Genomic DNA, 144179 nt, shown 5'->3' on the forward strand with positions numbered 1-144179 from the left:
CTTGGTAAACTATTATTTTTCTGTGTAAAGAGCCCTTGAAGTACACATGGGGATAAGGGAAAGGTGAATCTGTCAGGAAACTGTGTTGAACAATTATGCAGTTAAGGGTAGAAGCAGAAAAAAGCCAGGACTCTGCAGAAAACTAGAATTAATGAAACCCATTCTTCCCTTTGAGCCATAACGTTATCAGCTTGCTTTACTCCTCATTTATAGAATTGGCTCATCTCCATTTTTTAAACTCAATTATATGGTATAACTGAAGGCATCATCTGGCCTTTCAGTACTTGTTGTTACTTTCATCTGTTAAATCATGTCAGTATTTTTGTAATTAATAAAGTCTTTTAACTGTTTTGTTTTGGTTTTTTTAAGCTGGGTTTTTTTCCTCTTTGGGCAAAGCTGTTGTAATTGCTCAGCTGCTAATCAGCTAACAGTAGTTGGTTTGAATATTTGTGATCTGACACTGTATTCTCAAGGGGCTAAAAATATGCTTATTTCAGATTTTACTAGAAGAAACCATGACATTTAACTGACTGAGGTCTCTATCCCACAGAGAACTCAATATAACCTTTGGTATACAATTTTTTGCAGAATAAAGAAAACCTTGACTGGGAGTCAAAAGAAAATAGAACTGAATGAAAAAGTCTTGGTAAAACATCTGGAATACAAATAGGAACAGAAATATATCTATATGTGTGTGCATTTCTACTTCGCTTCTCTTTCAGTAGCCCCATTTCTCCAGAGGAAAAGAAGTTGAGAGAAAGAGATGTTCAAATTTTATTTTTTTAAGTACTGAGGGAAATAAATTGACAAACAATAAAAGCAGAAAGAATGGAAACAGCAGTGTAGGCTACAGCCAGATTGGCTGCTGTGACTCCAGTTGGGGAAGAGGTTACTGTTGAAGCTCTGCTCACCACCTCCCCCTCAATGTTACTGCCTCTCCAAGATCTGCAGGCGTCACTGAACATGCAGATTTGAGTTGAGTTATCTGACTTTAGGGAGTCATTGAATGTGCAACCCTGCCAACTGCTCCAAAGTCAGTACTGCTGCAGGGGCAGAGGCATCCATCCAAGGATCTACCTGGTGGTAGTAACCCCAGCAACCCAGCTCAGCTGCCAGGACAGCACCTCTGACCAGCCAAATCAGTGTCAATCCAACAACACCAGATTTTTACTGCTGTAACTAAGAGCAGAATGTGACACATAAAAGCTGCAAACAGAACGGGAGCGAAAGTGCATCAGTTTGGAGGAATAGGAAATGAAGAAGAAAAAGTTAAGAGGAAAAAAATGAAATGAGGCAGAATCTGGTTCAGATGTATAAACCATCTGTAGTGTGTATCAGTGGAGCAACAAAGACCCACAGCCATACAAGCTTTGAGGCCATGTGAAGATGGAAAGACTGCATATGCAGCGGTTTGCTTATAACCAAGGACCTGTTCCAGAGGTTCCAAAGATTCCAGACTTCCGGAAGAGTCTCCGGCAGTGACCTGGGCTGCATGGGTAGCTGGTGAGTCTCCAGGTGCAGCTCAGGTCTAAAGGGCTTTTTGACTTTTAAAACTGTAAGAAACACCTCACTCCTTTTGCCAGATCAATACTTCCACTCTGAGATGCAGCGGGATGCTGCAAATCAATCCTGGCTTTTTTTCTGCCTGAGCCTGGATCTCACAGTTTTGTTGATAAACCATGAAATCCCTCATGTCACTCAGCACAGAGGAGTGTGAACGGAGGTACTGGGGTGAGACATTGAGAGATCACTTGAATAGGAAGCCTTACAGCTGTGATGTTGTCAGAGATACCTGTTTTGGTGGGGAAAACAACCGGTGACTGTTCTTTCCCCAGCCACTCGAAATGTGGGAGGGTGCTTAGCATAGAGCCAGTCCTCACCACAGTAATCCTATAAATCCAAAGAAGTTAATGGAATAAAGAGCATTTTTTTTATGACTTGGGAGCCCCCTGTGGCTGCAGATTTGGCAGTAGCATCTGGCTTCATGTTCCAGAAATCTCACAAAAAAGCTTTATGGTGGAAAAGCAAGGCACGTTAGATCCCTAAGCCTTTGATGTGTATTTGTCATTGTAAACCTAAGGAGTTTTTGTCCTTTTTTCAGGCTTGTGGATTAGTTTTGAATGACTTACATAAAGGCTCTGTGTCTGCATCTTCCATGTTATTGTGCCCTCAATGCATATTTACCTTTATCTCCTACAGGCAGCATTGGCATCCCATAGCCAGTCAGAACATCTGACTTTGTGGGACAGTTTTTACACCAAGAAAATCTTGTGCCAGCCCAGTTCTTTTCCACTGAAGCTACTCATGGTTATTTATCAAAGAATCAATACTTTTCAAATTGGCTTCCACAGTTATGAGCCTTTCCAGTACAATGTAGCTTTGAGCTGTCATTTGGACAAGGCTTGTGGCAGAGACAGGAGTGTGTCTTTGCTAATTTGCAGTTTATTCTGTATGTAAAAAAGCTCCACAGAAGGGACTGTCACTGTTCTGGGAAGGGACTTCTGAGAAAGGACTAGTCACTGTCATTCCATGACAGTCACAAACAATCTCAGTAGAAAGCTTGTTCTCACCTCTTTAAAATAAAGGTAACATGAGAAAACTACAGACTGTGCCCAGGGAACCCTGTGAAGGTAAGCAGTTACTATTCTCCTCCCCACTCGTGAAATCCCTCAGTCTGATACTGAACCCACCCTGTGCTTAATAGAGGGCTCTGCTAAGCTAATTTTAATGCTGTAGGAATTGACCAGCCCAGACTTTACTGAAAATGTGGTACAGAAGAACCTTGCTGGATTCAACTGCTCGGACCATCCAGACCAATTGCTGCGTTTCCAGCATAGGAGAGCCCATGAAAGGAGAGTACCTGAGCCTGGCCACTGTCTGCAGCACATTCCCTCTGTATTCACAACTGTTGGATTGGGGATTGTCCTGGATTTGGCTGGGATAGAGTTAATTTATTCTCAATGGTACGATGCTACAGTCTGGATTCAGTAGGAGAATAAAGTTGATAACACACAGAAGATTTGGTTTTCGCTAAGTCGTGTTTATCCCGTGTCAAGGACCTACTTTTTTGTCTCGTGCTCTGACAGTGAGAAGGTATGGAAAAGAAAAAAAACTGAAAGGGAACACAGTTGGGACAGGTGACCCAAACTGGCCAAAGGGATATTCCACACCATAGACCACCATGCCCAACATATAAACTGGGGGAGTTACCCGGTAGGCGGACCGATCTGGGTTCGGAATGGGGTCTGGCGTTGGTCAGAGAGTGATGAGCAATTGTATTGTGCATCACTTGTTCGGCGTTTCTTTCTTCTCTTTTTATTATTATTATTTGCTATTATTATTATATTTTACTCTGTTTTCAATTATTAAGCTGTTCCTATCTCAACCTACAACTTTTACTTTTGATTCTCCTCCCCATTCCACCTCTAGGGGAAGAGGGGGTGTTGAGCGAGCAGCTGTGTGGTGCTTAGCTGCCAGCTGGGCTTAAACCACGACAGGGATTCTGAGGCTATGTCCATTTAGTGTCTGCTGATGGAGCTGAAAAGAGTTTGCCTGTGCATTTTTTAAGCTTGTTGAGAGCAACAGAACCACAATGTCCTAGGGGAGCAAGTTCAAGAATTCAGACCTTCACTATCACTAGATAAGTGATAGATCCTAGTTTGTATATTGGTAGTTCATAGCATTTTCTAAACTGAAATCTGAAGAAACAAATATATTCTTTATTTAAATAAAGAAGCTGAACAAATATGTGAGTTTTAAAATCTAATTATAAAAAGTCTACTCAAAAGAAAAGTCTGCGGTTTCATCCTGATCCAAATAGAAAGCAACAATGACTACTAGGTCAAATTAAATAGTTCTGAAATCCAATATTATTATTTCATTAGATTTTAATATACTTTCATGCTATCCTAAATAGTTAACTCAATTTTGAAGTTAAACATTATTTTAAAATTACAAAGTGGTACATGTCATTATGACATATTATGTTAAAAAAAACTTTTTTAAATTGTAGGGGATTTCCTGTATTTGTTGGCTGAAACTTACTGGCCAAATTCTGGTGTGAATTTACAAATATTTCCTGCCTTATCAGCAAGTAAATTTTTTGAATGAAAAATTTCAGTGAACTTTATATAAAAATCTCCCCATTTGTAGTCACAAACAAAATTCTGTGGACTACAGTATCATGTTTTCTGTAACTTGACTGAATATCAAAGTACAATGTTGTAATTAATGCACAGAGAAGTCTGGTTTCAAAGTAATTCACACTTCTTCCTCTCTAAACTGCAAAAAGTCAGGCTTCCAAACCGCCCCTCTCACATACTTACTGACGCTCTTTTCTTACTGTGAAACTGAACTATGTTGGTCATTTGATGCTCTGGGGGCTGGGACATGTCTTCTATGAAGACAGGCTGGGAAATTTGAGGAGAAAAGGAGAAGAGGAGGATATGGGGAGTCCTTAGAGCCCCTTCCAGTACCTAAAGGAAGCTCACAAGAGAGCTGGAGAGTGACTTTTTACACAGGTAGATAGTGATAAGACAAACAGGAATGGCTTCAAACTGAAAGAAAGTAGGTTTAGATTAGATATTAGAAAGATACTCTTCACTATGAGGATGGTGCACAGGTTGCCCAAAGAAGTTGTGGATGCCCCATCCCTGGGAGTGTTAAAGGCCAAGTTGGATGGGGCTTTGAGCAATCTGGTCTACTGGAAGGTGTCACTGCCCATGACAGGCAGGTTGGAGTTAGATGATCTTTAAGGTCCCTTCCAACGCAAACTGTTCTATCATTGTATGAATTTGCAATAATTCATTTTTAGACGTTAATCCTCTTAAAAGCAGAGTTGTTTTGTGCCATATCTTTTTTTCTGTCCTTAAATCTGAAAGGGCCTAGAGTGTCTCCTCTCAATATGCTTCATATTACATGTATCTTTTGATCATTTTTACTTATGACATCTTAGGTGTCCAGGTTACAAAAGATTATTGTCAATATTCAAATCAAAAAGTCATTCAGAAAGAGGAATTCGCACAGGGTGTAAGTCTGCTATGAAATCACCATCAACTATGTGTGAATCACTCTTTCAGAAGACAATTGCAGGTACTTAGTGATCTTACCACACACCTCAGGGAAATTTATATGCCAGTGATGTACTCTCCAGAATTTAATAATGCATATGCATCATTAATGTGTTACTTAGCAAACCTAGGGAATATCATTTATCAGTCAGGCAGAATTTCTCTTAATTTTTATCCTGTTGCTTTGCACTACAATTCAAAATGAATAATCATCTAACTTCTGCTTACTAAAAATACATTTTAAAAACTCTTGTTTATCAGGCAGAATTTTGGGGGTGAGTTAAACAGTACAAGTATTAACTGGCCTAACTTTCACCAAGAGCAACAAGACCAAGGAAATCGAGGACAAGAAGTTAAGGGTGTCAAAACATGTAAGCATGGAAAAAAGACAATTTCAGCATGGCAAAGGTGAAAAACATTTAGAAGAATCCGCTACTGACTGTACTCACTGGCAGGATTTGAAAATACTACCAACTGCAAAAGGGATGCCCCCACCACAAACTTTTTTTACAATACTATGTAAACTTGGAATTTTCCTAAAATGTGATTTTATATTACAGCTTTGCTCACTTTTACAAATGATCCCAAAGGTTACAAACTATGCAATATTATTGGATTTTTTTGAGTTTTTATTTTTTTAACAAAAGCTCTGGAATAGGGGAAATAATGAGCAATCAGGCTAACCAGATTCCATAGTCTTAATGTGTTGTATAGGGGTATAAGAAAGAACAATTTATAAAAGTGCTCAAAAATTTTACTATTCTTTGATCTTTAAATGCCTTTAGAACTCCAGCTCTTGGACACATACACAAAAAAAAAAATCCTGAAAACTCTATGTGTTGGAACAATTAAACAATTAATATTGCTTTAACCTGTCACAGTTGTATTCAATGACAGTATCACAGTGGTGATGCTAAACCTTTAGCACCTGGAGTTAGGAATTCTTTTTCTAGCTGGATTATTTCAGTTTATCTTACTGCATGAAGAATATGGAGGTATCCAGTGTCCTAACTCACAGAACATCATGTTACTGAAAGACAAGATGTTAATAGAAAAATTACTGTCATGAAACTAATACAAAGCATGTTGTTATGTACTCTTGCAATTATTCCTTTTTTCTTCAGAGCTTTGGTCATTGCAGCACTCATTCATAGTTAGGTAAACACAACACTGCTGGAGAGAGTTGAAAAATGTATGTAACCTGTTAGCTGAGGCAAAGTGACCCACAACCATCTGGCAGAGAATAAACCCTTTGGGTGGGTAATGTGTACCTACTTTTCTTTTTTGATTATGTTTCTTATCAAGACAGCTCTGATTTTGTATTAATTAACTTGGTCCTTTGTAGTGGTAGAGGAGGCCTAAGCATTCAGTACACATTTCTTTCTATAGATAATTTTCTACCCAAGCAAGTGAGAGTTCACGTGGCTGACATGTTCATGGAGCAGTGAGATAAGTGCAGTGTACCTAAATATCGATTTGGGATGTGATGATGTGGCTCCCTCTACTGCATTATCCTAGATGGTGTTGCTGGTCCCTGTCAGGGTTCCCTGGCTTGGCTATGAGAAAAAAGAAGCAGTACTTTTAAATAAAAACAAACTAACCCACCCCAAAGATTACACTAATAAATTTAACTCACTAAGAAATAGCTTTATGATTCTCTGAAGTAAGTCACAAAGATATACCTCATTTCGACACTCCTTCAGGTGCAGCTGGAGCCTTGTAGCTCCTTTAAGGCAGGGAAGTGCCCTAAGGAGATGAGATGGGCTGTTCCTCCAGAAAGGCTCCAGATACATTCTCATGTCTCTTAAGGTCCTTTTCCTCCTGCTCCCATTGATAACTCCATTGTCAACTACTTTTCTTTTTCTCTCCTATTCCCTGATTCTTGTTATCTCCTTTTAAGTGGTTTTTTCCCTCCACTTATTGTTTTGGTTTTATTTTCCCTTCTTGATCTTTTTGTCCTACCACTTCTATATAAGGCAAAATGCTTGGAAAGGAGTTGTTTCTTCTGACAGTAACATTGACCATTGTCACAAAATCCTTAAAGTGGAAAAAAATTCACCGACAGCCCAAAAAGAAACTGGTTCAGTATCCTGGATGCTGCAGTTATTACGGTGTATCAACACCATCCACACAACCACAAGAGGAAGGATGTTGGGGACCAGGGGGCAGATCTGTGTTTCTACATGTGCCCCGACTCAGTGTGGTGTGACATCAGCGTGACCTGCCATCCCTGTCCTACACAAAGCTGGGCTGCTCTCAATTAATCAGGTAGAAACAAGTGACTGCAGTTAGAACTGACGTGGAAAATGGCTGAATGGCAGTTTGCACTTATTCTAAGCAGACTTGTTTGAATCAAGATGTAAATTTACATCTGCTTTGCAGGCACCTGGAATGACTGTGGTGCTTGTGCAGGAGGTCACTACTTGGTCTCTCTGCAGAAGAGTAACAGTGTCTAGAGTGTTGTTCCTTTGATCTTTGTAATACCAGCAAACATCTGTGATTTCAGCTCATCTCTGACCTTGCAGTGGAATTAATTGGCAGTGGAGTTTCCACAGGATCACCTCCGTCTGAAGCGGATGTGGAAGGTAATGACCGTCCAGCTGGTAGATGACTGTGAGCACTGAGCTCTTGTGGCATTTCCAGCCACTCCAGGTAGGCCCATGAAGAGAAGTACAGCTAACCCCCTACACTGTCCCTGCCTACTAACAGGTGCTTTCCATGTCTCAGTGGACAGTCAGTGAAAACAGACTCCCCTTCATACACTACTGGAAAGACGATCCCTTTGGGAAAGAGAACTATCTGAATTTTCCACCATGTGCCTAAGTGCATGTGCATATCCATGCCCATGGGTATGCACAGCAGATGCACTCCAGTGAGGCTGCAGAGCTGCCCTGTTGTGTGCTGTCAGCTGCACAGTTGCAAGTCTCAGGGTTGTTTTGTTTCCATGAAATTTACAACACATGATACCTTTTGTGAAATCCCAGTTTCCAAATCTCCAGGATGACATGAGAATTTATTTCAAAGGAGGGCAGGTTCTTAGCTTTCATTCTTCTAGAGAAATATTTGAAAATTAGACCACTTGGAGCCTTGGATTAAAAAATCACAAGGCAAATTTAAAAGTTCATTACATTTTAAAAGCTCGTTATTTTTTAATGCCCGAAGTTGGCAATATAGCGTAAGTCTGTGTAATCTCACAGATTTTGCTTAAATTAGATGCTAACAGAGTCCAGCAGTCCTCACCAAAAAAATATGGGGCCATCTGTTAACAAAGAGTTTCTTCTAAAATTATGAATCCCTGTTGTGGTTGCTGCCCAGCTGTAATTGGCTGAAAGGTAAGTAAGCCACCACCTGAGGGGAGAGAAAAAGTTGGTGGACAAAAAATTTACCCAGAAAATTAACAAATTATACTACAGCTGATTAATAATTTTTCCAATACAAAAGTGCTTCAAACTAATTAAGTGCATTTTCCATTCACAGAATAACACGTGTTAAAAAGTGCACCAATTCAATGCGCTCGTTTAACTATGAAGCAGAATTTTCTTTAAGAGACCCTGTGTTAAGATTTAAGGAAGAATGTAGGAGGAGATAGCAGATGCTCCAAGACAAGTGAAAATTATTTAGGTGTACTTCTATTAATACAAAAACTGCACTGTATTATTACTATGAACGCAGGATATTCAAGACATGCAGTAATACACAAATCAAGAAGTGATGTGGGAGTCTTCCGGCTGAAGTTGCCTTCCTGAAACTACGAAGAAAAGAGGATGTGTCAAACAGAAGACCACTAAATATGAAACAAAAAACCAGTAATGAAATGGTAGTGTGTCAAAGGAGACCTTGTCTCCTGGTAACCCTGTGGAAAAGTCAAATTTAATGATAGAAATTACACCTTAACTTATGCATGAATGAATGTCACCACTAGAAGCTTTAACTTCTAAATTTCAGGGGGCACTGACAGCAGACTTGCCATGCAACTAGCCCAACCTCTGAACCACTCAGGGTTAAACTTATGAAAATGCCAGTGCCTACAGAATGAGCAATATAGATATTTTCTGTCTGGCACAGGTACATGAACTCCCATTTCTGATGAAAATCACAGATCACGGGTTATAGAGTCACTTAGGCAAGATACTTATCATTCATGGCTACAGCAGTTCTGTTCAGAAGGATAATTATCCTTCTGCAATTTGGCAAAACCCTCTAAAACTGCACTTTTTCCAGAGATACTTACTTTGTATATTTTTGACACCTGTGTTATACATAAAATGAATATAAATGGTGTCCATCCATTTTTAACACCCACCAATGTTCTAACATAAGTGTTAGTGGCAGTTGGTTCCACAGAGCAAGGTAAAAAGCCCAGCGGCTACGTAGGAAGCCCTTGGATAAGGAAGAGCACCCCCAGGGTCATCCAGTATTTGAGGAGGAAGGCCATCTATGGTCAGCCTGTGTGTGCTCTGGACCACACAACGGGGCTGACTGAATGTCAGTCTCAAGGTGAGCATGCAAGGACGGGCTGCACATCCTTTCCAAAACTTCTCGTAGCAGGCTACTTACTCTGTCCTGGCAAAAAGCCTTACACATGCCCCTTCCAAATTGTCCACGGGAAAACAGAGAAGAAAATACTGCAGTGATCCTAAAAAATGAAGCTTCAAATCACCCTGCTCAGTGCAGACCACCAGGACTGCAATTGTCAGTGCAGGACTGTGGAGTTCCATGGTAATACAATTGTCAGGGGATCATGACTGAGTTGCTGGTTTTAGCAGGCAGTTCAAGGAAGATGTGGAAAAGGACATCTTTATACAGTAGCCTATTTTAGACATCAATAAATGTTAGAGCTTTTTAAATTAAAATAGAAACTTGCTTGAGAAAGGAAATAATTTTTAGAGCTGACCTGTGGAAAGGATTAGTGTATTTGGCACTCTCTCTAACTTGTGAAGATATACCTTTGTCCTTACTTGAAATGCAATCAGTTTTAAATCCCCTGCCTCTCCAAGGTGTGGATGCCAGCTGCACAAATAGATCTAACAATTCTGTACTGCAGGCAAATTGCCCCTGCATCACTCCTTGCCTTGCTGGTTCCCCAGCCTGCTTAATTGCCATATTATATCATGAAACAACCTGCCATCCAGATGCACCTCATGCATTTTTATTTTCTTTTAACAACTACAACAGGAGATTAGTAAACTGATTGCAGGTTATATTGCATAATATAACTTATCAACAAATAAACTGTGTAGCAAAACAACTGTACTAGCAACTGTTTTCAATAATAACTATTAGGTACCCACTAGAAGACCAGTACCAGTTGTATTATTTCATGACAATATTTTTTGCCCAAACATTAAAGCAGTATTGAAAAATAATGAACTGGACTTTATATCCAAATGTGGTGTTATTTGTCTGCAGGGTTTGCTCTCTTTCTGTTCAGTTATGGTGGTCAAAACTTTGTAAAAACTAGGAGGGGAATGAGGACAGATTGACAACCGCCTACAGATCAACACCTTACAGCATAACATTGTCCTTATGTATGTGAACAGCAGCTTGGTGGAGAATATAATATTAGCACCCTGCATGGCTTTCTTCTAAAGAGAAAGAAAGGAAAAACAGCACCAAGTGGAGCTTCTGGCAGGGATTAGAGATGCCCATAGAGAAAAGGAAGACTTACAGGAAAAATAAAAGAATGGGAAACCTTTTTTTGCTATCATGTGAAGAGAGATATGGTGTACACAGAAAAAAAAAATGGAGATAACCACAGAAAGGGTCCTGAACTCATGGGAGATGGCAAAAATCATATGGAGAGGTTACACATAGAGCCACTGCCATGTACAGGAAGGAGATTAGAATATTGCAGAGAGTCTTTGCCGTCACAGGGATGAGCAGGATGAAAGCCCTGATAATTCCATTGAGAGCTCTCAATCTCCATGTTTCCCCTGGTTTATATTCTACCACATATACCAGGGAGTGATCCGTGCTTTACTTTGAGCCAAGCATGACTCGTTTCAAGGAGAGGTCGTTACTGCCCTCTCAGAGATCTCAAGCGCTGACTCCCTGGAAGCTTTGTATTATGTGGCTCCCAAGTCTGGCTGTTGAAATACAAAGTGATAGTGAAAACCAAGATGCATTAAAATAGCAACATTCTAAAACTGAACCATATTACAGTGTGAACTACTAGGTTAGAACCAGCTCCCTAGTGCAGCTACAAGCACATAGGCAGTGAATTTCATGAAAATAAACTCTCATTAAGCATTTGAATTCATATTGTGAGTCCTTCTGCCCTTTGTGCTGCTTTACACGCACTAACCTGGCCATTATGGGGAAAATGAATTTCTAGACTCACTTCAGTCAATAAACTCAACTGTCACAAACTCAGTGTATGCATGTTTAAAAATAAATTAATATAAATACAAAGCTGCTAACAAAGCAGAAACTTCAGGAAAGAGATCTTTTGGAGGAGCTGCATGAAAAAGTCTGCAAAAAAGAGCTCGGAGTAGTAGTTCCAATAAACTATTAAATTCCAGTAAGATGACTGGTTATCATCTCCTTGTAAAAACAAAGTCGTTCAGCAAATGTTCATAGTTAAATTCTCTCTCTTGCTAGGAAAACCAGTTATGAGCTGAGGTCTGAGTCAGGGGATGGATCCAGTGTGGACAGGGCTCAGTGGGCACAATACTCGTCCAGTGTGAAACTCACAGCTCCGCGTGGGCAGAGCACCCAGCCCCATGTCACTTGTCCCAGTCTGCACCCTCATCAGAGAAACAACTTTTGGAAGTCATTTCCCAGATTTAGTGCCAATGTCACTTGGCAATAGATTAGCTCTGCATAAGGAACAAAGTTATAGATTTAAGATGGAAATCAAGAAGCTTCTTCTTTTTTTCTGCCGCATTTTAATTAGTAGGAACCAATTTTCCTTTGGCTCTCTGAGCACTATCTGGCAGGGATGCAGAATTGAAACATTTAATGGTACTGTACTTGTTCTTCATCACCAGGCTGCTTTCCTGTTGCCTCTCTCACCCATCATCACTGCTGACAGGGGATATCTCTGAAGCAAGAGGACATCAGTAATGCAAAATACAAATAATTTCTTTTTGCGACACCAATTTGCAACATTAATGCATGCTGGGGAAAAACCTGGAATTTGCTTAACCCTATCCATCCTTCTCAAAATTATGTTCCCTGCCCTGATGGCTGCAATTATCTCATAGTACTTAATTAACAGATCATAGTCATGATCTGTGTTTGCAAACCTTTAAATGAAAACTTTTTGTTTTCCACAACAGATTATCTGATTTAAACAGGGATTGATTCAGGGAAATTCAATGCCATGTGCTATATAGGTCAGACTGTTTGATTACAATTGTTTTTTTCTGGATGTGTGAGTTATTCTTTCTTTGCAAATTGAAATTATTAACCTGTATCATTGAAAAACCTGCAAGTGTTCATATTATTAATAGAAGCACAATAAAACAGACGGCAGGAAACAGGATAACTGTGGGTGGCTACTACACTTTCATATAGCAGTAGCATCTTGAACCCAACGAAATCAGCAGATGAATGTTCCTGCTCTGTGGGAGCAGGATGGAACCATGGAGAAGAGTTTGATCATCTTCAGCCCTGGCCCATTTTAATTTTGTTTCCTGTTATTTTTTTTTCCTTCTGTTTTTTTAGGACATTCTATTATTATGCACGGATCTATACCATATCACATGAAAAACATCTGAATTGGAGATGCAGTCTGCCTGCAGTTTTGGTTGTGAATTAATTTCACAGGTTGTGTTTAGACTCTTCATTTTTGAACTCTTGTTTCTGGTAGTTCTGCCACATGCCATTCCAGCAGCTCTCATCTCACTTCAGATCTGCATCTAAAAGAAGGCAAAATGTAAACAAAACATCCTAAAATGTTATTTATTCAGAAATCTTACATTTTAATCTCCTCTTTTTTCTGCTTTATCATGTTAGAAAAAGAGTAAAAAGGTTTTAGTCATAGACTGTGTCATTAAAGGTACCCTAAATAAACATGCATTTCTTGCTTTATTTCTTGCTGCTGTACAAGCTCTTCTAAAGCTAGTACAAGGAAGCTGCATGTCTGCAGACATACAAAAAAGCAAACAAAGAGGAAAATAATTATCTTCTGTTACTAAAATAAAGGTGGTTTCTCAACCCAATTACAGAACAATGAGTTACTGCATAAACAGTCTCTTATTTATTTCATACTCATGCCTAGCCCTTTAAATATGCTAGATGTTGAGAAGGAAACTGAGAAGTGGTAAACTTAGCACTGGGGAAAAATTGCCCTTTAAACACACTTTTAAAGCATCCTTTCATGTTTTCTGGGCCTGCACAAAATGAGTGTATTAGGACATCTGACTCTTACCAGCCCACCAGATCAATTATATTTAGGTCAGAATGACCTCAGCACTCGTAAACATTTTGTCATGGTCGCATTTTTCTTAAAACTTAACCTTTTCACCCATTACCTTATTTACAGCATTCATCTCATGCTTAACTTCTCCTTTGGGGCAATTTCTGAGAAAGGTCAATGCTGTGTTCAGTGCTGTCTATATCATATAACATGACAAAACTATTTCTGTAAAACATTCCACCTCACAATCTAAGATTGGCCCGTCGGCCTTTGTCACCAAGGTGAGGTCCATAAAGAATTTAGCACTGCTTTAGTGTTGCCTCTGTGCATCTCATGTCTATGGATAAAAAAGCAGTGGCTGCTTTCTATTAGTCAGTCTCAGAGAAAGGACGCACATTAATCAAACGAAGCAGTGGACTGCTCTTTCCACTCCCCTTAAGCCATTTGCATGCCAGAGTTACTTAACTTGATTTTGATAGCTACTGAGTATCTGCAAGAGTTAAATCTCACAAACTTCCTTCACAGTCATGTCTTGTGCCAAAAATGAAAATAAACTATATTAAAAATTTTTTAGAAATTGTGTTTATAATAAAGGAAGAAAGTGAAAATTGTTGCATTTGTTACAGTGGGACAACTGCAGAATATTGGAATGATAAAATCTTATTAGTTTTGTTCAAAATGAAAAAATCCTACCTATAATAATAGCTAGGGCTCTGGGGTTTTTCTATCAATTTAAGAACTTTCTGTTAGCTCTGGAAGACAAATTTGTAACTTTGCTCAGCAGACACATAAAGAATGGTAGTGCACATATCTTGTGCTTCAAACCCACACCAAAGTGAAGTTTCCTAGACTGCTGTTGACATTAACTATCATAGATAGAGGTTACCAAATTTTGTCTGAAGAGCTTTCAGAAGTTTGATATCAACAATTTTTTCGCCCTGGGCATCCAGCCCCTGCCTGAGCGATGCTCACTGTAGCTGTGCCTGCCTGCAGCCCTGCCTCCTGGACGGACCCTGGGTCTGACCCAGCCTCTCACATGGCCTGGAGCAGTTGTGGTTATCAGCACCCTGCTCCACCTTTAACAACTGTCCATCATCCCTTTCTGTCTCAGCTGTAGAGAGGCACTGCATAATCTAGAAAAAGCAAGGTTTCAGTTTTGCAAATTTTGAGATATCTTGAAAAAAGCCAAATCCTTGCCATTTCCAGAGCTCCTAGAATTGAAAATGTTCAGAACCACTTAGGGAGCTAAAAAGCACAGTTGAAGGCTGTGTGGGAGTATTTGCGTATGCACTGGTGGGGGAGAGGGAGGAAAAGAATTACGATAAATACAGCACTTTTCAGTGTTCAGCTGAGTTTGGTGTAAAGTCTACACTACAGGAACTTAACAATTCCCTATGGTTTTCTCTGCAAAATAAGGTCTTCAAAAAAAGAGAGGAGGACAGAGTTGTTTATAATATTGTCATTAATAACACCTTTTATATCCTTTCAAAGACTTTAGTTTCTTAATCATTCTATAACCTACCCTGTTGAGACTGGTTGAAAAACAAGTAGAATTTCTTTACTAGATAAAAATGAAGACCATGTCCTAAAAGGTCCCTCAGCATGAGTTTGTGTGAATGGCTCTACAGGCACATGTGTGGATGGAGAAATAGGCACCAGGAACAAGGAGGTTGAAGAGTGCCCCTGGGACAAAGGCAGATGAGTGTAGGGCTCCTAGGCAAGACTTTTCCTGGGGAAAAGGCACCAGGGAGTGTTTGAGAGGGAGGAAAACTTCACTCACCACAGGGAGCCAGCTGCACAACAAATAGTTTCTTGTTGAAAGGAGTGCTTTAGGAATGGTACTCCCCAATTTAGTGTTCCCACTGAAACTCCAAACCACGTGCAGCTCGCTCACTCGCTCCCTGCTACAGCAGATTGGAGAGGAGAATTGGAGGCACAAAAGGCAAAGATCATGGGCTGAGAGAAGAACAATTTACTGGAAGGAGCAATGAGATAAGAAAAGGGACAGGAACAGCAACAATACTAATGCCAGATGGTGGAAGAAAAGAAAGGATCCACAGGGAAAAAAGCCCCAATAATAGACAACACCAGAGTCCTCCCTCCACCACGTTTTCTGGACTGGAAGGAACCCCTTCTGTACGGAAGTGAGTCCTTTTCCCCTGCCTCCAGCAGGGATGGGAGGTGGTAGAGAATAACCTCCATGTCCTAGTCCCCTCACAGCTCCTGCAGACAATTAATCTTGTCCTGGCCAGAACCAGGACATCTAGTTTTTCTTGGTTCCATTGGTTTAAGTAAGGATGGGAGTGGAGAGAGAGACATGTGTCACGACCTGTGGGTAGGGCCGTGAGGTTAGTTTCAAATTCTCATCAGGCTGAGCAAAGACACCAGACCATGGAGAAGAGAGAGAGAGAAAACAGAGAATGTCACCAGTGGGTAGATCCTGCATTGGTCCTTCCATGGGGGTGGTCCAGAGCTGGGGCAAACCATGAGAGGGAAAGAGCAAGAGAGTAAAAACAGAGAGCAAGGGGGCCCCATCTGCTGCCTTTTCGAGTTAACCTGGTGCAGCCTCTCCCATCAACTAGATTTCTCATGCCCTTTAGTCCTCGCATGCACAGCCAGCCCTTGGAGCCCTCCTGCAGTAGGAGATGCCAGGGAAGAGACAACTGTAAAGCAGCTGTGCAGACACCTGGGGGATGCCAGGCTGGCCAATTTGAAGCCCACAAAGTGCCCCTGGGGCAAAGGCAGCAGCGTGCAGGCAAGGCTGCAGTTGGCCAAGCCTTGGCAGTAGCTGGAGGGAGATAATCCTTGCCCTTGTGGGTGGCCAGCTCTGGGGTCCCCAGCTCAAAGCAGATGTTGGCCACCCTGTACACAAGTCCTGCCCCCATTCCATGCCCCAGGGCCCACTCCAACATCCATTGGGCTCAGACTGTTGGTCAGTTGGAGCCAATGTCAGCAGAAGCAGCAGCAGGGAGCTGTCCTGGCACACATCAATGCCAGGACAAGGCAGGTTCTGGCCAAGAGGCACCGAGCCAGCCCTGACAGCCCACATCCCATCCATGCCCTTGGTTGGGCTTCATCCTGCCCCGAGTCCTTCTCCACGGTGCCAGGCTGTGCAGGCACACGTGTGTGCCCACAGGCTGGGGGGCAATGAGGCCTGACAATGGCTCTCCTCTCTTTCTGCAGCTCCCTGGTGCTGAAGAAACTGTGGGTGGGCACACTAGAGGGGTAAGCTGGGGGAATGCTCCAGGAGCAGCCAGACAGGGAAACAGCTCCTCGGCTGGGGAGAGGTGCCCTTTGGCTGCAGGCAGCTCTGGAGCAGAGTTGCCTGACAAGGCAGCTGAGAGGTGACTTGGGGCTCATGCAGCTCTCTCACTGTGCCTTCCCACTGCCCAGGACACAAGGACCCTGAGTGACCCATTTGCCCAGCACCAGACCCCTGGAGAAGGAGCCGAGCTTTTGCCGTGCCGTGAGTGTCTCTCTGCTCTGAGCTCTGTCCCTGAGCACTGCTCCCTGAGCCGAGCAGCAGAGGCCACTCCTCTTTTGCCCACGGGAGGACACTGAGTGCCAGGAGTCTGGAGAGGCTGGTTGAGGATCTGGCAAAGGTGAGAATGGCTGCCTTTCTCCCCGCTCTGGCTCTGCTGGGGTACCAGGGATGGGCAGCTAGTGGAGGGAACTTGTGCAGAAGAGGGGGAGAGGGTGTGTGGTGCCACTTGGCAAGCAGAAGGATTGGGGAACTCCCAGGAATGTTGCCATGTCCTTGCTGGTGGCACTGGGAAGAAGAATGTTGCACAGGGTAGAGAGCCCGGCAGGACAGAGGGTCCCAGCTGTGCCACGTTCAGGCTGCTCAGGCTGGGGGGCAGCTGCTGGTGGCCCTTTGTGCTGCAGGGCTGCTCTGCAGGCATGGCCTGTTTCTTGCAAGCTGATCCCAAGCAAGGGCCTGCCATGGCCCTGTCTGGCAATGGAGGAAGACCTGGTGGCTCACCAGGTGAGCTTTGGAAGGAAAGGCAACCCTGTGCTTGGGCCAAGCTGTGCTCACTTGTCCCCTGAGTGTCACCATGCAGGTGTGGCACCTGGAGGGAGGACGTCACCTGGATGAGCAAGGACACCCCCTGGGCAGCAGCCACTGGACACAGCTCTGCAGGGACAGAGAGCCTGTGCTGCTGCCCCCAGCTTGGAGAAGGGCAGGGCAAGGTTTGGGACAGGCTGTCCCAGTGACACGCCAGCTCTCAGGAGGCTGCGAGCTGGTGCCACAGTTGCAGCTGCCAGCTCCTTGCCTGTCCTGCTGCGTCCCTCAGCATGGTGCTGAAAGCAGGGCAGGGCAGGCTGTGGGAGCAGTGGCCGGGGATCTCCAGAGATGGGCTTTTGCTCCCTTTTCCTTTACAGCAGGAGGGACCAGCAGAAGCAGCAGCAGGGGGAAGGGGTGGCTGCCCTAGTGCCTTGCTCTGCAGAGGAGCCCCTCTGCCACTGCCCAGGCACCAGGGCAGGCGGGCTCTCAACTGCTGTTGGAAGGCAGCTCCTCAGACAAGTCCATGCCTTCCTGCCTCTCCTGTAGGAGCTGCTGGTGGCCCTGCACCAGTGAGGACCGACCACTGAGGGCATATTCAGGAGATGTTCTGGGGCAAGAGCCCTTCAGGAGCTGCAGGAGGCCCTGGACCACAGTGCAGAGGTCACCATGGGAATCCAGCCTGCACTGCTGCTGGCTGTCCTCCTGAAGGTAAGTGCTTCTGACCTGCAGCTGCAAGAGCTCCTGGCTAGGCTGGAATCTTCAAAGGCTCACCGAGAGCCCTTGGCATTGAAGGACTTCCTCCAAAGCATCCCCTCCAAGCTCCTCATCACAGAGCTCTACAGGGACTGGATGGCAGCGATGCAGATGGCCAGCAGGGAGGAAAAGATCTGTCAGCTGAAAGGGTAAGCGTGGGCAGCAGCCTGCCTCCTGAGCAGGGACTGGGAAAAGGCTGGGACTTGTCTGAAAGGGGACAGTCTCTTTAAAACACAGTTTTTTCTGGCAACTCGCTGTTGCTGGGTTGGGGTCAGGTTGAAGGGGAATGGACAGAGAGCCTTCCCTGGCGTGGCCTTGGGTGAAATCAGAAGCTGGGAGACAACCATATGCTTTCTTTCTCAAGTGCAGAGCCTCGAGCGCTGGCTAAGAGCACCTGCAAAGCTCCACAACAGAGCCACTGGCTGCCCCTGCCCCGTGCCAGCCTTGGGGGTGGCTGTGGGCAGCACGTGCTTGAGGAGCGTTTCCTTGCTGTTCCCTCAGGGTGGCCAAGAAGTTGCCGGCAGCAAATCTCCTCCTCCTCAAGCAGCTGCTGTCCCTGCTCCAGCATATCGGGCAGCACGTCTCCACCAGCAGAATGACCTCCAGCAGCCTGGCTGTCTGCCTGGGGCCAAACTTGCTGAGCCCACCCCAGGAGGAGCCGCTCCCGCCGGAGGCCGCACTGGCGCTGAGCACGCCGGTGATGTTGTCTGGAGTGGCCGCTGCAGCTCCCCAGCCCGTGCCAGCTGGGATGCCCAGAGGGCCCTGGCAGCCCCCTGTCTCCAACAAATGCTGGCAGGGCAGATGCCTGGAATAGCTGCCCCACAGCCACCACTTCCATGCAGAGGCTCAGGAGGGATGGGAAAGGCTGCTTGATGCTTGTTCAGGCCCCTGGGCTGAGAGCACGGCTGGGATGTGTGCAGGTGAAGGTGCTGGTGGAGTTCATGATGGACAACTTTGATGCCATCTTTGGGGAGGAGACGGCTGGCCTGGGGGAGTCATCAGCACCCACCAACAGATGCACAGGTATGAGCAGGAACCTCCAGGGGGTTGTCACAGCCTGGCACTTGGGATCCCAGAAATCTCAACATCAAGAGGACAACTGGTGTAGGGCTTGGCTGGGTTTTGCCTTACATCTTCTGCTTTCTAGACCTGTGTTTGGAGGAACAAAGTGGCCCTGCAGGTGGAGCAGACGAGGATCATCAGGCAAAGACCTTCCTGGATGCCTCCTCCACCCTGCCAGACATGTCCACAGAAGATGGGGCAGACCCAGTGGCAGAGGCCGAGGGGGCAGAGGTAGGTCAGCTGCACAAACACTGGGATGTGTCCCACAGAGGCAGAAAGTTTCTGATGAGGCCCAGTATCTACTGTGCCTCCTCCTGACAGCCCAGCCCTTGAGCCCTTGGGCTTCCTTCCTCCCCCTACAATGACACCTCTGCGTTGTTTCTCCAACGCCTTAGGTAAGTGCTTCATCAAAGTACAAAAGACCTACAAATTCAAGCTAGAGGGGAGCAGCTGTCAACTTGAGAGGGCTTTTGCTCACATCCTACTTCATTCCAGCTTCCTCCAGTCTATTTTGGGGCAGGTGTACTGTGTGAGATGGGGATGATGTAAAACAGCATCTTCTCTGGGGAGCTCAGGTGGCTGTTTGGCAATCAGTCACTTCCTACTCCAGGCTGTCTTTTGCCACCTCTTACCTCCCAAATTTCTGGTTTAGACACCTCCAGTTTTGCCTCCAAACATCCCCCAGAGTGCAACAGAATCCCTGGCATCCCCAGAACCACTGACAAGCCTTTCAGTGTCCAGAAGGTAAAGTGAGCTCGCGTTGGCTCAAACAAAAACTGACTCCTGGAGATTGTGGCTTTGCCTATCTAATCCAATTTTGGGGGTAAAGGTTTGCAGGCTACTCCCAGGAAAAGGAAAAGAGAAGGAAAAGACAAAGAGAGGAGGCCTGGCCCAGAGAGATGGAAGGCCAAGAAGAAAGGGAGAAGAGGAAGACAGGAAGAAGACGACGAGAGAAGTGCAGGAAGGTCCAGCAGCTCAAGAAGCCCAGGTGTGTCCCAGGTGCTGTCCATCTTTCCCAACTCTCAACACTGCCCTAAGTCAGCCCAACTCCCTGGCAAGGGCCGGCAAGGGATGGTGCTGAGCAGGGTTTGGCAAGAGCTCCATGGCAGCTCCCCAGGGGATCTCCACCCGGCCCTGCTGTGTGGCACAGGGGCACTGGGCACCTCTGCAGGCTCCCAGGGCTTGAAGGGCATCCATCCCCCATGGGGTAAAGGCCCCAGAACCAGCCCATCACCACTGCCAGCAAGAGCTCTCTCTACTGGGCCACAAACAGCTCCTTGTCAGCTGCATTCCCCAAAGACAGGGGAACCAAGCCACGCCAATTCCTGCCTTTGTGGGTTCACTTTCTGACTTTCTGATTCTGTTACTGCCGTGCTGCTTTCCTGTTGCCAGCTGAAGCCCTGGGACTCGTGGGCCTGCCTCACCCCCTACGCTTGAAGTTGTGCTTGTAGTACAGTTAGCTTTTGTTTGTCCTCACTATGTCTGACATATGATGTTATGGACTGGGGAGATGTTGCTTGGGAATGAATCCCATGGGAGGAGTTTGGGATCATCCCTTGGCCCAGAAGCCTTGCCTCCTGCAGGTCAAGCACAGGAAGAGCCAAGTCCTGCAGCCAGGCAGGAGAAACACCTTGCAACATGGAGATGCTGGGGAAGAGGCAGCTGGAAAGCAGCTGTGCAGACACCTGGGGTCCCAATGGATGCTAGGCTGGCCAATTTGGAGCTGGGGAAAGCTGCCAAGCACTAGCATGCAGAATTCTGCCAGGAGCTGATAAACTCCAGAGACTAGCAGTCTTTCTGAATCCACAAAAAAAGTGGATAAAGTAATAAACTCTGAACACAGAGACTCTGCCAGATCTGTCCAAATCCACTAGCATCTGCCATGGCTTGTTCAACCCAGGCTACATCCATGAAGGATCCTATATGGAAGAATCCTAGATTATTTATCTATCTATCTGTCTATCTATCTATCTATCTATCTATCTATCTATCTATCTATCTATCTATCTATCTATCTATCTATCTATCCATCCATCTATCTATCTATCTATCTATCCATCCATCCATCCATCCATCCATCTATCTGAATATATAAAGTACACACACACACACACATATATATATGGTGAAACAAATGATCTGGAAGGACTTCCTGAACACCCTCCTGAAAGCTCCTGACACATCAGTGGACATCTCTGCTTTTAAGTAACCAGCAGGGGTTGGTCTCCAGCTCCTGCTCCCCCCGTGTACCTGTTAGTGCAGATGTTTGTGAACTGTGTGAGGGAATGAGTGCACACAGAATGTGATGAGCACCTTGCTATTAGTAACAGCATAACAAAGGCCATCTAGTACACACTAGTACGATCTGTGTTTCCCCAGACTGACCCCACCAGAAAATTAGGGGATGTACAATAATCCAGGATTGCAAAGGTTAACTCCTATGTTTTTGTGGGTATCAAAGTGCAGAGCTACCCAGCCTTGGAGAGGGTGTCTGATATTCAATCCAGACTTTCTAAATTAGAGACTTTGGTATGTCTCTAACATGGCATTTCATAAGTGGCTGTCACCATAAGTGGAGGAATGTCCAGACCCAGATGCAGGGACACCACAGACCTGAAGAACTGGTATCATCTGATGGGACAAATTAAAAAGTTGCAAAAAAAGTATTAATCTTCTCAAAGGTGCATACTGTGCGTCCCTCACCCAAGCTACTGGACCATGTGTTCCCTAAATTCCCAGGATCACAGTCTCTTCTCAAGACCTCCACGTTGTTGCCAAATCAGTAACATGCTCCTCTTCCAGCAGAGTCACTGAGACTGATCACCTGCTCCTCCCAGCCTGAAGAAACCCCAGGGGTCCCAAACCCAACCCCAACAGTAAAATGATTTCTGTGACAGTCATACCATGTTGGTTCAGGAGGCCACCAAATTCAGATGACCCTTCATGATTTCCTGTCATCTCCATTCCTCATATGAACTGACAACGGTCATCTCCAGGCAGAAGCCACCAGAGCCTATCAGGAATCTGTTCAAAACAGGCTTCATCTTTAATGACTGGGCCTGTTCTCAGTATTGTCCCAAGTTTTTTCCCTCTCTGCCTCAGCCCATCTCCCTGCTTCTACCTGCCAGATGGATGATCAGAGTGTAATTTTCCCAACAGTTATAAATTTACATAATGGTGCCTATTTGCTGCAAACAATTGACAAAAATGTGTCACCCAAACATTTTTGCAAGTACTGGTCCTGGTGAGTGTTTTTGATAGGAACAGCCATACCTGCTGAGGGGATTATCCTGCAGGATGTTCCACTTCCAAGCACTTCACAGTCCATGTGCTTTAGAATCCCTGGATTATTCTCAGGAAACTAAATGCCATTGCTTTTCTTCTTGAGTTTGAGGCTTGTGTGGCTGAGGACACATCATATTGTTTCTGAAAGCAACAGATGACAAATCAAATAGAAATTTTGCTTCTATATGAAACGAAAATAATTCTTTTAGGAGGCACGTGCTTCTAAAATCCCCCCCAGTATCAGCTGGGTTTGTGTGACCTCTTGTGGTTAAAGCCCTGCTTTGCAGTTCCACATTTTTACTGGCGGTGAGAGCGCACCTGCGGCTTTTTCTGCTTCATTTGAGCAGAAGGGTAGGAGAGCCTTCGGCTTGCAATGTTAAACCACAATCTTAGTTAGAGAAAAAGCTTTGCTAACAGGAATCTGGTGACGGTAAATATTTTTTCTGTGTATTTATATTGGTAAAAATAAGTTGATATTTTTGCTCTATACTACTGTAGCAATTAAGACCCATGAATGGTGGGTTTTTTCCCCTTCAGACATAGGTGCAACTTTGTTAGTTAAATTCGTCAATTCACTATAAAATCACAGAAAATTCTGAGTTGGAAGGGACCCACAAGGATTATCCAGTCCCACTATTAGCCCTGCACAGGACCATCCCCAAGAGTCAAACCATGTGCCTGAGAGTATCATCCAAACGCTCCTTGAGCTCTGTCAGCCTTGGTACTGTGACCACTTCCCCGGGAGCCTTTTCCAGTGCCCAACCACCCTCTGGGGGAAGAACCTTTTTCTAACACCCAACCTAAACCTCCCCTGACACAGCTTCAGGACATTCCCTCATGTCCTGTCACTGATCACCACAGAGATCAGTGCCTGCCGCTCCTCTTCCCCTCACAAGGAAGCTGTAAATGCAATGAGGTCTCCCCTCAGTCTCCTCTTCTCCAGGCTGAACAGACCAAGTGACTTCAGGGGCTCCTCATATGGCTTCCCCTCAAGGCTCTTCACCACCCTCATTGCCCTCTTTTGGACATTCTCTAAGACTTTAATAGCTTTTTTGTATTGTGGTGCCCTGCACACAGTGCACACAATGTTCAAGGTGAGAGCAATGCAGAGCAGAGCAGGACAATCCCCTCCCTCGACCGGTTGGCGATGCTTTGCCTGACGCCCCCCAGGACACAGTTGGCCCTCCTGGCTGCCAGGGCACTGCCGACTCATATTCAACTTGCCATCGACCAGGACCCCCAGGTCCCTTTCCCAGCACTGCTCTCCAGCATCTCACTCCCCAGTCTGTATATACATCCAGGGTTGCCCCATCCCAGGTGCAGAATCTGGCACTTTCCCTCGTTGAACTTCATGTGGTTGGTGATTTCCCAGTCCTCTAATTTGCCCAGGTGTTTCTGCAGGGCCTCCCTTCCTCCGAGGGAGTCAACAGCTCCTCCCAGTTTTGTGTCTTCTGCAAACCTGCTTAGTATCCCTTCCAGTCCTGCGTCCAAGTCATTAATGAAGATGTTGGAGAGAATAGTCCTAAGACCTGTGGAACCCCACTAGTGACAGGTCACCAGTCTGATGTTCCCCCATTCACTGTTACCCTCTGTGCTCAACCTGTGAGCCAATTGCTCACCCACCACATGTGTGCTGAACATTTTGTCCAGAAGAATCCTGTGAGAGGCAGTATCAAAAGCTTTACTGAAATCCAAGAAGATTACATCAACAGCTTCCCTTGATCAACTAGGTAGGTTACCTTGTCAGAAAAGGAAATCAGGTTTGATAAGCAGGACTTTCCTCTGGTAAAGCTGTGCTGGCTTGACCAGTGACTGCATTGTCTTTCAGGTGTTTCTCAATACTTCCCAGAATAATCTTCTCCATAACCTTATCAGGTACTGAAGTGGACTGACAGGTCTATAGTTTACAGAGTGCTCCTTCTTGCCCTTCTTGAAAATCGGGACAATGTTCGCCAGCTGCTAGTCAGCTGGGATCTCTCTGTATTCTCAAGACCACTCAAAAATCATTAAGAGAAGTTTTGCAGTGACATGAGCCAGAATCTTTGTGGATTCTGGGATGAATCTCACCAGGCCCCATAGCTTTGTAAGGATCCAGCTGGAGCAGCAGATCCCGCACAATTTCAGGATTGACTGGGAGTTGATCATTCTCGCAGTCATGGTCCTCCTGCTCAGGGCACTGAGACCCCCTTGTCCTGTTGTCCATGTGGAAGACAGAGGCAAAGAAAGTGTCAAACACCTCTGCCTTGTCTCTGTCCCTGTTTGTGAGGTGACCATCCTCACCCTGTAATGGGCCGATGATATTTGTATACTGCCTATTGTCATTAATATATTTGAAAAAAACCCCCACATTTCTGGCCAGTTTCAACTCCACTTGAGCTTTGGCTGCACGAATTTTCTCCCTAGAGCAATTTTGTCCTTCTGACACCTGGGCATCACCCAGAGCTTGTTTGTTAGCTGCTATTTCGTGGATTAAGTCCCTTGCTGATTAGGTCTGAAAGCACAAAAATATCAAACACCGAAGAACATCCTTTTTTAAGAAAATCTTTACATATTCCACACTTGCCAACAGAGCTAACAGGGGCAGATCTGCTGGGCTCGGGGAACGACTCCCCGGGTCGCCCCTCACGGTTCCCGCCAACGCGGCGGGCGGGGCGGGGCGGGGGCGGGGCCCGGCCCGGGGGCGGGTTGGGTTTGGCGCGCGTTTGGCGCGCTGGGGGCGCGCGCTTCCCGCCGCGGCCATGTCTCGGCAGAGCACCCTGCTCCGCTTCTTCTCCAAGGCCAACCCGGCCCCGCCGGGGGACACCGCGCCGGCAGCTGACCCTCCGCCGGCCGGCCCGGGGCTCCGGCGGCGCCGGGGCTCGGGGGAGCAGAACGGCCGCCAGGCCGCCCGCGGCACCCGCGGCGGGGCGGGCGGAGCGGCGGCGCGGGCCGGGGAGAACGGCGAGAAGGGCGAGGGGGGCGACGCGGCCGTGAAGGCCTCCAGGTACCGGCGGGGGAAGCGGGGAGGCCGCGGGAGCGCGGCCGGAGGCGGGGGAGGTGGAGGCGGGAAGGGAAGGCGAGACGGGGCTGCTGCCGGCAGCGGTGGGAGCGGGACCCCCGGGCCGCCCGTGTCGTCCCTCCCGTCGCTGTCCGTCCCCCTGTGCCCTGGATGTGGTGCTGTCCCGCCCCCTGTGCCCTGGATGTGGTGCTGTCCCGCCCCCATTCCCTGGATGCGGTGTCCGGCTGTGCAGGCCTGCAGCGGCCCGCGCTCCCGGCGGGCCTGGGCCGGCGGGACAATGGGACACCTGCGGGGAGCGGGGCCGCGGGGTTGGTTTTTGCTCTTCGGAAATAGTGTGCCACTCGTGCCTGTATTTCCTTTCCGTGGTGTATCATAGGATGGGTCAGGTTGGAAGGGACCACTGTGTGTCATCCGGTCCAGCCTCCCTACTCGGGCAGGGTCGTCCCAGAGGACGTGGCACAGGATTGTGTCCAGGCAGTTCTTGAATACCTCCAGTGAGGGCGACGCCACACCCTCTCTGGGCAACCTCTTCCAGCCTGTGGCCACACACACAGTAAATAAGTTCTTCTCCGTGTTCAGGTGGAACTTCCTGAGCATCAGTTTCTGCCTGTTGCCTCTTGTCCTATTGCTTGGCACCACCAAGAAGTCTGGATCCAGCTTCTTGGCACCCTCCACTTTACATGTTTATACACATTGATGAGGTCCCTGCTTGGTCCTCTCTTCTTGAGGCTGAACAGGCCCAACTCCCTCAGCCTTTCCTCCTAAGAGAGGTGCTCCAGTGCCTTAATCATCTTTGTTACCCTCTGCTGGACCCACTCCAGGATCTCCATGTCTCTCCTGTACTGTACACCGTGACGGCAAGTGTCCCACATGTCAGCGAACTGAGTGTCGCTGGTTCTTGGACCGCAGCCCTCAGGAATATCCCGGCCATCATCTGTGGGAGTGTGACAGTGGCTGAAATATCAGGGGAGGAGGAGAGAGAAAATAAAAGCTGCATCAGGTGCTTTGCAGTGGGGACAGAGTTTTTTATTTATTCATTTTTTGTAGCTTGAGGATTTTTTAAAATCTTACTCTTTTCCTTTAGGTGCCTCGTTGATAATTAGTCTCTACAGGAAAACTTGTCTTAGTTATGTAGGTTGATAATTCGTAACACCTAATCTGCAGTCTTTTGGGTAAGGTCTGGTTGGACCCAGCTGCTCTCTCACTCCCTTAAATCCACAAAGAGTCTGGTTACATCAGGCTGTAGGTGGCCCAGCTTGAGGAGAGAGGTTGGACAAGATGACCTCCAGAGATCTCTTCCAACCTCAGCCAGTTTTCTGTGACTGGGAGTCCAGAGGAGGCCACAGAGATGCCTGGGGAGCTGGAGCACCTCTCCTGTGTAGACAGGCTGAGAGAGTTGGGGTTGCTCAGCTTGAAGAAGAGAAGGCTTCAGGGAGACCTTATAGCATCTTCCAGTACCTAAAGAGGCCTACAAGAAACCTGGGGAGGGACTTTTTACAAGTAGTGATAGGACAAGGGGGAATGGCTTTAAACTGAAAGAGGGTAGGTTTAGATTAGATATTAGGAGGAAATTCTTTACTGTGAGGGTGGTGAGGCACTGGAACAGGTTGCCCAGAGAAGTTGTGGATGCCCCATCCCTGGAAGTGTTCAAGGCCAGGTTGGATGGGGCTTGGAGCAACCTGGTCTAGTGGAAGGTGTCCCGGCCCATGGCAGGGGGTTTGGAACTTGATGATCTTTAGGGTCTCTTCAAACCCAAATCTTTCTGTGATAAAACTCTGTCTCTATGGGGGTCCAGTAGAACTTGGGGGAGCAAATAAAAAAAATTTGAGAGGTATTGGTGGTGGTATGGAAGGACTGTGTAATCCAGGTTGTACCACCTGGGAGCCTTCCAAGACCCAAAGGGCGTAAGCCGCTCAGAAGCAGTGTGCAGTTACAGTTGTGAGGAGAGCTTTTTTAAATGTTCCTTAAATTACACATTTGTTGTCTCTGCAGTGTCTCCTGTGAGCATTCTCCTGGGGACTTGGTCTGGGCCAAGATGGAAGGTTATCCTTGGTGGCCATGTCTCATATACAACCACCCAACTGAGAAAACAATAGTCAGAGGAAAAGGAAAATCCACTCGTATCCATGTACAGTTTTTTGATGACAGCCCTACAAGAGGCTGGATCAGTATTAAATACCTGAGGCCATATAAAGGTAAGAGATAACAAACTAAACTTTCTGAAGCAGAAATATGCCACTTGTTTTGGAAAAATGTGCTTGAAGTATAAGGGTATGGTATTCGCCATAAAGAAAGAGCAGCAAAACCAAGATTAGAATTGAGCATGTTTTGTGCTTTGTAAGTTAGAGACAACAAGTTTTTGAGGATTACAGGTACGTTTATGGTTACACAGTTCTTTGAACATAAACCACTAAGCCCTCTTGTTTATTAGATTAGAACAACTAATTAAGCAAACTTGCTTATGTTTTAAAGATTTTTCCTTTATTTCTCCCATCAACATAACAAATACCTAAAGGATACATCCACTAATTCTACTTTTAGCCCTGAAATCCTTCATTTATTAGAAGTGTTGAACCCAGTTGTTAAGCAGCTATTTAGGAACTCTAGTTTGTCCAGAATCAGAAGACTAGGCTCAGGATATTAGGTAACTAAAATTAATTCTACTGTGGTGTTTCTTTTAGGCAAGGCAGCAGTTTTGTTGATAAAATATATAACTTGAGAATTGAGTGTGTTTGTGAGGGCATTGCTTGTAGTTACCAATCAAAGTTGGTCTTTGTCATATTGAAGAAATGACTTGTCCAACTAGTGAAAATCAAATATGATCAAGAATTATCATTTTGCTTAATAAATCTTACCTTATTAATAATCATGATCTGTTTTCCCCTTGTTTAATAATCTTACTGTTGCTGAAAACTAAATCATTGTCTGTGACTGTCATGTAAATCATGTTGCTGTGAACTGTCTTGTTGGTCAGTCAGATACTTCGGGTGTAATACAGTATTTCTGATGTGCTTTAGGATTTGCTTATGTCAGTGAAACAACTAAATTTAAACAGTCTTCCTTTTTACAAGTCAGAGTTCCATCTCATGTTATCATGTAGCCACATTTTTTTGGCTCCTTTATACTTCAAAGTACTGCACTTTGGCCATAGTTAGTTTTAAATTAAAATGGTAATGTCATTGCCATGAGTGTTAACATAATGTAATGCAAATGAGTTGGTCCATGGTTTATATGTCCCTTCCCTGAAGGTATTTTAAAAGGATGAAACGGATTTTAAGAGCTTGCAGTTGCACTTAAAAGCAAATACAGGTAAGGGGAATTAATCTGTTTGCCAATAGAAAATTGTGGAAAAATAAGAAGTCGCAGATACAGGTCTTTCCATGAGAAATGTGTTGAATGCAGCACAGAGTAAAAATATTTAAAATATGTGGTTTGCTTTAAAATTCAAGCAAAAAGCATCTTGGTATGCAAAGTAAGAGTGTTGAAGTCTTTGGGTAAGAAAATGGTGAAGCTTCTTGTATTGTGTTATTGTTTTTACCTGAGTAAATATAGACTGGACAGGGCCAGAGGTGTAACAGCTGGGCATGCAAGAAGGGCAGGTGAATACCAGTTGGTAGAGTGAATATGCAGGTGTTGCACACTTGAGTGTGCAGTTAAATTATAGGAGGAGATTTTTCTCCTGCCATTGTTAAATTGCATTTAATATTAATGCAAAATATTTTTAGATTGCCTCACTGCATTTGCAAAACTAGAACAGAGAGATCTGGATTGTTAATGTGTTGCATTTGTGCTGTAGGAAGAGCTACTTGTAACTCCCTGCTTTGCTACTGCAAGCTCAAAGAAATGAGTGTGAGCCAGAATTCCATTTGGCTTCTTTCTGAGGTAGTTGGCCTCCTATGAGTCAGCTGCCTGTTGTCTGCCTCTGAGTTGGAGCTGAATCTTCAGTCAATAGCACTGTGTGATGGGATTCACAGGAGTGGGTGTAAGGACCTATCCAAACAGATCCTACTGTCGGATGTAGACAGATAGACTTATTAGAGCAGAAGCAGGAATTGCCCTTCTTTATCTATCACATGCTCATGTCCTCTTTTTCCTTTCCCAGAGGTGAATATATGATATCTTATATATAGCACTGTTTTCTTGAGCGTGGCATTAGGATGAATCTCAGTGTCTTTGTGGACCCTTTCTAGAAACCAGTCTGTAGAGTGGTTTACTTTGTTTTTGTGTTGTGTACAGGTGGTGGAAGGAGGAACTGCGGTGCCATGGGGCTGTGAAAGAGGATGAGGGAATGGTGCAGTTATTAATAGCAGGCTTTGCTCGATACCCTGCAGTGTCAGGGTGAATCACCAGTGTGATTGAGGATCAGCTAATCTGGCTAAGAGGTTGGTGTTGGGTCTGGACACCTTGCTGCTCTTCCAGGAGCAGTCTGGAGGCCAGCAGAGCTTTATTGAAGAGGTCTGTGTCATAGGTGACTCGTGCCTATAATGTGAAGATAACTTTGTGGCTGAACTTCCCTGTGATTGCTAAAATACCCATGTGGTCTCAGTCAGGCCTGTTCGCTGCACTGCGAGTGTGAACTGTTATTTTCAATAGTTACTACAGTGAGCGTGAGGGTGTTTAAGAGCTCAGCTTAGAAGTATTCACATGTGGTAATGAGTTACAGAAATAGAAGCAATTCTTCAAGTGTTCATGTACTAGGTAGGCATTTCATTTGTGAGTGTTTATACTTTCTCTAGGGGTAGTTTATCAGGCTGAGTGATGGGTTACTATATTTAAGTGTGGTGGGAATGACTGGTAACAATGCAGAATGTTAGGAACTTACACTAGTTGTCTGAATACATTTAAAAGTGAAGCACGAACACTAACTGTCTAAATGCTGGACTAACTTCAGTTTCTGACAAATTTGTGGTTTTACAGGTTCATCAGATAGGGAGACACTGAAGGGAGGAATGTTTTACACTATGAAGCCTGAAATTAAAAGAGCAATGGTATTAGCAGATGATGCAATGAGCAAAGATAAAACTAAGCGGCTTGAGCTGGCAGTATGCAATGAACCTTCAGACACAGAGGAGGAGGAAGAGGAGGATATAGAGGTAAAATGTTTCTTACTTGCTTTCATTTTCAGAAATAGTACTAGAACCTAGGAGCTGTGTCTCGGAACTAAGCATGGAATATCCTGCAATTCTCTGGTACAGTAATCACAGCTTATCTCCTCTTTAATCCTATGTGTATATGTATCCATATGTCTTTTTCTTTTTTACTGCTTCTGTGTTGTCAGGTCACATGCTGGTCTCTCACCTTTTCTAGTTTGAAAGACAAGTCTCTCTGGTGTTTTGCGTGGTAAGGACTGACCTCAGAAGCTACTTAAGTTCCCTGACTCTCTTCACTCATCATTCTCTCGGTGACCCACTTTCTCACTCATAAGTGCTTTTTTCTAGTGCATCTTTTTAATCTTCTCTATCTGCTATTCATAGTCCAAGTTGCCCTAAGTTTGATCTGAAGTTTTAGTGTGTCATAATGTAGAAATTTGTAACATTTGTTCATGGCAATGGTGCAGTGGGCACTGGCACTTTGTACTTATTCCAGTCCCTCCACTGATGTTTTTTTTGCTGGAATTATTAAAGTGTAAGGCTGAAAAGGCAAATAATGGAGTTTCTTTTTCATGCACAATCTTCTTGAAGGTTACTATAAGGTAGTATGTTTCTAGGTGGAAATAAGTAGTTAACTCAAAAGTAAAAATCAAGGGCAAGTCTCACATGGGCTTGTACTGAAAGGTGGCAAGACCTCATCGTGTTTCTGACAAAAGTTAACATTGAGTTGGTTTATGGAGGTGTTTCTCCTTTTTGCTGAATTTCATGTCCTATATCCTTTTTGTGCAGTTTAAATGTTTTGTTCATCAGCATCAGTTAAGCACAGTACTGAATGAAACTGTAAAGGATACAAATAGGACTAATTATACCACTGGCCAGTAGCAGATAGTTATCCAGAAAAAACCTGAATTCTGTTAAGGTAAATGGAATTGGCTGTGGCTCTGCTGTCTCATGCTTGAAGTATCATAGCTACTGCATTATTGCACACTTTTACACTTCTTTTTGCATCAGTGACTTTGTAGCCAGAATTATCTATGGGTAAAATAATTTATTTTTCCAGGAGATGAGTGAAAATGCATCAGGCAACAGTGATGATGGCAGTAGTGAGGAGGACATGAAGAGCAATAAGCGAGTAAAGAGCAGGGAAAGAGCCGTAAAAACCAAGAGAAGAAGAGTGTTGGATTCTGACAGTGACCAGGAAGGCTCTGACACAGAGTTCAAGCCTGATGTGAAAGAAGCAGCAAGCAGTGAGGAAGCGAGTAGTGGGGTGGATGAAAATGAGTCTTCTGACACAGAGACAGATGCAGAGAGTGTTGCAGAAAGTCCCGTTAAAGTCCCTTCTAAACGAAAGAGAACAGAGGTGAAAAAGCCTGCTAAAAGGAGTAGCTTAGGAAATGAATCTTCTGAAACACCCAAAAGAGCAGCAACGGTCTCTTCAGAAGCCAAGTCCAAGCTGACATCATTCACAGCACCTGAAAGTTTTGAATCTCAAGCAAATGCTTGCAATGGAGGCATTGGTGGCTTCACAGTGTGGGAACACGAAAAGCTTGATTGGCTTCAGGAAGGGAAAAGGAAAGATGCGCACAGGAAGCGTCAGGGTGACCCTGATTATGACCCTTCCACTCTCTATGTGCCCGAGGATTATCTCAACAAGTGTACACCGGGAATGCGGAGGTGGTGGCAGCTGAAAAGTCAGAACTTTGATGCTGTGATTTGCTACAAAGTTGGAAAGTTCTACGAGTTGTATCATATGGATGCAGTCATTGGTGTAAATGAGCTGGGCTTGATCTTTATGAAAGGTACTTGGGCCCATTCAGGTTTTCCAGAAATTGCATTTGGCAGATTCTCTGCTGTTCTAGTGCAGAAGGGCTACAAGGTAGCCCGTGTCGAGCAAACAGAAACTCCTGAAATGATGGAAGCGCGCTGCAAGTCAGCGGCCCACACCACAAAGTTCGACAGGGTGGTGCGCCGAGAAATCTGCAGGATCATCACCAAAGGAACTCAGACTTACAGCATTATGGACTGTGATCCCTCTGAGAACCACAGCAGATACCTTCTGTGTGTTAAGGAGAAAGAAGACTCGTCTGGACAACGTGTTTACGGGGTCTGCTTTGTTGACACGTCAGTGGGGAAGTTTTTTGTAGGCCAGTTCTCAGATGACCGTCACTGCTCGAGGTTTAGGACTTTAGTAGCACATTACACTCCTGTACAGGTTCTGTATGAGAAGGGGAACCTGTCTGTGGACACACAGAAGATACTGAAGGGCTCACTCGTTTCTTGCATTCAGGAAGGGCTGATCTCGGGTTCCCAGTTCTGGAATGCTTCTAAAACACTAAAAGTCCTTCTTGAAGAAGAGTATTTCAAGGAGAAGCAGAACTCTGAAAATGGGTGTTATCTGCCCTCTGTAATCAAATCTCTGACTTCAGAGAGTGACTCACTGGGATTAACTCCTGGTGATAACAGTGAATTAGCTTTGTCAGCTCTTGGGGGGTGTGTCTTCTATCTCAGAAGATGTCTGATTGATCAAGAGCTGCTATCACGGGCAGACTTCGAGGAATATGTCCCTGTGGATATTGCTGCTGCAAAACCTATGAGTTCAAGTAGTTTGTTTGCCAAAACTGACCAGCGGATGGTGCTGGATGGAGTCACCCTGATGAACTTGGAAGTTCTGCAGAATGGAACCAATGGAAGCACAGAAGGTACTTTGTTGGAAAGGATTGATTCTTGTTGTACACCATTTGGGAAACGACTCCTGAAACAGTGGCTTTGTGCTCCGCTTTGTAATCCTAAATCCATCAATGCTCGTTTGGATGCTGTTGAGGACCTCGTAGCAGTGCCAGATAAAATGTCTGAAGTTAGTGAGCACCTGAAGAAGCTGCCTGACCTTGAAAGGCTGCTCAACAAAATTCACAGTATTGGATCACCACTTAAAAGCCAGAACCATCCTGACGGCAGGGCCATCTTTTACGAAGAAATCAGATACAGCAAAAAAAAAATTGCTGACTTTTTGTCTGCACTGGAGGGTTTTAAAGTAATGAATGAAATTGTTGATGTCATGGAAGAGGTTGCCAGTGACTTCAAATCTAAAGTCCTGAGGCAGCTAGTCACCCGCAAAGCCACAAATCCAGATGGCCGCTTCCCAGACTTGAGTGCAGAGCTTACAAGATGGGATACTGCTTTTGATCACAACCAGGCTCGGAAGACAGGGGTGATTACTCCAAAGGCAGGTTTTGACCCCGATTATGATGGAGCACTAGAGGATATTAAAGCTGTCGAGGAAGATCTTCGCAAGTACCTGGATAAGCAGCGCAAACTGCTCGGATCCAAATCCATTCTATACTGGGGGACAGGCAAAAACCGATACCAAATGGAAATACCGGAAAGCATCGTGTCACGTAACTTGCCCGAGGAATACGAGCTGAGGTCGAGCAGGAAGGGGTACAAGCGCTACTGGACCAAGGAGATCGAGAAGATGCTGGCGGCGATGGTCAACGCGGAAGAGCGGCGCGACGCAGCGCTGAAGGACTGCATGAGGCGCCTGTTCTACAACTTTGATAAAAACAGCAAGGACTGGCAGGCAGCTGTGGAGTGCATTGCTGTGCTGGGTAAGAGCTCTGCTTCATTCTGACATAGGGTAAAAATTACTCTTGTGTAAGAAACGATGGCATCTGATCTGGATAAGCAAAAAAGGCTTGGTGCCAGCTCTTAAGTTGTAGTTTAAAAACTCTGATTGTGGTAACAGCTTTGGTAGTTAACAGTGATTCCCTGTTTCCTTCCTGTCAGTAAATGGCAGGACAGTTGCTGGGTCTGGATGTTTGCAAGCTCTTTCTTCATTCCTGTTGTGTGGTTGTAGTTTGCAGCCAAGTATTTCTCACTGTTCAGCGTAGTCTGGTGGGTCTCTCACTGCTTCCCAATTCTTGTGTATGGATTAGTAGCTTCATATTAAGTGGAGGTATAAAGATCTAACCTGCTAGTCATCTCCTTTCTATCTGAGCAGGCTGCTCTCTCAGCAGCCTTTAAAAATAAAGAAGTGGTGATTGTCAAGCCTTGAAGAAGGTAGTCTACTAGGAAGATTTCCCCATATCTTTCTAAATTTCTGAGATAGAACAGTCTCCTCCATTCCCTTCTCAGGACTGCCATACTTTTGTACTGTGGATTTTTTGCTAGGATGAGGGACTCTGGGATGTCTTTGTTCCAGGGAATAATGAAAGCATTCTCTGCGTGCCACTGGGGCAGAAAAGGGAGGATAGGCAGGCAGGGAGTGTTGGCTAGGAATGGATTTTCTGGGAGATCTGGGAAGCAGTGACATCAGCTACACCACAGCATCAGAGAATTCTGATCAATTCAGAATACCGAATTTGTTTCCAGTAGAGGCTGAGCTGTAATTTTCTGTATGTAAACCCTCTAAAATCATAGAATGCTCTCGTTTTGTAGATAATCAGCTTTTAGAACCTTAGATCTCAGCTGACTGGGGGGACTTGTGCTGCTGGTTTTTGCTGGACCAACAGAATTTTCATATTCATATAAATTTCCTCTGGCAACTTCTAAGCAGCATTATGATCCTTCACAAAGTAATTCACTGTCACAGAAGCTGACTTCCTCTTTACTTACTCTAAATAAAAAAACAATGCAAAAAATAATATTTTATACGTGTACTTTTGCAGTGAAATGATGTGGATTTTAAAGACTTTGAAAAAGCTAGAGGGGAGGATTTTAACCTGATGACAGTAGAAATCTGGAAGGAATGAGGAAAGGCAGTGTAAATATTCCCACCTTTTACTTGTTCTGGAGTGCTTCTTGGGTGTTTTCCTTTAGAGGAAAATGAATGAACTGGAAAATTGTGTTTACAAAATTGCTTTTCAGTGAGTAAATGAATTCCAGTGAATGAAGAAAGATGAAAGCGTGACTTACTGGAATGTCTCCTAATTTTATAGATGTCTTGATGTCCCTTGCTCGCTACAGTCAAGATGGTGATGGACCTCTGTGCCGACCTGTAATTGTGCTGCCTGTGGACAGTGCTCCTCCCTTCCTGGAACTTAGAAACTCACGCCATCCGTGCATTACAAAAACCTTCTTTGGGGACGAGTTTATTCCCAACGACATCGTGATAGGCACCAGAGATGAAGGCAGCAGCAGTGAAGCTTCCTGTGTGTTGGTAACCGGCCCGAATATGGGCGGCAAATCTACGCTCATGAGACAGGTGATGGGCTGTCTGTGTAAGGTCAAACGTTCCACAGTGCCTCTGTGTTCGGCATAAGGGAATTACAAGGCCTGGCTGTTGCCAGAGGAGGTCTCAGAAGTGGTCTTCGGGGTGTGCAGCACAGCACAACCACCGCACTGTAAAGATACAGTCTGGTAGAAAATGCCCATGTTTAGATAGATTTTCTACTTTCACTTTAGGGAGGATTAAGTTTTATTTCTCCTGTGAGAGATGCTTGGGGAAAAGTGATAGAGCACCTTTTATCTTTTTCAAGTGACTTATCTAGGACTTGGCATCATCTGGCAAAAGATGCTTCTGCAGGTTGAACAAGATGAAACTAGAGATCAGTGGGAACTGTGAAAGCAACAGGGAGTTTGCTTTATAAAACACTGCTTGCTGTGATAACTTGTGTTTTGAAACCTTGCAGAGTAGTTTAGTCCTGCCTGAGATTATGATGCTGCAGCCTGGAGCTGTTAAAACAGTAGGAAGCTTTATGTACTCTAGTCTTTGCTTTAGGGGAAAACACAGTTTCATCCCCTCGTTCTCGGTGTGGAACTGAAGCTCCAAGCACATTGTAGAAACGTGACTGTGTCCATGTCTGTTCTGCAGGCTGGTCTCCTGGCCATCATGGCTCAGCTGGGGTGCTACGTACCTGCGGAGGCCTGCAGGCTCACCCCCATCGACAGGGTGTTCACGCGGCTCGGCGCCTCGGACAGGATCATGTCGGGTGAGTTATTCCAAAGGGCTTTTGCCACCCAGCCCAGGGACTTTCTTCTCTTGCTTTGAGTGGCAAGTTGGAAAGGGTCGGTACGTTGATTGTGCAGGGGGAGCTGGGCACTAATCTGTTGCCTCTCATTGTTCAGAGTGGAAACTGGATCGTAGTTATGTTTTATTTCTTTCACATGCGTGTCTGTTATTTTTGACAGACACGTAGGATCACTTTTAATGAATTTTAATATTAAAAGCTGGATACCAGTCTGCGGAATATCTTTTTGGATATGGTGCATTTGATTATATTCTACTCACATTGATATCTTTTTCTAAGTGTTCTGAAATGGGACAGTGATATTTGGGTAGCTGTTGTAGAAGAGTTTTTTTGTACCTTATCGCCAGGGCTAGAAGTCCCTTGTTTCAGTCAGGATGCCTTATGTCTGAAATCTGATTTCTTCAGACAAGGAAGAGAGCCAGGCTTCCTTCTTAGAAGCAGTAGTTGACAATTCTTGGGAGTATTTTGTCTCTTTAATGGAGAGGAAGAAACAAGTGGAGGATGACACAACAACTGGAATGGGAAGTCTGCCTGTGATGGTGGGCAAAGTGTCACAGGGCTAGAAAAACAAAATTATTGTTGTGGTAAGAAGAGCAGTATCACTGCTCATTTAAGGAGGGCACAGATTTTCTGTGATCTCTTTGCTGAAAAATATGGGTCAGTGATTATGAAAGGATTTAAGCCTACTGGACTTGTTGCACATAAGGAATTTGGAAATGAATCATTCTGAGTTCTTAATTAAAAAAAATATTTACACTTCCCCAAATCAAGGCTTTTCTTTGCACCTAGAGAATGTTATTAAGGTTTTCTTTGCCTAGCTAGTTTCCATTTTGTTTAATTTCAGTACAAATCCAAATCTTAATTGTAGAAGAATACCTAAGTGCTTATGGTAGAAATAAAAACCGCTTTTCCTGCATGAGAGGTGGTCTAGCAAAATGCAGCATTTTCAATTTTTTTTTCTATCAGCTGAGAACTATTCTTTTACAAATATGCGCACAAATGTTATAACATTTCACGTTGTGAGGTTTGATACCCGTTCTTGATGCATTAGTTTGCATACTGTGTAGATAAGAAAGCACAGCAAAAGTTGTTCCATGGCAGTTGCTCTGTAATGGATGTCAACAGGGCTTTTATGAAGTTAGTTTTTTAAGCAATATAATTTTAAAATCGCCTGTGCAATTTTAGGGCTTCATTTTCTAAAGTGAATAAAGGATTATTCTTAAACATTGGTAAAAACATACTCAATCTTGGGAATTTCTTTAAATGAATGCAGGATTAGTGGACACTGCTTAATAATTCATGTTGGACAACTTATGTTAGAGCAAAGCAGTGCTCATGCAGCACGAGTACAGGAAGTAAATGCTTGCCTTTAATGGAATAAATTACATTAATTGCTACTGCTTGTGATTATTTGTAATGAACACTATAAAGAAGTAGTAAATCCAGACTTTATAAGTGTGAAAGGGTGGGAATAATTGTATGCTTCTGCTTGTAATCTGCTAAAACCAATTTCAGGTTTAAATTTCAGGCCTTGTATTATCTGGGTTGCTTCAACTCCCATGAGATGTTCAAGCCTCAGCAGCAGAATACTTCTCTTGTCACATTTCACTCAATTAGAGTGCATACAAATAAAGCCCTTATTATCCAAATAATTTGTTACCTTATGACATCACAACCAAACCAGTAATTCCAGTCTCTCAGTCTTTGCTTGCTTTTTCACTGAAAAGTCACACACACCTTAGGCCTACCTCATGCATTTAGAGCAAGAAGGGGCCAAAGATTCCCCCCCCACTTTGTATCCTTTGTGCCCCTGTTTTTGTCCAGCTGGTACACTTGACCAGTGCTGTTAAAGGTGGACAGATATGGTGGCCTTAAAACGTAATTCATGGTACTCGTGCCTATGCCTGTACTCTTAAAGAACCAAACCCTGCTTTTTCTGGCAAATGGAAGCCTACCATTTTCACACTGGAAATAAAGCTCTATGTTTTTGTTCAATTTCAGTTTGCTGTCGGGTTTCACTTTACCTTAACCAAGATTTTAGTGCAGATTAAATGGGGGTTGAGTTGTGGTTTTCAGATCTTTTGACTACTTTTTTTTTTTGTCATTTCCTTTAAAGGCGAAAGCACCTTCTTTGTTGAATTGAGTGAGACTTCCAGCATTCTCCAGCATGCAACAGAGCATTCCCTCGTTCTTGTGGATGAACTGGGTAATTACTCTATAGTTTTAACATAATGCTCCTGATGTTTAACTGGTCAGTGCCTAATGCTCTCTAAAATGTGTATTTCTTGTGTGCCCCCCTCGTTATTATCCTATTTCCAGCTGTGTTTTCCTGCTTTTCCTTTACGTAATTACTTGCAGCAAACCTCAGGAGAGCAGAAACACCTTTTTCTGCAGTGCAGAAGAGTGTGATTGTTACAGGGCAAATACCTGGGTCACTTCCCACTGATCCTGGTGGCTCTCACCACTCACTGCTCTTTGTCCACCTTCCACACAGTGCAGAGGGAGAAAAACCAACACTACAAATGCAGTGCTGCATTTGCCTTTAGAAAGGCACCTCTACCTCTGTGGTTCTTCATTTTAACAATTAAAGGGATGTGCGTCTCTCCCCAGTAGCAAGTAAACTATGGACTGAATTTACTCTGCTGCTTCTGTTCCTGAGTGTGCCAAAGCTGTCCTGTTTTCCCTTCAGGCAGAGGCACAGCTACTTTTGATGGAACAGCTATAGCGAGTGCCGTTGTGAAGGAGCTGGCAGAGAAGATCCGGTGTCGGACGCTGTTCTCCACTCACTACCACTCGCTGGTGGAGGACCATTCCCACAGCGTAGCTGTGCGCCTGGGGCACATGGTACGTGTGAGCGCAGCACAAGCCAGGAGGCCTGAGGGACAGGATTCTTCCTTGTGGCTGAGGGGGGATCCCATGCTGTGCACCCTTTCCTGTGCTCTTCTACCCCGAGTCACAGGCGTTTCGAGAGGAGGACATGATGTCCCATGCGTTTATTAGGCTGTAGGCCTGTGTTGCAAACACTGACTTGTGCCTTGCACTTCCTAGGCATGCATGGTTGAAAATGAGAGCGAGGATCCAAGCCAGGAAACAATTACGTTCCTGTACAAGTTTGCTGAAGGAGCATGCCCGAAGAGCTACGGCTTCAATGCAGCAAGACTTGCAGATATTCCAGATGAAGTTATTCAGAAGGGGCACAGAAAAGCAAAAGAGTTTGAGAAAACAACCCTTTCACTGAGGGTGTTTAGGTAAGGCCTTGGGTTTCTGTATTTAAGTTGCACATTGCTTAGTGGGCACCCATTTTAAGATCTGGAGAGTGGCTTTTTCTCAGTCTCACAGCAGTGGGGGCAGCTACTACTTTTGGGAATAGCAAATGTACTTCACAGAGGGGAAGGAGGTACTGCAGGAGGGCAGATATGATTTGAGAGTGCAGTATTTTATGCCAGTCTTAATTTGCACAGAGGTGCTGGGCTGGCTGTGCGCTGAGCCACACTGGGGGAAAGGCTGTGCAGTGCTGGGGTGCACCGTGGGGACCTTACAGCAGTACTGGAGCCTCTGCTGCTGGCAGCCTTCACACCAGGCCCAGCATCTTCCATGTCTCCCAAAGCTGTGCCAGGATAGGGAGCTTAAGCTCTGCCCCTCAGTGTCTGTCCATGTTCAGTAAAGGTGTTTTTTTCCCTCAGGTATCTGTGCCAGGTGGTGGATGGTGCAACAAGTGATGCAAATGCTGTGCAGAAACTCACCGCGATGATCAACCACCTTTAAGAACATGCAGGTTTTGTATGGGCAGTTTCTCAAAAACACGGTAACAGACAACATTATGATCTAATAAACTTTATTTTTTAAAAATGACCATTTTTCCATTGTCTTTCCTAGGAAATTAAACCCTTTAATTCATACCTACCCTCTACATAATGGTTATTGAGTACTCCACAATATATTAAGTCTAGATGTTATGGTACATGCATACACTTTCAGGCTGTTGATTACCCACTGTCACCAATACACATAAATGGAAAAAAGCTATGAAACTGTATAGGGCTGTATATATACTTGTCTCAGCTTCATTAGAGCAGGAAATTGCTGTGATTTTTTTCCAGCAGGTTATGTAAGTAATGTCCAGACTGTTCAAAAAAAACTATGAACAGAGTAAAGTACAAGACTGTTTTGAGGAGACTTTCTACTGTGTACTTTAAAACATAGTAAAATTTCTTTCACAAAACTTAGTTACATGGGTACTTTGTTTTATAGTGCATTATAGTCTAGGAAGTCTCATTAAAACACTCGCTTTTTTCTTTTTGTTAGGGTGGTTTGAGTACAGACTATTGCTGGGGCAGGGGAGGAGATTATTCTAACTTCAGAGGACACCAGAAAAATTGCTGGATATAATTTAAGATTAGTGTTTTCTCTTTCATAGAAAGAACGTACATACTGGGACATGAGTACAGTTACAGCAAGTCTAGGTGTGCTAACAAAACAGGACACATTCAAGTACAATAAGATTTTTTTGCTTGAAATTAGAAACAAACTACATGAGATTAAAGCATTAAAATCATATTTCTCAATCTGAATAAATGTTAAAAAATCAAAAGAAATGCAGAAGTGCTAGCTCACATTTTTACCATGTTACAAAAGCAATTGGTACCCATGTCCATAAAGGCAGCAACAAAGAATGCTGCTTGTCTACAGAATAGTACTACTGCAAATTGGACTGCGTTTCAATGCTACTTGTAAAAACACCAGCTCTCAGAAGTTGGTATCTGTACAAAATTGCAGCTTATTTTTCTTCACTTCTGTCCCTTCAAAGTCTTTGTTTACACAGTAATGCTAAAACGCCCAGTTCTGTTATCCTGAGTCAACATATTGCCACTTTCTTTTTTGGTAGGTTGAGCTCCATAGTGTCAACACCTCACACATCCGCTTTAATACAGTCTCTTTCTGCAGAAATGGGCAAGTGTAACTTCCTCCAAAAAAAAAGTTTTAATAGGTATGATATTAGAATGGCAGGACTTTCTTTCTGAAAGGAATTCAGTTGTGCTGCAATGTATTAGATTCTATAGGTGGAGCAGAGTCATATAGTGTATCTGTATCGTGTGTAGGCTCTCCGGCAAGCGTACAGGGATTGGACAGTGTTCCAGCACCACAGTCACAGAAAAACCTACAACGAGAGAGAGCTCTTTAGTGTCCGCTTCCCTCATGCTCTCCGCACAGCCCCACGCCCTGGTCTGACACATACCTATCATGTCTAATGAATTCTACGTCATGTCCTTGATGGCACTTCTTAATGCAGTTCACACAGATGGCGTTGCGGTCCGTGGTGTTGCAGGTGTGACATCTGAAGGGAAAAGCAGCACATCAGGCATGAGCCAAAACCCGACGAGCTCTCCAGTAAAGGGCGGAACAGCACTAAGGAAGGGGGCACACAGGGCTGTAAAGCTTGGGATTTTTATGCAAACTTGGATTTCACAGCACGCTTTTTGCTGCATGTGTTGAAAATGCTTGTGCTGTGTAATCCCTCAGGCTGAGGTTCACAGTAACAATCTGTTTTCTTCAAGCCCACAGTAAATTCCAGACAATGGGAACTTGTTCAATCCTCCTGTTGCTGCTGAGTAAGAACACACATTTGTGTGTTCACTGACATACAGAAACTGTTCTAGGGGCCTTGTGGGAAGAGAAATAGTGTTTATTTGAAAACCTTACTGTAGGTGATGGGAAAGAACCTGTTACCTGTAGAAGTCATGCATCGGGTAGCTGGTGTAGCTTGAGATCTTATACAAACACTGGCCTCTACTGACAGCTTTCTCTATGGCATCTTGATTGTTCATTATTTTGTTATCTGTTGGAGGGAAAAAACAAATCCAGAACTAATCACACCTGGATCAATGACTTATTTTTTTTCCTTGAGGTGTTGAAGCAGAGGGCCCATTAGCGAGTTAGTTCTATACCTACATTTTAGTTTTGGAATTTACACGTATCAAATCCTCAATGCCAGCTCACAAGGCCCATGCCCAGAGTGCTGTGCATTCCTCAGGTGAGAAACACTGTTCTTCACTGCACACACAGCATAAAACACTTGACAGCCTCCATTTAAATACTGTGTGCAGTGGCCTGTGAATAAATGGTTGCAGACACAAGCCTTCCTAGCAGGCTTAAGTTTTGTGCTGAGGAGCCTGAAACCTGAATGTTTAAAAGTCTCTCATCTACCAGAAGGACTTTTACACATCCCTTAGGAAGAGAAAAAGGATTGCTCTTCCTCCATCAGAGTTTAGGAATGAGGCGCTTACCAACACAATGGAAGTGGAAATTAGGTCTGACCAGCTCCAACAATTAAAAGATGTGCCCAAGGCACAGGAAATTTGATAATCCCCTCTGTTATTCAGCTACTAGATCTTGTGTCAAGTCTTGAAGTGCACCTCAAACTAGTTTTGCCCACTCCCAATAGTGTCACAGCAGCAACTGATGCAGTCAGGAAGCCCGGGAGCTGTGAAATGGGGAGCCAGAGCTTTTGTTTAAAGTGGTGGAAAGGATCCATGGGAAGAGACTTAACAACTAAAACCAAGCATGTAAAAATTCTGCAAACTGAACCTTTTTCTTCTAGAATAACCTCCTGGAGCTGTCTGGCATTCAAACCATCATTCCCATCTCCTTCAACTGGATCTTGTCTCATGCACACTTCCCCACTATACATGAGAATTTTATGTATGTAAACTGTATTTTCTAAAACAAGTGATTTGGGATTGTGAATATTCATGCCTTTAGATCCTAAAAGTGAGGTGAGGTATGTTTCTTTACTGGACACTTGTTTTTGGATACATGAAAAAAGACTTTCCATTATACTAACTTAGAATTGGAGTTTGAGATGGGCCGAAGACCAGTAACAAGTTCAGAAGCCATTTTGAGACAGAAGCGCTAATAATAGTTTTAACATTATAGCAAAACCTTAAGCTACCTTTGAAAGTGTCTGTCTAAAAATCTTAACACAGCCTGACTGGGCCCATTACCTTCTGCTGGAACTCTTAGTCACAACTCAGCTTAAGGCAGTACCAAATCTGAGCCACAAAGGGTGCAATAAACCCAAGACCCAGCACGAAAGAAAAAAGTGGCAAGTGAACAAACACAACCAAGGAGGGCTCAGGCTCACCTTTCATCGTGACATTGACACCAGATGCTAGAAATAAACCTCCAAAGCGGTTGTTGAAAATCTGATTGCCTTCTAATGTTGCAGTCGCATGATTTGTTATTTCGATACCTTTATTGGGTCGGGGGAACAAAGAAGAGAAAAGAAAGTGGCAAAGTTAAATCCTTGGTGATTGTGCACTGGTACCTCTCTCACGTTCTTTATTTTTTAAAACCGTCATAAACTCAGGGGGAAACTGCACTGTAATTTGTTATAAAACTGAGGTTCAAATGCTGCTGTTGAGTCCTTTCAAAGAGCTGCAGCTGGCATGCACGGTTTCTGGGAGGAACACCCTGCTACTGGCTTATCTGATAATAAAATGGTACTATGATCAGGTATATTTTCAAGGGGGATATAATCTTTGGGTGGTTAAGGCTGTCATCTTCATGTACATTTGCAAGTTCTTGTGCACATACCTTACCCTTTTTAAAATATCTTTCTAAAAAAGTTCTCAAGATGGGAACCTAAAAATCATTTCTTTAACTCTTAGCTTTTATCAGTAACCCGTGTCTTCCAAGTCATTTGTCCGGGACTGCTCTTGACAGCAACCTATCCTTCCCCCCCACCACACTGAAACAACACCTTTAGAGGCTCTTCTCAGAAAACTTGCTTCTTCTGAAAGAAAGATGGGAGAAAACTCAAGAATGCAATTTTAGTTGAAATGGAATGGAATGCAAGAAGTATGGAACTGCGATGATTAAACAGTAAATTGCCAAAAAATCACTGTTAAACATTTTTCATCTCTTTTGGAGTAAGAAACACTTATATTTGTAATTTGTCTAGTTTATGGAGTGAGAAAGTTGAACTTGAGATGCAATTCAAATCTCTTCAAAATGTATATTTGCTCAGTTTCCTAAGTTTTAAAGCAGTGATAAAATATTCAAACCAGCATCCAGCAGATCAACTATGAATATGTCCTAGACAACTTTATCAATTACTTCTAAAATAAAAAAAAGAAAAAGTATTTCATTAAAAAAATGAGAAGAGAGTATGTGTCACTTCTCAACATGCTACTAATTCCAGAGACTTTTATAAACATATTCTGAATTTTCAAATGACTTCTAGAATACAATGTTAAAATGTCTAAATACCATAGTGTAAAGAAACTCAGAGTTAGCTTTGTGAAGAGCCTACTCCAAGCTCCAACACTTCCAAATTTGATTTAAACAACACAAACCTGCAGCAAATCCATCAAATATTCGGTTTTTCCTTAGCACAGGGTGGCTGTTGGTGCTGATAAGAACACCAGCTTGAGCATTCCTGAAGATATCATTCTCTTCCAGAAGACCTACGACAGACCAACACACAAGACATTTGGGCCTGGTAACATTTCCTGACCTGTAACCATTCTGTGACACACTTTCAAAAGATCTCATCTGTTATCACCCTGCTGATTCCTTTCATTTGGAGAATACCCACCAACAGCACCAAAGTCAGTGCTACAATTTTAAAGTAATTGGCAGTGTATAATCTTGGAAGTGTATTTTTTCAGTACAAAGGATAGAATTTGGGATCGTAAGCGTCATTACAGAGAACTAAGTCTTTTCACTTTCCAAATTCTCTTCAATTTTTCCAACACCTTTCTGTTCTTGTCTTCTAAAACAAGCAGCCTGCTAAAGCCAAGCTTCACTTGCATTTTTTTGTTATTGCAGGACAGGATTACTTTGAAATGCTTAACTTAGAATTAAAGCTTGTTTACAGCAAGCGATTATCTACAAAATATGAGAAGCTGATATCAGGACACACAAGTCAGGAGATTTCAGACAGGGACCACTTCTAAGTTTACAAGTATACAAGAGATTCCTTAGAGATCTGTCTTCCCCCCACTCCCTAAATCTTGGACATTGGCAGAACCTGAACTGTTCAGGTGCATGATTTTGGCTACGTGACTTGAATTCAATACTGTATTTCAGTCAAATGGCAAAGCTTACAAAAGCAGATGGGATAAAAGTACTGTCCTAAGCAGCAATCTAACAGTCGTCTTGGATGAGATTAATTACCTCTCTGCCTCCCACAGATTTCAGTATTACTGGTGTAATTAAGGCTAAAAAGCATCTGGGTATGTTCCCTATAACTTTCTTATTACTTCAGAAGACAAGAGCTACATTTCTAAAGAGCACTTTAAAGAGGACACTGTTTAATCTGAAATTAAACTCTTATCCAGAATATTCAGTATATGCCAGTAAGAGAAAAAACTACCTCTTCCCCCATTAAATATACAGATGCCTCCATCTCTTCCATCATGGATTTTATTTCTTCTTAGTGTAGGATTACTGTCTGTTTTAATCCACACACCAGCCATTGCATTATCAAAAATTTCGTTGTCTTCTATAAATCCAAGCCCTGAAATTGACGGAAGGGTGGAAAAAAAAATAAAATCAAGAAGGATAATAAATGATAAGAGATAACATTGCAGAGCATAAACAATTCTGGATAAACATGAAAAACAAACCTACCAGAATTATAGACAAGAATACCACCATTCTGACCACCCCAGATCTTGTTGCGTCTAATTTTGGGGTTGCTTCCAGTTCTAGAGTAAAATGTAAGCAAAGAAGTAATTTAAAACAGTTTACTACATCCCAAGGTCAAACATTTAAAACACATTTAAAGAAGTGCTCCATAGATCTCACTGCTTAAAAACCTTAGTAAAATACATTTTTTTCCAAACATGCAAATATATTTTAGCTTTACAGACTCCAAGGGCCACCACACATTCTAGTCAATATTTGGGCTCTATTAGTAATAACTTTCTTATAGGTTAAAACACAGGGTGTTCAAATATACTGGATTTCAAAAAAAGTTATTTTTATAAACAAAATGACAAGAACAGTCAAAAAGACACAAAAGGGCACATCTGTTTTGACATAAAATCAGAATAAATGTTACCTTATCTGAACCCCTGAGTACATGTGATTATAGATGTCATTGTCTTCTAACACGCCATGTCCATTGTCATAAAAATAAACTCCAACCTAACACATCAAGAATTAAATTATTAGTTCCAAAGTAATGAGGCATAAAACCACAGACTTTCTTTTGTGGCCCTTTTGTAACCACAGAGCAAAACTCACTTGTTTTCCACTGTGTATTCTGTTTCTCCTCAAGACTGGAGTGCTCCCTGTTGTCACCCAGACTCCAGCCAAAGTATTGCTGTAAACTTCGTTTTCCTCAATCACACCTTGTCCTTTTTCATGCTAAATCAAGATGATTTAAGAGTTGAGAAAACCTGCTAATCGCCAGTACTGTTTTTCCTGCTGTATACATCCCTCCCCAACGTGGCTTCTTTACTGTAGCAAAGTAATTCCTTTCTATTTGAGTACATTTTTTCACCTTTTTTTTTTCCCCCCTAAACAGCACATCATGATTTTCTATGTCTGCCATGAAACACCCTGCATGTAAATCCTTATATTCCAAGGCTCTGCAGTGGTATTTGCAAATCTCTGCTGGCTGTTGGCAGCATAGCTGCTCCCCAGCACTGTGCACTCACATGACAGCCCTGGCATGTGGTTCCTAAACCTACACCCAGCCCTGTCCACTAGGAGGACAAAAAACTGGCAGTACTATCCCCACCACATGTTTGGGCTCCGAGGTAAAGCACCAGTGTCCTTGGTCAGGGGAAGCTGTTCTGGTTAGATTTACACAATGAACAGATGAAGCTGCACACCTGCAGCATTAGCTGAACCTTAGGTAACTTCTGGTAGAAAGCTACACAAATGTTTCTCAAAATCTGATATTGCTAAAGGCAACCTGACAGCTCTTTCAGTTCAGTCAGCAGAGCCTTGCACACACTGGAAATTGTGCTTTATTCCCCACTTCTACAATACACAACTGTACAGAAATTGCAATGTAAATCACCCTGAAGGCATTAAAAAAAATCTTATTTGAGGTTAGTGGTAAACACATTACACTCCTTAAGAGCTGAGCAGACTTCTATTTTTTTAAAAATAATGATATACTACTATGAAAACTAAGCCTTTTCAAAAAGCTTTTAACCAAGAAATGATAAAATTCTGTAATCTATCCTATTTTAAATATTTTACTCTGTAATAGGAAAAATTTAGTGGCATTCATAAAAGCCTTCATGTTTTAAATATCATCAGCAGCTTCCGTCTCTTACAATGAACCTAGTTTAGAACACAAGAAACTCAATCATTCTAAGCACAAACATTTTACAGAGTACTCTTCTCTAATGTTTATAAAACAGAAGACAAGTTTGTAGCCTGTTTGTAGGTTGTACTTACTACGTAAATTCCACCATGTTGACCATCGTGAATCTTGTTGTGTCGAACTATGGGACAGCTGTTTGTTCGAATCTGTATTCCTGCTAATGCATTACCTGTTAACAGAAGTGTTATTTAATACTACTTAGATATTCACTTTTCTCAGAATTCAAAGTGTAACAAGCAAATCAGCTTACCATAAATGTCATTTCCTTCAATAAGGCCTCTTCCATCACCAAAGATATAAACACCACCTTGATTCCCATTAAAAATTGCATTGCCCCTAGGAAACAAAAAAATCCACATTATGAAGAATGGTTCTCATCTACTGTACAATACTACAGTATGTAGTGTCTAGGACTGTACACTACTCAGATTTAAAATAAAGACCTTATGTTCTGTCGCTTTGAGAAAGATCTACCTCCAGGTGTGTACACAAATTAAAAATGCAGTTCAACTGAATACAGACAGAAATTTCATTTCTACATATACAGCAGTACTTATAGTTCATTATAATTAAATGAAATTAAAGTGCACTTCCTCCATCCCCAGCAAATCTCTTCTAAGCAGTGAAATATCAATGAGGAAAACAATACCTTATTGTTGGGTCACTGTTTGAGGTAATCCAAACACCTGCAAAATTGTTTGCATAGATTTTGTTCTCTATGAATTGTCCTCTTCCTTTTTCATGAACATAGATTCCTCCAGTCTGGCCATGATGGATTTCACACCGCACTACCGTTGGATTAGCATATGCTTTCACTTCAAAGCCTGCTATCCTGTTTCTATGTATGTTGCAGCTTTCAAAATAACCCTTAGGACACAAAACATGCAGTTTCCTGGTTAGAAGTCCTTTCTAAAATGAAGGTTATTCCCTCCCCTCCCTCCCTTCTAAAGACAATCCTCATTTAAAAGGAAACAGTACCAAAACTGACAACATGTAAGTACTTACATAGGTAATTAAAACAACTACTGCCACTATGTAATTTCATTCCCCCCCCCCCCAAAATACTGTGTTTGCATTGCTATTTATTACTACCCACGCAACACCAAGCAAAAATGGCAACTCTGCATATAGTACCTTGAACAGGACTCAGTATTATGTTACCTTAGCTGCTCCTGAGGATCAGACTCCTCTCAAAGGCCATAAAGCCCACAGGCTCAACAAAAAGAAGACAGTGCTATGGAGAAGACTACCTACTTGTTTTCAGACCAAGAACTATATATATTTGGTAAAAATATGGTTTATTTATGAAGAAGTGTGCTAAATTTCTTTGAAACAACTAGTCAAAATAAATACATAAGAATGTGGGAGTTTAGTAATTTTTCCAGGGCTGGACTGGTCTGAATGGCCAACTGGTAAACTTTTTTCCCTTCTTCCCTTTTTTAAATGGTATGCACTTCCACTTAAGGCACTGCAGTAGTAGCAGTAAACCTACAACAGAACAATATTTAAACAAGTGCATTATAAACAAAGGCCATTGCACAAATCCATCCCCAGCACGCTCCTTCTATGCCAACAAGCACTCATGTAGCAGCACGATGAACTGGTCCATCTGAAAATTAATCTGGCAAAATAGCTGTTTTCTGCCCAATGATTTCTCTGATTCTAATGCATTCCAGGACCTTGCAAAGGAATTGTGTCAGTCCTTTGAGAGCATTTTTCTGAAACAGTCTCAGAGCATTTTGATACTCAATTCAACCTATTCTTGAGGTGAACTTTAATGGTATTTCATGCCCATTTTGCCCAACTAAAACAACAGACACTAAACAACTGAAAGACAGGAAGCATCTCTTACTGGAGATGGTAGACAATCACCAAGTGATATGTTTTAATCTGTGGATGGCCTAGATGCAAGCTCTTGAAAGCTCTAACACAGACCACCTCCAGCAAGCAGCTGCAGAGAGCAGGACTAACAACAGAGCACGTGACATTCAGAGCAAGGCTCTGCTGCTGACAAACAACCGAAACTGCACTGCCCCTTCCATCCAAGAACACACGGTTGAAAGATCAAGTGAACCACTCTCAGTTCTTTCTTTCCTCCTAGACATCTGTCTCTCTGTGCCCTGCAAAGCCCTCTATAGTGCAAACAATCTATATGATTCCACCTTTAGTTGTAGCAGTACCAGTCTTCACAATGCAAAAAGATTACCTGTGTAATGAGCTGATAACATTCAGTTATAGGTATATAGGCAAAACATCTGACCCAAAAATAAGGTCATGACTTTCAATGATCTTTGTCACCCCCACAGGCACCTCGTCCAAACACCCTTTTTCCTGTAGCCACCTAAGTCATTTAGAGTCACTCATCATGAAACTTGTTATACTTGTGAAGTAAAAAAAAAGCACAATTCCTGCCACTGCTCAGAGTAACTGGATTCCAGTGTTTGTACTCACATGATCTACCACCTGGAACACCTCAAGCCTGGAGCTTCTACTACTTATCATGTGGAAATTACTCAATTTACTGCCAGCCTAGGTAGTCAGCAACCTGTTTCACTGTGCTGTGAATTGCTATGGGACTCCATCAAAAATGTTTTGATTACAAAAAAGTAGAAATACATCCAGTTGAATGAGGAAGTCAAGATAGCATGCACTTCTCTCTACTCTGAGGATTGCAGCCAGGAAAGACACTGCATGGATTAAACATTCTCCAAAAAAAGTACTATTCCATGTGCACAGCTTGGCTCCCCAGACTCCTCTGGGTGACAAATAAAAAAGTCAAATGGAAGATGCCTACTTTCTGTCAATATTCTGAATACGTTTTTTTCAAGGACTTTGAAGAAATCCAATCCTAAGTGACTCAAGATGTTTTCAGAGTTCTCAAGGAAGCTACATGCTAACAGACTGGGGAATCTAAAAATCTCCTCAGAAATACACCCTCATGCCAAGAGGCAGTCTTTTGGACTTCTTATCCCAAAAGGAAACACTTTTTTTCCTCATTTTCACCTAAAATGAAGCCCTCAGAGAAACTTAAGTAAGACAATTTGGCATAAAGGCAAGCTTGATTCTCTTAATGGAATACATAATTTCAATTAAAATATTACTAAACATGGTCTGATATATTTTTAAATACTTCACACATTACCCTCCCTTCGAGGGCCAAATGATGGCACCATGATGAAAGAAAAGAAGTATTTCAGGTGCACTTCATCACAGCCATTTAGGATGCCATGAAGGAGCTGCAAACAAACAGAGCCTTTATCATGTGGTCTGCAATATCTCCACAAGCTTCAGCAGCACTGTTATTTAACAGTATGGAAATTTTGGCTAAAATACTTTTAATTCTTGAAAACAATACCATATACTCTGTAGCTTTTTAACTTGCTTGGAAATTAAGTGAAAGAGAAGGCTCCTTCCCTTCTGCTTGTGTCTCAGTGTATCTACATAACATGCAACTTCAGGAAGGAACAGAAGAGGTACCTGTAGATACACTGTGCTCTGCTCACTACATCCTAAGAATACCATAACATCACTTGACAGCACAGTACAAGTGTAATTTCTTCAGAAAGCAGAAAATGGAAGCTTCACAATCACTGCTCTTCTACCTTCTCTAAAAAATGTTGGACCACTGATTCAGAAAAAACTGAGAATCTGCTGTTAAGCCTCTGTGAGGGAAATGCTCCTACAAAGAGGGAGAATAAAATAAACTAAAACTTTATGTCAGATAATTTTATAAGGTTGACTGCTGGGTCAGAAAGTCAAGGCTTTCTGCTAGGTAAGATCCTGTAACATTCAATATTCATAAAAAGAAACTGCATTAAAGAACCCACTCCAGCTCCATTGGAGTCAGCTTAAGCTGAACTGCTGGCTTTGAGCTGTCGTGGTTAAACCCAGTGGACTTCCACAACTTTTGAGATCATGTCTGACCATTACCTGTGTGCATCATTATTAAACTGAATTCAGTCAAAACAACAGAACTGCTGTTTGTCAGAAACATATACTCTCATTCCCAGACTTCCTATTTCCTATGCCATTTTCTGTTGATACAACAACTTCTTTGGCCCAAATTCACCGCTTAGGGAGGGCTAAAACTTATATCAGTCTCTAAGATGCACCCTGGCAATCCCTGGTATCTTTTCAACCACCAGAGCTAATTCCCTTCAAAAAGCATCGTTGTGCCTTTGAACCGTAGCCTCTCAAAGATGTCTAGTGGATCCCAAGAAATCATATATGGGTTCAGACAACATTTCCTCTTTGGAAAGTCAACAATGAAATTGTTTCCAAGTACGGAGATAAATGATCTATTATCCACAAACCTTACTGCCAGCTCCAGCTATAACCAATACCACCATTAGACACAGCCTGCTCCTTTCTTACCACTTCTGTCTCACAGCACACACAGTCTGCCCAACACACAGCTCTTAAGCTCCGTCCAGCTGTCAGGCAGCTCAAGCCCAGATCCTTTATGGAGACTCTGCTAGGAAGCTATTAAGGTCAGGAAGGTCAATATCCCTCCCCTGCATAGAGGGATTGCAAGCCTTATACTGCCTTCACCTCCTTCTAAGACTCATTTTCAAGTGTACTGGGTATTTTGCTTGTGCTTTGTGGTGGTTTCTGGTTATCATCATTTAGCAGAAGAAGAGTCTGGATGACACATCACCTGGCAGTGCCAGGACTGCAAAGAAAAAGAGGCCCTTATGATTAATAAGGAAAAGGAATACAGGAGACATGTGGAAAAAGTACTACAGATCTACACAAAAATACCAAGTTGTAAGGAAACTCAAAATACCTTGGTAGTAGCTTTCTGCTTGAAAAATCCTAACTATTAAAAAGTAGCTCTGCACATCAGATTTATTTAAAATGCCAGGCAAAGCACTCGCTGTGTGCACAAGATGACAGCTACAGTGACAGAAAGCGTGGGCAAGAACGAACCGCTGCAACCTGTTAGGATCTGAGCAGGCAAAGCAATCACACACAAACACCACAGGAATGATAATGTTGATGTTCTCACAGGTACACTGTGAATAGAAAAAGATGCAATGACAAAGATGGGCTGCTGAACAGCTGGACAAACTCAGAAGACTTTTTACATCAAGACAAACACAGTAATTGAACTCTGATGTTTTTTTCTTTCTGCATGTTGTCTAGTTTAACAAACACTGCTTAAAGGGTTAAAATTTTAAAAATGATGGGGTTTTGTTTGCTGCTTTTCTTCTCAGAGGAATTTTCCCCCATTTATTTCTAAAAGGACTATTTTTTCTTTCTCTGTCTCAAAGATCACAACATTACAGAAACAGAGGTATTTCATGTTACTATTTGAACAACACAGATATTTTAAGAAAAAAAAAGATAACTGTGCAAGCTTCCTAAATATTTATTAATGCTGGTATTCCCAAAAGGGTAAGAAAAGAAAAACAAACAAACAAACAACAGGAGATCAAGATAGAAAAAAATTAACTGCTTAGGAGTATCTGACTCTGTGCCAGTTTAATCAAATAGCAATTAGAAATGTGACTGACAACAGAAAAAATATGTTTATAAAAATTTGTCTCCCAAAGCCTGGAATGGTCTTTATTTGAAAGTTGGTGCACTTCATAAAAATTCAAATGCAACATAAAGAAAATCACATCCCAGATGCAAAAACAAACCCTTTGTTTTTAGTGTACAGCAAAAGGCCAATTGAGTTTTAATCTAGTCTGTATAGAAACTGGCATATGCCTAATTTTTTTTTTTTGACTTATATACACACTTCCTTAAAATGAGCTGTAGTACTTAAAAGACTCAGCTGTAAACTAGTTAAAATCACCCAACTTAGACACATGCTGCTATACTTTCATTTCATCAGAAAAAAACCCCAACCAAGTAATAGTGAGTTTTGTGGTTCTCATTTGGGAGCAATGAAAATGAAGACTATTATGCCTAGATCTCAGCTTTAAACTGTAAAATTATGCTTATTCTTACAGTAAGTTGGAACTTCTCTGTTGTTTGCATACAGCTACTAAATACAATTTATGACAGATGTCTGGTAACTTGTCACAGGCAACTGCAGGAGAGGTCAGGGTAAGGCACTGAGGGCTGCCAATGTTATGCTGCATTTTTAATGCCTGCTTGTTAAACCTTCCACAGAGCACTAAGGCAAACATCAGAATATTGCCAGTTTAGAAATAAGAGGTTAAGATCCTACAAGTATCAAAACACAAAGAACAGTCTGAGAACATGAAACTCAAAAACTGAAAAACAAAGCACTCTTGAACCTTTCAGAGCCAGCACTCCAGCACAGAAACCCACGGGAAAAGAACGTGTAGGGTTGGAATTCAGCACTGGAATGTACTTATCCCACTTCACAGTCACAAGCAATATAAAAAAAATAAATACATCCCACAAAGTAACAGAAGGGAAGCAAGAGAAATGAATGCAGAAAAGCCATTGAGTTGTTTAGGTATATAGAATTTGTATCTGAAAGATACCATGTCACTTTGTCACTTAATGAGTATGTAAATATTACCAATGATGTAATTTCATTAACTCTATCACTAGGCATGATCCATAAGAGAGGCTGATGCCAAAGCAGACTTTGAGATGGGAGCACAGAATCTTTCAAAGGAGTTTATGACTACGAAGTATTTCAATAATATTTGCAGCTGAGATTAATATTATTCACAGGTTCTTTTTAATGTGCCAGTGTTTCCTCTGAACAAAACAGAAACATTTATTTCTACTCCATTTTGCTTGTGATATCACAGTGACCACAGCACTGAAACAGGCTTTTCATCGGTAAGAAAACAGATCAAATATACTTTTATTTAAAATTAATAAACTGAATTCAGCCTGGCTTTTAATTTTTTTTAATACTTCAGTATTCATATATTTCATATTTATACTTCAGTATTAAACAAGAAGCAGCTCCTAGCCAGACTTTCCAATTAACCCTCAAGCCTACACACAGACACCTTTCCTCCAGGAGTTACTAAACCACTCCGCTTTACCAGTTTTTCTATAGCTGAAATCACTTCATTAAACGTTTCCAAGACTAAGTCTTGGAGGGATGTATGGATATATGTATCCACTGAAGCAGATTAGTAGTGCTTGTATAATATGTTTGTACAGCTTAATACAGTCCAAACAATGAGATAATATAAAACAAAGACATAACATCTTAAGTTTGCCACCACTCTTCACAAAACAGCCAAACAACTACATCTCTAGAGAACAGAAAATGATGTGAAGCAATCAATCAGAAGGCTGCCAGCTGGGCATTCTTCTGGACTGGTGCAATCTTGCCCCACACAGAATAAATATGCTCCTTAAGAAGTAACTACGAGAGCAGAAAAGAGGCACCTAACAGCAGAATCCCATCACGTTTCTCACCTTCCACTGGAAAGAAGATTTTATGCCAGGAGCAAAAACAGCAGCGTTCTGTGACCTGTTTACCTTCCACTGAAATCAGAAAACTGCAAATCCAACAGCTACAACTAAGCACTGCCTCGATCCTTCATTCCCACCTCCCCAGCAAACTGGATGAAAAGGAGAAAGGTCTCACTAGTTTCTGTCCACAGTGGATTTTCTGTTAATACTATTTCCAGTCTGCCAACTCTCATCAAAAACCTCAGGAGATCTGGGTTGGAACTTGCTGAGGGTTCACTTGATCCCACTGTCCATGTCACTGATGAATGGTACTAGTACAGACACTGAGGGACACAACTTGTCACCAATCTCCATCCGGACCTCGAGCCGTTGGTATCTCCCCTCTGGATGTAACTATCCAAACAATTCCTCACCACCAAACAGTCTATCCATCAAATCCACATCCCTCCAATTTAGAGAGAAGGATGTTGTGGGGGACTGTGTCAAAGGCCTCACAAAAGTTAAATGGCATCTGTAGCCCTTCCCTTGTCCACTGATGTCACCCCATCACAGAAGGTCACTGGGTTGGTCAGGTAGGTCCTGCCCTTGGTGCAGCCATGCTGGCTGTCCCAGATTACCTCTCCCTGTCTTCCATGAGCCTTAGCAGAGCTTCTAGGAGGATCTGTTGCATGATCTTCCCAAGCACAGGGGTGAGGAGTTCCCAGGATCCTCCCTTCTGCCCTTTCTTAAAACTGGGTGCAAGGTTTCCTTTTTTCCAGTCATCAGGGACTTCACATGACTGCCATGACTTTTCAAATATCATGGAGAGTGGCTTGGCAACCACATCAGCCAATTCCCTTGGGACTCTGGGATGCAACTCATCAGGTCCCATAGACTTGGATACGTTCAGTTTCCACAGGTGGTCATGAACCTGATCTTCTACAGTGGAAGGGACTTTGTTCTCCCAGTCCCTGCCTCATGGTCCATCCACTCAAGAGGTGCAGGAAGAAAGACTGCCAGTGAAAGCTGAGACAAAGTGTTGTTGAGTACCTCAGCCTTCTCCTCATCTCGTTACCAGTATTGCTCATCAGTGGGGTTGCTTTTTTTTTTCACATTCCTTTTCTGGATGACATACCTGCAGAAATCTTTCCTGATATTCTTTGCATCCCTTGCCAAGTTCAGCTCCATCCACACCCTGGCCTTCCTGACCCCCTCCCTACACAATTGGACAGTGTCTCTATACTCTTCCCAGGTCACCCGTTCCTGCTTCCACTGCCTGTGCATTTCTTTCTTGGCCTTGAGTCTTACCAGCGGGTCTCAACTCAGTCATGCTGGTCTCTTGCCTTCCTTTCCTGATTTCTTACACCTGTGGATCAAGAGCTTTTGCACCCTATGGAAAGCATCCCTAAAAATCGGTCATTTTAAGAGTGACCAGAAGAAAACCGCTCATTTTATTAGCTGGGTGGGGGGAATTGGGAGTTTGTCATTCAAGCAGGAGAAACAATGATTTGGCACTGTTTGGTAGTCATGCAGAATATTCTCCTAAAACAAATCAGCAAATAATCATCTTTTATTTCAGGGGCAAAAATCCATTCTGTTTACTTCAAGGGCTATCAATCTTATTACTCACTACTTTACGTGTACTGGGAAGCTATCACCCTCACCCCACACAAACAAACATTTTTATGAAAGAGGATCTGAATTCTGATATGAAATTCTGTTTCAAAATTCCACAACTAATTCCATGCTACAAAAGTCCCTCTTCCCAGAGAAGTTGTTTCAGAGTTTTAACACTAAAATAAGGTTAAGTCTCCACAGAGCATGTTTTTTAATTTCTAAATCTTCCAGCACCTTATTTTTGTTCCATTTCAAAGGGAAAAGAATGAAGCATAAATGTAAGCCTACCTATTTCAAGAGGTATTTTGTCACTGTAACATAATACAATGTAACAGGCTGCCAATCAACTGCAAAAAGCTTGCCTAAACCTCTTTCAGCTAAAATTGTCTTTAAAGTGAAGTCTCCCACTGAAGGGCAAGAGAACAGCAGCAGGCATATTTTAAAGCATCTGTTCATAAGTAAAAGCATGTTTTTTTAAACATTTCTTCAATGACAGGCAAAATGTGAAGGCTTCAGTTACACAACATCTGTATTTCTTTCTTCAAAAGAAAATATATATGTTACCATGCCATGGTCAAAAGTGAAAACTCCAACGTCACGTCCATGGTGAATGTGATTCCGTCTGATAATGGGATTTCCATGGTTTTTAACCCAAATCCCTGCTAATGCATTATTGGATATCTCATTGTCCTCATATATTCCCTGGGAAATAAAAATGTAAATTAAGACAGGAATCAAGAACAGAAAACAGTTTTATCAAAGTAGAGAAATTCATATAGAAAATTACCTGTGCATGGTCTGTAATATAAAGTCCAACATTTTCACAGTCGCTGATGTTACAGTGTTTAATAGTAGGACAAGCTCCCTGGCCACTAACGCATACTGCAGAGCCAACTGGAAGAAAACAGTACAGTTACCATAGCTTCAAAGCATAGTGTATTTATAAATAGTCTGGCAGTGCTTTCGCAAGAAAAGTTAGTGTGAACTGATATTTAAAAAAGATTCAGCGTGGCCAGTGCCAAAGCATTGCAAGACACTGGCAGAAAAACACTAATGTCATCATTTTGCAGATGCAAAAATCACGGTAGGAGTTGCTTTAAAAATCACTCTGCCACGGTTATACATCTGCCAGGACAATGGTTTATATAATAATTCATGCTTATGAAAGTTCTTATTTATTTCCCTGCATTTGACCCACTGTATACTGACCACAATAAAGGACAACAGAAATAGAAAAAATTTCTATGCTAATTACTGCTTTGTTTTACTTCCCTTTAAACTTTCATAACTCAGTACTTCAAAGAGGGCAAACAAATAATAATTTTGTAGCATACAAAGACACACTGTCTAACCAGAGATGAGCAGGACACAAATGCACAATCTCAAGTACAGACGAAACATCAGGAACCAACAGGTCTCTTCTTGGCTGAGTTACAAAGCTCTTTGAATGATTTCAGCTATCATACCTTAACCTAGAAAATAAACCTTTTTCAGGAAACTAGGACTCAAACTGCTCAGGTCTTCAGCAGATCACCTCAATTCCCTGAATCCCATGAAGTATGAAAATATTAAATTCTGCAGCCACTAAAAATCAACAGCAGATTCACAGTGATTTCTGAAAGCTAAGACCTTGTCTCAGGGTACTTGGTCTATGTAACACACACCATCACTAAATAACCAAGCCAGTACCTGCTCTGTCAGTAAGTTTTCATATAGCCTTCTAGCAAATTACCACAAAGACTGTACTTTAATAATTCACAGCCTCATTTACAAAGAGTTTATTTTTTTAATTCCTACAGATATTATTTTGATTGTCTAGTCTGACCTTATGAATAATACAGGCTATACTAATTCCCTGAATTAAGTCCTGCTTCAATTCTAGTAGCAGGAACTTCAACACATTATCTCTTAGAAACACATTTAATTTTGACTCTATGATTTCCAGCAACTGAGAAACCAGCATAAAGCTTGTTAGCTGGTTACAGGGCTGTTCCCTTTTAATTTACACTTTAATTGCTCATCTGAATTCCTCCAGCTTTAGCACACAGTTACTGGTTCTCTTTACACCAACGTATGCCATACCCAACACACACACGTTTAGTGCAAGCAATTTTCTCCTTCAGCCTTCTCCTTGACAAAGTAACAAACTGCAGTCAGTGTGTTTTTCACTACAACTGAATTTTTCTGCTTTACCTTATATGACTTTTCATTGAACTGTTTCTAAATTTTCTAACATGTTGCTATGGACACCAGAAAAGAGCACTTTATTCTGAAGTAGGACTAAGCAGAGGCGTTAACGCAGTCTCTCTACTTCTGCTCAGTATTCCCAGAGGTGTAACTAAGGATCACATCAGTTCTTTCGGCCACTCGACTACACGAGGGCTCATATTTAGCAGTTCCCCCACTGTGACTCTCTAAGCTTTCCCCAGCTTTCCAGGAGGGAGGTTTATCACTTAGAAGGAGGAACAAACATGAGCTGTGTGTATAACTTTGCACTTGTCCAGACTATAGTGAATAGTGTTTGACAGCCCAACTACCAAAAAAGGTCACAGCAACCAATCCTCCTGGTTATTTATAAGATTACAGTTATAGTATATTCTTATTATATCTATAATGCTCTATAATATAAAGTCCTTATTCTCTAGAAGTCTCATCAATATGCATCTTATTTATTTTTTTCAAGTCATTACGTGGCTTAAAGCCAAGAAGTCATTTTTGAAATAACCACAAAAAAAGCCATTTATAGTTACCCTGAAAGTTATTTTTCATCTATTTGGTGTGTGGTCTGGTAATTCTATAGAATTCTAATATTTTAAGGCACTATATGCACAAGTCAAGTACTTTTCAAGGATCAATGTAATTATACTGGGACTGTTGCCTTCTTTTAGTCAAAGAAAGTAGTAAAAAATGCTAACAGTGTGATGCAACCATTATAACTTTCTGTAAACATACAATCATTTGATTCAATCATAAATTTTAAATTCTTGATTAACCAAACTCCTTCATTTACTACCTCATTATTCTACCAAGGATCAACAGACAGTAGTCATGCCATACTTCATCCTGTGTAGTCTCCCTCCATACTACCTCCCCCAGGGACATACACCATCTCACCCAGGTTTCAAGTTACTGTTGATAGATAATGGGAGCCCAGAGAATTTCTTGGTCAGTTCTTTTTAAACTCCTGCATGATTTTAGAATGTCTATTTTTACAGCTGTTTAACCTCATCCACGGTTACTGTCAAGAGTGGAACATATTTCATTATCCCTCTAGGGTATGAGCACATTTATCAATCCTGCCTATTCTCATTAAATATGGAACAAAAATTACACAACACTTCGCCATTCAAATTTTTCCATGCTATGATGGATCAGCATCACTGCCAAAACTCCCTTTGTTCCCCAAATTAAGACACAACCACGGTCTCTTCTAAAGACAGATGTATCTTGTCTTGTTTATCAAGTTTTTTGTGGGGGTAAGGTGGTATTTTGATGGGGTGTTTGTATTTTGTGGGGAAGTCCCCACAGTTTACTTCAGTTCCTAATTCCCTACTTACATTAGCTGCTAATAACTTCTCCTTTCTTGTATTTCATAATTGCTTTCACTCCCCTTCCCTCTACCTCTTTTGGCGTCACCAAGGAGTGATGGATTTTTAGGAACCCAGTCTGATGTTCTAAAAGCATACCTCTATCACATTTTGCTGCTTTAAATGAAAGCAATCCTTATTCTCACTCACTTCACTGGACTGAAGTATTCATTGTGTGAAACTGGTCCTTTTGCAGTACCAAGCACATGTAGTACTGGTTTAGGCTTTATTTTGTTTACTCAAAATATAATGATTGCACACACTTATGCAATATTTAAAATAAAAAGGCACATTGCCATCCACTATTACTTTTATCCATCAAGGTGAGGACTAACACAGATTTCTTCCACAATGGATGAAATAGAACCTCTAGACTCAGGATCTTGCCATTTAAACTTTAAATAAAGATGCTCTGGACTGGCAGCAGGAGACCTCCAGCTAAAATCCCTTGCACTTATACAGCTCGTATCTCTACATATTACATACATTAAGACCTTTACATATGACATAAAGTAGAAATATGCTTTAATGCAATTAGGAGATCTGCAGAAAGGATATCAAACGTGCTAGGAAAGATTTTGAGTGCTTATGGATCAGTATTTCAGAGATGTCAATGATTTGGAAACAGTAAATGCCTTTTCTGGCAGACTGCCATTCTTTCTCCCTTTTTACACACACTCAATACTTCCTGAATAGGTTATAGAAAAGCTTGGTAGGATTTAAAAGTCAATAAAATTTAATAATCAATAAGTGATGATAGTACAGCCTTCACACAGGCTCCAAAATTGACCAGAAATTTCAACTTTGGAGAAAAGAAGCAACAATTCAATACAGCAAACATTTGGAAACCCAGAGTCTTGAAGGGGGCAAAAGTCCGAAATCCTCAGAAAATCTTTCATAATGAAAAGTGTTCATAAAAATGATCAAATATTAATTTTAATAAAGAACTTTCACCAAAATATCAAGACCTACCAGCATATCTGTAAGCACGTTTCAATATGAAGTCATGCATCTCTTCAAACTACTTTTATAACCATGTGGTTCAAGAAACTAATCTAATTCATTTGTTGTCAAGGTCCCCAATATTGGTATAAGAAGTTCCAGAACAAATTTTCTTCATATACTTCAATTTCCCAGTATTTAGCATTAACACTGAAATACTAAGAGCAGTTCCTGTCCTTTGTTACTCTCTTGCTATTTTTAACACTTCCATATATTTGCTGATATTCCTTCAATAAAACAGATGATGATGACCAAGGGTAGTGTTTTATATCCTGAAATCTCCAAGAAAGAGCCCATCTTTCTCCAGAAGGCACAGACAAGGAATCCTTCTACCTTGCAGTATTCCTGCAGAATCCCTGCAGTATTCTCTCCTTCACAGGTTGTACCAGAAAAGTGTAGTTTTTCTGTCTAGTTTGAAGATCTTTTTTCCTTGCCTTTACGTTGAGCTGAGCAACCTCTGTGCACAGCCTGCTGCACAGATCCATGCCCTTTCACTAGCTGAACTTGCTGATTTAAGTTCATACTGCCATTTCCATGCCAAGACTCAGTATCTTAATTCTCCCAAACCACTTCTTTCTGACACTCCAACTTCATTTATCAGGTTGTGTTCAAACACGTCTTGTGTCTAGTGATTACAAACTGTTGTGTCTTCCTGCCAATGACTAAACTGCCATCCAGTTTCTCACTTCAACAGACTCCGACCAGTTCTTCCCCAAATCTCAACTACCAATGTTTCCCAAATCAGGTGGTATAAATTCCTTATTGTCTCTGATGGTGAAATGAGTTTGTCTTTCAACACTTCTGCCTGTATAGCCAGGTACTCATACTCTATGTCGAATCATTCCACTCAAGATCAAAGTGAACTGAACTTAGCATTTACATCTCGTGACTGTTCAATGCCATCAATCCCAGTAGTGAATATCACAACAAACCTCATGTACACGTCCCATGTGTACCCCCTTCAAATGCCCCCTCCTGCCAGCTACAATTAAAAATACCAAAACCAGGTAAGTTTACATAAACTGTCACTTTTCAGGTTTTAAACCAATTGCCCAGAGTCTAAACAGATTCAAACAGAAGACCAAGTATACATTATCACAAAGGTTTTGGACACAAAGAAGTCACTAATAGTGCCATTTCAAGGCAAGTAAGGCTTGCAGACATGTATTAAACACCTGCATCAGAAAGTGAAATATGCCAACAGTGATCATACTCAATTTGTGCATTTCTTCAAACAATAAAAAGCCCACTAACCTGTACAAGTACTTCGAATAATACAGTGATCTATAATTGGACTGCAGTTCACGGTAATCTCTAAGCAGTGGTGAGCATTGTGGTGCTGAGCAGATTTGTCATCAGGGTTGAACTGAAAAAAGGAAGAAAACACAGAAATGTTACATTTAATTGCTCAGGTCTTAAAACTTTTAAAAGAGCTGCTGAAGTTTGAGATTCTTACCCTGATTGTCATATATCCAACATAGGCATCTTCAGAACCCTCCATAAAAACGAAGGTGGAATCTCTAGTGTTTTCTATTATAACTTTATCTGCTACTTTTCCAGGTGCTGTAAAGAAAACAATTCGTAAGTCTTAGTTTATGCCACAGAAAAAAAAATCCTCAAAGGACTTAGAGAATTCTGTTCAAAGCAACAAAGGAAAATTAACGCTATTGTTGGCACATAAACAGCCTTCATGTAAGAAGAATCTTAAACAAGGAAGTTTCAAAGACAATGAAGAAACTGGTCTTTAACTAAGACAATCTGGCATGAATTTACTATGCAGTACCATGAGAAAAACCTTCTCTTGTACAGAGCTAGTTTTTGACTACTACTTATGATGAACTGAATTAGCAGTTTAAGCATGGATACTAGGCTAGAGGCTGTACCAAGCACAATTTATTTTGGTATTCTAAACCCTTTTATTAAAGCTAAAAACATATATTCCATCACTATTTTGAACCACTATTTAGTAGTCTGCTCACGACCTACAAGTGACCTCTCCCCATACTTCTCAAATGTAGGATTCAGAGTTTTGAACTGACATCCTCATTATTCTTCCGGGGGAAAAAAAAATCTTATTAAACTGGATTGAACTACACTACTGCAAGTATGTACAGAAGGTTTCAGGCTGGTTCATTTGCAAGAAGCCATAATGTGCCATTTGATCTCCTGTGCTACCAGAGAGGCTCTGCTTGATTCTTTATCCTCAATCCAAAGGCAGGCGATGTTTACATTGGGATGGCAAGAGCCGGCAGAGGGAGCACGAGTTAACAACAAGCTTGCACTGGAATCAATTCAATGACGCTCATTCACAAGCAAGATCGTTCATCCGATTCAAACCTGCACATTAACTATGCAAGTTAGAAGCAGCCTTCCTCAATGCATAAAATATAAAGTTTCACATTCTATAGCAGGTAACTTATCTGAGAGCAATTTCAAATCATTCCCCACTCCAGACCAGGTATTTGCCCTAAAGTCTGTATTTTATTGAAGAGGCTACGCACAGGATTTCTCATGAGCAGATCCTTTTCTGCTGTCTGTTGACACTAGTACAGACAAGTGGTATGTCCTGTTCTTTATCTCTCTGGCAGAAAGGTGGCAGTCAGAATGGAGCAACATTTATATCATTATCCAGCTTGTTCTCACTATCTAAAAGCCTGATCTCCGCTTTCATTAATGCAGAGCTGCAAATATTTTAAGGTAGTCTAGCTCTTCTTCATACCACTATTCACTTAGTACTACGTAACTAAAAGAGGCTTTGATGAGGAGTTCTGTCATCATACAAAACATCTTTCTGTGGCTTGATAACATTTCTATATATTCACCATGGTGCAAATGCACTGGTATACACAAGTGTATTTCAGTATATGAAAAAGAACAGCACCACAGTATTGCAGGTGAACCAAAACTAGAAAATAGAGGCCCTAACAGGATATAAGAGCCATAAATCAATATCAGAATTGTGTTCTCTTTTAAGGTGGCACAGAAAAATTGCACTTTACACTGGATGCTCTGAAACACAATAAAACAGAGATTTGTGGAATTGTGCTTGTAGGTGTTTGGAATGCACTTGGATCATGTTCTCTACAGGTATTTCCTTCCTCTCAGCACACGAGTTACTTCATAGGTCTCTGAGTCTGGGAGGTCCCAGAATGCCTATCATGGAACATGCCAGTCAGTAAGACCACTGCACTGAGATCCCCCCTGGGAAAAGGCTGAAGACTTCCTTGAGCATTGGTTTCCTTCTAAATGCACCAATGAAATTCTCTGCAATATCCTACTGAATCTTCGCAAAATCATCATTCACAGAAGTATCTCTATTTCAGCTTTTGGCTTAGACCATTTTAGAAAAAATGAACCAGTACAAGAATCGGAAAAGGAAGAGGAGGACTACTAATTTTGTAAGCAAAACACAGATCCCAAGAAGTCTATTTGCTGAAATCTAAGGGAGTTGTGTTCCATGGGATCAGAATTCATACTCAGCTTAAGGACCAAGATGGATCATTTAGAAATAATGTAACAGAAAGCCTACAATAAGGGACTGCCTAAAGAATTATAAATTAACTGGATGTTGCCTCATAATTCTTTAATTCCTCAAAAGGAATAAAACAATTTCAATTTTCAGTGCATTAAAAGACAATCCACTACATTCTGCAGGAAATAATTGTAACCCTGTTCAACTTTACCAGGCAAAAAATAGATACCCTTTTAGATCTTGCAGTCTGCAAAATCTGCAGCAAAGAACACAGCTCTAAACTAGTCCAAAATACAACTTTCAAAATTCAAAGATGCAGAATGGGTATTTAAAGAAGAGCTCAAGCATGTGAAAGTACTCTCACACTCTAAATTAAAAAAATATTAAATTACGATAGTCTTACCATTTTAGATTTTTCCACCCTTACAATCACAATAATAATTCTCATTGTTTTTACTAATGTGTTTCTTGATTGAAAAATCCCATGATAATCCCTTTTTACTTACTTGCACATTATTTAAGCCAAATAAAAATAAAAGAGACACAAAAAAAAGAAAGCTGTAGCTCCTAAAACATAGAAAACCACACACATTTAGTGAAAATTCTCATATTGGGACACATATCTGTACAACTGCTGAAATTTAGTCTATTGAGAGACTTTGTGTCTTGAGTGTGATGAGCACTCCATGGACATTCCTGCATTGAACACACATTCCCTCTCCAACTCTGGAAAATAAATTCTTTTAAGAAATTCATAGGTATTTCTGTCCACTGAACCAGATGCAACAATTTCCTTTCAGAATCTCTACTCTTGTTCCTTACTTGACAGTTCAGATAAGTCCAGTACTAACAATACCTCCAAAGGCTTCCTTCTGAACTAACTCCTTCCCCTGGATTTAAGGGAAGAAATAAATAACCCCAAAATTAAACAGAACAACAAACCTAGAATACCAGGCACTATTCTGTAAGAACATTTTGCTTATGTGTGAAAGCAGAAGCTCCTTGTGAGCTCAAGGTATATTAAGCTGCCTTTCTAATAATGTTGTGCTTCTTCAGAAGTCAGCAGAAGAAATATTAAAGAAATTTGAGTAGAACTGCAGAGAGATTTGGTGCTGCCTTAATCCTACCATTCTGAAAAGCATGCCAGACTGAACAGAGAAGAGGTAGTTCTCCAAGGCTTAGTGGTTCACTTTAATTTGTTTTCTTTTCCAGACAAAAGAAAATTGACTCTCTCTACAATGTCACTCACCATACAGTGGAGAAAGTCTGAGGAAGTGAAGTCAGCAGTGCCAAAAACTGAAATATAAATACATCCAGCATTTCTGGATTCCTCTTGGAGGTTTTGTTCCCCAAGATAGCTATTCTGTTACAAAAATACACAATGCAGATCCCTGGCTTTTAAAGGACTGTAGTTAAGATAACTGTTTTTCTGAAAAACTTAGGTTAATTCCAGTGGAAGGGAAAGCAGAGGACTTTTCAAAACCTAAAAGGAGCCAGAGAACATGCAGAAGTCTAACCATATATCAAAGATGTCATTTCAAGTGTCATGAAGTAACTGAGAAGTTTTGTATCTTAGGACAGTGCTGATCCAGTTTCTTCTGGATTTTAAACACTTCATGAATACAACTTGCCCTATTTGTACTGGCATCTATTACTGTCATCCCCCATCTGAAACAGAAGCCAGGGGCGTTCTGTTATTTGTCTGCAGCCACGTCTCCATTAGCAAGCACTGCAGCCTAACAACAGTGGTACTACAAAGTGAAATAGTGCTGAGGATCAGACATCCACACCACCCACGTTGCAGGACAGGGAGGGTAGAAAAGACTGACTTTGGACTAGTCCTGTCCTGGTCTCTCTGACTGAAAGTACACTGGCTACTAGAGTGCAGGAAGAGTATTCCAGGAACACATCTCTTAAATTAGTCTCATCCAAAAGGAATCCACTTAGTGCTCCAAAACCTCTCCACAACATAAACCAAAGCACTGTAAGTAGGGATGTTCAGAATGTTGGCTTCAGATACGTAGCCATGAACTGACAAACTAACATACTAACACAGCCACATCTTGTGGATCTGGGGGGACAAGTTTTAGGAGTAACACTGGAACAATCTGACTGCATTGCTCAAAACCATTCTCACTGCCAAGTCTGCAAAACCCAGGCAAGAAGTGCCAGAACTCAACAACAAAACAGTTGGTATGGAGAACAGATAAATACCTAAAAAGAGGGACTTTTCAAAACAAAAAAAACCAAACCCAAACTACACACACACACACACACACACACACAAAACACACCCCACCAAAACAACTACAAACCCCTAACCTAACAAGCAATCAAAAAACCCCACAACCCAGAAAATCCAACCAACCAAGCCAATGCCGATAGGCAGCATCTCAGAAAAAGCAAACAGCTGGCAATTCACTCCTGAGTCACCAGAGGAGCAAGAGGTCTGAGACCCCTTAACCAATATCTCTACCAGACATGAATACAGTCTCAGTTTCCACCAGTTATCATGCCACTAGGAATTAGCATGGTTACAGTAGTGACAGGAAAAGCAAACAGCTCCACAAGTACCACAACTTGCAGCCAGTTGTATTATCTTATATTATAGATTATATTACATCTTATATTAACCTTATCCTTGTCTTTCCTAATCTGAAAGTCTTATTTGCTTGTCCATAAAGGTTCTCCTTTAGAGGAACAGTTGGGAGATGAACAGAGAAAACCTCTAGTCTTAGAATCTTTCTGTTGGATGCTCTCATTTCCTTCCTCGAGATGGAATTACGATGAAGAAAATGGGACAGATACTAATTTGGGCTTGCTCCCACTGCTGGTTTCTACTCTGGAGATGGGATATATATATGTACAAATTTCATAAGAACCACCTGAAAACTTCAGCTGCAGTCATATAACTGAATATACTTTCTGAAAAATTCAATTTTTTTCTCCCAATAAAATAAAAAGATAAGTCGTTCCAAGAACTAATAAGCAGACAATGGTACTTCAGTTTGAAGCATCAGCTACTTCTTAGTGATACTTGTACAAAAAATACATATTTACTAGGCTGATGAAGAAAGACGGGCATTTATAGTAGATATTTAATACATCAAAGTATTTTTGTAATTAATGTAGTAATTAACATAACTTTGCGACAATGATGCTCTCAGTTTACATACCTGCACCGATCATGGTGATTGGAGATTCTATATATATCCATTCATCAGTATATATTCCAGAGTGAACAAAGATAAGTCCATCAAAATGAGCTTCTTGAACTCCACCAAGAGCATCCTCAATAGTATCATAATACTAGAAGGAAAGGGACAAGTTTAGAGAAATGTCCATTTCCATTTAAATACAGATATATAAACACTCTTAAGAACTGCTTTAGATACATACCAGCATATTTTCTCTTCCTTTGTATCTTGCAGGATTACTGTAGAAGTGTTCAGCAAAACCTGGCTTTACATGTGCTCCTTTGTACTGAAACAAGGAAAAAAGTCTGTGATAAGTTTGCAGACAGGTGGGTCTGAATGCATGGACAAGAGATCTACTAATCCTGTAATTAACCAGCCACTTGCCAATATCAGTTTGTTCCAAGAAGTAAGGACCACATACTGAGCTCCCATACTAGGCACACGATTCAAAATGGCAACAATCAAAAATGGTCTGAGCCTAAGGGAATGATCAACTAAACCTACTTACAGTAGGCCAACCTGCTTACACAGCCAGGAGCCTTGAAACCAGCTGAGAGCTTCAAACACCTTATGCACTCCACAGCCACTGTTTTTACTTCCATATCTTGATTCTCCAGCAGCTTGCCACAAAACAAACTGCCTTTATATGGTGAGGATAAGAGAACCCTATACCTTCACTTGTGATGGAATAAACAAAGAAGCCAAGTCAAGCATTTGTCCTTAACAAGCTTCTGAATTTCATTAACCAATGACACGCAGCATTGTTCGATTCACTCACCCTGATATTTCTCTTACTAATGTTTTTCAAATATCATGCCCAGCCATTCTTACAATACCTCCGGAATTTTGGACTAGAGGTTCAATCACACGCCCTAAAGATAACTTGTTGAGCTGCAGTCACTGTGAATCACTAAGCCTGAAGTGGTATTACCAATATACTGTTTGGTTTACTAGAGGAAGATGCACACAAATCTGGTAACCAGCACACACACTGGGTTAGTAATATACAACAACAACAACGTATTTGCAGTTTATTTGCGAGCCACAGACCATGACAATCTTTTTCACAGAATTTCAGTGATGCAAAACACAAAGAAAACCCAAGACAGAAGAGCTGGATGCTTATGCACTTTACAATGTTGTGTCTCCCTAAAGTGTGCCTCAAAACAGGAAATAACTTCAGATTTCCCCCTACTGTGTAACACCAGAGGATCTCTCTCCACCTCCTCAGTCACATCACCTTATTTAAAGTCTAAACTCAAGTGAATCACTATTGTCAGCTCCATTTCACAAGCCGGGTTTTTTACTTTTATAAACATCTGTAAATTGGAACACAAACAAATACTACTCTTACCAGTTGCTGGAAGCTTTCTTTCCAGGGATTTGGATGTTCATATTCTTCTGGATTAATCTGATAAAATTTACCAGGTTCAGGATGCATCATGGGACGAGTGTACTCAAATACTTCCATATACAATCTTTTCCTGAGCAGAAGTGTCAAGCAAAAGAGAAAATTAATGCATTTCTGATTACTCTTTCATTTTCACATAACACCAAAAATTAAAACCCATTTTTTTTCTGGGATTTGCCAGTCTGACAGCAAATTTTACCAAGATCAGTACCCACCAATTAGACACTTCCAAAACCATTTTTCTGTTGTACTGACTTTTGTGTTTTTCTAAGAAAAATTTTGATGTGTTTCATGATTCAAGTGATAAAGTTCTCAACGTGCAATTCTCATGAAGAAATTCAAGCGGTTAGTTACAGTGTTTGTGGAATCAGAGTCTAATTGCATATTAACTACAGCATTGCCTTAACACCTACAAAAGCTAGTAGCACGAGAATAACAAACTTAAGACCAAGTGTGCCACCACCTCTTCCTCACCTTGCCAAAAAAAGACTGAAAAATGCATTCACAGAGAACAAATGATGCACTGTATTCCAAAAAGAGTTCATCAGTGAACAAATTACAGTGGTTTAAAAAGAAGAAAATGGCACACAGCAGTTGGATTCTTTTGATTAGTGCCAGAATGCAAATAATTGCAGTGTCTGAGCCTGCTGATATTAAGCCCAGACTTACAGGATGCCACTGAATCTCAGAAGCTGTAATTCATCTGACGAGACATCCCCAAAGCTGTCTTTAGGACAGAAAGAAAAAGGGGGCATTTTTGTGATGTTATTTTATTCTTTTTCTTTTAGTCTTTATTTTTAAAAAAGCAGCCTAAGAAACATGTTATTTTTCCCTTATAAACAATTACAAATTTAGATCCTTTTTATTCAAACTCTCAATAACCCAGGGGAAGGGTGGATTCAAATGGGGAAAAACAGCCCCAACACCCAACCATTAAACAAAACAAACAAAAATCAAATCAAATGAAACAAACAAACAAAAAATTTAAGTAACACTAGACAAAGCTTGCATCTAACATTAAGAAATGTTTTGTTCCTTTTGCATCACAATCCCCACTGCAGCCTGCAAAGGGTTAAAGAGGGAAGAAGAAATGGCTACTGAAGGGATTGATTTTTTTAAAACATTGTTTAACTAGTATCTACACTACTAGAGAATCAAGTTTTACTGTTTAATACATACAATCAGACATTCATAAGTAACAAATACTGCTTAACTAAAGCAGACATATTAAAATACAATTGGTTTTAATTCAACTAATTGTAACCAACATTTCAATTTTTCTATTGTACTGGCATCTTGAGCAGCACATCTAGTATTTCTGAAGATAACGAGGAATAGCTTTTCACTTACCACAAAATTGGATCATTAGCCAGCTCACTGAAGCGTTTACACACACAGGCTGCTCTACAGAGATCCTGCTCCAGCAGGTAGGAGAAGATCTTTAGAACCACTTCATCTGGCAACTTCTCCTGAAGATACTGTTCTGCAGGTGCTGCTATTAAACAGTAATCAATATAAGATTACAGACATATTTAGCCACCTCAAATTCTGACTGAAGTAGATTACCAACTTGTCACTTGAAAGATTTCCATTTAAAATGCCAATTATCTCAAAGCAGCCTTCCTTTTTTTTTTTTAAGCATGTTTCTTCTAAATCTGAAGGCAAAAAATCCAGAAGTTACAGATTTCAAGTCCTCTTTCCAAACATTTTAGTTCACCTTTTCTACTGGAGGAATCATTCTGTATATGACTGCAGATGTTAAGTAAGCTACTGTGCATGTTCCAGATATACTAGCTTTTCACTGCTATTAGCTTCATTGTGATTCTATTAACCCACATTATCCATACGATAATAATAATGCAGTCCCAAAGCCAAAATCTCTGCAAAATGCTTTCAAATACGAAAGAATTTACTCAGAAATAGTCACTGTCTGGAAAAACTACTAGTAAAACTTCCTTGGTCTCCCACAATGAAGACATTAGGAAAAGAGGACACCTGGGATGTGGGAAACCAATAGCCTGCAGTAAATCCAAAGTCTCCTCTTCCACTTACTCCTCTTTATGCTTTTTTTTTTTCTTTTCAAATCAAAAATCTAAACCAGAAGAAGTGTTAGTCTTGCCAGCTGTATTGCTACAGGGAGGCTGGAGAAAGTGGCATTCCCATGTCATTGTGTGGAGACATGAGTGCACTTTATTAAACTCCTGCTCTTTGGGCACACGGGCACTCCACATACACCAGTTCCTTTGGGAAACCCCCACCCGTATTTGTGTTCTCACAAGACCCTTCTGTGGCAGGTATCCTCAAGGCAGGTGAGTTCTGCTTGCACAGGTCACTGGCTTGGTCAACACCTTTAAGATCCTTTCTATGATCCTAAAGGCAGAGCCATACAGAACAGCTGCCAAAGTTTAGAGGATTTGTATGCAAGGCATTAAAAGCTCTCATCTGCTAAATTCATAGCACAATTACATCCATGTAATGCTCCTTGCATCATTTATTTTCTCCTAGAACATCTGAATCCAAGGAGCAACACGATTGTGATTTTGGCTACTACAAAAAGACTACTGATGTGAGCTTAAGAAAGATAACTTACTAAATGGGAGGGAACAACATTCTGAAAAACAGTATCCCTGTGAGATTTCACCAAAAAAAAAAGCAGCATCCCAGGACTTCCCTGGGAAAAGCTGCACAAATAAATACATTATTTCCAGCCATAGGAAAGAAAAAAGGAACTGCAAGGATCAGAACTGTGGCTTTATGAAGATGCTGAACTGTGGTCTGTAGACCACATCACCAGAACCTGTGTAGTATGAGAGAACCAATTAGAGCTGTTTTTACAGAGTGTCATGCATACAGTCTCCAGTCACACCAAGTAATAGAAATTCTAAAATATTACTGAGTTTGCAGTGTCTTTCCCTGAACCTGTTCCTTGTTGCACCACTGTATGAATGTTCCCTCAGTGACTCCCAAATACTGATTTCCTCCAAGATGCCAGAAGGGCATTTATGCAGTTGACAGCTGCTCACAGCAGTATCACAGCTAACATTAAGTATAAGCTACAGGTAGACGGCACTTCAATCCAACAAAAATCTATGCTGTACCAAAGTGGGAAGTGTCACCATTCCACATGCCCACAACTATTTGCTCCCACAGTATCCCCATCCTCCTACAAACTATTTTTTTATAATCAGATCCTTGTTGTAGTTCATTGCAAGCTACAGAAGTGCTACTATGGAACAAAAGGAAGGAGACAGGGATGAACATCCAGAAGTTGGCCAAAGCAGTTCTCTTCAGCAATGGTATTATTAATCTCAGATTACAAAATTATTTTTATTCAAAAAACAAAGCAAAAAAAGCCTTATCAGCCAGGCTAAAGCAAGTAAGTCAGTAAAACTTATGAAATGCAAGTAGTCTGGAACAGCCTTATGCTCAAGAGGCACTTGGGGAGCCTAAAGTCTGGAAATCAGAACAGCAGCCCATAAGGGGAATACAGGTGGGCATCACCAAAGAATGTCACATGCACAATCAATGCTGGTTTTTAAAAAGGTCCCTTTCCACTGGAGATATAAAGGTTCTTTCCTATGTCAAACAGGCAGGAGCAGTTAATTCTACAGTTCTAATTACTCTGGAAATGCATCACAGGATAATTGGACATTGCTTCTGAATTCATCTTTTTGTGGTAGCTTTCCAGTTAGATGTAGAGATAGTCTTCTACTGTCTTATTGAAAGCTGAAATGTGATATTGCGAATGCAAGGCAGTAAATCCTTCCAAGTCTTCCATGACCTGTCTTCTCCTTTTAACACACAAATCCCTGAGGCATATAATTTGATCTTCTTCCCAAGACAATCAGTTACTTCAATAAGCAACCTGCAGATTTTTTTCTTCCTGTAAGTTTATGTATGTTAGGACCTTGAAATAATTCTTTATTGAAGAGGGAAGTTTACTAATGTAGTGCCTCCCACTGCTCCAAAGTTCATACTCCTGTTTTCCTCCCTAGGTCCTATCTCAAAATGAAAACTGAAATCCAGATGTGTTTCCTTACTGCAAGGGACAAGGACCAACTTTGAAAGCGTCAAAGCATTTCCTGAAATAAAAAAAAATAATTGTAAAGGCCTCAATAAACCACCTTGTGCCCTGCAATTTTTCAAGCAGTATTTACAGGGAAACTTAGGCACTGTTTTCAAAATGAAGATGATGATTTCATAGGTGTTTGCTATCCTCATTCAGCTTGATCCAAAATCCTGTAGAAATGAGCAATTTAACTTAAATTGCCCTTCTGCTCAATTAAGCAGGGGTTGATTTCAGACTTCTCCACTTAAATCACTGATACAATGATTACTCGGTGAAATTCTCCAGTATAACTTGAAAAAGCTGATTTGCTTCTTAATGTTACGACTCAAATTTCCTCTGCATCCAAGAGAGAACTACATGCTTTTGTTCTATAAATCCACACTTCACATCTTGGGTATCTTTTAATAATGCCTCAAAGCAAGGATGCAATTGATGTGTTCTTCCTCTCAGTTTACAAAAATAAGCCAAAACCATTTAAAAGGCTTGTCTGGCCCTGATATCAGAAAAATTAATGTGCTCCTATTTATGACAGTTTTATGCCTATTGACAAAGCAAAGGTTAAGTACAAAATGCATATTCATATTAAAAAAACCCCACAGTTTTCCAAATAAGTGTCAAAACCAGACAAGAATAAAAATAAAAACAAAGTGCAGGAGGTCATCACCAATCTTTATCTTTGCTCTAACGTAAGTTGACAGTTGAACTATTTATGATTCAGTAAGTGCTAATGTACTGCACAACTGAAAATTAGAAACACATCTGGTTATGTCATTCTGTTTCCACAGGATATGCGTGAAGCTAATTCAGTTTCAGTTTTGATCATTTAGTAGATAGGAATTAGCAAAGTAATACCAAGACAAGGGGCAGGGAAAGCTGCCTGAAAGTGAATTCCCTTCTTTGTACAAAGACCAAGAATGCCACCCCAAGAATCCCAAATTGCAAATTATGTCTTGTATGGGTACCTTTTTTGTCCACTTTTGTGGAGAAGATGGAGACAAATAGCTTTTACTCTATAAGGAGGTACTTAGTAAAAAATCTTTTCTTGTTAAGAAGCAGAAATATGTCAGAAACATGGCATGTACTGTTCTTGGGAAAATATCTTATAAATCAATGGGAAAAAACAAAAATAAATTTAAAAAGTCAGTAAGTTCTGTAGACTATGAGTTATGTTTGTTCCTGATGTACAGTACAATCAATGAGTGATCCAGTAACCTGCAGTCTCAGTATGTACTGCAAATATGTAGTTCAGGGAAAAGGGAAATTTAAAAAAGCAACACTCCCAGAAGAACTAAATCTGAAATCAGTATTAAAATAAGGAGCAGTCTTCTGTTTTCCAACTACTGCCTCCACTCCAGTTGGAAACTCCAATTGACTGGCATTTCTCTTTCGACTCCACCAAATTTTCCTCAACTCAGAGTCCACACAAAAAGGAATGGTTTCCACCAAGACATTTTCCTGTATTTCCAGTCCCATGCCTTCATTTCATCTACAGTTCTAAAATAAATCAACTGTACACAAGAATACATAATCTCCAGTGATGAGGAAGTCTCATGCTTACAACTCAATTCCAAAAGCTATCATTACCTATGCCAACAAAAAACAGGGTGGGAGGGGTTTGTGTGTTAAAATAAATCTCACCACAATCAATACTCGTAGAAATTTAGAGGAATCTCCCAGAAACTCAAGAAGGAAAACAGCAAAACCCCATCACCTGTACTGGGAAAGAGATTAATTGCAAATCGGTTGTGGAGGACACTCCCTTGTTAGATTGTGACTGGTTTGAATACAATCTTAAAAGTAGAATTGTAACAATTGTACAATTGTAACAACTACTCTGTTAATTCCATGCTGGAGAAGCGTCAACAATCCCTGTACTCTCCCCTCAAGAATGTAACAAAAGGAATGCACAGTGAAAGTGTGGAGAATTCCTTTGGAAATCAGTGTCATTCGTGCTGTAAGTTGTACCACAGAACTCAAGTAAAGCTACACACCTTCACTAAAGCAAGGAGACAAGCAAAAGCACAATGAAAAATACAGCAAGAAAGTGAATGACATGGAAAAAAGCCTAAGAAATGGCAAGAGAAACTGAGTCCGTGACAAGATGACTTTGCACAAGGCTTCAGACAGCAAATCAGGAAATGAATCAAAGCAAAATGACACAGGTTGATGTCCAATTGGTTCTGGCTATTTCAAGGATATAAATCTGAGATTAAATGGTTCTTTAACAGCTGCTGAAATCAGGAGTTAATCAAAGAGAGGGAGAATAAAACAGAGCGGGAAAGAGACAGAGCTTGAAAGATAAAATCTACACTATGGAGAAGGTGAGGAGCCAGTAAGAGCAGACCTCAACAGAAGCAATGAAAACAGACCAAAGCCTTGAGCCAGCTGCTCAGTTTTAGTTCACAATATTAAGGGAGACATGGATTAAAAAAAACCAACAAAACAAACCAAAAACCAAGAAAAGCAACAGAAACCACATCAACGGGAGTTGGCAAGCATTGGTGTTGATTTTCCAGGGAAAAGTGACAGCAGATCTCCTGGAACTAAAGAGCGTGTCAGGAAACAAAAAGGTATAGAAGCAGAGAGACTGAAAACTACACAGAAAAAAGTACAAGTAGGGTATGTGTGCCTGAGTATATCTACGATGTGTGTACACACAAAATACACACACACTATAATTATATACACATGTATTGCACGTGTGCCTATTATACAATGTACATATACTGTAGCTGTGTGCAAAAGTATATGTACATCTATATATATAGGTATATGCATATTTTTATTTAAAAACACACAAACTCTCTCCACAATTAAGTGCTATAATAACATACCAGAACTACTTCTGAACAATACCATCAATATGAGAAATGGTAAGGCACCACTGCAGCCTTACTCCTCCTTACTGTAGCTTAGATACAACTACACAGCACTGTGAGGAGAATAAAAAACAACCAAAACCTGCCTGCAGTGAAGCAGACAGACTAAAGAACCAGATTCTAAAAGTTCTGATTGAAATCATCATTCCAAATTTGAAGTTCAGAACAAACTAGTTTTGGGGATTTTCCACTACTGTTTCTTAGCTGGAGAGCACACAGGAAAGGTGAAGTTTGGGGGTGATGTGTGGGGTTGCACGTGAAACTAAACTGTTCTTCTCTCTCACCTCATTTTTAGTACAAAGTTATTACCTGATAAATCCTGGGATTTTCCAGATACTCTAGCACGTTTTGCTCGGTGACCAAAGTTTTCAGTAGCTGAAGTGGAGGCACCCTTTAGTGAAATAAATAAGAATTAGTTCAGTCACTAGGTAACTTGTGAAAAATACTAAATTAGTATCATATTCTTGAATCAGTAAGATTTCCTTTACAATTAAAAACAAAGAAGTTACCTCCATACTGCTCTTTGTAGGGCAAGCTGTTCTTTTAGGTAGAAGAGTTTTTCTGCGAAGTTGGTATGGACTATTTTGTGCACCAGGACCTGATTCTTCTGCAACCATATCTGCAGGTACATCATCATCTGTAAACAAAAAAAGAAATTTGATAATTGGAATTTTAATTTTGTTTTATACCAGGAAAATGCTTCAGAAATTTTCTGGTAAGTCAGGAGGGTGGGGAGGAAGTGCAAGAGAACAGAAAAGCTCTAGTTAAAAAAAACAAACCAAAAAACCCAGAATATACACAGCATACATAAAGCTACATGAGACACTTGGGTTTTTGGTTTCTCTGCAAGCATTTAATTCGCTACAATAATTCCATCACCTCATTACCTCAAATTTTTCACCTAACACAATCAGCAGAACAAGGAACACAGGATTTCAATTATTAACTAGATGTTATCAAGAAATCTTTTAGTAAACATAACATTTAGTACAAAACTCAAGGCAGAATTTTCCTCTAACATTTCAGGAATAGCCCAGGACAGCATACAGAACCTTCTGTAAAATAGAGGTAGCTTTAAATACATCCACTTCACCTAAATTATACGTTAGAAAACTAAGAACATATTTTCTCCCTGCCCCTAAAAAAAAGAAGTGCAGAAAGTGTGATGAGAATAATTTTAAAGTTTTTGATTCACTACTTTCAATTTTCCCTGTTCATATATTTATGGAACATACTTGAAATAAGCAAGGAATAATTACTTATCACTGCATGCCCTATAACCAGCATTACATTATAAAGTTACAAGAATTTTAAAAAGGCCAGGAAAAAAACCCAAACAAAAAACCCAAGAAAATAAATTTAAGCCAACTCCACTGAAGTAAAAGGTATACTTCTTGCAGGTGCTTAACTGTGAGAAAAAAATTTTGGATTTCCTTTTCATTTTAATTGGTCTTTTGTTCTTAAACTGGACAAAATGTGATGTGGAAGCGATAGCCAGAAAAGCAATGCTGTAGAGCCAGCAGTTTTCCTAAATATATTAGGTTGAGAAGAGACTGCTGTAAAAAAAAAAAAAACAAAACCACAAAAAAGCCCCAATATTCCACCATAAAATTCCCCTACCCTTCCAATATTAAAGTAATTTGTTTAAAACACAAAGAAACAACTCTAAAGAGACTCTCTTACATTTCAGAATCTTAATATCATGATTTACCTAAGGGGTTTTTGGTTTAACAATAATTACAAAACTGGATTACACATACCATCAAAACAATAAAACTCTGAGAAAAAAAAACCCACACTAATTCAGCGTCCTCCTGCTCCCTTATGGTCCCATTTTTTTCTGTTCCTTAGCTGGTATTTATAAATTGCAACCTTGCCATGTACCATAACAGATCACAACACTGCCAGGACATCTAATTGAGGACAGAATCTGGTACAAAGATGAAGTTCACTGGTGGTACATGTGCAACTTCACACAGGCAGCTCAAAGCAATCTAGAAGAGCTTCATCAGCTCATCAATCCACCTGAAAACTAACCTGCAAGTACTACCTCCATGACCAGCTTTCGGCCAGCCCGGCACAGCCACGAGGGGGACAAGAGCACATGACTGGCAAGAACCACCACCCCCTTTTGCAGCACAGGTTTTAGGGACAGAAGTGAACGGTGGAACTTCTACCAAGTCCCACCACCTTTTAAAACAGAGACACCTCTGTAACTTCAGCTACAAGATGGCTCAGTCTTCCTGTCTGCTGCTTACAGAGCACACCTCACTAGCAGCTGAACACTTCTCTACCTCGGAAGCCTAAGTAATTATGAATTATGTAAAAAAACCTAAAGAACACTGACACATGACCAGCAATGTTTTCTTGTGGAGTGTCTGGCCCAGTGTTGGCATCGTGTGCCTGTGGAGATTGCTGACCTAAGAGCAGACCCACTGCATACTCATGATTCAGTCGCCTGGTTTTACCTGTTTCTTTTCATCTCTGACTAAAAACACCCCACCAATTTCACAAGATATCAACAGGCAGAAGACAGAAGCCTCCCCTGGCACACCAGAGCTGAAATAGAAGCAGAGGGTGTAAAGCAGGCCCTGCGAGTTAAAATTCAGGCACCACCACCAGTCCGAAGGCTCTCTCATAGCAAAACACCCAAACATATTCAAACATCGCCACACAGATCTACTCTGCACCCCTTGTTTCTATTTTAAATTTGATACAGTAATTATGATTTCTGTTGCTAATATCTTCCAGAAGCTAACCAGGGACTTTGAGTGCTGTGTCTTAAAGCCCCCACTGCTCCCCTGCTTTGCATTAAAGACACAAGATGACTGTCAGAAGAGCTGGTTTTTTCCCCCTGTTCTGGATGGTCGGTACAATAGTTCAAAATTGCCACATGAGACACAGCAAAAGCATCATAAGCAAAGACAACAGGAAAAAGAGAAAAATAAAAATCAAAGCACAGAATTTTGATCCCTCAATAGGTGATGAAAAGGGCACAGATAAACCCCCATCAGGTCTTTAGAAGTAAACCCATGGAGGCCACAAAGGACAAAATATATTAGTGCTGGAAAGAGAAGGCAGAAGCCTGAGGGGGAAAATGGCAGTAAAGGTCAGTTTGGCTGAAACACTGAAGGACTGGCTAAGCAGAAGAGAAATGTATTCATTTCTTTGCAGTGGTTTTAGGAAGATGGCAGGAGTCCCGCTCAAAGATCACTTTTCTAGCACAGATGACATTAAGGGATATGCACACATTCACTCACACTCACAGCAGGTATCAGAAGAATTAAAATCTTCCTTTTTCCATTTGAACAGCAAGTAAGACGAGGGAAGGGTAGCAAGGGAAAGCAAGAATCCACATGGCATGGGAAGCAGAAGGGTGCCCAGCACACATGAGCCAAGGTGCCCTTCACTGCTGAGCGGTGCCAGCCTGGGGGCACCGGTCCATGTGGCCGTGCACCTGGAACGTATGGTGACACAGGCTCCTGTATTGTGAGAGCAGCTCACAGGGAGAAGGTGCTTCAGGAGCCAAGATCCTCTGGCCTGGCCCTGCCCCCAACCTACTGACAGGTTGACACGTCACCCGCACAGGTGACATGCTTATGGAAGGATAACCCCAGTCAGGTGAGCTGGATGACATCTTTCTCACCAGCAGTTTTTGCCACACATCTGAGGGGCTTCTGCACAGATGATTTCTGACACTTCAGGAACAACAACTGATCATGTTTTTCCAAGTGCAGCCTGTGTACTGCCAAATGGAACACTACCAAGAAACCTGAAGGTCTTGAGTGATCCTTTACAGCAGTAGCCTCAGTGCTTGTTTTTGGCCTTCCAAACGCTCCCTGCAAGCTCTGAACAGACTAAACCAGCTACAGGAGGAGCCTTCAGAGAAATGCTGCTCACAAAGTAGTATTTCCCCAACACTGCACATTATCCTTCCCTGAGCAAGCAATGTAACAACTCTTAAAAAAGACTGAGAACTCCAAGAGCTCTATTTTGAAAATCCTTCCCTAAAAACCACTTAAACATACACTGTTTCGAAGCAGAAAAATCTATTTTAAAATACAGAACTTGAGTGTCTCCAAAATATTTTGAAAAACCTTATTTTGAAGAGTAACAGTATCAGCTAAACATACATAAAAAGCATTATAATTACATTTGTCAATGACAGAAGCATAAAAGTCAATAAACAAATTTGGAAGAATGTGTGTGTAATATTAATATCCTCATACAAACACCTGCTGAAATGACTGCCAGATGCTGTCACAGTCTTAACCAAGCCATATACATCTGCAGTTTTTAAGAAATTAAATTAAGTTGAATCTGCTCTCGAATAAATATTTACCTGAATATTTTACACCAATTATATTGTATAGTAAGATAAAATATTTTCAAACAAAATCATGTTTATTGAACTTTGTGACACTGACAGGTCAAAACCTAAATTTAAATTAAGAATTATCTCAGTTCATAGTTCAAAATGACTCTTGAAACCTGAAACGTACAAGCTTTAAGACTCACAAAAGACCAGTAAGGGCAAATACTGCCATGAGGGAAAGAAAAGAAATCTGCCGTTCTGGCAACTGCTAGAGTTAACTGCTAGAGTACCTTAAAATAAAGAAAAAATTAAAATGACACAATTGACTTCTTTTGTTTCATGAAGACATTTTAAGTTACAGAAAAACGACAAAAGGTTGTCAAAATAGTTTATTTATTGAAAAAAAAATTAACCACCTACAGATCACTTCTAGTGAAAGTTTATCACGTCAGCAATACCTTTTCCAAAACATGTGCATATGATGTAGTTTCATTTCTACCTTACATGTGTTCCATTAATATTTCCAAAAATCATCTTACATATAAATGACAAGTAGAGTGAAGACAGTAAGGCTGATAAGGCTTCTTTTTCTTTTTTTTAAAGGTATTAAAACCCCCCAAATTGACTCATTGACTCATCAGTTAAAAAGGAAACAAGGGAGGCAGCTCATACACTAACCTGCAGGGTTTAAATCACTTCAGTTTTAACATTGCAGCTTCACATTTTTGTGCTAGTTTTCCACATCTTTTCCAAATGGGGCAGGAGGAACAAAACAAACCAAACAAAAAGATTTGTAGTCAAGAGAAGCAAAAGACTGGGGGTGGCAGATATTTACAGACAGACACAGCATTGAAATTGTTCCTGCAGACCGGGGGAAGAAAGTAGTGGGAAACATAACCAACCAGTTTTAAAATAGAAAAATCCAAATCAAACTGGGAGTAGATCCTAGAAAAACAGCTCTGAAAAATAAAGTTAATCCATAGCGAACCAATTTGAATTAAGCCATAATTCATCTTGCCTATTGAACAAATTTCAACAGGAACAAGAGTTCATTACACAGTGTCTTTAAGTAGAACTGGTACAACTTCAGAATGAAATAATAAACTATTAAGATAAAAAAAACCCAATACTGTCAGTCTTCTTAATTAGAAGAAAATCTGAGTAAAGTAACTAAAATGTGAACTGATACAGTTCACTTGCTTTGGGTAGAGTGAATCTTGCCATAAATTTGGCAAAACATGGATAAGGCATAGTGCCAACCTGTGAGATGACAGCTCCAAATACCTCATTGCTGGATTAGTTCAAAATTGCAAGAGAGTAGAATGACAAGTTTAAGGGAGTAAAGAAGGAAGGTACACCCAACAGAACCAGCAATAATGTCCAAAAAACTAACAGAACAGAAATACAAGGCAGGAGTTCTGTATTTGCACATACAGTAACTGCAAAAACATTAACATCTCTGTAACAAACTGTCCATGCAAAAAACAAGCAGAACACACCCACCCACCATTTTTCTTTAAGGAGCAAAGTCTCTGGGAGTGAGCTGTTAAATAAATGTATGTAGCAGTGGTGTGACTGACACTCATCCCGTGTCCTTGCAAACACTCCCAACAAGTGGCTCAGACTTAAAAGCAGATACAGCACCAAAACATGAAAGATACTGAGTATAGAAATTGCACGTTCTACTCTGCATCTCAGAGCAAAGGTTTCTCACACCAGTAGAGGCTTTCCCGTTGATTCCAGACAGCATTTCGGGGTTAGTTTAAATTATGGATGGCTTAAGGTTGCTTTTGAAAACCACTAGCTAGGAATACCACTCCCATGAAGAGAAGAAGAAAAAAAAAAAAAAAGGGAACTCCCAAAAACCCCTCACCCAAACCAAACAAAAAAAATACAAGAGTGAGAAAAATGACATGCAAAAGTCATTGAGCTCAGATTCAATGTGTCCTCAGGGCAGGAGCATTTTGGTGGTCCTTCACTGTCAAGTTCCACTTCTCCAAAGTGAATTTCTAAACAAACCAAAACCAAATAAAAAGCCCCCAAAGAAACAAGAGGCATGTATACAGCTATTCCTTTCATTTTATGTTTAATGTTAAAAATACAATATTAAAATAAGAAATAGCTGCAAATTCATTTACTACTAACATCAAAGAGTTTAATAAATACTGTGATATATTTTCATTATCATTAAGGAAAGAAACCCTGCAGTATTTTCCCAAGCAAGATCCAAAGCAGCTCAAGTCACAGAAAGATAAAATCTAAGAGGTGGTATTTTTGTAAGGTTCTAATGGCACTGCTCAAGGAGAAGGATTAACCTCTGACAGGAGTCAAAGCTGTTTGAAACTGGAAGAGACCCTGCAAGAAAAAGATTCAGAGACAGATCTCCACTCAGAGCAGCTCTCAGCTGGGAAAGGGGACAGACCTAACATTAAAAATTTATGCTTTCTTAAAGACTACGGAAAGATCAGACTTGCCAAACACCATATGGAATGAAGAGGTTTTGCCTTCTGGGAAGCAACAACTAGACACAATAACCATTACTGACTACTAGAATATTTTAAATATACATACAATTTCTTACTGATAATAAACCAGAGACACATAACACTATGCAAGCCTACTGTAACTTGTACCAGTTTATTTAATAAACAAAAAGTATTTGGAATACCTTGAATTTTTCCTGTATAGAAATTCTTTCTTAAATTGAAAGAGGAAAAAAGTTATGATTAAGCTAAAAGTCTCAGTACTTGTACAGAGCAAAATAAAACCCCACATAACACACCACTCCCACCCCAAAAACCAAACAGCTTTCTGGAATTTACATTTTAAGCTTTTAAACACCGATACCCAAATGAGACACTGGAAATAGGTCGTGCAGTCATCATGGCCTAAAAAGAGTAAGAATAGATCAGACATTCAAACTCTACCTGTATTAGTTCAAAAGCTTGCGTTAGTTTTACAACACATGTAAATTATTTTCTACAAGGAGAAAAGCAACTACTTCTAGCTACATTGAGAGTTTCTTAAGGCTTAGATTATTTCTTGTGTTAAATAAAAGTTAATTTCCCTGAGAGGCTAAGAATCTGATCTTTTCTCCTCAGCACACTTTGAAGCCCACTACAGCAATTCTCATGTAGGTCTCTCAAACCACATGGGAGAGAAAACACTCCCTCAAAGGTCTGTCAGGTCAAGTGGCACCCTCGAAATGCTGCACATGCTAAAACATGGCTTACACAGCAAGGCACAAACTTCAGTTCTTAGAGCTGGCACAAACCAGACAAAGTGAGACAACTGGGAAAGAAACTGGCTGCAAGCCCAAAACTTGTCCCCACCTGTTTTTCTTTAAAAATTATCAACAGTCACAAACAGCTATTCACATCTTTAAACCTCATTCAGTACAGAGTTCATGGTCCAAAACCATGTAGCACAAAAACCATGTGTGAACACTAGTTAAAAACCCCTCCAGGTACTCCGGAATATTTTCCTTTTCAGAAGTCAGGAGTAAAAAGCGGTAACTAGGATTTGATGAAAAATTCTGGTTTCTTTCCACAACCACACCCCCAAAAGAGATATTTAATATCAGGTTAAAGATTGAATTTCTAAAGAAGTACATTAACATGCACATTTTTATTAGACATACAGAATAACTGCGCAACTACCTGCATACTTGAGCTACTTGTTAGATAACTCGTTTTAGAGAGGGAAGAAAAAGATCTTTTTCTTAGAATAAGCAGCTCTAACCATCAGCACTACCATGTAGAACTGATGAACTAGAATAAGGAGATAGATTTTTTTTTAAACTATATTGTTTTCCCAAACTGCTGATAACTGTATTACAGCATCATATATAACATTTAGCAAAGCAATAAACAAATCTCCAGGTGGCTGCCTTGCAAGTATTTTAATAAAAGAATTGCCCTTCCTGCTTAATAGGCAGCTTGACTTCTGCTCTGACAGGCTTTCATTGAGAAGGGACAAGGATCCCTTTTTGGGTGCATTCCTCATTTATAAAGCAATACTTTCAAAGCTGTGGCCTTGCTGCATGGTTGCTTGACGTTACAGTGAAAAAGCTGACCAAGTAGATTTTAAGGTTCAGAAATATACCTTGTTTAAGAGCCTTTCCTATGTAGTGCTTAAGAGCCTTTCCTCATTATAATTCTGAGCAATACTAAATAAAATAGACTTTATTACTACAAGCTGGGGTTTTTTTTCTGTCTGATTACTGACTTAAGATTCCAACTAGGACCAATTAAAATTTCTACCTGGTCATACTGCTTCGTTTACTAGAGTAGTCAAATTAGCAGCCTCAAAGGTCACCTCCCTTTTTGGCTGAAATACAGCAACTTTGGTCTCATCAGAAAAGCACAGCCAGTGAGAACAATAAAAACACACTGAAAGAGGTTCAAGTATCCCCACTTTGTCCTGACCAGAAAGATGTTTCTGATCAACTCACATACTTCAAATTCAGGCAGTACTTCAAGGTGCCTGAACACAGAGGTGAGAATGCAACCCATGCAACCCTGTGACCACACCTTTGGTGCCTACAAAAATGCCACCTTACCAGGAGACTGTCTCTCAGACAGGAGGAAATTACAGATTCTCCAATAGCAACATAAAGTGACCAGAACAGACACACAGAGGAATTGTGGAACCAGTCACTGGTACTTTAAAAAACGCAAACCCAACCATCAGCAAAACAAGCTAACAAAAAAACCCCAAGCCACCACCACCAAAAAAAAATTTTTTAAAGAAACAGAGAACTCAGTTTCATGAACAATGATGTCAGTAAAACGGCTGGACGTTGACAGGATGAAAACCAGCCTCCAAACCTCATGAGAAGAATATTCTAATTAACATATGTAAACTAAATATTATATATTTTGTGAGGATAGATTATTTCTAATAAGCAGAGAGTAGCTGAACTATGAAGCAGAGAGCTTGCCTTCTTTAATTAGACTGAAGTCTGAAGATTCTCGGCATCAATATCTCAAGAAAAATAATTAGAAATTTGTAATTTCCTGTTTTTATTAACTTCCAGCAGCAATTATTTCCAGCCTCATCTCATCCTGCTTTATGAGTAACTGCCTTTAGCACTGCTGGAACTGAAGAATGAGCATGACACTCAACTCCAGCTGAGTTTCTTTTTCTTTGAAAAAACTGGGTGCAAACCCACAGTGTAGGAATGAGTAAATTCAGTTAGAATACCAAGATTTCATTAACGAATCTACAATTTACACTTCAAATTTTCTATGGTCCATAACTGATCTATTTGCTGAGATTTTCTGTGATGCACAGGAAGTTAAGAGAAAGATGGCTCCCCTTGAAAGGATAGGAAAGTTTATGTGTAATAAAACTATCTACAAGTCTCAATATGAATTAACACTATTGCAACTTTTCAAGCACAACCTCCGTAAAACACCATCTCAGGGCACAGTCATTTCACCAAATTTTCAGGAAATGAAAGCCTCTAACAGATTTCTCTGGCATAAGCCACATCTGCAGAACACTGTTGTAACAAAGGCAGAAAAAAAAAAAATCTATCTCCTGCTACTAAGAGCAGTGCAGATTTGGAGATACTTGCCATGCAAAGCCATCTGCCTTATGTGGACTTTCCATCAGAAGTGACTGACATCTATCACTACATTGGCCCAGCTGAAACCTTGTTATGTCAAGGAGCAGTTTTGATGAACCTGCGGAAATTCCTAGTTTAGGATTTCAGAATTTTAAAAGTGTTTATGAAATGCCTATCATGACAAGGAAAGGCAGTCACAGATCTGTCTTGCAGTGGCAAAAGAGCTGAAGGAAAAAAACAAAAGGCAACCAAGATGAAAGGCCAGATAGTTCTTTTTGCATGCTGGGGACGAAGGGGGTACAGTCAGTGTTAACTCATCCAACGAAGAAGAGAGAGGATGAAAAAGTACATTAATAGTACTTTATAGCTTACTGGGTTCGGCTGCCATTCTTCCCTTTCTGTATCCTACTATTATGTTAAATCAGAGGAAGGAAAAAATAAAATTAAGAAAAAAAATGTCAAGACCCAGGAGCCATCAACTTCAGCACTTCGTATGTTTAAACGTAACTAAAAAACAAAGGGTCACCACGAAAATCCTACTTCAATTTCTGACTTTGTACAGATCCCAAATAATATTTTATCATAGCCTTCAGAAACAATATAAGCCAACAGACCACGACACACAGTTTTCTGGAGAAATTCACACTGGTATGGATTGGCAAATACAGACTGTACCAAGCAAAGATTCCAAGTCAACCATTAGTCTATGAAGAAGCAGAGAAACACCAAACAATCCAGAGGAAAAAATATGGACCTTGAAACTTTTGAAAGATAGGTGGGAGGAAAACACACCTTGTGCTAGTATTCCTCACAGTTTGGGATATCCAAGAGCATGTCTCTAGAAAAGATAACTGTGCAAACTGCAAAAGGTAAAATATTAATTCTGCTACCTCTTTTGGCTATCTCCCCTTACTACTACAATGATATTAAACATGCATTCTACTTTCTCCTCCTGCCCTAGTACTACAATCAACACTTACACAGTATTTAAAGTGTTACAGCTGAAACGAAAAACAAACAAAATCCAAAGAAAATCCAACACATACACCCCCCAAAGAAACTATGAAATACCACTATAAGAACAACTAGCAACAGTATACTGAAAACTTAAATACATTAGACTGGAGAGGAAAAAAAAAAACCAACCCTCATTACTTCCCCCCAAATTATTGTTCTTTTACTCACTAAATAGACAGACCCCCTTTTACAATATATAGTTATTTTTCACATGACTTTCAGCAAGGCTGTTTAATGATAATTATGCCAGAAACATGCAAGCATTTATTACCCTTGAATTAGTCACAAGTATGTTGTATCTAATATACTTTGTAGTCAGGCTGAATTTTGCAAGCCTAACTGTGGCAAGGTTTGCACACACCGAGTCAGACTTATCTGAATCCCTACTTACTCTGAAAACTTTTCTCAAGGATTGTTCCTATTATTCTATCCCTTGAATGACCAACTCCAAAGTGCCTGTCAGGAGCAGGAAAGCATGGTTCTGTTTAGCTTCAGGGAAATAACTGAGAAAACAACACATGGAACCATAGCAAATGCAAGTACCATCAGGGTGCAGGAGGAAAATGTTTTGTTACTCATTACTTATTTGCCAGCATATATGTTATTAAACGAGTTACGAAATCTGTCATCAAACTATAAAACACCACTGCAGTAGGCAACTTCTGATTCAAAACCTAATTTGTTAAGAGCTACAGTAAAAAATAAAAAACTGCTGTCAACACCAAATACTGCAGGACTAAGGGCCAACAGCCTACCTAAACCCAGGCTGCTTTGAGAAAGGAAGGAAAGTAAATCCTACACAGAGAACAACTATGCATATTCAAACCTTCTACTCTGGGAGATAAAGATTAAAGAGCTTTTCTACCAAGTTTTATAATATTAATACATAATGTAATAATGGCCAGTCTTCGCGAACGAAGATTTGGGGAAAGGTCTTTTACCTTTCCAGTCTGCGCAATGGATTTTTTAGGTGAGACACAGCCTGCGCTGAACTGAGCCCACCCTTTAATCCTAAGGTTCATCTGCCGGGGCCAAGCAAGCTTGGACAATGGCAGTGAGGTCCTCAGGACGTAGGTTTGTTTAGAGTGACCTTCTCATAGATGGATGGCCACACAGGGCTAACGGGCTCCATCTGCCCGGGGGACTGGCTGGATTCGAACCTGGGTTGCAGAGGTGAGAGTCCTGCACGCTAACCACTAGGCCACCAGGGGTCCCCTATTAATACATGATACAAATACAAATTGCAAGAACAGGATCATCTGTTTTCCACTGCCAACATGTGTTGCACAACAAACATCAGGAAAGCTGGAAAGAAGGTTCTGTATTATATGTTCAAGGAAATTGCAGCACAGGGAGGACACTATGTTCTTCCTTGCCCTGTAGACTAAGGATCTCCTAAGTACCCCAATCCAGAAGTTACTGCTCTTGGACATCTGGAGGGGGGAAAAAATTAAATCACATTCTGATTTTTTATTAGAAAACCAAATGGCATAGTTTTGATATATAAATCAAGTTTTTACGTTGGTTGGTTGTTTTCTCTGCTTCTAAATAGAACCTTTTTTAAACCATGTAATTTTTATAGACACATACTTCTTTTTTTACACCTGAGCACTGTGTAAATTCTGTACACATTGCCCAGCCCATTCCACAGCACTTCATAACCAACCACCATACACCACTCACCTCGTTTTAACTTTCCCATTTTCAACTGCAATGAAAACATGCAGTCAGACGCTGACTGATGATGTATTTTTACCATTAAAAACATATCATGTATGAAATGCTGCATCAATGAACTTCTAAAAGCCTTTTTTAAGTAGCTATTAAACTTCCATTAGTATTTTCTATTAATACTGTTGTTTCACATTGTGAGGAGCTTTTAGATACGTACACATAAACCCATGTGTAGGTACATCTGAACTTCAGAAATACGTTTCTAATGTGCAATACAACTGATTTTGTCACAGGAACTCTGTTTTCAGTAAAACTTCAGAGGCTAAAACACCAGCAGCTGCAACTGTCAGGGTGTGGGGGTGGAGGGCAAAACTCTGTGTATTTGGCTGTTAATTATGTCTTTTGGTAACTAATTACACTAATTGCAGATACATTTTTCCCAAGAAACTTTGAAGTAAAATGTAATGGCAGCTTAATTTAAGAGCTTCCAAACTGAGACATTTTTGCAGTGAATGCTCTTAAGTTTAGAACTCTGCAGATGATGACCTGTATCTTGATGATCTATTTTCAACTACTGACAATTTCATTACAACAACAACAACAAAAAAATCTAGCTTCTTTTCTCAGTATCTCTCAACTGTTTTTCTCATTGTCCCAAATCGGCTAAAGTTCTGTTACACTAAACAATATGGAAACGCCCATCTTAAAAAAAAAAAAAAAAAAAAAAAGGCTTCTTAGATTCCTCCCTGGCAAATGAAGTAGATGCTTATTATTTGCATTTCAAATTTATTCTTAACAACACTGAGCAACAATAAAGTTCAAGTAGGTAGAGCAAGCCTAAGTCACAAAATGGAAAGAAACTACTATTTTTTCATATTGTTTAAACTATCCAGAAGTACCGAAGTTTTCAACAGGGTTGTTTTTCTTCATCCACTGCCTTTTACGTCTAGTCTTTCTATATACCTGCAGCAGAACCCTGAACTTTTCCTTTTCTTAAACAGGTCCTTCTACTCATGCACCTGAACTCCCATTTTCAGTCTCTCAAGTTCTGAATATTCACCCATTTTAAGACCAGACAGAATAAGTTTTTGTCATTTATTTCATATCCATTTTGAAGGTCTGAGCCACCACACTTCCTACAAACTCCCTATAATTTGTCATGGCACAGTATGGTAAACGTGTATTCAAAAAAGTATTTTTCAGTAATGTGTAATAACTGTAAAAGGTGTTTGAATACAACAAAAAGCAATAGGGAAACAGTATGGTAGAAAAAAAGAGTACAATAACACAGCCCTTTCCAGACTCTTAAAGCCCTTCACTACACACAGTAATCCTGTGTTGTGAGCCATTAAAAGACAGATTGAAAAAGGCATCAAAAATAAATCCTATGCTAGAAGGCCACAAGGACACGAAGAGGTTTTAAGAGGAAGAAGTGTTCTTTAACACTATGACCCCCCACCCCCAAAAAAAAAAATAATCCAAGATCATCTAGAAGTTGCATATTAAGATGGTCAGTTTTCTCCTTTCATGTCTGGACACTTCCATCACCATCCATCTGCCTCATGTATTTTCTCTCAGACATAGACACAAAGCGGGATATTTACAGACCAAGACACTCTGGAGAGTCAGTGGACAAAACATGTAGAAAAAAAGGGAATCATTAAACTCCTTTTCTGGTTATTTTACCTACATTTCCTGATTTTTTTTTTCCAGAGAAATATTTTAAAAAATTGAAAAAGACTGATAAGAGACTATTCAAACATGTCAAGATGTGCCATGGTAGCTGCCCCATGGTGAGGTCCCCCTCCATCTCACAACTAGTGCTGACTATCCCTAAACCCCCTTTTTCCCAACAAACCTATGCAGTTTGATCCTGTCCCTTTCAGTACTTTTTAGCGTTGATGAACATTAAATAAGTGAAGAACAAAAATGCAGTTGTGGGCATATGCACAGCTGTCGAGGCATTCTTCTGGAGACAAATTTGATATATACACACAAACACATTGTAAGGTGTAGAGACCTAAAACAGTTCTGAACACACTGATCCACCAGAAGAGATGAACGCCTCTAATTCAGCCAAACTAATTTTGCTTTGTACATCAATGGACTAGGTCGGCCACAATACCTCTGTTGAAGAGGGCTGCCACTTCATAATATTAATTTATTGTGGGTTTTAGGTCATCTGACTATATCCTTTAAAGGTTGCAGAATAAAGAGTATTAACATTAAGAAGGAACATCATATTACAAACAAGACAGATGGCTAACAAACCTTCAGATAAGTTCTGGATGTCAAATAATCTCATAGATAATTATCTCTTCTGGAGGACAAACTGCTCCAAATATTTAAACTAAAAAACAAAGACTTCCTTGGCCCAAAACAATGCACAAGTTCACTGAGCTTACAGCTGCACACAAATAAGGGGAGAAAGTGTTTAAGCACTGGAAGGACATTAGAAAAAAAAGTTTCCATAAGGAGACTTTTTTTTTAATCATGAATGTCAACACTAGTTGCCTGGAAAGTTTGTAGAGCCTCTAAACTAAGTGAACGCTTTCCAAGACAGCCATGGCTTTGCTCATATGGCAAAGGTAGAAGACACCATCAGAGAACAATTCAATCACTGCTCCACCATTCTCATCAGGCAGGTAAAAGCTCTCCCACTCTTGCTCAACATACTGAGAGTTATAATATTTACCTGCCAGATTTCCTATTATGTGGCCTCATCAGTACAATGAAAGTCCAACCCAACTGCTTTGCTATAAACCATAAGTTTGTAGTACATTAGCATCTCAAAGACCTTGGTCCATTTTCACTCTGCTGAGTACTCCATGCTTCTAAAAATCCCAGACATTGTGACATTAGGATAGAAAGACAAACCATAGCACTGGAACATGTTGCCCAGAGAAGTTGTGGCTGTCCCATCCTTGGAAGTGTTCAAGGCCAGGCCAGACAGAGCTCTGAGAAACCTGGTCTAGTGAAAGGTGTCCCCACCCATGGCAGAGGGGTGGAACTAGGCAGATGATCTTTAAGGTCCCTTCCAACCCAAACCATTCTATGATTCTATGATTTTCAACCGCACACATGTAAAACTACAGAGCTTTACAGAGCTACATACACTGCTACATAAACGTGGATATTTTCTACACTGCTGTTGCTATGTTGCCAAAGAATCCATATCAAAATATATTTTGCCAGTTAGAAACCTTTTATGAAGAAATAATATTTCAGTTAAGTCAAAACATCCTCAGCACAGTAATTTAAAGCTTTGATTCGAAGTACTAAAATATAACTTGGTAAAGTGTTCTGCAGTAATAGAAACTCCCTCCTTCTCTTAGATTTGCATAACATATACATTATCTCATTCCTTCCCAAGTGTCAGATTCAGTTTCATTTCATCATCTTCCTGGTCCAGAGGTTTGAGAGGGAAAACCCCACCACTACCAGGCATTTTGACTCGGTTAGGTTGTAAAACATCCTAGGGTACTTCTACACACTTGACCAGGCAAGTGAAACACCACCAAGTCTTTACAAAAACACTGTGTTTATTTAAAAACAAACAGATAAAGAGGCTAGCAACTGGTGATGTATTTATAACCAAAAAAAGCTATTTTAGAGCTGTAACAACCTTTTTACGATATTGAATGCTGATGAATAACTGAAAGAAACATCCTTTCCAATTTAATTATATCTACAGAAAAAAAATCCAAAGAGGGTAATCTCAAAGGCAATTTGCATAAGTTTCAAACAAGAGGACTCAAGCTGCTTCCCTCCTCACCTTTCCAAATTAAAGACTTTCCCAAAAGGTAATGAGGTATTTGTGTTTACCTGGAAGGCGAGTATGAAGAAGTAAAAAAACTGCTGCCTGACTGTGGAATCTCATTTACACTGCTCAAACTTGATTATAACAGAAATAAAAGCTTTGGTTAGAGAGGTACAGGAGATTTATCCCTTACTGCTAGAGCTGAGAAAGAAAGCAAAAAACTCCAAGACATCCAACAGACCTCTTTTAAGAGAATTAGGATTTCAAAATGAAGTTCTAACAGTGGTAACGTGCATGTTGAGCTCTCCTGGGGCTCAGAAAGGATGAAGAAAGAACTGTACCAAGCTATGCTCCCTTTGATTTTTTCATATTATTAAGTATTTAAAAAACAAAAAAATAACTAAATCAAGAAGTGCTACTGTACCACTTCATGGTTTCAAGGATCTTTGCAACTGTAAACTGAAGTATGCTAAAACACATGCTGGCTGAACACACTATAAAACTCACCTGCTAGACAAGAGTGCTCCAGCTAGAAAGTCAGAGTAATAATACATGCAACCTCCTACACTTTCACTCTAAATTACAGTCAATTTGCTAAAAGCGAAGCCACACGCAATCACTCTCCCTTACAAACTATGTTCTCAAACTAATGAATCTACAGGCTGCACTAAGATGGTTATATAACATGAACAAATCGAATTTATTTTCCTGACCCTATTTTCTGTCAGTCTTTGTAACCATCACCTCAGTTTCAGTTTCCTTCATCAAGTCATCCTGTCACAGTTTCACCTGTTCTGAACTCACCAATCTGACACACCTATAAATTACTCAATTGTTCCACTATTATTAATTTGCTGTAGCACCTGGAGAAGCAGCCAAGTTAGTCACTTCACACACTTACAGTGGGGGGAAAAAAAACCCCAAACTTACCCTGAAGAGCTCGTGGACACGGTTGCAAGCAAGACTAGAGCAGAAGAAACCAAGACAAGTAGGCATGTTGAGTTTGTTTTTACAATAGCAGCGTATTGACCATTCAGAGTTTTGGGGTTATGTGAACTTTGTTCACATCTCTGTCCCCACTGGTTTGCGTATGGCCACCCCTTCTCCTAACTGATAATCTGGGATGAGATGATTTAAGAACTCTGTCCTCAAAAACTTGCTTGAAGCTGATGGAGTCAAATCAGAACCAGCTGCTGCCATCTTGACATACTCCACCCAATTCATGAGTTAAACAATTCACGTCTTCCAAAAGTAGGCAGGGAGGTTTAAAAGACATTGCTGCTCATATTCTTTTACCTGCTGCTTCTTTCAGACATCACTGCTATAAAGCAGAAGTAGTATAACTATTTCCTATGAACTCATTTGAATTTAAATACTATCAAAAACTGCTGGTGAAAATAAAGGAATATATAGTGAACTACAGTTTCCAATGTTTGATCTGAATTACTTTACCTTGTATTAACACTTAGGAGGTCAATTCAGTACCAAAAGTCCTTAATTTCATTAATCACATTTATCCCATGTTTTTCTTTACTGAAGTTGCAAATGATGCAGTCACACTCATTACTGTGCACTGACACTTTCATAGGACAGTCACCTTCTTCCCCAGCCCAAAGCAACAAAAGCATCTCGATGCCAAAGAACCACCCGAGTGCTTCAGAAACATGTGACCCCCCCAAAAGGTCTTTGGGCAGCAAAGAAAACACACAAGCCCATGGCTTCTATGCCTGGACAAGTGGATGTTGTTCAAATCCTGTGAAACCAAAGGCTTGCAGCCAGCACAGCTAGAAGGCAGGCTACCCAGAAACACACATTACACCTGGAAGAGCCCTGTCACTGTACAGTAGCTGGATGACAATATTTTTTTCCCTTAGATGTCAGAGCATATGCCACCACTGATGACTAACAAGTAAGGAACACAAAGAAATTTTGGTGCATCAGTCAAACTATGGTTGAAAAACTATGAAGCTTGACATCAAATCAGGCTGCTATCTTTGAAGTGTAGTACTTAACAGTCAGTGAATTATTTCATGTCAGTATTGTGTGCATTTCTGACACTGGCACAAGATGAGAAACAGGCCAGAGACTGAACTGTGATGGAATGAATCTTTACTTCCAGTTGATAGACAATAGACACTAGTAGCAGATGGATGCACTGCACTATCCACAGTGATATTCTGGGAAAAATATTACAGTACTTGGAATGACCAGTTATAAGCAGAAATCAACAAGTAAACAAAACTGAGACATAACCATAGAGATAACCTCCCTTAACAGACATCTCTCTTATTTTCAAGTATAGAAAAATATTTTCAGAAAAAAAATATTCTACTTTATATCTTAGACTCTCAAAGGACTTACAGGAGGTTCTGTCTTTGGTAGAGGAAAGTTCAAGACCTCTGTCAAACAGCAAGAGCTATGCATCTGTGCCTACAGACACTAGACAATTTAAAAAAAAAAAACAAACAAAAAGAACCAACCTTAAATACTTAGAGGAGGAAGAGTCAGAGCCACTTAATTCTGCTCCTGTCTTTTCACATTTCCTGCATAATTTAAACCTGGACAACTGCAGTGCTTCAGGGAGCACTGGTCAATGCCAACAATTTAGCACCAATCCAGCATTAACCATCACTTCTACAAACAAGAGGTTTTTATTGACTATCTAGCGTCCTTACCCTGAAGAGAGCCTCTCTGAAGTGTCTAAGTGTTCCTAGAGGAAAACCTTGCATGCAAAACATCCACAGACTGATGATACCATCCTTTCACAGTCACTCCACACTGCACATTCACCTTCTCCACCAGTAGGGTAGTGAGACTATAGATACAAAGTTAGAACAACACATCACAGCAAATTTCCAATTCTGCACACGTAGAATGTGTAAGACACAAAAAGCCCCCCATTACACAACTACATTTATCTAGTCTGTCATATTTGTAGTGCAAGCATAGACAAAAGCAGATTCAGGATCACTAAAGACTCGAAAGAAAGGAATCCTTCATGAGTTGCTCTTAAATCACAAGCATTCAAAACATTTTTAGGAAGTGAAATATATTTTGTGCACTCAACACCAAGTATCCTACATGGGTCTCAAACATGGCTAAATCCAGCCTACTGTTTTCCCCCCTGAACTAGAATATACAATACTTGTCAACTAGTAATTATACTCCATCGTGTTCAGCATCCTTAGATTTCTGTTCTTTGTTTTTCTACCAGGAAAACCAGGATATTCTCTCTATTCTAATATGCAGCAAAGACACTGTACAAGTGCATCGAGCTCTGCCATGTTCTCCCCTGTAATCTGGTTGAACACATGGAATGTTAGTCATCTTTGTTATATTCATGCTCAGCACACCCACAAAAATGGTCTTAAGATGTATTCTAAGCAACTGTCAGATTGAATTCTTGACATGTTTATTCTCAAACTACAGCTAATTTAAAAAACCAAACCATTCATATTCTATAGAATGAACAAATAAACTTCTTGTATTAAAAATGCCAATATATTTATTGAAGTACTTTATGGACATGCAACTTTAATGACTATTTTGCACAGAATGCATATTTTAAGAATAAGTCTTCAAAATATTGCATCAAGTCTCACCATTCTGAAGTTAATCCAGAAGTTACCTACAGCAAACTTTACTCATTTTCCTCCACATATACCAATATCCATCCTATACAGAGATGTTGTAAATATGCATTTGGGTTCGCTTTCTGGGATTTAGTTGCTTATTGAGTTTTTTATTCACAACTTCAAAAACTCGTACACTGGCAAGAACAAGTGCTTCTTCTAAGAACTTTCATCTGAATTGATATGTAGGTGATCTAGCAGTCCATACTCCTCAAAAACAAACAGTACAAACACAAACACCCTCTATGAGGAACAGTCCACAAGCAACTCCAGGCTTTGCATATGGGTAAGAGGCCAACAGCTCCTTTAAGCAATATACATCTATTACTTTTAATTAAACATATAGACAAGCAAATCATGCAGGACCAGCTCAAGCCCTGATACAAGTAAAATGTACAGAAATAACATACTAGATACTTTCTGATCAAGTGCACTAATCAAATGCAGTTATCAGAGTGAAAAAAAATTAAACACTTATAACAACCTAGACTGGGAGAGTAAAAGTTGTATTTAGAGCTCAGACTAGATTTACTACCAGGCAATAAACTGTTGAAAATATATAATAAAGCATACAAAACCAGTATTACACTAACAAGATTTAAAGAGCAGCAGTTAGGTAAAAGACTAAAACTATCTTTCATTGCAGCAAAGCCTTCCGTATTCCAAGGGCAGGAACTATTTGTGCTCTACATGGTGCCATCTATCAGGAAGAAAATGCCGGCATTCCTGCAAATAAAGTGAAGAGCTGTGAAATAACGTAACAGGTTTTGAAAAATTTGTTAATCATATTTCACACTTGAGAGCCAGTCCCCTCAAAAGAAGAACAAAAGAAGTCACGTGCATTTCAAAACCAAAATCCAGTTTGGCTACTTAAGCTTAGATTTTTAGACAAAAGAAAAGCCTTATTAAAATATTTTTTGTGTTCTTTTGGAAACAAATGTGAAAGAAGTTTTTCCTTAATTAAAAGTAACTGATTGTAGCTGAAGATCTGAAAACCTTCAGCTATGACAGTGTTGGGAAGAAAATCCTACAAAAGAAAAACTTCTAGAATAAACACAGCAATAAAATTGTCAATAACACAAGTGCAAAAACGATCTGATTTGGTGCCTTTAGTGGATAAATACAGAGCTGTAGTCATCTTGAATAAAGAGCAGTTAAAAATTAATTTTCGTCTTCTTTAAAGCCAAACCTTACTGTGAACTAGTTGCTTGCTGCAAACACAGCAGAGTTCTGGTTTCCCAACAAAAAAGAGACTTGAGATAAAAAGGAGGGGAGGAAAAAGTTGTACGACCATCACAATCCCTCCCACTCATAACCACAAATGACACTGGAGACTGGAGGCCCATGTGTATTGAAACACAAGTTAAAAACCTGTCCAACGGGACAGTCTCAGACAGGAGTTACCAACATAGAGTTGTCTCTAATGTATCTACTGAGAAGCATGGTGCTTGAGTATAGGTCAAAAGCAAGGCACTAAGTCATGGACTTGAACATCTCAAAACACAGACAATATCAGGCAAGTCCTTTATCAAAAGTAATTACACTGGAAGTAATTTTGTAAGTGCCACTAGAATTCATTTTGCCAGTATAAATGAGTACAATAGTTTGTCAGTGCCCTTTCTGGTACTTACAGTTGTAACATTTCATTCCAAGTCATTACAACGATTTTTTTTTAAATCAACTATATTTTTCAGATTGAAAAGTACAGAGAACTAAATACAGTTTCCTGGAAATTTGAAGCAATCATTAAAGTCAAATACTTCCACCACATCTAAAAGCAAAAAAAACCCCAAAAAACACAGAAAAAAAAATTGCTCTCCCCTAGCAAATAATACAATTTAGTAGGACAGCGCTACAGAAAAATTTAATTTTGGCCTGTTCTCTGAGCTATACGTAGCAACGAGGAGATGCTTCAGACATGTTCTACTACATGTTTGTAAGACTCCGACCTGAACAGCCTGGGAGTCTTATCAATTATTTCTAGACATGACTGTGAAAGGCACAATCAACACTGGCAGATTCTGAGGCCAAACCAGTGCCTCTTACCAGCAAGTCAATAAATGCACATTATACATGCTCCCTCAAATGGTCTCTGGTTAGTGGATGGAAAAGTGGAGAGAAGTGGACAGAGCACACATATACCAGGTACTATCATCTTTATAAAGGTCCTTTTAGACCAGACAGCAGCAGGTTCAAGTTAGAGCAGAATATCATCTCCACCAGTCCAGACCATGATTGAGTACTAAGAATCCATTATTCAAGTTATGTTGCTTCCTATCCTCTCCTCCCAGTGTATAACCTGGATGAATGGGATGAACAATAGCAGTTAAGACTTATGCAAGAGCCAATGTAAATCCTGGGCTCCCTGAGACTTCCCAAAACCACTAAACTATCAACTCATTCCTAGTCTTGAGAAAACAAAAAAGCCAACCAATCAACCAAGAAGAGAGGGAGCAGTACCCCCTCTTTCAATAAAAATATTCAAAGCATTTCAAACTAAAAGACATTTGTTGTTTGACAGCCAACTGCAGGGTCTTCTCCAGCTACTTATTCTCCTAACAATTACCTTTTATTAACTCACATAGTCTTCCTCAGATAAAATGTTTTTTCCCCTCTCTGTTCACAGTAATGTGCCCATATGATCGATACCATTCAGAGTTCCCACATCCTTAGTCAGGAGCTTGTATGATAAAGTTTCTAAAGAACTAGTGCAAAATTCAACTGTTTGAATTTTCCACACGATCTGTAGGTCGTCTCTCAATGTACTTCCTTTGGCATTTGTGCTTTCACAAAGTAACACTGCATTTTAGTAACAATGTCTAATTTTCTTGTGCCGTATGTGTACGGTTCAGTGCACCCACAGGCACACCTATGGCTTCACAACTGTCACGTTGTTTCATCTGAAAACACAAAAAACAGTCTATAACAACACAGAATGCAAGTCATACAAATGTAATTTATTTTCACAGAAATGTCCACAGTTTCTATTAGGATTCTTTAAGTTAATTGCACAAACAATTAAAGCAACCCCTACTCTCTTCCCTACCCACAACGAAGGGTTCTGACTGACATGCAGTGGCATATTAAAAAAAAAAAAAAGCCTGCCAGCCAAAGCAAGCCTCAACCCTGCCAGCTGCCCCTTAGAATACAAGTTGTTGCCCCAATGACAGATGGCCACATAGCTCACTGGCAATGCAAGTGCGGCTCCAGTTTTCAGCCCAGCATAATTAAGCCAACTGCAATTCCCATCTACCTTAATATGCTCCCCTAAAAGATTAAAGCACTACCACAACCATGATCTGAGGCATTTAGTGATCCCTGTCTTGAACGAGGATCAGCTGGGAGCATAGGATAAATGACAACCAAGAGCAACAACTCCCAGTACAACCATCCAGTTTTTAGCCTGGGACAAGCTGAGCACTAACATAAGTCCAGAAAGAAAACAGGTATTGTACCAAGAGAGACTGTATAGTCCAAAACTAGACTACCAACCACAGGAACTCATGGACATCATGCTCAATCCTGTGCTTTGTCACAGATATGGTTCCATGATAAAGATAAACCAAATATAGAGTACAATACTGCCAGAAAAGAGAGTACAGACCTTTTTCAGCTCCTCACACAACAGGCAGTGATTGTACAGGTACACCATCATTAAAACAAAGGAAGGAAGAAGCAAATCCCTACTGAGAAAATCCCTCTTGGTAGCCATTTGCAATGACACTGCTTAAACCAACGATGAAACTATGCCTATAGACTTCCCTGGTCACTTTGGGCAAGATATTTAATTTCTTCACACTTTCGTTTCCCACTGCTGAAGTCAGAACAGTGGCACTTCAGTACATCGCAGGTGTGCAATGAGGACAGCTTACAGACATTACTGGAAACCCACAAGACACAGGACTTCTGCAATACAAATATCGAAATCAGTAAAACAAAGGGGATCCTTTACCAGTACCTGAAATTACTCCAGGCCATCGCTACCATTACTGTAAGAAGTGCTGGGATAACAGACATTTCCTCACATTTACTGCAACCTGAATGCAAGACCTTCGGGCAGAAGGAGAGGATTAAAGTTGAGTGCTCTGATTAATATTCTTTTTACATCACGGAATGTTTGAACAGCTCTTTCCCAAGTAAACTCTGAGCATATACAAGAATAAGGACTTCTGTGAAAAGATCAGTAAGTCAGGAACCTTCTGGACTAGAAACTGCTCATTAGCCTCACTCCATCCACTGCATTGCTGTTACCAGAAATACTGAAAGAGGAAACAAAGAACCACTGAACTATTCCTCTTATTCTAAAAGTTAAATATGTAAATATATAAGTCTACTCTTAAAAGGAAAAAAAAAAGAAATTTCTTATTTAATTTAAACACCTAAAATCATTAAGTCTTCTATAGAGACTCTCACTAACAGAAATTTTATCTAGGCGGGGGGATTTTTGCCAGCCAGGTTTGCAGTAAGGGCTACTTAAGAATTGTCTCCGTATATGTGAAAGGTACCTGATGGAGGGAAGGTGCATGCCTTGGGAAGAGACATGTCACTTAGCTGTTTTAATAAAAAAGGAGCAGGTTGATTTTTTTTTTAACTGAGCTATAAAACCAACACAAGCAGGATTTATGGATACCCCGTTCTCAAACATCGCTATTCTGATCTATCTTCCTTTGCCCCTTTCTCAAACCATATATTGATTTCAAAAGCTAGAGGAATTAAAATTAATTTTCTGTAACATATTTGGCTGCTTCTGTAGTAGTGATAAATTTGGGGGAAAGAAAAAATATGTCCCAGAAATCTTAACAAAGAAATCTTAACCAGGCTCAAGCAGTGCCCCCAGTCACCACAGTGCACACACAGGATTTAGATTTATATTACTGAAAAATATAACCTTCCTGCCAACAGGACCCTACACACAAATAACAAGAAAGAAATCATTGTGAATGTGTAATGCTCAGTATATACACATAATTTTAGTGACTACATCTGCATCAAAACATCATAAACATACTAAAACAGACCACTTCTTTTTCTTACTATTTAAAACTTGCTCATTGTGAAAGTGGTAATTATTTCCACCATGCAAGTGTCAGAGTCAAACATTTCTGTCTTTCACAGCCATTACAGCACTACTTCAACAGACTACCTGTTTGCTAATAGTGGTAGCCCAGAGGAATGCTGGAAGGTTGGCTGGAAGGCCAACCTTGCTGCTAGGAAAGAAACACTGGGATGACAACCAAGTATATTTAGTCTGAAAAAATCACTGTGCCCAACTCTCTACGATTTCAGCTAATGTTCTTGATTCCAAACAATTGTACAACATTTCTAAATCATATATAAGCACAAAAAAAATACACTGGCAGCTCATAGAACTCTTTGAGATATTGGTCATTGAGACAACTGAAATACAGTCACCTGAAAGTCAGTCTGCTGGGATTTACCCAAGACATGGTAATGAATCCACTCTTACAGCATCAATGGATGGCAGGTATTGCTTGATAGGCCTCTGAAATAGAGGAGTTAAAAATCATGCTTTTTCCATACACCACCCACTTTTAACTTTCATTGTATTAATATCCATAAGAGCAACCCAGAGCAGAGGACACACTCAAATCTTCAGTTTCTCAAAAAGTTATCCAAAACATAGGCTGAAAAATTAATGAAGTGAGTACGAAAGCTGATCTTAGATATCAATATTGAAATTTTCAAATATAAATTTGTTTTAAATTAATTTTCCATTCTTCTTTTCTTTTCCCCACATTTTTAGAAATTTACATGCTACATTAGCATGACCAATATATTTTCCCTTTAAAATTACATATAAAGTTATGTTGTCTATAACTGAAAAATCAGAATAATTTCACGTCCTCTTCTTCTCCTCTGGCATTTAAAAGAACAGGTTTAGAGGAGATGGAGCTGACAGTAAACATTATTTCCTGTTAAGACTTTTAAAGTTAACAAGCTCAGACGTTCAAACATTACTTAGACAAAATGGGAAATCCAGCATCACATCGACACATATTACAACGACTTGATTTTCAGAACAGAGCTTCATTAGACACCCACTGAACCTACTCAGGTATGCCTTTTTCAGTTCTTAAACCTTTTAAATTAAGGTAAAATTTGACAACGGCAAACATCCATACTGATACTGTCAAGTGTATCAGCAGATTATTGATCACAAGCTGCTGAATGAGCAGCTGCTGCTAAGAAATTTGGCAAGATATGAAAAGGGTCTAAACTTGTTATCAAAGGCCACTTGAAGTCACTCAGATATCACTCGTTATCACAATCACACCCATTCTTCTTCTAATCATCCAGACAGCAACAGTAGCCCAAAGCATTAATCCTCTCTCCTCCCACTGATGCTCAGCTGGCCAAACAACTCTTGTGTTAAAGGAGGTTCTCTCAACAGCGATCTGAGGCACATACCTCAGAGGCTCAATTACTACAGAGCTTCACAGAGTTAAAAATGCAGCCAGAGAGGAAGCTCCAAATGAATCTGAATAAAATGGGGGTTGGAACTAGATGATTTTTTAAGGCCCCTTCTACCCCAAACCATACTATGATTCTATGAAAACAATTCCTCTGTGATAAAAAATCCACTACTCATTTTCATACACTGCAAACCCCGTGGACCTTTGTTCTTCCAAGGTAGTAACAGATGGAGGTCAGCTATCTCCTGTCCTTATCCATGGTCTTGACGAGGGCAGTTGCAGCCAACACGGGTCAAAACAGGCAAATGAAACTTCAGAGTAAACCCTTGTTTCTTTTGTATAACTGATCTCCAGTGACCATGGAAGAATATGAGAACCTTTCTGCCAAAGAAAATGGTCACAGATCTTACCACCTTCAGAGAAGGGTGAAGTGTCACATCTTGTCAACGACTAATATAACAACCATCTAAAAGTTGCAGTCCTTCCTCCTTCAAGACAGTAACAACTGAAGGAAATAAACATTAATTTGAACAGCTACTACACAATTTAAACTGATGACCCAACAGTATTTGGGTCATCTTTCTGGCCTCTTGCTTTCCCAATAGTCAGGAAAGGCTGGTTTAGCAAAAAAAAGGATTCCATTTTGTTCTTAGCTCTTAGAAACAATGATTAAAATCTGAAGTTTTCCTATGCTTCAGCAGCATAACATTTTCTCCAAAGGTATGTTGACAAACCTCCCAACTCTTTATTTTTCAGATGACTATAGCAAGTCTCCACCAAGACCTATGTCTCAAGATGACTGAATTCCAGTTTTAAAAAGAAGTCACACATTTCCTCTCACTTTTTCAAGTACAAGAAGCTTGGGAACTGTAAATTTTACATATTACCTCCTAGAAAAAACTCTCACTGACCAAATAAGAATGAAAAATGGGGAGGAAGCTTTGTTGTATGCACATAGGATCAGTAGTACAGTAACTAAGTAAAGAGATTTGTCTGTGGAAGAAGGGAACTGTAGATGCAAGAGGCAGTTCTGAGTTTCTCTTTGGGAGCCTTAGGAATTCAGTAAGGCAGAAAGACAGGGTGGCGACATCCGACTACTGAAAAATATTTTCCCATAAGCATTTAAACAGTATTTTAGATTTTTAACAATTATTGATGAACCAGACTGGACTGGATTTTCTATTGCAAAATCAAATTTCAGATAAGAACTAAGCACTAAAAAGAAAATCAATTGTTTTACCTTTCCTGTCATTTCAGATCAAATTCAAGAGCTATTTGTGGTCAATGGGAATCTTTCAGCCAGCCAGGATTTCAGCGGGCTTTGAATGAGAACATCAAAAATCATTCCTGCAGTGTTAGAATTATTTCAATTACCAAGCATCTTCTGAAAGAACTCGAAGTAAAACCTAATTCTTTAAAAACAAGAAACAAGCCAAGATACTGTGAAATAAACAACTTATTTGTGGTGTTTTAAAATCCATTAATAAAGCTTTTGTAAGGTCTGCCAAAGAAAAACCCACCTGGCAATTGTAACATCTGACTGATTTTCAGGGAAGCATCTTTGTAGGATTCATTCCTTCAGAAAGGTATGGTCTCAAAACAGCAACGACACAAGAAACTGGCAAAGTCCTCATCTTACTGTTGTACAGATACACCCAAACTAGCTGGGGGACAGAAACTGCTTTATTGTTTTAGCCACGGCTCTCCAGCAGGTCTAACAATCCACATGGAGAAGGGAGTGCCTTGCAAGAGCATAATGAAAGAGGGTCAAGCTAACTCAAATTACCTTCCATTTGCCACAGGCTAAGAGCATACACATGAACAATTACTGTGAATCAGATACCACAGATCAGCTGACATATGGTAACCTGTCATCCTACAATAACCTGCCCAAATACAAAGATAGCTTGAAATTCAGACCGGCTATGGAGCTAAAACTCTCCTCTATTCAGAAGGCAAGACATCAAACCCTTGAACCTTTGCTTCTGGAGGTACAAGCTGAAAACAAGCAACAGAAAAGAACCCACAAATGAGAGCCCTTAAGGTAAAAAGGCTGTTTCCAAATACTACAATACTATTACCAAAAGGAAATAGTTACTGTAACATGACCTATTCATGCTAACCAGCCCTTTGGTATAAAAGCATGAACACAGCATGATGACCATGAGACTGCAAATTCAGCTCTTCTGTTGGTATGGACAGTGGTTATTTAAAACAAGTGTAGGAATTCCAAGTACGGCTGTTGATTTGGCCTTTTTGCCATGTAACAGCAATTCACAGCAGGACAAAAAACAAGCTTTTCCTTCCAAATCAGTGCTTCCCTCTCTTTTTTTCCTTCCCTCCCCAGGAGTGCTTATTTCTCTATGCTTTGTACCTACCAAGCTCAATGCAGTCAAGCAGCACACAAGAACTAAGGATAAGCTTTATACGCTCTACCAACACCAGACTGGCACTCACACGGTAGAGCTCTACAGCTGAATCAGTTCTTTGGAACACAGAAAAAGTTGCACAAGAACATAAACACCCCTATTATTTTGATAATGGAATATCAATATGGATCTGGGATGTATTGGCATGCTACCTCTATACACCTCTGTGGAATAACCTACATAGAATCAAGGTACAGCTGAGAACAGAAACAAACTGAGGAGCCTCAGTGACAAGGTTTCTAGGCAGAGCACAACTATGCGGCAGCTTGAGCTCCTAGAACAAAGCAATGCCTGAACTCTCACATCAGAGGGACTTGACAAACCTGGCAACGGAATGGAAACTGCAGGTTTCTGTTACAACAAACAGTAGGTTTCATTGTATGTACCATAGCAGGTACCTTAGCACAGAGCCACAGCAGCATTTCAACAGCTCCTCTCAAATGGACAGGACCATCACAGGTGCCGTGGAAGGCTCCAGTCCCACATGACTGCCGAGGGGATCTAACAGTGAGCTGTGAGGACAAGGGGCAGTCCCACTTCCTTCACCCCACTCCCAACTGCGTACACACCCACTGAACTCTGCAGTTAGACAGCTAACACAGCTAAAACAGCAAATAACTACTCAGGGTGTTTTGGAGGTCTAGTTTCTGTGGTGACATGGTTCAGGGAACTAAGAGTGCAAAGGCAAGGCAGAGGATAATAGCACAGAGCTAGAAGCGGGAGTAATGGGACAACCCCTTCCTCTAACAAACAGGCTCTAAAATTAGTTATCTTGTAAAAATGCAACTAAAGGAGTATCTCAGAGGAGAGCATTAAAAATAGTCCCCAAAAGCCTGCTGCAAAAAGTCAATGTTTTTCAAGTGTTTGTTCCTTGTCTATGTCCTTCCAGCTTCCACACATGGGTGAACCACGGTTTAAGAACAGACAGCAGCAAAAACAGCAAAACTCTGCTATTGAGAAGAACCACAATAACCACTATGCAAGTTATCTTTTAAGAAGAATTCCAGATTCAGAGATTTTAATCACCTCAAGAAGAATTCACGAAACTTTTTAACAGGAAGTACAATTTATATGATAGGAGATTCCTCCTTCTTTACTTAGGAACCTACATCCAGATCTTGCTCTTCTCTTTTACAAAAATTTAAAAGTAGCAATGTATTATAAAAGCAGAGTTTTGATGTTCTGTAATTTCATTGTATGTTTTAATTTGCTTTCTTCCCCTCCCCTTTCACCCCCAGTTTCATTAAGAACTGAAGGACTCGGACTAAAGCCCTAGGTTATATTCATATAGTACAGCTTAGTACCATGAGCAATAATAAAATTCACCAAGTTTGCTTCCCCTCCTATCCAAGTGCTGAACAGAGAAACAGCACATAAGTAAGAAGCAAACAGAAATATTTAACAATCTGAAAACATGAAAGGATTAGGTAATAACAAAGTCAACTGAACAAACCTCTCATTTTCTCAATTCCTGTTAATTCAGTCAGCTCGCCTCTGCTTTTACTGTCCACATTTTGCACAGATCTGGTTTACTTTTCCTATTTCACCTGTTGTAATGTGTAAGGCTAAACATATTTAATCACTATTAGCACAACTTAGAAATCTTAAAGAAGCATGCTACCTCCTCTCCCTAGCAGACCAAACAGTTCACAGGCTGTAAGAGGACGTTTAAGTGCTGCCACAGGTGATGCACGATAAAACACACCTGGTGCATCCTCCTTCCCCTTACATCAGGGACCCAGACAAGAGTGTGGGCTAAACAAGTTGTCCCCACGGCAATGCAACTCCCTCTGGCTCCCACCTGGCCTCTGAAAGATACCCCCCTGTGTGTGTGCAGAGTTAAGTGTGCTTAATGTGTCGAACAAACACACGCGCACAGCGATGGCTCTGCACAGGCACCGCACATTCAGCACTTGCACAGCACACCAGACTTACCATGCTGGAGAGGGAACTGCCCATGGAAAGCAAGCTGCAAGCCTGACATTCCCAGGCAGCTGCTGGGCTGACAAAGCATTCACAGGGCTCCAATGCTATGCATATACATTAAATCCTTCATATTCAGTGCATATAATGCTTTTTATGCTTAGTGCCCTGCACACCTGTGGTAAAAGCACGATATACATTGGCCAGCTCTGGTCTACTCCATAACTGTGATTCTCCCATGAAGCACCACAGCAGGAGCGGGGCACAGAGAATAACCCCTAAAGCACAAAGATATCAAATAGACCAATGTAGAAGACACAATACCTCTTAAACCACTGGGCTCCAAGTTTTTGTAACATTGAAAGTAAATAAAAAAAGATTTGGTATTTCTGAGAAACAATAACTGATGTTAACAGTCTTATGAATGACCAAAATATACCAAAACTACAGGCAGTGAACACTACTGTGTATACCAAGAAGAAATACACTTGATTTTGATCTCTCCAAATCAGATAAAAAACTTTAGAATAGATTTAGACACTTGCCTTACATGAAGGACAACACAGGTACACAGATACTCCTTTGTACTCATGATGCGAAATCAGGCTTTGGAAAACAGAAGTTGCACTTGAAGAACCAAGTTTATAGATTCTAAACTTTTACGTGTAAGGTAGGCTTTGGAAACTTCTCATTGAAGAAACAAGAATTACATTTCCATATGTAAATGTATCTTTTTGCAGCCTAAGACTCTCTTTCAAGAAATACAGAAAAGACTGGACTAGATTTCCTTTCACCTGGAGCAACCGATGCCCAACTTGACTTCTTGCCATAAGGGATGACCTCACAAAAACTGAAATGCATTTAAATACTTCGATGCAAGTCTGCACATTTGCTTCAGAATAAGAATAATTTAATTCAGTTACTGTTACCGCCCTGAACACACTAAATAAGCCCTTTGGTGCACACACTAAAAAAAAATTTAAAAAAAAAACATATATAATCACGCACACGCTTGCACACATGCACTTGAAATAGAGCCAAATAAAGACTCTTACCTTTCCTGAGATATTTATCTCAACATTACAAAATTCAGTCTTTGTGAGCAAGAACTCTGCTGGAGCTTAGTTTCTACATGTTTGTGTCTTACACAGCCTAACCTACTCTTTCTCCCAGTACGTCAAGCCCTCATGTCCCCTATGCAGACAAATGACTAATTCAATTACCTTGTGTGCTGACAGGCCAGCTGGTTGCTGCTTCTTGGCATGGGTAGAGAGGGTGAGTTATAAATGTCTTTCCCTCATTGTCTTCGTCCTCTGCCCAGCCAATAATTTCCACAAAACTTAACTTCACACCCTTTTGTCAACTTTGGTTGAAATGAGCTAACAAGTTCAGCAGCTGCAGAGTGACAGACAGACTGTATAGGTGTACATATCTTGTTTTCCCTGGAAAATGGGTGGGGGGAGGAGGGGAAGCAAACTTGCAAGGTAGGTTTACAGGCTGCACATATTAAATTTGCCTCAGCTCCAAGAGTATTGACCCAGGTTAACACAATCTAAATCCGAGCTGCCACAGTCTCACCACACCCACAGGCATTCAGTGTTATCCCTTCCCTTGTACCAGCACTTGTGCCAAAAATCAACCTGGGAAAAAAAGTCAGCGTTTGGCGCAGGCAGGTCTGGAGCCAGCTCAGCGTCTGTCACATGGACTCCGCTACCACGTAAAAGAAACGCGCAGGGCTGTGGCAGAGGCAGCTGCCCTGGTGCTACACGTTTGGGACTTAACAGCACACAGGATCCAACCCTAAAAGCACTTAATTCTGGACATGAAACTCAGAACCTCATCAGTACCATATACAGTGCCGTGCTGGTGCTACAGAGAGGCACATATGCACTAATGGAGTTCTTATTTTGAGAACAGAAACAAGAAAAAAATACTCATATGATAGCTCCGAGATTGACAATTTTAGCTGCATTCTGGACAAGATCTTCTTTTTTTTAAATAAGTGCCTAACCTTGTCTTCTTCCTAAAACTGTGGCCAAACCTATATGCCCAAGGAAGAAAAAAAAAAGGCACTATAAGCAAATATAGGAATATTTAAACATGGACATCACCCAATCCAGATCTCCTTTTGGATAGACCTTTGTCCTAAAGAAAATGGAAGGACACATCTATTCTGTACCTTCATGCAGAATTGCAAAACCACTGAATAAACCACTGGCAACCCCACTGGCGACTGGGGAGAGATCAGGAGAGAGAAGGTAAAGCAGAAGTAGCAGAGTGTAGCCAGAGTGGCTAATTTAGATGGAGGGAGGTGTGAACAGCAGAACATAAGGCAAAACATCTTGGGAAGTATATCCTGATGACATCTTATCTTGGCTGTACAACACAGTGAGTCTGGGGGAGAAAACGTTTTTATCTGCGATCATTTATGATCTCCCTTCCGCACCATTCAGAATATGCGTACAGTCATTGTTTATCGATGTATAATACAGACGGCATGATTATGCATTCATAGATTTATTCCTACTACATATATAAAATGAGAACCACTTCAGTATAAAACACAGCTTTGCACAATTTTTAAACCCTTACAAGGAACCTTTGATGGAGGATTTTTATAAAAGCATTTTTTCCCAGTGATCTATTTATTAACAACAGGAGTCATAACTTGATTTTTACCCAGTGGTGAACATGTAACAGCTGTTACTCAGTTGTAAAACACTGTCTGCTTACACAGCATTAAATAATAAATAAAGCTCAAGACCTAGTACATGTTTTACTAAGCAATCTAATGATATGAAACAAGAAGTTCCCAAGATTAACTATGTGCTGTATTATCAACTCTGTTTCATGATATCTGTGCTTATAAGTACTATGCTGTAATATGAAGGAGGAAAGAAATTAAAAATAACAAAGAATAATTTTCATTTAATCACAGCTGCACTCACATTATCTAGTAACAGGTTTTTTAACCCAATTTACATCTGAGTTCAAAAGACCACCTTTCCTAATAACTTACACTGATTCCTTTGTACAGCCTTTTTGAGGATGACCTACATTGACTGGGAATAAAGGTGAAAAAAGTCACCACCGACTTGCATGGTATAATCTAACCCCAGTATATTGGCTTTTAATTTAGTAGCATTATTCATCGTCCTTTACTGTAACAGCCCTGCATGAAGCAAGCAAAGTCACAGGTGAAATTGAAATTACCTTCCAGATACAGAGGATCAGACCTTGCAAGTTCTGAGATAGAAATAGAAACTGCACTAGAGACACCCCAAATGTAGGTGGAACACTAATGACAAAAAACCCTAATGCTGTTGATACATTTTTGGGCAAGTGAAACCAAGTGCAACTGACCTTCAAAAATGAAAGGAAAAAGCTAGCAGTGATCTATGTGGAAAGGTAATTTCCATAAACTGTGGAACTTGATTTTGTTCTAATTTCATCACCACTGAGTGGTAAATAGCACTGAACAATGTAAAAAAAAATAAATTAGGTGAATCTAGAGTGCCAGGAAACGTCAGAGTGATACAAATACTTGTAACCTCACATTTTAATAGAGAAAGTTTCTGCCTGTATCTTTAGCAAATTAATAACATATGAACAGTGGCAGCCCAATATAAAACTGAATAATCACAGTATTTAATCCATAAGCACATCTTTCCAGATGCCTTTTAGAAGCTGTATTTTCATCTATTTAAAAGAAAAAGTAAACCATGAGGTTGAAAAAAAAAATCTATATTCTGCATATAGAACATTGATGATGAAAATCCTCAGAGCATGTCATTGAGAGGAAGAAGTTTAGGGGTTTTTTTGTTTGTTTGTTTTGTTTTGCTTTTTTTTCCGTGTTGTTTTCTTTTTAATGTCAGTATACCAGAGAAGTCATTTTAATTATATAATTACTGAAGATTTTGGAAGGTTTACACAAGACCCATAATTGGGCATAAGACATCACATCCTCTGGTTATATACACAGCAATCTGGTCTGGGTAACATTCTTTGCTCTGACCAATGTGTGCGGGGGGGGGCGGGGGAAGGAAGGGGAGGGAGGGGAGAGGGGGAGGAATGGAGAATTAAAAATACTTCCTCAGATTAAATTTTCTTTACTTCATTTGCTTAAAATGTTATGATTGCATAAAACGCACTAAAATATTTATCGCGACACATCTCCGTAGTTAAAATACCTTGATCTCGATGTGATATCCTAGATACTCAAACAAAAGACATTCAGCTGACAATGAAGCTCTTTTTTTTCTTAATTTTAAAAAGGCATTTATACACCTAAAATCGCACCATGGATCAGCCTCCTTTATCACGCCGGAGTTGTGGCAGGTAATGCATAAAAAATTAAAATCCAATCCACCAGATAAGACATGCAAAATGTCTCCTCCAATCCCACCCCCATCTCGCCTTCAGGAAAAAAAAAAAAGCCCAGCCACCACCAGCCCTGCACATTCGGAGCACAAGCACAGCGGCACCCCCAGAGCCACCGCTGGGGCGACAGCGCCAGGGCCGCGGGGCCGCCACCCCCGAGCCCCCCCGCTCCCCGCTCCAGGCTCCATTAGGGGCGAATCCCCCCTCGCCGCCTCCTCATGCCCTCACACAATGGTGCTTTCCCCCATTAGCTCCGAATTGTCAACATTTTCACGCTAGGCCCCGGCCGGGCTGAGCCGCGGGCGGCCCGAGCCCCCGCTCCGCTGCGGGGCCGCGGGGGCGGCGTGGCCGGGGAGGATCAATGGCCGATGGGCCGCGGCCCCCCCCGGCCGCCGGAGCCGGAGCCCGAACTGCGCAGCAGGCGCGGCGCGGCGGGCCCGGCCCCGCGGAGCCGCGGCCAGAGCCGGGGCCGCCGCCCCCGGACACCATTTCGGGGAAGGTGCCGCCGCGAGTCGCCCCGGCACCGCCGCCCCCCCGTCCCGCAGCCCCCCGGGCGCTCTCCCCCGAGCCCCTCGGGGGCCCGGCCCGCCGCTCCCCGCGGGGAGGCACCGGCGCTGCCGAGGGAGAGGGCGGCTCGCCCGCCCGCGGTCCCCGAGGACGGGGCGGGGGCTCGGGGGGGTGTCCTGTCCCGAGGGGCCGCGGGCGATCGGCTCCCCCCTCGCCGGCCGCGGAAGGGGCCGAGCCCCCGCCTCCCCCCGAGCCGGGGCAGAGCCCGAGCCAAACAAAGCGCGGCCTGAGCGGGAGCCAAGGGTGAAGCAGCCTGGGCTTTTCCTGCCGGTCCCCGCGCAGGGCGGGCCCCGAGCCCGGCTTACCCCGATCCCCGGCGGCGGCGGCGGCGTTGTTCCTCTCCTGCTGCTGCTGCTGCACCGGGCGCGGCCTGGACACTCGCCTGGGTCTCCTGTTGGCGGCTCGGACCGAGTTCATTTGCCGGCTCGTGTGGGCGGCGGGAGGGGAGGGGGGGAATCCTCCGGCAACCGGTGCCTCGGCGGGGACGGGGGCGCTCGGAGGGAGCCCCGGGGCGGCCGCCTCGCAGGCGCGGGCAGCAGGGAAGGGCGGGGGAGCGATCTCCGGGCGCGGGTCCCGCCGCCGCTGCCGGCTCGCTCGAAGGCAGAGGAGCCGCCGGCTCTCCCAGCGCTGCTGTGGGGGACGATGGCGCCGCGCCCCCCCCGTCCCGGCCCCCCGGCGATCCCGCGGTCCTGCCCGGCTCAGGCCCGTCGCTGCTCCGTGGCAGGAGGAGCCATTGACACCGCCAGGGACGCGCTCGCGAGCGGGCGGCCGTTGGGCGGCCGCGCTCCGCCAATCGCCGCGCCCGACACAAACGGCCGGCGGCGGCGCGGCCAATCGGCGCTGCCGTACTATGCAGCGCGGGGTGGGGCGGGGCGGGCGGGCGGTGCGGCGCGGGGTGGGGCGGCGGGGCGGACTATAAAGCGCCGGGGCGGCGCGTGCGGTGCGGCAATGGCGGCGGTCGGGCCCGGTGGGGCCGTGAGGAGCGGGCTCAGAGTCGCACAGCCCGGGCACCACCGGGAGAGGGGGAGCAGAGGGGCCCCAGCGCCCGCGGCAGGCTCCGCTGGGGCTGTGTATGATGAGGGAGGGAAGGACAGACGGCGGGCGGGCGGCTGGCTGGCGAAGGTGCCTTGTTGTGGTGCCGTGCGCCTTGGTAACCCTGCCTGGGCTGGGATTAGCCGTGCTGCGAGTGCCGGCTCGCCTCGGTTTCCTGGCTGGTTGTTAACCACTTTTCCCCCTCTGGAGTTGTGTGTATTCCTTGGCCAGTGTGCACACTCGCGTTTGCGTTACCTTTTGGTAGTACAACAATAAGTTATTTGTCTTGGGCTGGCACTTTCAGACAGTGTGTGAAGCTTCTCCTGGTTTTTTATATTTGTCGTGTTGATGCTCAGCGGGGGGCCTGAGAGCAGGGGGGGAAAAAAATAGTTGAAATTAGCTGTGCTCTTTTTTCATTCTCAGAAATCACTTAATAAAATAGATGGCAAAACTTAAGCAGTAAGGAAGAGATCTCTGTTTAGGGTTACTCCGGAGTCAGCTTCTAATGCTGCAAAGGTGGGTTTGTGTGTAGTCCTACTTAAGCTAAGCACTGGGAGCTTCTGGAACCAGAGCCATTGTCTGTGCCTGGAAAGCTGAAGTGTGTTATCTGGTATAGAATGTAAATAAATGATGGTAATTAAAAACACATTAGGCAGGAGCTTGTTTAAAGCTGACAAATGAAGGTATAATACAGCTATAGGAAATGACAGCTTTTTTAAGAAAGATCTTAAAAACGTTTATATTTGTGCTTCTGAAGGAAATGACAATGAAATTGTAACTTCAAGTTCATATCAGACCAGAAATTAATGTATGAGAAATCTCAGTAGGAGATTTCTCTTGTTAAGGAGCGTTTTTTAGACTTACCATTTTGTTGCCTTGAGGAATGACTGGAGAAACAGTGGAGGATGTTTTTCCATGTCTAAGTAATTCTAGCCAAATTCTCTAATAGTAGGGAAAGAAATAATGAGCTTAAACTCTTGTCAGAAGAACTTCATAGGGAAAGAGAATATAAACATCACTCTGTTTGGTGCCAGTTTCTGTCATAACAATTGCCATGTTAGTGTACTAAACGTTCTGTAGAGCTACATAATTATATGTACATATCATAAAAATATTTTTACTTTGGATAGCAGCATTGTGAAACTGCTTTAACTCTCGAATGGAAAGAATGACCCCACCCAAGAATTGTGCTGAACTTGTTGTGTCATGGTTAAGGATATCTCACATTATTAAAAACTTAAAATACGGTATTTTGGTAGTTTAAATGCATTTCTGTTCAGCTGTTCTAGTTGTGCTTTCTTCACCAAGCAAATGAATTTTTGGTGTCACAAGATTACCTGAAATTACATAACATGCATATATTCAAAATTTTTAGTACTTTGTGTAAATATTTGAAAATCTGTTCAAGGGTCAAGATGGATGGCAAGTGAATTTTCACCTAGAGCCTTCAAGAATCTAAAGCTTCTGATATTAGAATAAAACTTCATTGAAAACTTGAATCAAATCAGACTTTAAACTTTCTTAAAAGTCTTGAACTACTTTGAAACTCAATAATCTCTTGGCCTAAAAAAACCCCATTTTCTGTAATTAGCTTTTTAAAGTCCAGTGTGTGGTCTCACTGACAGCCAAAATGCATTGAGGGCCATCTGTAGAAGATTATGTGGAAGTTTGTGATAGATGCTCTGAGTTGATACAATAAAAACCTCATGCTGAATAAGTCGGACTTGATCAGGTTAATTAGTGGTGCACAAAAAGTGAGCATTCAATGGTTGCTTACAGGACATGGAGTAAAGAAATAGTCACAATGCTTGTCTGACATTCTTAGCTGTACTTTAGAAGGCCAGACAGTAGAAAGCCTAAGAACTCATCAAAACATTATTGACTAGAACACTGTATCTCCTCACATAACCACCAAATCTATCCTGTCTGATTTTTGATGACTGGGACTTGATCATAATAATTCCAGGTTTGTATGTCAGTCTTTAATGTGTTATACTTGGCCATCCTGTGCCTCCATTGCTGCTGTAAAGCCTCTGAGAAGAAAAACACTGTGATGGAAATGGCACCGAAAGCCCAAACTAATAATTCCGGCTTCATTATGCTGACCACTGTGTAGAAACTTTAAGCTATCCTGTGTGATGTGCTAATAAACCAGTCCTGAATGTGGGTGCAGTTTATACTGGCAAGATAATTTTGCCTTTGTCAAGACAGCTTTTTCTTTATTTAAATTGGGAAGAGAGGGAATGGGAAGTGGAACTAAACTGTATGGTGATCTTTTTGCATAATTGTCTACAGTATAAATGCTTGCTGGGCTGGTTATGTTGGCCACAAATCACCTTTTGGTGACCCATGAACAGAAAGGCGTAAGACCTCGGTGAAGAGCTTGCTTGGAGCATTTACAGCATAAGCAATTTGGGCAGAGTTGTCAAGTGCTAGCTCATCATATTAACATTATCTTCTAAGCTGCACTGAACTTCAAATGTGTGTGTATTTAAATGTTAATGATATCTGGTTCTCTGTATCTACTTGAAGAGTTGGCTGTTTCTTTGAAGAGATCACCTTCCTTCTTGCATAGAGGAAGGGATGCACAGAGTTCTTAGTGATAACAACAGTAACTTCTTAATTATGTGTTAGCATAGAATAGTTAGAGATGAAGTAGCTTCATAGAGAGAAATGGTGCAAGTTGTCATGAAGGAAATTCCTATTTTTGAGGGTGATGTGTGGAGACAAAAAAGCAGCTCTGGGTCAGCTGACTTGCTCTAAAGCGAAGACAGTTAAAACAAGTAGAAGATCTGATGAAGCTAATGGAACATTTAAATATTTCTTTTTTAGAATCTGAGTATAGCTGAGAGGCTAGAGGTGGTGGGGTCACAGAATAAGTGGGATTGGGAAATGGGCGTGGGGCAGTGTAAACTGTTAAATCAGCAAGGCTGATTCAGGCTAGAGTGATCTGCAGGAATCACCACTATTTCATTCCCTTTAATGTACGTGTCTACTAGCAACCTCAAAAACCTTGCTTCAGAGCCTGTTAGAAATGCTTTGAATGTTGGACAGATTCCTGTAAATTGTCGTGATCCAAACTTACCCTGAGGATGTGGGTATTGCTTTAATAGTTGATCAAAACAAGCCTAGGATAACGGATTTCAGTGAATCTGTGAGCTGTGGATTACTTCTGAGAGGTTCACAAAAGATAAGTAGGGACAGACTTCAACTTGTATATGATGGCCTAAAGCTCTATCTAAAATTTTCAGAAACTGCAAAATGAAAAAAAAAACCAACCACTGATTTGCTGGCTTTAATTTAGTGGAAAATGCACAGTATTCTCCCTAGCTTTTGCTTCCTAATATTTGTGAGAGAACAAGAAATATTTTGAGGGCACTGTTGCAGTTTGTCACACAAAGCCTGCTGCAGAGCCTTTAACTACAGCTCGAGGATTTGAATAAGAAATACAAGGAGTAATTTTTTATTGTGCTTTTTAATCAGTTCAAATGGCTTTGCAAAGGAACCATGTCTCTCCTTCTCCGTACACATGAATGTGAAGCAAAAAGGGCTGAAATGACTTGCCCAAGAGGGTTTACAGGCTAATAACAGGGCTACAAATAGAACTCGGGGTACAGGAGTCCTTTTCTGAGGCTTTCTCCACAGTGTCATGTTACTGCTTTCAGAAGCATAAGGCTTTTGCCGATTATTTCTAACCATCTCATATGCTGTTAATATGTGCCTGGACTAAAAATACTGCATTGGAGATTTGGGACTGACCCAGTGTGGATTTCTGACTTTAAGTTCTTTAAACCTGGAGGGTTGTTGCTCTGAAGATTGGAAGAAGTGAGTCTTCCAGAAATATTTAGTGATACCTACAACTGGTTGAACGTGCTTGCTCTGCAGCCTAGAAGTTTTAATGTCATTTTGTTGCAATGTCTCTGACCCATAGTTCCTCTTAATTGTGTTTTACATCCTATCTCATGCTGCTAAATCTTCCCACTCTTGCAGAAAAAGGCACTTAAATCTCTCCTCCTTTTACCTGGAATCCATGTCTCCTGAAATCTAGCTTAATGTTAGCTGACCTTAGTGGGTTGCCTTCTGGGTGAATGTCTGTGGCTGGGATGTTTTCTGTTGCTATACCAACCTGGTTTCTGCACTAAGAATAAAGACCTCAGGGTGGGGAATGTGTGTTGTTTCCTATAAGCTCACATGACTGTTGCAACATATTTATCCAACATGTTAATTCTAATTCTGCCCTAACAAAAGCTCTCTGGAAGCATGAATGGTACTTCAGTTCTCATTTATTTTTTTTAATAAAAGTAACTGCTGAAAAAAGTCCTGGAGGGATACTACCTGAATTCTAAATCATTATTAGCTGTCCTAGTAGAAATTTCATAAGCAGATAAATATCTACACATCACCTGCCTTCTGGATTTTTCGGGAGTATTACTCAGGGGAGGGAGAAGAAGTGTGGAGCTGTCTCAAGCATCCAATCTATATTTTCAGCCTTTTTTTCCTGGTGGTACCCACTGCCCTCCACTGAAATCCCCAAGCTCGGTCCTCTGGATGGTACTGAATTTCGATGTTTCAGATGGTCTGAACTGATATAAAGCTTCATTGCTAAAATTAATTAAAATACACTGGGTCTAAATCACATAATTTTATGAATGTCCAGTCAAAATAGCATGATTCTCTTGAATGATCTGTTTAGACACAATATAATACTGAGATAATATTTTGACTTGGTTCTTATTCATTCAAGATTTGCTTTTCACTACTCCTGTTCACACATGCATGTACAGAGATAAAACATGAGCTTCAACTTATGCTTGTAGTTCCTCTCAGGTCTGTGGCTCAGATTTAAGACAGTTCTCCAAATCTTGCTGTTTCTAAATTTCAGATTTGCCTTGCACTCAATTTTTATTCCTTGGAGTATACTTTTGTTTTGCTCATTGCATCAGCAATGCATCTGTACGGTGAGTTCTGTCTTTAGAGCTGGGATTTCCCACCCCCCAAATATGGCTGGTATGGCTATTGTTTATATTGCCTTGGAAAGGATGCAGCCTGAAGAGATCTTTCAACATAACAAATTGAGTCAGGTCCCAAATAAAAAATGTTTCCAAGAAGTACATCCAATAATCCCAACTGAAAAAAAGTCAATCATTTAATACCAAGAGGCTGGAGTTGTATGGGGGTCTGGCTCCAGCTTTAAACCTACCAAAGAACAGAAATTACTTCTTTAGGAAAATTTTTGCTGGTTTAGGGGATAAATTCTTCCCCAAAAATATCTCAGTGGGATTCTGAGCTCCCCAGTTTTGCAAAGTACTTATGCTCCCTGATGTTTATCCATCACAGGTCTAGAGTGGCAGGAGCGGTTAAGGACACTTTGCTTCACCCTCATTATGAGCAGCTAAATCTGAAGGGAGTGTGAGGAATCCCAGTCTTCATTTTCAACATCTCAAACTGTTGGCAGCATTGTAGAGTATCCAAAGGCTGGAGGTGCTTAAATGGGATTTGATACCTCCATACAGAGAAGGGTCAGCAGTGAGAAGTGATACTTCTTTCAGTCCTGGAGACAGGAAGCTGAAAGTGGTCTCACCATCAGCACATGGTACAATTGTCTTCACTTTAAATCTCAAGAGTAGGAGGGTGTGGGTGTTGTTGGTATTATCTGACAATTTTACTCTTAACTGATTTTGTTTATTGATGGAAATAAGTTCTTTATGCTAAGAAGAGAAAATATGAGAGATATTACATTTTTTTACTTTGCTGCCTGGTGGACCAATGCCATTTTAAATGTTCTGCTCCAAAGCTGTATCCTTTTCTACATAAGCGTTCTTTAAATATGGAAAGATTGAACCAATCTAGGAAAAAAATAGGTGTAGCACATCATGTGTGTATGTCTTGCCAGTTTGCTCCTTTTCTGGGTTAAGCAGGTAGAAGAGAGGAATCTAGATCCCTTTTCTCTGTCTTGCAGTCTCAGATGGATCTCTCGATTATGGCTTATCTTATGAGTGAGGAGAAATGTGTAATTATCCTTGTGACTGAGAAATATTTCCCCAGAAAGAGTTTTTGAATTCCTGAAGAATATTTTGCAGTTAGGGACTGAAATGTCATTGCCATTAAGAAGCAATTGTGCTCTTCATAAGCATCCTTTTGCTGCCCCTGCCCCATTCCCTGTTCTGTCAACTAGCATTTCTGCAGCAGCAGAGTTAGGCAGATCAAGGAGGTAATCCAACTGAAAACTAATCCAGCTGAAAGCATGGCTATTCTTCAGGCACTTGTGCAAGTGGTAGTGCAGAGAAACGGTGGGAAAAGATGGCCCTTACGTGCTGAAGGAAGCTTGCATACAGATTGGCTTATTATGATCCTGGAAGCACACCTTTAGCATTTCCTTGGGCCTTTGTGTGAAAGTCATCTCTAATTAGATACGTTTTACTGGAATGCTCTCAGATATAGCTGCTGTGCTGTAGGATCTGTTTGGGTTGCTGCTGAAGCACCACATTATGTTTTGTGGTTGAGTTGTCCGTTCAAGCAGGTGACAGCGTGTACTTCAAAGATGACCAACTTGGGATCACACAGCTAGTGTGTTTAAGCTATGTAATGACTTTAGGCAGTAAATTTCTCTTCACTGTCACATGGTGGTGATGTTGCTTGTTGCCCTCAAGGAGCTTTGGACTTCCGCTCCTGAGGGCAGGTGGCAGATAAGTTGGCAAAGAATGTCTTACAGGATTACTTTCTCCAGTGCAGCTTGTTTTTTCCAGTTAGCCACATGGTGGCTTTTGTTTCTGTTTTACATGTAAATGTTCCTAGACCTCAGCACGGTCAGCTAATCAACAACACGATGTGTTTTGCTAGGGATAACTGACAAAATATAATAGATTTTGAGGGTAACACACTGCAGATATCTCCTTTTGAGTCTGTTTGGCTGTCATTCTAGGATATTCTAGGTTTAGAAGTTTTTCCTAGCCCATCTTATCACGTCCGTCAAAAGCTTGGTTGTGATCTTTTTCATTCCCTGATGACCCTTCTTCTGTGGTGAGATCTGAACTCTGTCTTCTTGTCCTCAGTAGGTCAGCTCTCACCTTCTCTGGTTGTACTGTTCTCTGTGCCTTTCACTATGGCATTGCTGGTTGAAGTGTAGTCTTTTCATGTCTGTCCATTTTGAGACTCCAGGACTTTGAGTAAAGGCTGTTTTCTGTGGAATATTGATTTATTTCACTTTCAGGGTGACAATGTTTGTAATGAGTCCTGAATGTTTATCGGCCACTAAGGAGTTGACCTGAAGATGAGTGTTTTTGCTTGCTAAGGTGAGTGGTGGAGTGGTAGTTGGCATCCTTGGAAGACTTAAGGGGTTTGCAAGTTTAAGGGAATCAAGTGTTTGCATTGATTCCTTAGTACAGTATGTGGTATATGCTCTATAGGTGTGTATTCTCTAGTCTTCATTATATGTCACCCAGCATGTGAACATAAATATCAAAGATATATTACCTTTTCATTATGCAAAGGACATAAAAACATGAATTCACCCAAATTAACTGATAAAGAATAACTGTATATAGAAAATACTCTCTCTCACAGTTGCCTATAACTGATGTCTCAGGATCTTATCAGTTTTATGCTGACAAGCAGAGACGGAGGAGAGATCATCTGTTCAGAAGAATGTGTGTATAAATGAGATCAATAGCACTATAAAATCCTCTCCACCAACTATTGGTGATCAGCATGAGTGTGATCTAGGCCTCGATAAAGTTTATATAATATAGGTAAATGCATATTCACTGTAAGGACAGCTTACAAAACAACTGATTTAAATATATTAAATAAAATCTGTTTTTCCTCCACTTGTCTGTGTCCACTACTACACACTCAGATTTACTGAGTCACTGAGTTCCTGAGTCTTACATCTTCTCATTGCTTAAGTTTTTATGGTTTTCTTCACAGCAAATCAAAAGAGGAAAATGGGAAATCAAGATTATCATGTACTTTGAAATCTCAGCTAAGATGAGAAGGAACACTTGAGTAAGACAAGACTATTGTAATATTTTAGCAAATTTTCATATTAGGAATTGGATAAAGGGAAGTGATGTCTCTATGCTGTTTTATGAAACAGGTTATTGACAGTCACTGTAAGTGCATATTCAACACAGGTAGAGTAGCTGTTGCTTTAGAAGCTTATAAATGTTCAACCTTTATTGTTTGTTTTGTAATCTTCATTTCTTAACAGCTGATCTTTGTCTTCCTTTTTTATCACACTGGTGATCTTATTGTGTGTGATTAAATGGATGACTTTGTCTTGTAAGTTGCTTGGCAAAACCAGGCTCATTTTGATGCAAGTTGGTTTTTTGTTTTTTTCTTTTTTTCAGATTTACATCTGTGTAGATGGCATTGCTTCTGTGAAGCCCTTGGGGTATGGACAAGCATAATAGTTGTTCACAACAAAAACATGCACTTGGGCATTTTACTTCATTTTTTTTCAGTGATATGTGAGGCAGAAAACAACTGAGAAGAAGGAAAGCATCAAGTCAAGTTTTCTCTATATAAACTCTGTTCCAACACGACATTAGTTGCAGTAGTCATTCAATGTTGGGCAGTGCTGGGCTGTGGCCACCCAGTGCTGGGATTTTGCATAGCTCTGAACATGTTTGGTGGAAAGGGGAGGTCTAGCTGTCACAACCATAGATTTTCCACAGCCTGCGTGAGCATCTTGACAGGTAACTAGTTCTGTTGCACCACACTCTGCTGGACTATGTGTATGTAATATTTCCATAGTCAGACTGTGAGGTGTGGGAGAAAGAAGGTAGCAGTCTGATCTATGAGTCAAAATTTTTGAAGGTGTGGAAGAGTAGTCAGTGAAGGAACATAAAAATATGAAGATTGGGGAATGGAATGTTTGGTGTTGGTTTTAATTAGAAACATCCTGTTCATCATTCATGTTGTGAGATAAAAGGGAAAAAATATCCATTATTATAGCACACAGAAAGAGGAAATATCTGTATTACAGCGAGTGAGCAATTCTAATTGACCTGCCAAATATAATTGAGCTGAAACACCAACTCTATTACAGCAATATTTCCCTTGTTGTGGTGTATGAGAGAGATTCAACTGGCATTACATTTATTCCTAATCTATCTGCAACCTGATGATTTTTGCCTAAAATTCATACTACTATTAATTCAGTATTAAACTTAGCAATTATATCTGTCAGCTAAAAGATTAATAAAGCCCAACCAACAAACCTTGCTTTCACGAACACAAGGCTTCCTGTGCCTCACCCCTTAGAAAGGGACAAACACAGCTCTCATATCGTGACCTGGAAGAGTGACTGTGTAAACCAGAGAAGGAAGTTGATACTTGGAGAGCTCAGAGCTGAAGGTTCTTTTGGTTTTTGGGGGTACTTAGTTCTTGCCGAGGAAGAACCAACCATTGAAATTCTTTGCTCATCTTCTCCTAGGTGTGGTGCTGTGATATGACGACAGAGGTATGTGCTACCCATGACTGCAGCTAATCAGGTAGAGTGACCTATGCTCTCCTCCCTTGCACTGCAGACCAGCTGGAGTGACTGATACTGTTACTTCCCATGTTACTGGAAATTCAGTTAGAATCTGCTTCTCCTGGATTAGTTTAATTAGCTGACAGTATCCTTAAAATACTTTTTAGAGCATTTCGACTGTGATGTGAAATATGCATCATTTTTAAGGCTTAAACATTACTAAATGAAGTGAAGCAATCTGAGATTCTTCCACATATCGAGGGGAAAAGTTTAAGAGGTTTAAATTCAGATTGTTCTACACTTTAAAACTTAATAAATATCAGTATAAATGGGTACAAATAACCCTTTTGCCCGCAATTGTTACAAAAGATTTTTTTCACTTTACATGAATGTTTCTATGTAGACTGAAGTTTCCTCTGAACCAATTTCTTTTGGCTTCTAACTAAAAAAGATGAAGACGTGTTCCAGGGTAGAGTACTTTGAATTACTATGAAGCTGCCACATGTCTTATCTAAAAATAGTGATAAAGAAAACTCTTAATTGATTGCTCTTCTTTTTTAAAATACACAGGAAGGCAGTTTGGACATTATTCCATTCAGGTCATCAAATTCATACAAGCTATTGTACTACAAGGTAAGATGTAAATTTTAGAAGAATAAAAGTGCAGGAAGTTTGAATGATGCATGATCATAAATTTACTCACCTTTTATATAATGCCCACTTGAGGTGCTGACATTTTCAGTACATTAATTGTTCATAATGAATACTCTTGCGTAAAACATTTCATAGGTAATTTTCTGAGGCCAAAGAATGACTAAAAGGTTATTCACTAAAGAGCAGTCAATAATCTGTATCCAAGAGAACACTGGTAGGATGTGAAATAAACTGATGTAACAAGTGAGAAGTTTGCGTATATAAAAGTATCTGCCCTTTTCACAGGTTCAATGCTCTAAATCAGAAGCCTCAGAAGTGGTGCTGATTGGTGTAGAGGCAAAATCATTATGTTCTAATCATGTGCCATTGAAGGAAAGGAAAAAACAACAGTTTTGGGCAAAATAACCACATCTCATGTAGCAGAGGTCCAAGAGGTAGTCACCTCTGCTGCAGGTAATAGACAATCACTTTTGTGCTGTATACTTCAAGATGGATAATACTAATCAGTGAAGATAACATATGTTTAAAGAATATACTAAAAAATCAGGAAAATAAATTAGTTGCTGTATCAGGCTGCTTTCAGGCAGTAGATTTTAAACAACTTGTCAAATATTTTGTGGCTGTTACAGCCTCACGTAAGAGCTTTTCATGGTTCATAAAGAAAATTAATGTGAAATCAATAATGGTATTTAAAAATTCACCAAACATTTCCCATCGAGTGAAAGCCTCACTTTCAGAGTGCCACTAATGCAACACTCAGAGTGGGAAAACCACACAGACTTGACCTTAGTGATAAACAAAAGCGAGTGCAGATGGAAAGTGCAGGGAAGAAAGATGCTTTCAGAAGCAACCAGGAGGAAGACCTTCCTGCTTTCTCACAAGAACAAACCTCTAAAGAGTCACTGTGGGCATCAGCTTACAAAAGCCTTGCTTGAAGATATAGTCTAGGTGCTATGTGGACTTCCTCCTGGACAATACAAACTGGCCTGAACAACACCACCACCAACAACAAAATCACATAAGGGTAAAAATCACAACAGAAACACAGTAAAATAAGTTTTGTAGAGCATAATACAACCATTTGAACTGCCAGACTTCAGACAATGAAGAGGAAACCTTTGCTAGGTTGCTTCATTTTATTCTTGCAGAAAACCTGGGATCATTGTGGAAATGGGAAGAAACAAGCCATATAATTAGATTTGTTTGTTAGTTTATATTTTTAATAGAAGCACGAAGAGGAGTAATACATTATGTAGTGATCTTGCATCTCTATCTGCACTTAGGTGACTTCACTGCTGCAGAAGATGCACTGTAGTTACCAGTTGTGTGAGTTAATACAACTGTAATTACCCACAATTGCCACATTCGATCTGTGGAATTAAATAGGATTTGTCAGTATCCTCTCTTCTCTTCCTTTTTCCCCAAAGCACCCCAGAACTATATTCCAATGTCTTGCATGGGGTTGTTCAGAGAGAATAGAAGACAAAGAGCGATCCTGCAGAAGTTGGGTGCAGTGGTCTCCTGAAAGGCTGATTTCCTGAGCTGCTGCACTCAAGAGTGAGATCCAGAATTTTCTCAACATTGTCATCTCCAGACACCCATGCCCACGCTCTCTTGGTGGCATTCACAAAGACTTTAAAATATGCTTCCTTATTACTCATGGTGATTTCTAGTTTTGGGGGTTCACGTGTCTCACACTTCCCAAGCTTTTTCTCTGAACTTCAGAGTTAGAAATTTGTTTTTCTTCTTCAGTTAGAATTCAGATTCACATGGAAGCACTTGACTCCTAAAGCTGCGGCTTCAACCATCAGATAGGAGATTCATGATAAAATTGGAACAATTGTACTGCTCTAAGCACTTTTGGAGACATATGCTGCTTTTCCTGCTCCTGGAAGTAGTCCCACAGATGTCTCATGATTATTCACTTGAGTCATGGTTGCAGAGTTGAGTTTTTGGTGGCTTGGATTCCCAGATTCCTACACTGCATATTTACAGTGTTCGAAGAGCAAATCCTAATAGAAGACCTGCCTGGCTGAAAACAGTGAGGATGTGTTTTACCAAACCCCGATGTTTTGAACTTAAATCGCCTCTTGGCTTACAGCACTATTTGGCCAAAACGAGACATCTCCGAGGACCAAGAGACCAAAAAAGGTATAGAAATGAAGTGGCCATGGCAGGCAGCTGTGGTTGGGGTTGGACGTTTGTTTTCCTTCCCGCGGCCGTTCCACAGGGACGTTTCCATGGCGTTGGTCACAAGGTGGCGCTGCCCCACACGCGCTCCCGCATTCCCACCTCCAGCGTGAGAGGCCGAGGCTCCCAAGCTTTGGGCCGGCGTTTATTTTGGAAGGAAAGTATGGGAGTGACAAAGCTAGACGGCAACGTCTCTCGCCGGTTTGGGCCGGGGTGAATTTTTAGAGTGAAATCGCTCTAGGGAGTCTGGGTATTATTTTCTTGGCTGAGATTCCTGAAATGAGGAATTGCCTGTGTGCCCTTAATGACCGCCTGCTCTCCCAGGTTCATGTCCTCTGCAAGAAACGCGGTACTAAGCCTGTACTTACACGCAGTTTAGCTCTGTGCTGCAAGGCTTTAGTATCTAATGTATCAACAGAATAATTGTTGTTGTGGGTTTTTTTTCCCAGGTGTGCTTTTACTGTTAACTGAATTATTCTATTAATTTGCGCACGAACAGATGTTAGGCAACCTGAGAAAACTGTAATTTGCTTTGTCTTTTAAAACTCCATCAGTTGTTTGGTTGGGGTTTTGTTTATTTTTAATAGAAAACGAAAACAAATTGTGTCCACAACAGCCCTTCACAGGGTTCAGAACCTTACCTGTGTCCTGCTAAGTGAGATTTAAAGATTCATTGAATACTAGAGGTGGTCTGAAAATAATCAGCATTTCTCAGTGCTTTTTCTAAATTTTCCTCAAAGCTCCTGGAACATTTGAATCAACTGATTCTAAGTCAGTTCAGTTTTCAGGCAAGGAAAGTTGTTTTCTTTTTCCTCCCTTGTAGTATTCTTATGAGAAGTGAGGACAAGATCAGGTAGATGGAAGGGAAAAAGGTATGAAGGAATTGTAACATCAAAATCTTTAAAACTGCATTATTGGTTTGAAAAATGAAGACATTAGTTGTGTAACTTCTGTGTCTAAATTTCAGAAAGTTTTAAAAATGCCATTTTAGTTTTTAAAAATGCTGCATTTATTCAAAGAGGGCTGTGAATGAAAAGTATTGATAAGCTCTACTAAGCGTTTTCATATGGAATCTATTTTCAGCCACATACCAGAAAATGTCTTTGTTATTTTTTTGAATGAGACCCTAATCTCAGAATGACTTTTCATTTATCAGAGCCTTTTAAGTCTGCTATTGTGTTTCCAGTCAGATCCTTTCCACTCACTTCTTTTTTCCTGTGTCAGCCTCTTACAAACTCACCACAGGGCAAAGTTCGCAGTTATTTTCCACAGGCACAAGGATTTCCCCTCTCAGGGGTGCACTTGGGCTTTATGCTGTGGAAGCCAAGCACAAATTAATGCCAGCTCTAATCGTTTGTGATAAAGTTTCTTATGGTATATTATGCTTAACAGCAAACCTTACAATTTGTGATTTAACTTGTTAGCAATTCAAAGGCTTTTGTTTCTCAGGCTGTTTAGTCAGATGAAATGGCTTAGTGGTTTTTTGCATCACCAGCACTGGCATTTGTGTCTGTATTGGTGTTTTTATTTAACATTGTGTTGGTTCCCACTTCAACAATCATTTAATAACATTAAAATACTGCTTTCTAGAAAAAAAGTGAGTTCTGGCATCTGCAGTTGAGAAGTTGGAAAACGTGGGTGCAGTGTGCCAAAAAAACCCCAACAAAAAACACTCAAACAAAAACCAAAACAAGAAATAAACAAACAAACCCTAAAACAAACAAACTAACAAAACCAAAAAACCCAAAGATAAATAATTGACACCTCTTAAAATTCACGATTTTTCTGGATTTTTGTGGGGCAGATTAACAATATTGTAGCATTTAAATTTCCTGAAATATATTTATTTTAACTTTTTTCTAGGGTGTTCAAGTTTATTTCTTGTATTTTTATAGACAAAAACCAGCTGAAATTCTCTCAAGGCGTTAAGAAAAGCACAAAACCTGTTTGTTCTCTCCTGATTCACTATTACAGATGTTATGACTCTTGGTATCAACAAGGATTTGTGTTTATATCCTTGATTGGAATTTCCACCTCCCCATGCCTCTGCAGTGAGGATGAGCCAGCTGTCAGCCTGGCTGCCATCTCCCACCCTCCTGCAGCTGAGTGGAGCTTTTAGTCCATCTTGGAAAGTGCTTTGCAATCCCTTCCGACCAGAGGCTGATGTTCAGACTGTAGTTCCTCTTATCAAACATGCTTTTGTATTTCTCACTGGGCATTTGTTGCCTTCAGCTGGGGCTGAGGAGACAAACAGTTGTTTGCCTGTGCCAATAACCAGATATAAAAGGAGAGAACAGAGGATACATGGATCAAAAAAAGGAGACAAAGCTGTGCTGGTTAACTGCACCATGGGCTCAAATTGCTCCGTAATATTTCACCAGGTATCAGCGTGAAAAAATAATCAATCAGGCTGTTTAGATAACCTGTGCTACCTGATAGAGGCAAAGAGACATCTGCATTCCCAAAGTGTAAGTGTAGGCAAGAAATCTGGGGATTTTGTGCCAGTTTTGTTTTGGAAGAGCCAGCTTGGTCAGAGTCAGGTCTCTGGGAAAGTATCACCAAGGAACCAGCACAAATCAGCCAGGGCTCAAGAGGCCTGAGCCAGCACGGGCTGGCACTGGCAACTAGCCAGCCCAGCGCCTGGTTTTGCTTTTCCTCCTGACATTGAGATGTGACCTTTGGCTGATTCCCTTCCCGTCTCTCCACGCTCTGGTCTCCTCCTACCGTTTGATTGCTTTGTGTTTTTAGACTTGAGCTCCTGGGCAGGGTGAGGCTGCAAGTTCCATCTTATTAGGTATTTGTGAAGTACACAGTACCCCAGTGCTGATCTCTCCAGGCACTACTGCACCACCAGTAATTGTTACTATTAATAGCAAAAACAAGTAGTTGTAATAGAGTGTGGAAAGGGGAATAGCTTGGCATTATTGATGTCAAGTTTAAAGGGTAAAAACTACATTTGTGTTAATACCTGTCATCCTCTGGAGAACTGTAAGCCTCTCCCTGGATAGGGATCCAGTTCTGCCCTTACCCTGTATAACCTCATCAGTTTCAAAACAAGATTTAATGTCATTAGAGCAAATTGGCATTAAGGCAAGGGATTTTGTCCAAGGAAGTCAGGTTGTCTTTACTTATTTTTCTAAGCACATGGCATCAGAAGGATCACTGAGAAATTTGCCTGTCCCAACCTTTCTTCCCAGCTTTCTCAGGTCCAGCTTGTATCACCAACCTTTTTGCCTATCCTGTTTTCCATTCTGCTAAGTTGTAAATATCCTATGGAACATCTTAGCAACCTTCAGGATTTTTTTACCTTCCTTTTTCTGTATCTCATCCAGGCACAAGGGACAATTGTGTGTTATCTGGTTGTTATCTGGGAACTTGGTCAGTTCTTCTCATATTCTCAAGATTGGTTATAGGTTAATGATTCTCTCTGGTATTGTGGGTAAATGATCATAACTCATCAATGGACTAGTGTATATGACTAGCGTTTAGTTTTATGCATTTCTCTTCCCTCTCTGCAACATTTTATTTCTTGCAATTTAGTATAAGAGTACCTACTTCCATGATAGATTGTGTCTGGAATAGAAGGATTTAGACTATCCTACTATTGTCATCTTTTCTTGTGCTTTAGAGATCTCTTTGCACTTTGAAATTTCTGCATTTCAAGAAAAAGAAGAAAATTCCCTCCAATATGGAACTGGTTAGATTTCTTTGGTAGTCTTTTAGTGTTTCAGTCAGTGCTTTGTTTCCTGGTTGGTACAACTCCTCTATAAATGTCTCTCTAAAATCCTTCAGGGTACCTCCTAAAAGAAGGAGTAAATATGACTTGCAAATTAAGTGATTTGTTTATGGGATAGCCTGGGCTTAGTTCATTCTCCTTGACAAGATGCAGTCAGTTGCTTTGCATCATTCCTCATAAGCTACAGTTAGAATCTTCTTTTGTTTTTCCAGAGAAGGATCTGAACCCTGACCTCAGCACTGCTTTGAAGTCTTCCCTGATAGACAAAGATGAAGCTTGAGGTATCGAAATGTCCTGGGAGGGACGTGACCCTGAATTGAACGAGGACCTGATGGGGTGGGCTTGTTGCACAGGGCTAGAGATGGGGAAGAGTGTGACTCTGCATGAAAGTGTGGCTGCTCTGGAGCCCCTGTAATTGCAAATTGTAGCTGAAAGCAGGAGAGAAGCCATGAGCTTGTGTGAGGCAGTGTGTGATATCCCAGTGTCATTTCAGAAAACTAAGAAATAGCTTTAATGGAGAAAGGGGGTTTATCTTTGGATAAATACACATGGATGCCCATGTGTATCTTGAATATAAAAGAAAATGCATTGAAGATTTCCACTGTGGTACTTTAATTCCAAGGGAGACAGTGGCCTTGGTAAGCAGTAAAGAAAAAAGGCTTACTGTGACTCTCAAGGAAACTTTCAGCAGCAGAAGAAAAGTATGGAAAGGCAAATTATAGGTTGTGGCATAAGAGAGGATTAATTCAGATCACAGAGATAAGAGTGTTCCCAAAGTTCAAGATACTCTTTTAGGAACATCCCCACACAAGAAGGAACTGTTGGATGCCTTAACCAAACTAAATCAATCTTCATCACATGACACGTCTGTGGGTATTTAACCTCCTTGCCAAAGCACCTCTGGAACTGCACTCTCCTGTTGCATAGATGTGTTCCAGGCATAAAAGTTGAAGAGAGAAACATTTCATCTTTATTGAAGCATAGGCTGTATGAAAGATGTTAAAAAAAACCCTGGGACTTTTTTTCGAGGGCCAGGATGTGTGAGGTAATGTCAGGTATAAAGAAAAATTCTTATATTTGCAGTGAGAATATTTCAAGTGAAATGTTTCCCTCTGAACCCAGGAGAAAGACACAGGAATGATAACAGCTGATTTCTTGTCAGAGATCTACTGTCAGAATGAGCAGATAATACTTAATGGCATCCAAAATAGAAATCCTCCAGATCAATCTGCACAGCCCCTGTAAAAATGACAAAACCAAACAAACCAATCAACCAAACAAAAAAACAACAAAAAAAGAGTTATGGACTATTTGAGAGATATACAGTGAAATAATGCAAGATGAAATAAATCTCTGAGAAATTAACTAGTACAGAACAGTTATTTTGTCTTTTCTCTGATTATTTTCCTTCTAATCTTCTGCTTCTTCTTTTCAGTTTTTTTTTTCTAAAGCATATGCCAAGAACATTTCCAGTGAGCCAATTCAGACAGGTTGAGCAGATATCTAAGGGAGCAGCCTTTAGTAAATCAAGTGGGGTCATACAAGTAGCACTAGAAATCAGTGGCCCAGGCTGAACATCCCTTTGTAGCTTGTTCAGTTCCACAGATGCAGCATGGCAACAGGGATGTGACATATTGCTTATTTACGGGGATGTGCCAGAAATTGAAGTGCTGATCAAGCCTTGTGAAAGAAAATCAGACCAATTAGAATCTTGTCTCATGTTTTTAATTAACTTAACGCTCAATCTCTTATTTCTAGAAAGGAGTTTTTGAGGGAATAGAGGCACTTGCATACAAAACCATCTCTCAAACCATTTGGAATTCACTCTGATAAAAGTGATTTCTGACTGAGCTTTATTTCCAGCTAAATTTTAAAGCAAAATGCCAGGCAATAAAAACCTATATGAACTGAAAAGAAAGAGGAAGATCCTACTGGTTTCTGATAGCTGTATATTGAACCAGTCAGTCCAGTTACTACAATATCTGAACATCTCAGTTTTTGCTGTGTGTAGCTTCAAAACTTCTACATAAATAAAATCGGTTTTAAAGGTCAAAATCAACTTCTTAAAAGCCACTCAGAATGTGAGAACCCATTTCTAGGAAGAGTTGCCTGTATATAAAAAGTGAAGATATGCTGGTTTTTTGCTGATTTTTTTAATTTATAAAATATATGTTTCCTGGGCATAAAACCAGCACAAAACCAAATATAAAATTCACATAATAAGCTGATAAAAAGCAGAACACCCTCCATGACCCTTCAATCTGCCATTTCATGTATTTTTCATCCAACTATGCTGTTCTCAATACATCTTTTTTGTCTAGGGAAAACCAGAAGATTTATAATGTACCAGGAGAGCAAAAAAACTCAATCCTTGCCACACTAAGGTGAAAGTTTCAAGTAAAAGGATCAACTCCCAACATATTCTTGTCCATGTTGGAGCCTAATCTACTTGGATTTTACGTATTTTTAGATTATCTTCATCATCATAGTATTTGAGCATTACCTCCTACAGACCACATATGGAAAGAAATACTCTGGTATATGGCTGGTAGATATTCAGGAACAAATGGGATTCCAAGAGGAATAAGCCTGAATGGGTAATGACATCTTTAACACTTGCAAGCATTTGCTCGAGATGCATCAAGTTCTGACCTTGCATCAGTAAGATCCACAGCTGAAGCCTGAGTGCAGCTGAATGATAAATGAGGAGCAAAATGCACTCATGTTTTCAGTTCCCCTAAAGCCATAGTGGAAACTTGTACATGATCTTATGTGCTGTCATGGGATAACTGGGGGGAGAGCCAGGGAAGAAGATGGACAGATTAGGTGATACCAACCCCATTCACTCATGTATTTAATAAAGCTGCAGAAATGCCTGGGAAGCAGCTCTGAGGATGCTCAGCAGCAGGGGTGGGGCTCTGCTCAGTCCCACTCACAGGATGGGCTACACGGAGCAGTTGTGTCCAGTTAAGATAGGGGGAGGGGTGTACAATACAAATCCATAGGAACATCATGGGTTAATTTTTAGGCTTTGCATGTTGTTGGCATGCAAATACTGGAGCAAATGTATCCCACTTTTTCAATAGGCTTCTGTGGAAGAAGTGACCCTATCCAGTCATTTCCTTAATGAAACCTGAAAAAAAGATGAAGTTGGACTTTATGCTGACAAGTGATATAATATTCTTATTCATCTTTTAATCCTCTTCTTTCAGGTGTCTAATTTGGTGCTTCCCCTATTAACTTTTTCATTTCTTTCTGTGAGGTACATCAGAGGTCACTGTACCTCTTGTCGTCATATTTCCAGCTTATAAGAGGGCAGAAGGAGCAGAAAGTAACCACAAGATAGTTCTGAATCTTTCATCTTCATTTCTAAATCCTGTCATTTCTTTAAAGTACACACTCTCCTTCTTTCTTGCCATCAGAAACAAGAACTTATTTGAATGTCAAACAGGGCTTTAATGAATCCCACAAGATAATCAGCAGCTGTCCAAGTTAGTTTCTTTAAATAATTCTTTATGATCTTCCCTTATGTTTTTAAGCGCTAACTCAAGAGTTTACCTTTTTCTTCCTCTCACACACCCATTTGAAAACAGGGATGTTAATTTACTAGTTAATGCCTTTTAAGTGCTTCTTCACCTTAGGCTTAGATTGTCATACTGAATAAAGCTCCTCAAATGTGCCGACTGAAATGGAGCACCTAACCTTGAGGAGTGAGGCACTCAAGGAGTGCAATATTGCAATCATGACATTGCTGATATAAATATTTAAAAATTTCTTGAAATAATATTAGTTGCCATTCAAAAAAATTGGCACCTTTAGAATGGTGGTTACTAAATAATCTTGTGCTTTACGAACTCTGCTCAGCAAGGTCTTAAGGGTTTATTACACTCCTCTGAGGAAGCCCTGAGCACATACAGTGTTTTTCCTGTACTCTACCCTTTAAAAGTCTCTCATACAAAAAAAGGGCAAATGACAGTAAGTTGAAGTTTTGTTGACTTGCCTTCTAACATCTGGGTGCCTTGTGCATCACTAGCAGATGCTTATGCCTTCCTTTGGGCAGAAAAGAAGTCAGTGGGTATTCTAAATTTGAATCACTTTATTCACACATACATCCCAGTCCCAAAATGAGGATGTACAGCCAACATGTAAGGCAGTTCCTTCATGTAGGAGTCCTAGCCCAACATCTCTGTCTCGTTCCCAAGTGACAACTCTTAATGCCAGAATTGCTTTAACAAGAAGCAAGGCAGACAGCCAGTTCACATTGCCTCCTCTTCTTCTGAGCCTGCCAAGGTACAAAGTCCTTGCATAACCCAAACACTGAATAGGAAGATAGGAGATCTCTCTAAGAGATGAAAGCCTGCTTGCACACTGTGAAGGTAACAGTAGAAGATTTTGTAGTGATGCTTCATGATGATGTTTCCCTTGACAATATGCCTGCTTATCTGTTAGCAGAAAAGGTAACTGCAAAGCTTTAGCCCTTCACTTTTGACCAGCATTTCTGCAGTTAGGTTCTTATACTAATTATTTATTTCTGCAGAACAAGGATAGGAACCAGCTTTTTCATAGTGCACCGATACTGTTTCCATTTATCTTTAAAAAATTTTCAGTGTGTTTAGTGAGAGGTTTGTTCTCAACAATTTTCATTCCCAGGCTGTTCAGTTACACAAATGGGGACATTTTTACTCCACGGGGGCATTTTGTACTTCATTTTTCTTCCATCAGTGACGGTAGCTTCATGCTGATGTCTTGTAGGGCATCCCTCAAGAGTACTGTGTTTCACACATGATTTTCTCGGAAGAAAAGAAGGATTTAGGGTTTTTTTAGTAGCTCAGAGCTGGCTGTCTCTAGTTCTACTTCACCTTTTCCCTTTGATTGTTTCAGATTTGCAAGTAAGATGCCACTAGTAACATAGGAAGGCTGCAGACACTTCCAGCCTGTTCTCAGCACTGCCTACAGACTGATGCAAATTGGCACATTTAAAGCCCAGGCAGACAGCAGCTGTGTAATCCAGTGGCATTTCCTTCTAAAATTTTCTGCACAGAAGAGGAGCTTGAAAGGAAGTAACAGTTTGGGGAGAAATTCAATTGCAGCCCCAGAGGCAATACTACACTAAGCAGTAAATCTTCTTGCCTGTATCTACAGAAAGAATAAGGTAGTCCTGACTTGCTGGCTCTGTCTCTATTGCCAGGCAGGAAGGAGCCTGCAGACCTGCTGCCCTCCTCTTCTGTATCAGGGACCTATTTGACCATGCTGCAAATCCCTGTCAGTGCATGCTCATGGGAGAGATGCTGTGTACCTTATTTCAACCTGACATGGCTTTAGGACATGAGCAGAAAAGAACATCAGAGCCAGACATCAGACATAGCTCTTTCTTTTTTTTTTTTTTAACTTGCTAGGTATCCAATACTTTCAGGCAAGTCAGACAGTGTGTGATATGAAAAACAAGCTCAAAAAATTTGGAAGCATCTAGTTCATGCAGAAAAATACCTACTAAACGGGGGGAAAATAGAAACTTAAAACTAGTCACCGCTGTAAAGTCACAGACAGTTACGTAGCTTCAAGGTAGCAATGCCTCCCATCCAATTCCAGCACAATCTGTCACTGGAATTTGAAAAAGGCAGCGTGAGCAACAGTCATTCAGTAGCAGAAAACATCGGCGTTTATTGTGCTGGCACATCAGCGTTGGAAGGATGATTCTGCGTGATTCCATTCCTGAGAACCCAGTGGGGATTTTATCATTCCTTTTTGGTAAGAATAGATTTGCTTCTAAATTTCCCATTAAAACAATATTTTTGATAAAAAATGCAGTTTCTGCCACATGAACAACTCTAATACACTAAAAGCTCTTTCACCAGGAGATGTAAAAAAAGTGGCTTGCTTTTAGGGTTACCTAAGCTGAGCTTACCGTCCTTCAGCCCACTGAGCTAACCCAAAAGGTTGAAGGCTGAATTGCTTCCCCACAATTCAGTGGAGAGCTGCCCCTGCCATCCTCTAATTTCCCCATCCCAATTACTGCTCCAACAGCAAAACATGCTTTTCTGGCTCGCCTGAGGCAAGGAGATTGCTGTAGGTGGTGCGTGGCAGTGACATTTTAGAAGAAGGAGTCCAACGTAGGTGGCCAGACCAGAGAGGAGACACAGAAACCCAAGCTGCAGATCTCAGGGGACATGGTTTCCCTGCACAGTGAGACACAATTTAACTTCGAGCTGACTCAAAATGAAAGGCTGAAGGATTTTTCTCTCCCACCTCCCTTTTACATCACATGGATATTTTTCTCTTTACCAGTATCTTTAGGCTTTCAGTTCCTCTACCCAGCTACAGTCTGTTGTGCTTCTGGGAAGATTTGGAGAAAGGAACTGCAAATAGAAAATACATCCCCTTGTTTCTATCCACCTCTTCCCTCACGTGCTTTGGTAAAGAAAAAAAAGTGTAGATCTTGTATCTCTTTTTCTTTAAGCTCAGATTGCTTCCCTTAATGCTTTCTTTAGTGTTTTCAGTTACACTTTTTTCTTCAAGAAGAAATAAACCACTTCACATTTAAAAGTCACAAATTGTTGCTTCCATTTTGTCAAAAAGGCTGGGCTCCTTCCAGGTTTAGAAATACACTCAAATCTGCCAAGTTTTGTCAAACATTACCTTCCTTTAACAAGCAATATTCGTACATTTTGGATTAAAGAGAAAGAGCAGAAGCAGCCACTCAAATGCCTTTTATAAGAGGGAACGTTCTGTATTTTCTTGGGTGCAGACATGGGGGAGGAGGAATATGGAGAGACAAAATAGAAAAGAAAAGAGCAGATAGAAATACCCAGCTGAGGGCCGATCTGAGTTTATAATTGGTATCAGATTCTGCCAGTCCTACTCGTGTAGTGCAATCCCTATTGATTTCTGGAGGTTCCTCACAGGGTAAGCTAATGTTTAACATAAATAAGGGTTACCGAATCTTGTCCTTGAGAAGTAAGGGTCAGGAAGCTGTTATCAATTCAACTGCTGTATTCCTGACTGGCAAGCCTGCTCAATTCAGGGTTAATTAACTGATTCCTTAAAGTGGCATGTTGTGAAGGAGCATGATCATTACCATTTATATTCATTCTAATACTGTGTATTCCAACTCCCCCTCCATCATGTCTTACAGAGAATGATCTGGTGAAGGAGAATGACAAGTCCTTGCAAAATGATCTTGAATTCTGCCAGATACTCATAGTTTAAGTTGTGTGGCAGTGGAAGATCAGATACAGTGTGAAAGGCAATGATGCACACATTTTTCATTCCAGACTATTTTCTAAGCTTGTGCGATTCAAACCCCCATCGTTGCTGGGCAGCTTGCTTACTTTTCATGTCAACCTTTGCTACCTATTTCACTCCAATGTGCATGAAAGAAACCTTGATTTGAATTTTGCCAAGATGCCGTGCATCTTAATAACACTCCGGAGTGACTGGAGTCTGGATTCTGGGGCTGAATGCAATGTTTCTTCCAGGAGACAATGTTGCGGAGAGGGGCTACAGCTGTGGTTTCAGAACGGACCTTGGCTATGCTATCTCTGTATCCTTTCTGTCTTGCAGTGCTTGAAAATACTAATTTGCTCACATTTTCCTCTCTTCATTAATGTATTCTGTCCTTAAAAATTCCGCTTTTTTAAATAGTAATGTGTATTGTCTAGTTAAAAGAATAATCACAAGGAGGTGCTTGAGGTGGAAAGGCTTTTCCGGAGAGGTTCCACATGTTGTCAGCTAGTCACTCTTAATGGCAGTTTCCAGTTAGGTCCCTTAGCTTTTGGAAGTGACATTCAGTCTGACATGTGCCAGCCACACAATCTACCAAGCTCTGCGAAGTGAAAATATTAACATAAATGCATATTAAGTTACTGTGTGTTAGCTCTTTAACTGAAATAAAGAGTGGGTGTTCCAGCAGAGGCAGACAAATAGCACTGATTTACACTGGCTTGAGGATTTGGTCCATTACCACTTTTTTATACCCTTTTTAGGCAAACTGGATAAAGGCTTTTCCTGGAACATGGCAAGTAATTGTATGTTTAGGCTGATTAAGAGTAAAGTTGGGGAATCTTTCTCAAAATTTTTTCTGCTGGATAGCTGAATATTCAGGTAAGAACTACTTATTTAGTTAAATCCTCCAACCTAGGCTTGCCCCCCAGGTACATCTTCCTTCTCAGCTATGTGTTCCGAGGGGATTTCAAAGAACAGCTCTGATGATCCAGGATATCTGTGTGTCTTACCAGTCTGTCTTTTGAAGAAGGTCCTGGACCAGCTGCATCCATGCTGTGCTGAGCAGAGCAATGCCCCTGGCAGCAGCCCCACACCTCACACCCAGTCTGCCTGTATGGAAAAGGTTCAAAAGCCACTCCAATACTTTCTGAAAAGCTTTAGTGTTGCTGCACAAGTGCAGAGCAATGGCAGTGCATGTGAAATAACACCAATGCTTCCAGCAAATGTCAAGCTTCCTGCTCCAAGGTGACTGCTCTGCACCCACAGGACATTGGGATAATGGCCACGTGCTGAGCACCCCGCATGCTGCGGCCTCCCCAACAACTCCAGAGTGTCTCCTGCAGCATTGCTGATGGTATTCTGATGGTTGTATCTGTTTAAAAAAGCTGATTTTGTTTGTAGCATAATTTGATTGCAGTTTTCTTGGGCGTTTTTGCTGCTCTAATAAGTATGCTGTGAGTACATCTGCATGCATTCATATGTTGAGATAAAATTACTGGTGGTGCTCATCTCCCTCTGGGCTACTGCTGCTACCTCCAGTAAATGCTTGTGTGCCTGCATGCCCATGTACAGACAGATGCATGTGCACAGCACCTGATCCTGCTTCTTAATTATTTTTAGCCCAATTCCCAGAGTTGTTCTGCTTCCTGCTGATGAATGGGAAATTCTAGTAGTGCCGTTTCATTTCACCAGCCTCTCAAGTGTAGAAATTATGGTAAATTTGAGAACAAGTGAGATTAGATTGATAGTTGCACCTCCTTCTTTAATTAGCCAACCACAGGATCTACGGAGACAAGGGAGGGGAATAAGAATTTACCATGACAAGAATGTTGGAGGTTCTTTCTTTTCTGTTCTTTTTTGTCTGTCTGTTTTCACTGACAGCAACCCCTTTCGTGATGTGGGGTTTATTTACAACTGCCCTGACTATGCTACATCAATGGTTTCCCTGACCTTGGCTCAATGATTATGCAACAGAGTGTTGTAAATTATCTTGTCACCAGAATCTCCATTTAGGCAAGTATAATCACTTCCTTGTAAGATCCCAGGCCTGGTGTACAGAAACAAAAAATCTACTGCATAATAATGAGTGCAGCACAGTGTCAGGGATGAAAAAGCCCCTCTGCCATATGGAAAACGACCACATAGGGGTGCTGGGAACCTGAATGCCAGGAATTTGTGCAAAGTGCTTAGCAATCTTTGGCAAAAAAAAGCAAAAAGTGATAAAGTGTAAGTTATTGTTTCTAGCTGCCTTGTGATGTGCAGCACGCCCCATCCCCTCTTTGGTGCAGCACTGAGTCTCTCTGTGCCTCGCTGCAGTGACACTTGGCAGTGCTGAGATCCCTCCTTGGCAGTGCTTCTGCAGGCTCCATATTGCAGGGAGCATTCCTCGTCTTATTGGCTCTCTGATCAATGTGACTTGCAGTCTAGGTTTTCTACACCCATGGCAATAAAACATGTAGTGCTGGTCCTTTCCAGTGCATTAGAGGGGTGGAGCAGAGTGGTTGCTTTCTGCTCGCTACGAGCAAATCACATTATGGAGATGAGGTACCGAATGGCCCCGTGTCTGCAGGTCTGTGTGTGCACACACGTGCATACTGATTCCTTCAAGGATGTGTATCCTCGCTTGGCTTTGCTAGCTGGGCTGCAGGAAATGTGGAAGGGAGGGGTTCTGATAGTGATGGTTGTGTCCAATGAGCTAGAATCAATTTAAAGTGTAGCATACCTGTTCTTGTGTTTCACTTCAGCTGAGAATTACACTTTCCCTTCCTGTATCTGAGAATGACGGAAAATGTCCCTCCCATGAAACACCCCTTCAGTATATCTCTAGACCAACTCATCAGCAACTTCATATTTCTCTCTCCAAAACCTTGAATGTAAAACCTTGGGCTGCTAAATTATTATTATTACTGTATCTGAGGGAATCACACTGGCTTGTTCTTACTCCAAAGATTTTACAATTAGTCCTCAAGCACAATACTTTCTCCTCTCCCTCTCCATAGTAACAGGGGAACTGTTATTTTTGTATATTTGTTGGGAATGCAGTTAGCATTCACTGAATAAACTCAGAAAGCAATATTTCACATAGAATAATTATGAATATGTATTTACTTGAATAAGCTGTTGATTTTGCATGAATTCTGCACACTGTTTTTTAGGCAAATATGCTAATGATTGATGTGTGAAAATTTACTTTATTTTGGGCTTGTCAGACTAACTAACACAGTGATCCAAATTCAGAAAATTATTTCCTTACGCCTAAAGTACCATAGCAATTACAGGAATATTCCAGGGAAGTTGATTACTAATACATCAAACCCTTCTCTATGGATATGATGACTTTGCAGCAATATTTCCAAACAAAATTTATTTTGCTGCTGTCTCTTGGCACTGGTGTTCAATCAAATCCCCATAGCTATATTAGCTGTACCAGGAAACCAACTGCTTTATAATCCTTTCACATGGTCTCTCTGACAAACCCTGTGGACAACATTATGGACAATGATGCCGATGGGTGGTGAAAGGGACAGTGTCAGTGGGCAATGGCCATCTTGGCAGGCACTGGAGAACAGTGGATGTCACTTACCTGAGCTTTGACAAGGCTTTTGACAGTCTCCTCTGGTATGCTGGGTGCTGAGCTGGAGGCATGAGGACTGAGCAGGAGAAGATGAGTGGAAAATTGACTGGACCACAATATGGTCCATGTGGGCCTCCTACCATGCAGGAGGTCACAGGTGAAGCAGTGAGTGCTTACTAGTGGTGTTCCTCAGAGGTCACTACAGGGTCTGATACTATTTAATGTCTTCATTAAAGCTGGACAACAGAGTAGGATGGACCTCTCCAAGTTCACTGATGACCCAAAACTGGGGCAAGAGTCAATACACTGAAGGGACAGGGCATTGAAGAGGGATGACAACTGGATGAAGGAATGGGTTGGCAGATGCTTCATGAAGTTCAACAAAGGCAAATGCAAAGTCATAGAATCATAGAATATCCTACATCACTAAGGAATAATGTGCTGCAACAGCACAGGCCAGGGTCCAGCTTGCTAGAAAGCGGCTTTGAAGGGACGACCCAGGGGTTCTGGTAGACAAGTTGAACAGGAGTCAGCAGTGTGGCCTCATGAATCGCAATTAGATGTAAGGAGAAGAGCTTTCACAGTGAAGGTGATCAAGCACTAGAAATGCTCAGAGAGGTTGTAAACTCTCCATGCTTGGGTATATTCAAAACCTACCTGGATAAGGCCCTGAGTAACCCCATCTCACTTCAAAGCTGACCTTATTTTGAGCAGGGAGATGGACCAGAGATATGAAAGCTCTCTGCCAGCTTATTTTATGGTGAGTTTAGGGTGAACACTTCTAGTGAATTTTGCACTTGGACAAGTACTCCTTTTATCTGTATTTTGGATATCTTTCATGTCACAGTAAATTTCACCAGAAAGGCATCCAAAGAATGGGAGTCTTGCCAAAGAAAATGAGTGCTGAGACTAATTTGTATCATGACAGTCTGGCTATGAATTTATAATTGTATCACTCTAAAACCTGACTGGTTCCATACCTAGAGCTCTCTGTAGCCGAACATTAATCACCAGCTTCTAGGGATGAAAACCTTCCAATGCTTTAATCCTCCAAGTTTTGGAGGATGCAAGCTCTGCCCTTCAGTGGGCAGCCACACTCGCTGGCTCTGTGTTTCCAGCCTGCCTGACTGCACTGAGCAGCCTGTGCCACCCCACATAGGTACAAAGACCTGTGACTGCTCCTCAAAGATCCAAACATAGCAACCTGAGTGTGTCCCACATCACCTGCATATGGAGAAGGATGCAGAGAACTTCCAAGCTGACCTGACTGTAAGGTAATGGGAGTTGTGCTGTTGATATCAATGGCATCAAGATTTCACAGTTCCCCTCTCGTAAACATGTGCATACGGGTCCTAGAAGCAACATTTAATGCAAAAATAAGCAAAATAAGCAGATTTACACAAACCCACAATATTTTTGTGTGGTTTTCTTTTTGAAATGTGAATGGGACATTGCTTGCAAACTGCATTTAATAGTTCATTCCCAATGATGAACCAGAAATAACCATTTTGATGTGAGTTTGTATATGGAGGAGTATGCTTTGCACTTTGCTCCGGCATTTCCGTGGCAGGGCACTTATTCTTCTAATTGTCTGGCTGATGTGCTCAATGAAGCACGCACAGAAAAGTCCTCCAAGTTGTTTAAGAAGCTTCCTTGAGCCCCAAAAGAGTATTTTCATTTCTGCTTTGTATGGAAAATAAATATGTAAGAGAAATTAAACCTGGAGGTAGCTACACGTTACAAGATTTTTTAGCATTGCTCTACTAATGTGACTGATTGAGTACAAGATGTGTTGCTTGCCATTTCTCGGAATAAAAAAATGAGCTGTTGAGTCTTAATGTGCTATTCCAATTATGGTTATAAAATACTGAATCAAGTCTTTCTTTTTTTAAAAAACCCACTTGGAATTAAACAGTTCAACAGAATTAATAATGATTCCAGATGGGCCTGTATTTGGCACTAAGAAGTGTGTGAAAGGAAACATTTTCAACCAGAAGCTTGAATGATTTATAAGAGTTCTTGAGAGATTTTTCACTAGTAAAGATGCCCTTTCAACCTCTGCACATTTGGAGCTAACAAAGGAAGTGACACTCACTGAGTGAAAATCTTGGCATTGGTGAAAAACACACATATGTTCACGAGCAAAAGTGCCTGAAATAGCACAATTAGCAAAGCCAGGTTCTTGACACACTCCTGGTGCCTTGTTTCCCTATGATTAAAAAAGGAAAAGTAGCAGTTCCTCACCTTGAAGAGGTACTGAAAATAGGAAATCTTTTATGACTGTGAGATAAACAGATACCATGGTACTGATACCTGTAGCAATACACTGAGAATAAAAGCAGCTTCTGCTTGCAAGTTAAACCTTTTCTTAGGTCTGGAAGAGACAAGACACTGGGCTAAAAAGAGAGAGGTCTATGTTTGACAACAAGTATTTTAGTATCTAATGCTGGGCAGACTTGGGACTGCTGGAAATAGCAGAAGGCAGAGTTACAAGCTCTTATCCAAAAATGAACACTATCTCACTCCATTGACTAATTGTCTCCCTTTTCCAAAGCATCCCTGCTATAACCACGAAGTATTTAGGAGACATTTGGCTTTCTTAAATGTAGGTCATTAGCTGGAGTTAGGAGAAAAGTTAACAGCGTGTGGTCAATCAGCCTCTTCACTGGTCACCATGATTCACGGACAATATTAAACAGAGGAACAAGGAAACAGATTACACACACTTCATGTGCTACGTGAAATCAATTATTAATAGACAGCTGGGTATCTTACTGCCTCATACTCTGTTACGAACTTGTGAGAATGATGAACAGCAAAGCAGAAGGTAATAGACTGCCCTAAACCACTTTTTTACCAATTATGGTTTTAGCCTGGTGTCAGTTAATGGAAATTACTGAATTTTGCATCCTGCCTCTTCTGTGATTTACAACCCATTCCTTGATCAAGACTTTAGGGAGGATGTCTTTTGCAGGGGGAGTGGAAATGACAACATATGGCTTCTGTCTCATATTACATCCATTTGTAACCTGCAGATTTAGCTTCTTTTTTTCCTGCAAAGCCTGAGAGACTCCCCCCAGTGCAGATAGATCCCAATGCCACAGAATCTTTCTCCTTGCCAAATTCCCCCCTTTTATTCCAATATCCCTTTCCTTTATTCCACCACTTTAACACTTTCTGTCTGCTAATGTCACAGTCTTTCTTTGCACATAAGACTGCCCAATTATTCATAATTTCTGGGCCCAGGTTCAACAAGTCTGTTTGGAGATGATAGTTGCTCTGCACACACAACTTCCTTTCATATCAGTGGTCCTGAGGCTTATATAAGGCTCCTGAGAGCCTTATATAATGCCATTCTTATTTACTTGGTTTAAAATATTAACAAATTATTCCACATGCAAATTAGTGGATTCCATTTCTTCCTAGAGCCATCGTGTGCTGAAGTCACATGGCTTTATCCTGTAAGTGTCATGATCCTTGTTATAATTTAAAGGCAGATGTAGTGTGATCATTAATTTCATTCATTAATTCTAATTATTGAAAATAACCAAGAATTAGCCTTTAATGTTTAATTTTTAATTGCATCTTATTGTATAAGCAGTATATCTCTACCTTCTATTAATTCTAAACTTGAGAAACATCAAAACTGGTCCTTTCACTTCCTGAATTTTCCAGGCCTTCAGTTCTTTCCTATTTACAGCTGCATGACCTTGGGAAAAAAAACCCAAATCAACAAACCTTGCAGGCTGCATACTGGATCTGGGAGAGTTTCCTTTTAGTCCATGTGCACTGAGGCAGGTTCTGACACCCTGCACACCCCACAGCACTGCACTCGTCAGCTTGTGTCCCTGCTCTCTTCTGCTTAGGGAGTTGTGGGCACAGACACTGCTTCTCCTTCACCCTCAGTATGAATTTATCCCTTTTAAAGGGGTTTACAATGTTGCTCAGTTCCTTCTTGTTCTTGCTTGTTTTTTGCTCTTTTGCTAGAAAGATTGGTGGAGAATCTGATCATGTGCTTTTTCTTCTCTCTGCCTTACTCAGTAGCCCCTGTGAAGTGTTTCATGTTGTCCATAGCTCCGTA

At 41.0% G+C, this 144179-nt stretch overlaps 2 protein-coding genes and 1 long non-coding RNA gene across 5 annotated transcripts; 1 reads left to right on the forward strand and 2 right to left on the reverse strand.

Moving 5' to 3' along the window:
* Nucleotides 1-25454: 25454 nt before the first annotated feature.
* On the forward strand, nucleotides 25455-40443 carry MSH6 (mutS homolog 6). Its single transcript, XM_027696490.1, has 10 exons — nucleotides 25455-25520; nucleotides 27528-27730; nucleotides 30453-30628; nucleotides 31686-34230; nucleotides 35560-35825; nucleotides 36435-36552; nucleotides 38708-38797; nucleotides 39281-39435; nucleotides 39640-39839; nucleotides 40275-40443. Exons 2-10 carry the CDS (start codon nucleotides 27571-27573, stop codon nucleotides 40354-40356), a joined length of 3792 nt encoding a protein of 1263 aa, XP_027552291.1. The 5' UTR covers nucleotides 25455-25520; nucleotides 27528-27570; the 3' UTR covers nucleotides 40357-40443.
* On the reverse strand, nucleotides 40410-112939 carry FBXO11 (F-box protein 11). Of its 3 annotated transcripts, none has more exons than XM_027696493.1 (23): nucleotides 112522-112939; nucleotides 77023-77150; nucleotides 76823-76904; nucleotides 70916-71057; nucleotides 69509-69638; nucleotides 68357-68440; nucleotides 68134-68266; nucleotides 62942-63048; nucleotides 62740-62851; nucleotides 57684-57790; nucleotides 57461-57598; nucleotides 48588-48805; nucleotides 48189-48274; nucleotides 48013-48107; nucleotides 46843-46965; nucleotides 46658-46743; nucleotides 46225-46301; nucleotides 45968-46111; nucleotides 44946-45056; nucleotides 43733-43840; nucleotides 42319-42427; nucleotides 41828-41926; nucleotides 40410-41749 (listed from the first exon to the last, which is right to left on the reverse strand). In XM_027696493.1, exons 1-23 carry the CDS (start codon nucleotides 112631-112633, stop codon nucleotides 41620-41622), a joined length of 2661 nt encoding a protein of 886 aa, XP_027552294.1. In that variant the 5' UTR covers nucleotides 112634-112939; the 3' UTR covers nucleotides 40410-41619. The 3 variants fall into 3 exon arrangements, with proteins under 3 accessions (XP_027552294.1, XP_027552293.1, XP_027552295.1); XM_027696492.1 differs by having other exon boundaries at nucleotides 70916-71060; XM_027696494.1 differs by lacking the exon at nucleotides 112522-112939 and adding an exon at nucleotides 78610-78615 and having other exon boundaries at nucleotides 70916-71060.
* LOC113973894 lies at nucleotides 90637-109606 on the reverse strand. Its single transcript, XR_003536367.1, has 3 exons — nucleotides 109482-109606; nucleotides 105440-105443; nucleotides 90637-90650 (listed from the first exon to the last, which is right to left on the reverse strand). It is a non-coding gene; the product is annotated as an uncharacterized LOC113973894 (long non-coding RNA).
* Nucleotides 112940-144179: the final 31240 nt, after the last annotated feature.

Source organism: Neopelma chrysocephalum, unplaced genomic scaffold (assembly GCF_003984885.1).
Source record: "Neopelma chrysocephalum unplaced genomic scaffold, ASM398488v2 Primary Assembly neopelma1_108, whole genome shotgun sequence".
In the NCBI taxonomy this organism is placed as follows: domain Eukaryota; kingdom Metazoa; phylum Chordata; class Aves; order Passeriformes; family Pipridae; genus Neopelma; species Neopelma chrysocephalum.

Excerpts from the sequence above, each read along its gene's own strand:
- MSH6 (XM_027696490.1), top strand. The coding sequence starts at position 27,571 with ATGGAAGGTTATCCTTGGTGGCCATGTCTCATATACAACCACCCAACT. Across the intron at positions 34,231-35,559 it reads GGAGTGCATTGCTGTGCTGG|ATGTCTTGATGTCCCTTGCT; the intron begins GTAAGAGCTCTG and ends CTAATTTTATAG. Across the intron at positions 39,840-40,274 it reads CTTTCACTGAGGGTGTTTAG|GTATCTGTGCCAGGTGGTGG; the intron begins GTAAGGCCTTGG and ends TTTTTCCCTCAG.
- FBXO11 (XM_027696492.1), bottom strand. The coding sequence starts at position 112,633 with ATGAACTCGGTCCGAGCCGCCAACAGGAGACCCAGGCGAGTGTCCAGG. Across the intron at positions 77,151-112,521 it reads CGCCGCCGCCGGGGATCGGG|ATGATGATGTACCTGCAGAT; the intron begins GTAAGCCGGGCT and ends TTTTGTTTACAG. Across the intron at positions 41,750-41,827 it reads GAATTCATTAGACATGATAG|GTTTTTCTGTGACTGTGGTG; the intron begins GTATGTGTCAGA and ends CTCTCGTTGTAG.